The sequence below is a fragment of the Lutjanus erythropterus genome, chromosome 2 (genome assembly GCF_056507025.1).
Source record: "Lutjanus erythropterus isolate fLutEry1 chromosome 2, fLutEry1.hap2, whole genome shotgun sequence".
NCBI lineage: Eukaryota > Metazoa > Chordata > Actinopteri > Lutjaniformes > Lutjanidae > Lutjanus > Lutjanus erythropterus.
The window spans coordinates 24,486,315-24,630,493 of record NC_139318.1 but is presented as its reverse complement, the minus strand read 5'-3'; the positions used below and the strand labels follow the sequence as shown (position 1 = coordinate 24,630,493).

Here is a 144,179-nt window from a genome sequence, read left to right as displayed (position 1 = left end):
TGTGTCTCTAATGATGCCCCAGCACATTTACAGTGTTAATATATATAATATTCCCTGGTACATCTCATGAGTTTACCCCCTTTAGAGCGATGAAAAAAATATTTTTTGTGTACAAATAAAAACATATATTACTTTTTAATAGCTGATCACCTGAAGGGAGCAAAGACATCTGTTTACCTGACTTAGCCTTTGTTGTTGTTCCACTCCATTTGCATCTGGTATGAGTTTTATTTGCATTATTCTGAGTGCTGCCTACACACTTTTACTCTGGGACCATGGAGGCGACCATTCAGACCTCACCTGACCACCAGGCTGAATGACAATACAGCCTTGATTTTTTTTTTTTTCTTTTGGTACCTAATTGAACTCATTAGTATCTTAACTTGCTTTGTTGTGTGGAAAAAAAAACTGGTTGCACGTGTGTGAAAGAAACATTTAAGTTTCAAGTCTGTGGTTTCTGAGCTTCTGAGCTTCACTCACCAGACAGCTAGTTTGGACTGAAGGGGATTAACTCTTAATCTTAATTGCCAGTTAAAGAACCATTTTACTCCGTCTTTTTCTACTTCTCAACTTTTTCTTTTGTTTTATTATAAAGGTTAAGGAAATGAGAATACATGTAAATTGTGAAACTTATTTATCATGGCTTTGTCTTTGTTTTATGTTGACTCAAATACTGTAATAAAAATTATACTGTCATCCATACTGCATTTATTTTTCTTCTTTAAAGATTTTTGGGGGTATTTTTTATAGTGGTAGCAGAGATACAAACAGGAAATAGTGAGGATTTACATTTTGTTAATGGTCCAGTGTGTACGATTTAGAATGTGGCAGAAATGGAATATAATATTCAGAAGTATGTTTTCATCACCTCATAATAAGAGTCATTGTGTTTTCATTATGTTAGAATGAGCAGTATGTATCTACAGAGGGTGAAGATCCTCTTCCAGACCAGCAATGTTTCTACAGTGGCCCAAACAGACATCACCTTTTATTCCCCCATATTTATTGAGAAACTACATTGACCACATCCATCATGACAAAATGTCTTATGTCCAAAACAAAGTTATTCAAGTTCACTGTTATAAGACTCAATAAATCAGACAATATTTACATCTGAGATGGTAAAATCAGAAAATTTGGACACTTCATGATTTAAAAAATGACTCAAAACCATTAATGGATTATCAGAATAGTTGGTGATTAATTTAATAATGGATTAATAATTGATTAATCCTTGCAGCATTATTAGCAGTTACTTGAGCAGAAGACAGTTTCTAGAAGTTGCAGCTAGACTGTATTTCCCAGACTGCTGATGGCATTTTTCTTTTTTTTGTTGTTGTTCAGGAATTCATCACAGGAGGAGAAACACTCACTGTGCTGATCAACAGAGTGATGAACTGATGGGATTTTTGTTTAGTCTGCAGCTCCATGTTTCCAGGTCCTCCTTTTTAACAGAAATCCTCTTTAATTTAATGATTAAAATAATTGTACTGTATATTTATTTACCAAGCTAAAAGAGACAGCATCCTCTATAGTGATACGAAGATTAGCAAGAAATGTGTTTTCTCTGTTTTCTATGTTGGGACCAATACATGTAGGAATTATAATTTTAATAAGTCTGTTGATCTAACTGATGTTTAACGCTGAGCTCATTCTAGTTACTTCAGGCCCCTGTGGCTGGTGTAATCTGCAGCAATGCATCATGGTCTATATAAGACCATTTAATGTCTAGCATCACTGTCCTGTGAGAACCATGTATCTCTAAAAAGTCACAAAACAGCCTTTTTTCAGCTTTGTGGATTAAAAAGTTCAGTATTTGCCTCTGGGAGGTAATGTAGAAACATAATGTTGGATATTTTGGAATTAATGTACAAAATAAGTACAGTACTTGATATAAATGTACTTAGTTTGCATCACTAACAGTTGTGAATTTATGTGGGTTAATATGTATTCTCCAGTACCTTCTGTCCACTTTAAGTTCTTAAGACATTTCAGCAGAGGTGCAAAAACAGTTTGGAGGGTGCTGAAGCCAACCCCCCCCCCAAAGGTCGCAGTCACTGCCCCCTGCCTCTGCCAATGGCAGTACACCCTACTTGCAATTAAAAATCAGATTAATTATTTTAAATTAATTCGTCCAGTGTACATATGGTTGTGTTTTATAGTAGAAGGGAGTTAACCATGTAAGATGAACTATTAAAAATAAATATTAGCCCACTTTTACGCACATTATGGCACGGGGACTCAAATGGCACTCAATGCTAGGATTAACTCAAAACATTTGTCTATGGGAACATTACAGTGCTTGTACCAGTCATATAATTTGCCTACGAATACATTTTATTGAGTGTGTTTGGAGGCGAAAGTTCAGGACCATATATATGTCGTCATTTTTAGCAAATGAGGCTACATTCAACAAACATTTTTACACCTACAAACGCATTGGAATACTCAAACTATTGACTGTATATATCCAATAATGCACTTTTGAAAAATTAACGTTAAACTGCACAAATAATTTTTTGTCACCTTAGCTAATAATATTTATATTTGTCTTATTACGTTAAACGTTCAGTTTCACAGAATCATTTGGACGCACTTGAACGCACCGTAACGTCAACTGGTTGCTATGTAACGGTGTAAACAACAGCGGTACGAAGGTTATAAAGCGTGTTTTTGCATCGGAAGAGGGTATTGGAATTACCGTTGGCTAATCTATTATCGTATTTGAGTAGAGTTTGCAGAGTTTGTCAGGATGTGTACGTCATTTTATCCGACTGAAGAGCTTCAGCTGGAGGAAATAATAAACCAACTTGATGACCAGGGTCAGCGTGTCGCAAAGCAGGAGGGGATCCACTTCAGTGAAGTCCGTGAACTAAGACTGCACTTGAGAAGTAAGAGGAATTAAAAACATTATTAATAATCCGTGTATGAACGACTGCGTATTGGGTTTAGATTACTGTGTGAGGTTGTGTGTTCGCAGAGCTCCAGAACATTACAAATTTATGGGAATTGACGTCCTTGACCAGGCTTGACTTGAGCGCCAACATTATAAAGAAGATTGAGGGCTTGGACCAACTTGTCAATCTGACATGGCTGAGTAAGACCAAGCTTTGTGTAATGGGTGTTTCTGCAACTACAAGTTCCAGCAGTGACTTTTTGGATTTATGTCAAAACTTTTGTCTTATGATGTTTGAGAAATACATACAAAATGATATGATATGAAGTTAAAGAAGCAACATGTAGCACGTGGGCATGCAGAAATTAGTGTTGCGGTTCAAACACCACATTGGAGCCATAGACTGTATATTAAATAGGTTGAAATGTTATCCATGGTTGAAGCCCCTGCCTCCTCCTCTCCGTACTTGGGGAACTTCTTCATGCTTCAGGAGCTCTGCAGGAACACTGCAGGAGTGCAGGACTCGTCAGCATCATAAATTGACAATAACAAGTGAAGACGAGTCCTACACTGTAAGCTGATGAGCTGTCAATGTAAAGGAACTCGATTATTTTTTCTCAGTCTCTCTAAAAAGGCAGCCAAGTTAACCTTCCTCAAGTGTAAGTTAAAAGTTAATACTGGATCACATTTTCAATTTGAGTTTAAAGATTTGGGTGCAACAGAATTACATTTAATCTAGTTTTAGAGTTAAAAACTAAACTGAGGGTTAAAGAGAGGAATAGATTTAATCTTTCTTAACTTTATGCCAATTTAAAAGTTTGGTGAAAAATAATTTAAAGTTAGACATGCAGCTGTCAGCTGAAAAAGTAACATACATTGTTATTTGTGTGTATGAACACAATTGGCATGTAACATTCCTGTCTAAATTTTCCATTGTGCATAGAAAACCATGAAATCCCTATTTTTTATTTCTTAAATATCAGTATTTACAATGATGTAAAAAAAAACCTTTTTTTTCTTTTTTTTTTTTTTTTACATTTTGGAGAGTCAAAAATACCTGTAGTTCCTGAAACACCCTTTTATATTCTTGTCATAATTGGGCAGGTATTGGCAAGGATGCTGATGATGAATCTGAATGTGTCTGTTAGATCTGTCATTCAACGGCATCGGGGAAATTGAGGGTCTGGACTCTCTGCAGAAGCTTGAAGTGCTGAATTTGACTGGAAACAAAATCTCTGTCATTGAAAACCTGGACACACTGGAGAGACTCACTCATTTCTCCATTGCGAAGAACTGCCTTGAACAACAGGACAATGTAACAATTTTTTTTTTGCACAATCTGTTACATAAAATGCTGTGTAACATTTAATACTAACATGACAGAATATTTACATAACCTAATGCAAATCCAATGTATTTCAAAGGTGCTCTATCTGAGGAAGTTTAAGAAGCTGATCTACCTCTCCCTGAATCAAAACCCTGCCTTTAAGGGTGATGATTACAAGTTGTACATCACTGTCTACTTCCCAGAGTTGAGGTACATAGACGACACATTCATCAACAAGGAAATGGTAAGTACAGACAGCAGTGTGCTTTGACTCAAACAAAGTTTTATAGCACTTGTTCCTGTTAATGCTTATCAAAAATACACATTTTTAAACCATAATTCTTATTTAGCTTTGATTTAGAAGGGCTTCAGAGTTGACATATTATTGTTGAGACACATCTGATGGTAAGCTTACTAGTGTCTGAGTAGTGTTCCCATCTTTTTTAAACTAGGAAGTGAGACAGGGGTCCTTTGGGTATAGCCAATCCTTTTTATGCTTCATTAAATCTTACATTTGTAAAGATCTGACAGAGTTGACAGAAATCTGGGACAGAACCTTAAAGAACCAACATTTTCATTAAAAAAAAAAGGCATAATGGCTTAGAAATAAAAGAAATGCTGACCAAAATGGTTAATAAATTACATATACTCCATATGTATATATATCCTTAGTCATTTTTCACTAAAAAAAATATTGGGATTAAAGTGTTTGTATTAATAATTTTTTTTTTTATCATTTTCTTCATCATGTTTAATCATTCTCTTTAAACCATAACTTGTTTGGATGAAGTTGTTTATAATTTGTCATTTCTATACTGTACATCTAAGTCACCTGTGCACATATGTGTAGAAAGAAAAAGCATCTATCAAATATCCCGACGCCTCTGAGATCATGAGATATGAGGAGCAGCAGAAACAAGAAGCTGAGAAGACCACACAAGAAGTCAAATTACACAAGGTAATATAAAGTTCACATTTGGCAATGCAGTTGTTTTCTGCTGCTGTTTGTGTAGATGCTGTGTTTAAGTTCAGTTCTTCTTCCCGACAGGATGCCTTTGTGGAGGAGCTGAATGGGCCTCATCTGTTTAAGAGCATGCTCAAAGATGATCCACAGGCAGAGATGCTACACAAGGTGCCCGGAGTGCCTGCTCTGCTTCAGACATATCCTTTGTTATCTGTCTTTCTTATCTAAACGGGTGCATTAATAATAGCATATAATCTGTGGAAATCCTTACTTGAATTCCTTAACCCTAAACTTACGTTTGAGCAACAAATAGTGGAGGTGTGCACGCAGTTATTTGAAGCAGGCTTGACCGAACATAAGCGAAGAGAGGCAGAGGTCGGCCTCTTCACCAGTGGTGTGACAAAGACTAAGGAAGATTTCAAGCAGCAAACAAGGAAAATATTGTCAAAGTTTGACAGGCAACACCGAGAGGTGAGCTGTGAGGACTGTAACGTTTTGAAAAGTTATGTTCTGGGTTATGCTTATGGGTTTTCCTGCAGCCTGCAGAGCTTCCCGGACTCTGGGGACGACGTGGTAGAAGGAAGCAACTTGCATTAACCATAGACTGTGTTTTAAATTGGATTTCAACCTATTTAATATACAGGCTGTTGCCCCAACTTGCTAGTTGAACTGCAGTACTAATTTGTGGACATGCAATTGTTACATATTACTTCTTTAAATGCCAGTCATGTCAGACGTCTACAGCATAACCCTGACGTATTTTTCTGTCATTAATATATAAAAATGTGAATCTGAAACAACATGTTGCTGCTAAGATAACAATGTATATTAGATCATGACGTGCATGGAATAATGAATCATGTATGACTTTTCTTTGTTTTGAAACTGGCATTATATATCGTCCATCTGCCACTCTGCTGCCTAAAAACACACAGTTAACTAAATCTAAATCTGCTCTGTAAATCTTACATTAGTATAAGAATATCTCTGGTGTTCACACCTTGCTAGAGCACAGAGGAGATGCTGACGTTATCAGACCCCGTCCTACTGAAAGCCAAGATTGACCATTGCCGTGGTGAAATCAATGAACTCAATTCTGTCCTCATGACACTGGAGTTGCACCTGTTCAGCGAGGTGGAGGTAGGTGTGTCCAAATCTGGTTTATTCTGAAAAACGTAGATTGTCATTGAATTTGAGCCACTCATTAGACTCAGTGATATAAGTTATATTGTATATACATTATTATAAACTACTTTAACCCCACGTCAAAAACTGTGTGCCTCTCTACTGCCCCATAATGAAGCCTCCTGTTCTTTTCAGAGAGTCACCGAGATGTTTGACACCAGCATCACAGAGATGGTCAGCAGCTTCACAGACACCTTTCAAGAGACATATCCTTTCTCACCGTGCATCAGTTTAAGAGCTCTGAATAATATCGGTAGTTCATAACTGTTGTCAGGGTCGTGTCCTCACTATCATGATAAGGTGCTCACACTTCCTCATGTGGGGAAGCAACTTTCCCCCAGTCCAGTTTTAATTTGGTCAAATCTGGGTCTCAGGGTAGCAGCCTCCCTCTGTTTGGTCAGTAATCCTGTTTAAATGTCAGGGTTTGAATCCTACACGGTGACAAACACAGAGTTTGGCTGCGACATGAACCGTAAATCTAATTCAGACCTTCCTTGACACAGTCATACATTCGCACAGATTCGAGATCTGGTGGATAAATATCATGAGAAGGTGCAGCAGATCACTTTAGCAATGCTGAAAAATGTGGCCGAGGACAACCTGGACAAGGACGTCCAAGATGATGACAAAATGGTGAGTGACAGTCAGTCTGCCACCAAAAATATGACAGTATATTACATTTACTATAGAAGTAAATTTGAAATGATTATAGTCTTATAAACATGTCATTGACAGCAACTAACAATTTTTTTCATTATCAATTACTCTGTTGATTATTTTTTTAATTAATCAATTAGTTGTTTGGTCCAAAAAATGTCAAAAAATCAGTGTTTCTCAAAGCTCAAGGTCATGTCCTCAAATTTCATGTTTTGTCCACAACCCAAAGATATTCAGTTTACTGTCAAAGAGGAGCAAACAAACAAGAAAATATTCACATTTGAGAAGCTGAAATCAGAAGATTTGGATTTTTTTAATTAAAAAAATATTTGATTACTCGATTCATCATTGCAGCTCTAGTGTCAGTGTAACATTATAGCCAACGCTTCCACAGGCCACTGCAAATACACATATGTATACTATTACAAATGTAGCAGAATAATAGCAGTCTAATGTGAATACTAATGAAAGAGGACATGTTCTGACCTGGTGTTAACATGTGTCATGGACGATCCGATCACAAGTGGACGGCTCTGAGTACACCTGGAACCTGGAATACCAGTGTGTCTTCAGATGTGTGTTGAGTGACCAGATCTCATTTCCCTGCTCTGTATGTAAATAAACGCCAGGGCTGTTTTGTCAGTTGAATGTCCAGTTGGCCTTTTATTTGTTACTTCACTTTTAGTTCAGCGCCACACTTAACTCCTCTGCTTTGTATGCTGAAGAGAGGCATCAATGACCACAGAGCCTCTTTCCTGTCTACACCTCTCAGCAACACAGTGTTTTTTTTACAAGGAGAACTTTTGCTCTCCTAATATTAACAGCAGAACTTACTGTTCTGCTGTTAATGTTTTCTCTCTCTGTATGCAAATAAACTGGGAGCTGGGAGGCTCAACTGGGAGAAACTGACACAATGGTTTTTACACAAAGAAAGAAGTAACTTAATGTAAAACATTTGCTAAATTTAGAAGAAAAAATTAACAATTTGTTGTAGACAGCGTTTCACAAAGTTGTTAAAGTTTTAAAGTCTGAAAGAACTTCAGGAGCTCTGCAGGAACATGAAAGCCCACACTAAATTTTCATTACAGTGACACAAATGATGGACTTGCAGAATGTCAGTAGAGCAGGTGTCCCCCAGTGTTGACCACAACACATTTGTGTACAAACTGCTGAAAGAGTGTGGTCTCATGTAACCTAGACCACCTCTGAATGTGGTCTGAATGATCGGATCTCAAATGCATCCTCGGGGCATTAACACCTGTGCTTAGAGCTGTCTACTTGTCATAAGATCACTCATAATGCATGATATTACAGGTCTGAACAGGGCCAGAGAGGAACCTGCTGGTCAGTTGAGGTGAGGGCGTGGTTTGTTACAGGTCTCGGTGTTCTCAGCCTTTCACAACTGTGTTTATTGTGTGAAGCTGTTTGCAGACAAAGACACAGTGATGGACGCACTGGAAGCCAGCCATGGTAACCACCTGCTGAAGATCAATGACCAAGAGGTTCAGTTGGAGACGGGTCTCAATGCCTGGAAAGTGTCCCTAATTAAAGAGGTAAAGATTTCATTAAAGCGAACACCCTAATTTAGATTTTTTTTTATGGAGAACAAACCTCTCCTCTGTATCTCACAGTCTTGTTATTGATTGCTGTAGTGGAAATTCTGAAGGATGGTTCACTCAGACACTGAAGAAGAGTTCAGGAGTCCCAGATGAAGCTCGATCGAGGAGAATTCAAGATTATCAATACACATGAGGTGTTGTGATTGCCAACCCAATTCTGAAGGTTGCTTCTCGAGTGGAGATATTTAACTATCTCCTGACATGCCCTGGAATCCAACTCATTACCATGTATGGATATAACGTGTCCATCCATATGCGTGCACAAATTCTATTGGACATATTAAAGACAAGGAACTATGCTCACCTTGTTGCTCTAAATCATAATGTCCGTCACCCCTGGTCTCACACTGCGCTCTGTTGTAGAGTGTGGAGACGGTTTGCCAACTAGATAAGCTGTGACCTTGGGGCCTGAGGGAGAGGATCTTGGGGATGCGCTATTCTCTTATTTGTACAGTTGTAGGCTGTGTCCGGGAAGGGAGAAGGGAAAATACAAGTAACTGATTAATTGCTAGAATGCCCGTTCAGGTTAATGACCTATGATCAGGACCAACATATACCTTGTGTTTGTGGGAAAAGGCCTAGGGAATACTGTATCCCTCTAAAAAAAAATCCATAACAATTGCTATTTGTCTTTATGGATTATTACAGATTCAAGACAATGAACTGAAGGAGCACCGCAAGCGTCTCAGAGACATCGTCAGATATCAGGACTATTTGATGGATTGTCTGGGGAAGTAGCTGCCTTATCACAACAAGATTTGAACAACTTTAACAGATTTCACTGTGTGCAAGTAAAATATTTCTAGATTTGTTCCATATGCAATAAAGAATTTTAAAAATGTTCACCAGTTCACCTGTTTCTTGCTGCCTATTTAGAGATTAGACGAGAGATTTTAATGATCATTTTATGTTTTTTTTGCGGTGTCTTCGCTCGTTCCCCAGCCAACCAAATACATATGCATGAGTTCTGTGCGCTGTACACTTCTCTCATCTTTTTTAAAAATAAATATAAAGCAGAAAGAATAACAGTACATGGAGTCTAAAAAAATATATGCAGACACAGGTTTGAATGGTTTAATTGCCACATAACCAAATAATATGTGTAGTGAAATATAACACCTCATCAGCAAAATTAAGAATTAGAAAAAATATATATAAAGGAGAAAAGTAAAATGTGTGGTATAGTGTATCATATTTAGATTTCTATGAGGTATGGTAGGTCTAAATATAATAATAATATATAATAATTGCATGTTTTATTATATTTGAGAGCAGAAACTTAATAAATCTGTGGAAAGTTATGTGCACTGTTAAAAAAAAGTTGAGAAAATCCATAATTTCAAGGCAACAGCCTTCACTAGTTTTTGAGTTTTGAATCAGACTAAAAAAAAAAGTTTTATTTATTTTAGTAAATTAAACAAAAGTTTTTCCTTAACCTGAATTTTTATAATTTGGATGCTTGAAAAAATAAATTGTTGCAATTACTTGTCCAGGGTGAACCCCGCCTCTCGCCCAATGCCAGCTGGGATAGGCTCCAGCAGCCCGCAACCCTTACGGAATAAGCGGTTACAGAAAATGAATGAATGAAAGAAATTGTTGCAATTGAAAATATTAAATAATTAACTCTTATTCACTGTCACTTTAATGAGTTAACAAAAAAATTGTAATCCTTTTTTTGTCTCAACAAAACATTGGCAAAACTTTTTCAAACTTTTTTCAGTCGTTAATTTGAGTTGGGCTCAAAACTCAAAAATCTATTTAAGAAAGTTGCCTTGAAATTTTGAGTTAACATTTTCGATCTTACAGTTTTTCAAGTAGACAAAACAGTTTTATTGACTTATTGATTCTTGTGTTTTTTATAGTCTTGCCTTTAGAAATATGACCCTATGACCCTTGACTCTTTGTCTTGTCAGTGACGTTGTCATATGATCCAAAGGCCACGCAGCATCTATGTCTGTCTGTGTCTCCCGGTGTTCCCTGTCTGTCTGTTACTGTCTGTGTTTGTGTGTGGGGGTGTGGTCTCTCTCCTTCACTGTCTGACTTCTGCTCATGTAGGACACCTGCACTTTATCTGTAATCAGCACACCTGCCTGCTATAAACTCATCACCACCTGCCTAAAAGAACCTGCATCCAGAGCCAGTCCTGGATTGTGGTTACACTCACGGTTTGTTATGTCTCTGAAAGCTCTGAAAGTTAGTTTATGTTGCCTGCCTGTCATGAGATTTTCTCCTGTTTTCCTTGTCTCCACGTTTACCTGCCTGCTGGTCAGCCAGATAACACCATGGGGATTCCTTCTGTCGAGCCTCCACCTGGATTCCTACACATTCACCTCAGACCCAACCTGCAGCCAGCCATCCTCTCACCCTTCCTGCAGGTATCTCCAGTAAAAGACTGTTTGTTCGTGGGTTCAGAAAGAAAGAAAGAAAGGAGGTAGTGGCAGTAGATTCTGCTGCCAAAAGAAAGTAGTTCCTGCATGAAATTGCTCACAAGAAGGTCGGTGCATTATTTTAAGCAGCAGGGTTATGATTTCTGGAAAGGAGCACTGCTGTTGAGTTTCTCAAATTTAATTGTTTGGCACTTTAATCACCACAAACAGAGCGTCATCTAGTTGCATTATATTGAAGAGAAGGCAGACACCTCTACAGCCAAAACTCCAAAACTCAGCAACTCACTCTAAAACAGTATAGACGGATAAATAGCACTACAGGTAAGAGGAAAGAATTAGAATTTTGGGGTGAACTGTCCCTGAATAGATTTTTTTTTTTTTCTCAAAATCATTGAAGTTGAATATGAAAGTGAGTATTGGAGTTTATGTAAAAAGTATATATATGTTGCATAAGACTTTGAAATTTAAATCCATTACTGAGGGTGATGTGGAATAAAAGTCGCAAGGTAAACATTTAAGAACACTAAAAAGTCAACTTTTCTACCCCTAAGAAATCAACACAGAACAAAATGTATGTTTTTAAAAACTGATAAATGAAGAAGTGCCCTGCAGCGGAGAGAAATACCTTTGAGCAACTTAAGTCACACCCGTCTCCACTCTAACACCAGGAAACCACACACACAACACAAGACAGCTCACTCAGCTTAATCAGGAAACGAAACTTAACATTTCACAGCCCGCCTTTTTCCACACAGACATGGCAGAGCCTCGTATCTCCAGGAGGATGAACCGCCTCCGCTGTCTGATCTGCAGCCAGGTCCTCAGGAATCCTGCAACTATTCCCTGTGGACACAACTTCTGCATGAGGTGCATCCAGGACCGCTGGGATCATGACCAGAGGAGCAGCTCTCCCTGCAGCTGTCCTGAATGTGGTCGCAAGTTTCCCTCCAGACCCCAGCTGATCACGAACACCACTCTGGCTGACCTGGTGAGGGACACAGAGAGGGGTGATGCTGCTGGCAGCGACAGGACGCCAGCCCAAAAAAGAGCCTGCATCTGGTCAGACAGAGGAATCCCTCTGTGTGGGGAGCACAACAGCTCTCTGGATATTTACTGCTGCACCGATGAGCAGGTTATATGTGCAGGGTGTGCTTCAGCTGAGCACGTAGGACACACCTTTGGGTCTGTGAGCTGGGAACGGAGGAGGAAACAGGTACATAAAACAAACACAAAGATATGAGTTTTTTCTCTTTTAAGTAAGTAACCAGCAAGGAGGCCACCAGCTGCAAACTTATTAAATATGGGAACATGAGTCAGAGCAGTGTTTTTGTTAGTTGCACTTCTGCTTCTGAGAAGCTTTTGTGATTTGATCCATGAGCAAAATTTCATTACATCAGCTGTCAGGAATCCCTTTGAGCAACTAACCCGTCTGTAAGGTGTGGGAAGTCTGGCCGGATGCAAGTAAGCAGGGTCGCAGATACTGCCTTTGATTTTGATTATTGAAACTGAAAGCTCATCTCAATTGATTTTAGAGTAATACTGATATCGTGACACCACTAATGAAATCTGATGTTTTCCTTTCTGATTTGAACCACTTTCACTCTGAGCCACTAAATGAGATACAGATCTAATTTTTGCAATGCGGCCTCAGTCTGAAATGTCACATCAGAATTCATTTGACTTTTATGTGACTTTAGAGGACTTACAGTAACCCATCTCCCACATGCTTTTGTCGGGAGACTGGTTGCTTGAACTGAAGATCTTGCCTGGAGAGTCACTGACAGATGTAATGAAAACCCTTGACATCCTGAACACTGACAAACACTTCAGTGGCCTCCATGATTACTTCTCTACAACAACATGCATGCAACATGAAGTCTTTGTTGTTGTGCTTTTGCACAAGCAGGACCAATAAGTAATGTGACCAGTTCACACTGGAATCTATTGTCCACTGAGTTATAAATCTGAATTGAGCTCTAAGGTTTGCCGTGTGACTGTGGCCCTCTACACTTGGGCATATGGCAGTATCAGTTACCTCTGAAAGCACCTTCACAGCCTGTTTGCAGACAAAAAAATGTGAATGGATCAAATATTTCATAGAAAATAACACAAAAGAAACAGGTACTTTTTAAAATATGTGCTCAGACAGAGGCCAACAAACTATGACCAGGTCACGTACATTATGCACTTCAATAAACGCAAAAATGATGTTTTACAGCACCTCCAAAAACATGTTTCACAAGTTAAACAAATAACATGTATTTCTATCCAACACACACTGAAGGAGGATCTGAAGAACATTCAGACAAAATCAAAACAGATTCTCCAGAAACAACGAAAGAAATTGAAGATCTTGGGGGAGACTCTTGGACAGATTGAGGTGAGAACACGTGACCAACATGTCTTCATACTGTTTGAAAAATATTTATCAGATAAATACTTGTGTGTATAAAACAGGAAGAGGCAAGAGACACAGAGGACTACTGTGAGAGCGTCCTTGTCAGGGTCATTGACTCCCTGCAGAGACATTACCTGTCAGTAAAGGAGCTGATTGCAGCTCAGGAGGAGGCGGTGGCAGCTCAGGTCCAGACCTCCATACAGACCCTGCAGGTGAGGATGGAGGAGATGAGGAAGAGGAGTGCTGAGCTGGAGCGTCTGGCACAGATCAACAGTGATGTCCAATTCTTAGAGGTACTGTGGACACATCATGACACTGAATGTGTCATGACCTGAATGTGTCTAAAAGATGATGTTTTCATTTCTTTGTTTGCTCTGTCTTTATAGAAGTGGCCCGTCCTGCGACGCCTCTGTGAAAAAGACCACCTCCACCCTCTTGGTGGGGTCCCAAAGAACCCACTCTTCCCCTTTGAGGCCACAAAGAGAGCTGTTGAAAATCTCGGCAGGCAACTGGGGGAGTTCTGTGACAAAGAATTTTCCTCAATCACTCAAACTGGTATGTTTGTGCCACATGGCAACACTCATAGTTTTCTTTAAAAGGTGTACAGCATTTTGGACTTTGTTCACTATTTCTTCAATATAGCTGACATTGGAGAGCAGCAGGAGTCAGGAGGAGAGACGGAGGACGACACGCAGCGAAGATATGAAGCCAGTACCTCACAGTCCCACGGTTTGTACTTAAAATGGCTTGGCTAACATGATTTTTTTTTTTTTTTCATTTTAACTTTAGGAAGCTTCTCAAAGTTTTCTGTGGATGAAAACAATTTTACCACTATATGAAACTCTCTTAAAACTCCCTCTGTAAAATAATTAAGTCTTAAACATAATTAATTATTCTAAGGCCCCTTAGAGTCTTAAATTAGAGTTTGAACTCTTAAATTTTGAAAAAGCTTTACCAATTACTAATCATTTGGTGCAATAATTTATTTTTCTTCTTCAGATAAACTTGAATCTTTGAGCTTAAAAACAAAACTGCATTTTTAAAAATCGAATTAATTGAAGTGAAAGTAAATAATGGTTAATATTTTAATATTTTAATTTTCAGGCACCCGAATACTGAGATATCAGGTTCACACAAAAGTAAATTATATCAACTTAAAATTTTAGGTTGGAAAAACTATCTCAACTTTTTTTTTTTTTTTTTTTTTTACATGGCGTAGAATATACAGAAAGATCTAAAACTTCAAATACCCAAAATAAAGTGCAACAACTTGTGTACAAAAATTCTTTGATTACTCATGTTTAACTTCTTCTTACTTTAGTGTGTGTGAGCACCTTTTGATTGGCTGACTGGATGAGGTTTCTTTGTCAGTGATTTTTGTTTTTTGTTTTTATCAACAGCAAGGTTAACACACAGGTTACACACTAATAGAAAGAAGTTAATGTTATAACACTTGTATTTTTCCTGGTTAACAGTGGTAGTACTGAAGGATACTGTACAATTATCTCTCAGGTCTCTCAGAAGTTAACACTGTGACCGTGGAGCCCAAAACCAGAGCAGAGTTCCTGCAGTGTGAGTTTATCCTCTTATGCACTTATCAGCACACTGATCCATCACACACTAACGTCACATGTAGACAGTGGTGAGAGTAACAAAGTACATTGGCACTAGACGGGTACTACTTTACTTGAGTATTTGTAGGTTATGTTGCACACTACACTACATCTGAGAGAGGAATATTGTACTTTTTACTTCACTACATTTATCTGACAGACTGAGTTATTTTTTTGCTGAAGATTTTACTGAAAAAAAAAAACAGGTAGCAGTAAAATAATCACAAAGCAATGATTCTAGAAATAAAAAAAAAAAGGATACACATTTGTCTATTAGAATTATCATTTTAATTCTTTCATTGGCTATTAATCATCTCACAGCCCCTAACCTATTGCACTAAATAAGCTCTGGTTCTTGAACCAGTTCAGTTCAACATCATTAGAACCTTGGTTCTACCTAATGAGCCAGGCTTCACTTCCACCAGTTGAGAATGGAACCATTGTAATCAAGGATGCTCGTCAACAGAGGGTGTTGCACAAAGCACAACAACCTGTAGTACATGACATGCCCACTGTGGTTCCCAAGGAAAACCTAATTATAATTTTGGGGTTTGAAAATAATTTATTGTTGGTAGAAAGTACAACATGTTGGTGTTGGTGGTGTTGGTGAGATTTATTTTGTGACCCTTTGGAGGGGCTGACCCCCATGTTGGGAGCTACTGGACTAAACAACCAAACTGGATTTAGTATTAACATTTTCACTATACTATTCACATCTCTTCATCATCTTCATCATCTCAGATGCATGTGACCTCAGCCTGGACCCCACCACGGCTCACGAGGACCTCGTTATTTCTGCAGGAGACAAAGAGGTGAGGCTGAAGCCTCACAAGTGTAAGAGCCCCCCAGCCAATCGTTACTCTGAGAGGTTTATCCACCGACGGCAGGTGCTGTGCAGGGAGGGCCTGCAGGCCGAGCGCTGCTACTATGAGCTTGAGGTGGAGGGAAACAAGGCTGAGATTGCTCTTGCCTACAAAGGAATAGACAGAAAGTCCCGCACCACACTGTCTGCTTTTGGGGGTAATGCATGTTCTTGGAGTCTTGATCGGTCCAGTAATTATTCAGTGAGCCACAGAGGTGACAGCATCCAGCTCACAGCAGCCCCCAGTCATCACAGGATTGGTGTTTATTTGGAGTTCAAAAAGGGAGCGCTGTCTTTCTACGAGGTATCAGACAGTTTGACATTTCTGTACAAGGTTGAAGCTGAATTCACAGAGCCGCTGTACCCAGGCTTCTGGCTCGGAGATAAATGTAGCATCAGGATCTGTGATTTGAGAGGTGACAGATTGTAAACTACCTGAGAAGTTTCTGACCATTTGAGTGGAAAGTCAACTTTATCACACAGGTTGATGACTAAATGTCTTCATTTGAATCATTTTTTATTGTTTTCTGAAGCTTGAGTGTGTTCTTCAGTGGGGTTGTATAATAGAAAGTGGCCCCAAAATAGTTTGTATTACACATTAGGTCCATCTGATCCGTCTGGAGCTCCATCCTGACTGATTGTTGGACATGAAATGGGAGAAAATGTAATATTTGTGTGTACTGGACTTTTTCTTAGATGAATGGGCAGAAATATGGTGGAAATTGGAACCACTGAACAACACAACCAACTTATACAAAATCTTATTTGGCTTTTTTTTTATTGTAAAATAACTGTGGACTTAAGCTATATATCTCAGTTTTATGGGGGGCCCTTTGCATTACCTCATGGACATCTGCACTACAGGGGACATTTTGGGTATCTTGGTGTTGTTAAATCAATTTCAACTGATCAGATTAATTCAACACAACATGACATTTTCTTACATTTTGTACACCTTATTAACTTGATATATTTATGTCTACTGAACATTACTAGAAACAGAAATATGGTGTAAAGAGAACTACTGAACAGCCTAACCATCCATTCTTATATTTTGGATGGTTATCCTTATACAAAGTCTCATTGTGCTCTTTTATTGTGAAATGATTTTGAACCAGTGGTCCATGGCACTTTGCCAAGTCTTTACAGAACAAGGACCAAATGAGAAGAGATGATTTAGCTATAAGCTATTTGATTGATTGTGTTGTAAAAAATAAACATATAATATCATATAGAGATTTAAAAGAATTCTGGTTTTAACCTCAGGAGGCCCTTTGGCTGAGAAAAAGCCGAGACCTTCTGACTTAAACTACTGTATATTTCAGCTTTATGGCGTCCTGCTGAATGACCTCTAAGACCTCTGCAGGTGCCTGGACCACATTTTGAGAACCTCTGTTTTATAATTCATTACTTGAAGAACCAACTTGTTGTCAACAGATTAACAACTGTAAGGTTAACATAGCACAACATTTCATACATATTTTTAACTTTTCATTTTCATGTCACAGTCTGCCTGTTGTTTATATGTTACTGTAACATAACATTATATATTCAATCCTCAGTAAAATTGTTACATACAGAAGCTGTGTGCAGGTGTTTTATTCTGAAAATAATCTTGATCATGCAGTCCCTACAAAGGATAACATGAGTAACTAATTACTATCTCTCTTTTGAAGCTTTCAGAGCTTTCTGTCAGAAAGCCTTTCTGTCAAAGCTTTCTGGCAGAAAGGCTGCAAGAAGTGTCATAATGTACAAGAAAGAGTGAAAAGATCATGCTTGCGTTAAAACAGAGCATTTGATAATGTTAACCAATTGTTACAAAACCTTTCTGATAGAAAGCTGTCTGGCAAAAAGCCTTTCTGGCAGAAGCCCCTGACAGCTAACTTCTCTCATGTGCATTTGAGGCTGCACAGCAGTGTTTTCAGCTTAAGGCTAATGTCAGCATCCCAACTCGCTCATAATGGCGATGCTAACAATCTGTGCCTGGTAGTTGAGTTACAAATTTAAGTTTGTCCCCTAAGCAAAATATTTCCCTAAGGTGGTTCACTTAGCGCTGCTATATCTGACTGAGTTGTGTTAACGTGTTGCTATGCTAGGTAGCTACAAAGTTGCAGTTCTACACACTCATGTAGAACACACTCAACATGCTGCACACCACCCAGTGAGTTTTCTCTGTCTTGAAATGTGTTTTTCTGATCTCCCACAGTTATTTGTCTTTTAAGGGATTGTTATGAGTCCCTTAAAATTTTCTGAGGAAAATGTTCACAAAGGACCTCCTAGCGACACTTATACTTAAGTAGTGTTGAGGCAGGGAACTGCTACTGGTTGCCTCACCGAGTCCGTTGATGTGGTGAAGAAAACAGTCAGAGAATCGAGGATTGAAGCAACAGCATTTATTCACGGTCTGCAGAGCGTGGAGATCAGTTCAGCACAGGTCAAGTACGAGTACCGAGAGAGATCTGACTCGTGTCTAGGGATCCTGTATCTTTTGTACTCTTCTCTTTAGAGTTGTGTCATCTTCTGATAGGTTGTTTATTTGTTTTGGAGTGTCTCATTGGCCTATGTGTTGCGTGATCAACGCATGCATCTTATGTGTGTGTGTAGGTGTTTTCCTTGAAAATTATCAGACTATGTGGGTGCATGCATGGGTGGGGGTCTGTCTATGTGGAAGTTATAAGTACTAGTTCCTCTTTTGCGTCAGTGTCTATCTAGATCAGATATTTCAGTTATGATCTTTTTGTGACCTTTTGTATTGCCCCCATATCCTGTTATGTTCTAATTGTTGCAATGTGTCTACTTGACCTGTGCATGAACTTGAATTGGTGCAACATAGTTATAAGACAGTTTGATACAATTAAAAACAGGCTCTTGTAGGTTATTGTTCACAATCATTGTTATTCACAGTAGCTAAGGGCAAACATTTGGAGATTTAAGGGTTTTCCTTTTGGTGATATTATGCAACTAATTTTTTCCTAAGGTATCCTTAGATGAAAATTAAAGGGAAACCTTAGCCTAAATGGTTTTATTCAACCAGGCATTGGTGTTTAGCATGTATATTTATGATCTTCAACATTTATAATATATTATAATATAACTAACTAATTTAGTACTTTAGTGCTATTTAATGCAAAACAAAAAGTACAGCTAATTCTACTTGATAATGGCGCTCAAGGGAAAGTTAAGGGATCACTGAAGAGATTACAATGTATTCTGAGGCAGTGTTGCCAGTTGCAAAATACAGCAATATCATACTGTGACTTTAAAATGATCACATGTTAACCAAAATTATTGTACATACAGAAACAACCTGGGAAGGGGCTAGGATACTACACTGAGTGGCAAAATTATACCATGTGCACCATATTACATGGAGGCTCAATCATCTGAATAACTAAAGCAAATGGCAACTCAGTATCACGTTAGACTGAAACAACGCAGCTCATCACAATGACTGCTGCTGTTCTTACCCATCAGTCTGCAAGTGATTGTTGCTCTCAAACAAAATTTTGTTGTGGATTTATGGAAATGTCAAAATTACTTTATTACTACTGAATTATTGATTGTATATCATATGTTAAAATTATGGTATAAATACAGCAATTATGGTACATCTGGCAACACTGTTCTGAGGTGAGCATGACTGTTCCAAATCTTAAGATATTTAATTAAAAAACACAAAAGTTAACCCCATGTTTGTTATAGAGGAAAGGTCAGAGGATCACCATGAGGATTAATCTTCTGGGCACCATGGACATCTTCATGGTAGTAGCCAACATTTCCATCCACAGAGCTCGTCGCTAGTATGGCTGATAAAAATATCTTTGTCTGTAAAAAAGACACATGTGACCACAACAGATTTTTGACTCAATTTTGAAACAGGAAACAAAATCCAGGAATCTAACAGCAGCTTGTCCACTCTTTATTATTAGTATTTTTGGTGATGTTCACATTTTTTTTTTTACAATAGTTTGACAGTATCATACAATCATAATATGATCGAGGAAAGAGAAGGAGAAGCTGTAAAAGGACATTTCTAATCGTGTCTCCTGTACAGACAGTGCTTGAAACGTGTGCTCAGTAAGGCCCTGCACCAACAGGTAATAAGAGGGAATATTTCACACACACACAGGCACACACACACCTGCACACATTTATTATATACATATACACACACACACTCCAGCACTTGTAAGTAAGGGTGGTAACATCCCTTTGGCTAAAAGGGGCAGTTCCTAATCATTATTAACTGACACTCACGTGTCAAGCTTGTTTCAGCCTAAATTATTCTTCAGTTTAGTAACTTGATATTGCTTTTACACAGACCTTGATTTTACTGCTATGAGGACAACAAAGTAAATGCTAACTGTTTTGCAGTCCTAGTGAAAAAAGTGCATTAATCACATTCATTATTACTTTATGTTACATTTACTGCTAAAACAGTTACTTTTTAAGACATTGATATACTTCACATGGATAAAATCTATCGTCAGAACAGTTTGACTACACAAGATTATTTACAGATTTGGACAACAGAGAGATCTCTGCACTTTCTGCAGGACATGCCTGCCTCATACAGACTAAAACAAGACAAGAGATGAAACGAGACATACAGTTTAGAGCCACACTAGTGGTCCTGCTGGACGGTCCTGCTTGAATGGGTGAAAACTGAGAGGACAAATTCCCTGTGTTCTTAGATTGACTGCTAAAAAGGTTTTAAAGTTTATTCTCTCTACAGTAGCTGTTTGTGGACAGATTCAGACTCAGCTCGTCAGGCTCAGCTCTATAGAATAAGTGGGTCTGGAGTGAAAATATTGTATCATAAAGAAATTTGGTGGCAGGTGTGACTTCTTACAAAGTTGGATGGAAAGACATGGGTGTATTGTATGCTCATGTCTTAGTGTACAAATTTAACTTTGGAGTAACACTCCTTTAAAATAATAAATAAGACAAATACAGTGGAATAACAGAATAGCTGTTCTTTCAAATAAACTTGAACTGCAAAAATACTCTTAACACTTGCATAAGCAATTGCAAAAATTTGCTTCATGTTTAGTCTGAATGTGGTCCTTCTGGCTTAATTACTTCATGCACTTTGTTTAGGCTCAGCTGTGTTTTTGCTGTTTATATCATATCACTTAGACATAACCTGAATGACTGAGTTGTGAAAAACATTCACATTATCCTCTAAAATGTAATTCCAATTTGTGACAGCGATAATGTCTCCAATTTGATATTCCATATAACATTTAAGATGTTGTTACTATGCTAATTACTTTGCTAACATGCTAATGTTTAGCATGTAACGTTCAGCAAGTTAACTTCATACATATAGCATGTTAGCATGCTATCTTATCTTTCATATAAAATATACCTGTGGCTGACTGGTAATAACTGACTCATTTAGGCAGCTTAAAGTTAGCAGTGGGGTTACTGAAACCAAGTTGAAATAACCAGAGGTTATTTTTTGAATAAATAATTTAAGCTTAAAGTTTGTTAGCATCTTACGAGCATGTGGCAACAAGCTAACATTACACGTGTTAGCATGCTGATACTCAAAATAACACTTAAAATGTTGTTAGTATGCTAAGTTTTAGCATGTAATATTCAGTATGTTAGTGTGTTTTCATACATTTTGACATGCATGCTATTCTAGTATTCATATTAAGTAGAGCTGAGTCTGACTAGATTTATTTTTGAGCTAAAATGTTGGACAAGGCAGGGGAATTAATGTTAAATCATCTGTGGTGACTGCAGGTGGTGCTAGTGTGGCTAAAAACAAGTAGACCAGTAAACCCAAAGAGGAGACAGGTGAGTGGACGTCTCCGAACACCAGGTGCAGCCAGACGAACACACAACAGAGAACCAGCTGCTGCCCATATAAGACTACACTTCACATCACACATCACCTCCACCCGCCAGCAGCATTTTCACATCCCACAACAGGAATTAGCTACACAAACTACAAAATAGATAAGTCTTTAAAAATACAATAAAATAAGCATCACACAAGATGAAAATATACAGTATATATATACTGGTCACTTAAAAGATAAATCTTTGTTGTTCACCACACCTACATACACTGCAAATATACAGGAATATAAATATAGTCCATTTAAATCCTCAACATCATGGCTTTGAATACTGTGATAAAAAAATAAATAAAGGTCTCCTCTTCCATGTCACAGGAACTTGAATGTGCTCAGTTTGAACTTGTACACAGTTTTGCACCACTACTCACTATCAGTGTGTACAAAAATGAAACAGGGAAACATATCTGTCTTAACTTTACCCACTCAGACTGTCAGCTCGATTAACATCAGTTCAACCACGAGTGGTGTGACTTAATGTTACTGTTGGCTTCAATAACACTTCCACAAATATACAGTGTGTGTGTGTGCATGTATGTATGAAGGGGGCTTACAGAGGTTCACATTAAGGGAGGTGATGAATTTAATATAAAAATATTAAATTCATTTATTTATTTATTTTTTCCTATATCTTTTGGTCTTTAGCTGACTTCTCTGTTTCTCGTTCATTATGTTTTTGGTCACAACATGAACACAGTCTGTGCATCCTGCTTTGTGCTCCAATATTAATATTATATTGCTTATTGATTGTGTTGGACATATGCTTTATCCTTGACAGCAGCAACTATTTTTCAATTTCACATATGTATAAATGTTCAAAACAATCAATCACCCAGTTAGGGTTAGTGATTCACTTGTGCACAATGATTGTGTAAAATCTCTTTTGTGCTTTTGTAAAGAAACTCAAAACTGCATTTGTATCAAATTTACATGAACAAGCTGTGCTCTCTGCCACTGAAGCTCTTTGTACTTTATTTTCAACACATTTCAGCATATTCATTTTGATATTCCATAATATAATTAAGTGGATTTCAAGTGTTTTGTTTTCTGTTTTTTTTTTTTTACTCTTTGGTGGAGAAACTGAAATGAGTGACATCCACAAGGTGTAACGTGTGTAATGCAGTGGTTCCCAACCTTTTTTCTTAAGGGACCCCTTTTCCATCACTGAGTAAACTGCCAGCCTCTGCATAAGTGGCATATTTTCTGGACATTTCATATTATATTCAATGAATAACAACTGATGAACTGTACAGTTAACCCAAACAGTGAACACAAGAAATTTGTGTAAAACAAGTGTTTCGGATGAATTCTGAGCAGATTATTTCCTGTGATTATTACATCAGAGATGAATTTTCGTGATAGTTTTAGATGTTTTTATACAATACTTTGTATTATGTTTTCTTTACCTTTAACAGTAATACATACTTAATAGGGTTCTTTTTTAAAAACAAATTTAATGTTTTCTTCTCCCTGCCATCGTTCTAATAGCACTTTTGTTGTTTTGCTGTGTACTTTTCTAATGCAGGATGAGGCTGTTAAGCAGAGACTGAATGCTCTGTGAATGCTTTATCCTTATACTTTATTTTTTAATGATTTTTCATATCTTAAATATTAATCAAAACTTTGAGAATAACTATTTCTATTTTTGCTTTGGTGACCCCTAGTGGGAGATGGGGACCCCCAAGGTTGGGAACCAGTGGTGTGATGGATAATGAGACTGTGGCTTTAGAACAAAAATCATATGGTCCTACATCATATTGCTATACTTTACACTGCTGTTTACAGAATGAACAAGAACAATACTGGTTACACACAAAACACTGCAGTGAATGGGAAATGGCAGAAGAATGAAGCATAATAAATGGACGTCTTTAGAGCAGCCTTAAGCATAGTTTATAATACACAGAGCCCTGTGAAAACCCAAGGTAACACCACAATAACAGTACATAAATTAACATGAGTTAATGTAGTAATAAGCATTAACTAGTAGTTAATTAACAGTTACCTTATGTGTCAATTATTTGCTAATGATGTTCATGTTAAGCAAGGTATTAATTTATACATTATTCTATCATTTATAAAGGTGCTATTATCAGTTCCTGTAGTGAAAAGCATGAAAAGTTTTAGCATTAAGAGTTTTGTAACCACTGGCCTGACCTATAAATTATTGTCCATGTTATATAATCATTACTTAATCATAATTAACCGTTTATCAATGCTGTTTGTGACCCTTAATAGTTACTGTTAATACTTATTACTGCATTACCTGATGTTAATTAATGTATGCTTATTGTAAAGTGTTACCCAAATTTACAAAATGAGAAGTGTTTTCTAGTTCAGGGCATCAGAACAGAAGTGCATGTCAGACATCCTGTATGTACTCACTGAAATCACAGCATAAAATAGAAAATAACTAGTTTTGAGTTTGACACACAGTACAACTATGGAGGGCAGCAACACAAACACTGACAGGCTTTAAACTTTGATATAATTAAACTCACATTCATCTTGGCTCTCTGTGCCAGTGTACTGAGTGAAACCCGTTCAATCAGCTGGACCACACCGGCTCCTCTACATTCATTCTTTCAGGTCCCCTGCACTGTGCAGACAGGGATGTGCATTAAACTGTGAGGGGAGTGTGTGTGTCTGCTGAGGATCCTTAGACTAAGGCAAAGAAAAGCAGATCACAGAACTTCATCTTAAACCCTGTGATGTTAGATACAGATACAGATGTACAGCGTGTCACTGTCAATCTCACCCTGATTTCAGTGTTTGACCTACGGTTAAAGAGTGAACTTTTTTCTCCTGCTGCAGGTGGGGTGCATTCAGATAAATTGGGTGGATACATACAGTTTTGTGGTGTTGGTCGGGCAGTGGTGGGATTCTCTGCGCTGCAGTGACCCCCAGTGGAGACTTTATGGCTGAAAGGTAAACTGTGCTACAGGACAGAGGGATGTTTGGACAGCAGTCAAGAGTCAGACTCTGGTGTGACTGGCGTGGTCGGTGTAGTCGGTGTGGTGGGGCTGATGGCAGCGTTCTGGTAGCTTGTACCGTAGCAGCTGTTTGGAGACAGCGAGTTGGGGTCCAGAGATTTGTTCCCTCCTGGGGTCAGGTAGGCTTTGCGTGCGGGCCCTGATGACGGCGCCTCGCCAGGCTTGGCACCGAGGATGAATCTGGCCTCATCCTGCTCCTCCAGGTTGGAGATGTCCTTCATCATGGTTTTACGGTAGGAGACGGACAGCTTGTTGGAGCCATCTGACATCAGATTGAAGCGCCGCGCAATGAAGACAATGGGAAGAGGAAGCATGGCAACTACGATGAGAGCGAAGCACATGGCCAGTGCCCAGGGAGGGTAGCTCTGGAAGCGTTCCTGAGCCTGCAGACACAGAGGGAGGGTTTAGTGATTATGTGAAAATCCAAAGACAAAATATTTCTCTAAATGGATTAGAATCTTTAATCTTTACATACAAACTGGAGAGTTGAGCAGATTGTTTTGTTGTGCAATGACAAAGAATACTAATGTTTTTTTTAGCCAATGCTACCTGCATGGCTCTAGGGAGATCATGAGATGCAATGTCTATCTGAAATAGCTCAACAACTATTGGATGAATCAACCATGACACTTTGTACAAACATTAATGGACCCAGGAGAAGAATCAGCCTCGTCGTTAGGCTACATTATGTACGTTGTGGAGTTAAAGTGGGGTTGTATGAGGGACTAATCCATAACGAGTGTATTTTGTACAACAGAGGATGGTTGGTACTCCCACTTAGTGTTAACATCTTACATACATTCAAAGAGGCACACATACTTCCATAAGTACCAGGGTTCTTTATGGGGCACTTATTTGTCTTGACTTTAAGCTACAGATTTTCTCTGTCAAAACTGAGACTCTGAAAACAGGATAAAAAAGTCGAGGGCAAGTATAGAAAAAAAAACAATACTTGATAATCTGGAAGTCAGTTTGTCTATACGTACATCCCAAGAGATGTTTACCATCTATCAAACCACTCTGACTCTAGACCTGGTAGATTTTGGCCCTAAAAAAGACCTGTCAATAGGAAAATATACTGTAGAATAAGCAAAAAACAAAACCTCAAACAAATATGAAGACAGCACACACACAGAGACTGACCAGCTCTTGGACCCAGGCGTTGTATCCTGGTGGGCTGATGGACATCTCTATGATGGTGGCTGAGATGAGCACAATGAGACATAGAGGCGAGACGTACTTCCACAAGTAGAAATAGATCTTAAATGGTCGGAAACCCAACATGTCCTCCAGATCCTGCATGAACCTGAGCAAGACAAAACAAAAAAAAAAAATACAGTAATGATCTTGTCTCTTTATATAATGTTATACTTATGTTACACTCCAGTTAGTTTTACCTTTTTGTGCCGTAAATCCAAGCGACGGACAGATTTTCCAGGATGACCACCACAGTGAGAGGCAGTCCGGCAGAGTAATCATCAAACATGGTGACAAAGTAGTTCCCGGAGCGTTGAACAAACAGCAGGCCACAGAGGAAGGCCACAATGCAGCAACCAACTAAAACAAACCCACAGAAGAAGAACACTCAGAGGAGAAGATGAGAAATGGTGAAGATTTTGGTCTAATAGATGAGAAAATGGTAAACTGGTGTTACTGCTGGTAAGTTGTTTTGCTTCCTGATAGTGTTTTGCATTCAGTACACTTGGAGCAATAAAACAAAGCCTAATGCAGCTCCTTCCCAAAGTGCTTTAATGTTGTGCTGAGTAAGGGCTTTAAACTACTAATAGCACATAGTGTCTTGTCTGAGGGAGTCAGTGGGATATGTTTACCTGTGAAAAGCTCCTTCTGGACCTTGTAGGCATCGAGGACAGGTGTGGTGATGCCGGTCATGGTGCCGATCATGCTGCCCAGACCGAGGTTGATGAGCATGAAGAAGAACATGACCGACCAGAACGGAGATGCCGGGAAATGAGTCATTGCTTCTGTGAAGGCGATGAAAGCCAAGCCGGTGCCCTGGACAGCCTGCAGAGACATGGACGGAGGACTGAAATCACAGACAAAACATGCTGTGGAGTCAGCTATACTGCTGCATATAAAAATAAAGGCTCACCTTGTTGAGTTCATCCTCCAGGATACAAGGCTCCAGACCGAGCTGGGCGAAGCTGTCCTCTTTCACCGTCTTGATGACGCCGTACATCTCAGCGTAGTCTGATGTTGTGAGATGAGAGAAGTTTACATGTGGAGGGATCAGATCGTGACTCAGGACGTTAGAGTTGAGGTATCCCAAGATCTTCTCTGCATTCCTACAGAAATAAAAGAACAGAATCATGAACTTTATTGGTAAACTATGTTGATATATCCAAGGAATTTATCTCTGGTTCTCAGTAGATCTAAAAACAGTGCCGATACAGACAGCTAATGTATAAAACACCTCTGTCTGCCTGACTCACTGATCCTTTATCTGACTCATGTTTGTGCAAGTTGCTATAGAATCTATGGCCCCGACCACGGCTCTGAAAATTGATAAGTCCATGTAACTGTCCCTGGTGCTGAAGTAGCAGACTGTGTTGTGTTGTGTTTGTGTTGTGAATTTATCTCTCTCCCAGTCCCACTCCTCTGTCTATTTTGTCTTGGATCAATAAAATATTCTCGAAATTGTAACAAAGACAAAATAAATAGCCTACGATATCCGTGTTATTTCACAGGTAAGGAAGGTACTGTCATACAGAGAGCTTTAACTAATAGAGCTCTTTGATTAACTGTCAATCACACGAAAATGAAAAGTTCTAGTTATTTAAAGGGCAACTCCATCTGCAGTCTTTCCTGTGTTTTTCGAATGGAAACTCCCACTCAGCTGCTAGCAAAAACCAGATTGGAATACGTGACTGAGAAGCTACCAAATGATATAAAAACCTCAAGAAAGCAATGAGTGAAAAAGTATGTAAAGATTTATATTTTCGCTCTTCCATTGTTTGCTTGTCTGAAGTTGCTTCTTGCCGCTTCAGTTCATCCAACATCTGCCAGACTAATAACGTTAAATGTTAGCATGCTAACACAGTAAACCAAGATAGTGAACATTATACCTGCTAAACATTAGCATGCTAGCAATGTCACTGTGGCAATGTTAGCATGTTGACATTAGCATTTAGCTCAAAGCATTTCCTTGGGCTACACAGAACCACTTGGGTTTCTGTAGCCTCTAAAACTGTCTTTCTCACGATGTTTTGGTAAAAAATGGTATTTTGTTTCAGTGAAAAAGAAATTAATCAGTTATAACAAACAAGTGTTTTAGCCTTAGGATTTCATGGCCAACATACAGTATGAAAGGTGATTAAGTATAAACAGCTTTTGCCGATGTGAACTTACTCTATGACACACTTCTCATTCATGATGTTTGCCTTGAAGCCGAGCACAGCAAACACCACCAGTGTGGCCAGAATAGAGGTGAGGAAGTTGATGACGGAGACGAGCACGGCATCAAAGTGACAGTTGTTATCGATCTTATTGTAACTGGAGAAGGCGATGACTCCTCCAAAGCCCAGACCCAGGGCGAAGAAGACTTGGGTGGCTGCCTCCCTCCACACCTGGGGCTCCAACATCTTCTCCAACTGTGACAGAGACAGAGACAGAAGGTCATATTGTAACTTGATTATTGAATGTTGTTCAGCACAGGATGAAGCAGCTCTCACTCTCACCTTGGGAGTGAACATGTGGGCGATACCATCCACTGATCCCTTCAGCATCAAACCCCTGACCAGGAAACAGAACAACACCACGTAGGGAAAGAGAGAGCTGAAGTACATCACCTGTGAATGTGAGAGAGAGAAAGTATACGTTCAATAAAGGGTAAACAAGTGGTCTCCTTCATATTTTGCCCTCATCATGTCATCCATCCTCTCCACTACCTTCCCAGAGGAAGCGATTCCTCTGATGACGGCGAGGCACACGATGATCCAGGCCACCAGCAGAGACAGAGTCATTTTGATGTTGAGGCCGCCGCTCTCTGCAATGGTGCTGGTGGTGTTCAGAGTCTGACGGTACCAGAAATACGTCGTGGCCGAGCTTTTGTCGCACTCGGGCTCCACAACTGTGTGTTTTTACAGACAGGAGAAGAAAGAGCGAAGGAAAAGAAACGGGTGTGAAGATGCAGCAGGAAGGATTGGATGTCACAGAAAGGGCAGAAGGAGAAATATAATGAGATTGAGAGAATGTTTACTCAGGGTCAATATCTCAATTTGCGGCTAGGTTACACCTCTCAAATGTAAGGGGATCTAAACAAGGTTGAACGTGTGCTTAGTATGCCGAGCTCGACCTTCCAGTTCACAACACCTGAGTTTTTTTACAGTGCACACTCACACATATATATTTTCTTGTTACCTTGGGGGACTGATGTATCGTGTTTGGATGAGTTTGGAGTCAGACGTGTTATGATTTTCCACACAATATTGCAGGATGTGGATGCACACAAACACACACATCAACACATACAGATGCACAGAAATGCTCTTTATGGATGTATGTGTCAAATCTGATGAATTTGAGATGTAAATTAATTGTTAATTAATTACTACAATCCTAATGTTTTGTGTGTTACACACTTGCAATGACAACATGAGAACATGACCACATGTCACACACCCTTTAGAAGGAAATTTAACCAAAATTATAACAAAAGCAAGAACAAATGGTTATGTATCGAGGTATGCTTGAATTCAATTTATTTCCCAGAGATATCACAGTGGAATTTTTCATGGTTTCCAAATGAATTCATGAATTGAGTGTAAAGATGAGCCACTTTTATATGGTCAAATACTCTGTATTGTAGCTTTACATATTGTAACAGCATTTCTTATGTTAGAATCATGATAATTAAATGTTTCATTACTTGTTTGCTAGGTCTGTCGCAACAACCATACTTTTGATTTTTGGATTACTGTATTGTCAGGAGGTTGTCTTGTCTCTGTGTCTTTGCTTTGTTTACTTTGTTATGTTATGTTATAAATTGTTATGGTGCATTGTCACAACTTAAAGGTTTTATGGGGCACAGGAAGAATACCTGCTGCAATGCTGTAGCTAATGGGGATCCCCATAAACTAAACTAAAGACCAAACACTAGATACAGATGTATGAGAAGCACACACAGTATATCTGTGCCTTAACTCAAATATTTTACACAATTTGCTGCTGTCCTTCAGCATCAGTGTCCTTCAGAATGAGCAGCTGAATCTCTGCTCTCCGTCTGTCTGCCAGCAGCCTTGCTGAGTCATACACATGCTGAGTGTTTCTTGGCTGTCCTGGGGTTACGTTATTATCACTACTAATCAAACTCCAGAGGATTTTAATCTGGATTATGTCTGTGAAGTCGTGACTGAAAGTTGTAAGCAAGTTAACACAGTTGGTCTGATCTGCTTAGTGCAGGTGTGTCGACAGAGATGCTGCAGGGCTTCATGCGAGAAAAATTTAATCCTAAAGCCCACTGTGGAATTACTGTGGGGACCATATACATAAGTATTATAATATAGATATTGTTCCAAACATGACATAATCCTGAAAATGTATGCACTCTTGATATTAGATAAAGCCTTCATCTTCTGTAATGCCATGAGACTCAACAGGTTAATTTGAAACAAAAACACAAACTGCTCATACTGTCGTACTATTATACTGTGCACAGATGGAACCAACGATTGGATTATTTTTACCTGTAAATGCACCGGAACTTGAGCAATTTTCAAATCCTATTTCCTGCAAAACTGATGATGTTACTACGTTATTGTGAGCATGTTAGCATGCTGTTGTGAGCATTTAGCTAAAAGCATTGCTGTGCCTCAGTGTAGCTTCACAGAGCTGCCAGCATTGACTCTATGACTCTATGTCTTATTCTGACCATTGTGTTTTATAATATTTAATTTTATCCTTTAATAGTTTTATTTTTCTCTTCATTGTATTTTAAAAATGTTGTTCAAAAGCATTTATTTGCTCTTCCATTACTGAGATCAAATTGCAGGAATGGGTATATGAGTAACAGCATAGTTTTTTAAAGGAACAAGTACTTTTAATTTTTTTTTGAAAAAACGTACATCTTGTCTTTACTCATATATATTTTTTGACCAAGTTATCTACTTTTTACAACACTATTTGCCATTTATGCTCTACCCTTGTTTGGGATTTAGTTCAGGGGGGAAGGAGCACCTCTAAAACTGCCTAGAAGAAAAATAACCACCATCTGTCTTTTGACCACGATGCGATGATGATGATGGAGCAGAACACAGATTAAGAGGCAGCTTTCAGTGACAATTCCTGGCCATACTAAAATCTAAATAGGATGATGGACATGTTGCAGTGCTCATTGGAGTAAGTTACACACACTGTAGGTGGAAATGTAGTTAACTAGCTAATGTTAGTTATGTTAATATTTCATGTGTAACGTTAATTTTGATTTTACTGACAGTAACTTATCTTGCAGCTAGTGGTCTGCTGGTCTCTAAAATTGGTGCACTTCAGAAAGCAGTTAGCCAAACGTAAAGGCAACTTCAATGATAACGTTATTTTCATAAGTGCAGCACACACCGAAAAGGTAATTACTGAGTAATTTATTAACAAGGTACTTTTTTACTTCTACTTGACTGGGTTTCTCAAGCTTTCACTTTTACTTGAGACATTTTTATGGGAGTAATTATGCTTTCACTTGAGTACAGATTTTCAGTATTAGTATTTCATGTCACTCACTGGCAAGTGTCCCATTCTTTCTGATTGGACAGTCACTCCATGGAAGAGGATACTGGAAGGACTGGAAGAAATAAAAGATGCTCCAGCCGATGATCACATTATAGTAGAGACCGACAAAGCCGCACACCTAGATAGATAGATAGATAGATAGATAGATATATAGATAGATAGATAGATAGATAGATAGATAGATAGATAGATGTTACCAATTTGTCATTTTATATTGATAGAAATTACCAGTATAAGTTGTTAAATTTTATACCCCCACCATATTGTATAATAAGATGTGCACAGAGTGAGAAATGTATTCAAATGAGGCAGCGTGCTTTGTGCATGTCCCACGTTGCTGTCAGTCTTCTGAGCAGTCGTGCCAGCCAGGACATTCACAAGCTAAATAAGGTTGAGGAAAGCATGAATAATTGAAGTGCTCTCTTTTCAACACTGATCTTCCACGAGATATTTATAGCTACTTCTGCGGCAGCCGTGCAACTCTAAAGAAAGGCTACCTTTCACTCCCAAACACGTCAATACCTCCTCCCATACACCCAAGAGAGGCTGAGGCAGTGTGTAGGCTCACTCCAGATGTTCCTGTAACTTTATCCTGCTCATTGACATATCGGTTTCATGACAGTTACATGCTATAAACATGCATAAGATATATATATATATATCAGAAAGCAGAACATATGCAGAAAGAAAGCCCTTTCATTAATCACACAGACAGAGCAGTGACTTTTTTTTTTTTTTGTCTTTATACTGGTGCACATTCAGCAGATGTGCTTGTGTTTAACTGCAGGCTTTGACAGCTGTTCCCCCATTACAACCTCCCTGATTCTTATCAGAGCACCCACACTTTTTCTCTCCACCATTCTGCTGTCAAACTGCTTTTCCATGGCACCCTAAGAGCCTTTAACAGCTATAGAGCCCCATAGAAGTTATTATATTAACAGCAGTTTTAGGCTATAGAGATGATAGATGGTTCTGATTTACACTTAACCGATTAAATAAAGAAATAAAATAAAAATCCTGTGCCTTTTCCCTTACCATCAGACTGGATACCCCTATCCCACCCAGACTGGGACAGACATAATTCCAGACCCCGATGCTCCCACGTCGGATCTTCTGACCCACAGCAAGCTCCAAAAAGAAGAGCGGGATGCCGATGATGAGGAGGAGGATGAAGTAGGGAACCAGATAGGCGCCTGGAAAACAGGGACGCTTGTTTATCCTATACTGTACACTGTATGAAACATTTCAAGGCAAATGTGCCAATTTATACAATTTCAGCAAGAATGGAGACGATTATACCAGACAGAGACCAGGGTAAATAATATGGCTGGCAAACCAACACATAAAAAACTGTGACATTTGTCCTTCATTTGAAAGTCTTTTGTTATTGTTGTATTTGTTGTATTTGTGTCTGTGACAATTGCCAAAGACATGAAAGAAATTTGGTTTAACAATAAATGACACAAACCAACAGATATTGAGCCTGTAGGAAATAAGAATGAAATCTGGCACTTTTCATATGAACGTCCATTAAATAGGGGTTTTATATTTTCTGGTCATGCTATGAGTGATTTGTAGTAAAGAGACATAAAAAAAAACTTGAAAAGATGGTATAGTATATGCGCAAAATGTGATAAGAATAAATAACATTCCTGTTGATTTGTCTTTTCAACCAGCAACATTTGTACAATAATTCACCGATTTTGCATCAGTTTAAAATGTAAAATGTGTTTTGGTGATTCAGTGAGATATATTTAACAATCACCCTTCCTCCTGCTCCCAACTCCTCTCAAATGTAACATCCTCGGCTCCTCCGCTCAAAAATATTCTTTGAATTTCATTTTAATTTTGATGGAAGTCTAAATTTGTCCCTTTGCAGCTTAATCCAGAGAGGCATAATCAGGATGCAAGTGTGTTTTATGTGCAAAGGGTGAGTCATCATCCGGGACTTATAGCAGGCAAACGTACTACTATTAATACATCAAAAGTAGGAATTACATACAGCGGCTCACACACACACACACACACACACACACACACACACACACACACACACACACACACACACACACACACACACACACACACACACACACACACTTGATAGTAGGAGGAGTGATGAGGCAAAGAGGAGGCAAAGGTCTAAATCAAGAGAGGATAGTGAGGTTAAATGTAGTGAGACGTTTTTGGGCCTTTGCCAGGATCCTCAAATCGCCCACTCCATCACAGACTGTTTAAACTGGAGCCCAAGAGAGATGATATACAACAGCGACCTGAACATAAAGACGGGACAATGGAGGGAGAAATGATAGAAGAAGATGAGATGAGGAAGAGAAATAACGGAAATGAGAGAGAATCCCACAGAGCGATAACTCCCAAACAACACAGACCTTTAATGTGTCTGTAATTGGCTGCCTGACAGAAAATTAAGGAGTGAAAAATGTTCACTTGCAGCGCCAGGTCACATAACCTGACTGGTCTGGGAGTCTGGTGTCAGTAAATCCTCTCTATAGACAGTAAATCCTGCCTATATGCAGTAAATTTGACACAGGCAGTAAAGCAGCAAACATTAAAGCCTGAGAGCGACAGCAGCATGTCTATGAATCCATGATGACGAGGTGTTTCTCTCCTATAGTGAACACAGGTTTACACTGTGTACACCTCTGATTACATGCATCCTCCTGACCAAAATAAATCCTCATCAGTACACGGTTACATTCATTTTTTTTTTTTTCTTTTAAATCGAGCTCTGTTCTGTTTACCAGAGTATCAGTTGAGCCCGGCCTGCTCTGTCGGCAGTAGTAATCAATAGAGCAGCTATATTTAGACTTAGGCTTTTTTTCTGCACAGTACAGCTGCTCTCTTGGTTCTTCTGCACTCAATGGAAATGAAATGTAGTTTGTGATGGTCGGGGGTTACTAAGCTGCTAAAAATGAACAGACAACAGACAGACAAGCAGCTAAACATGAAACTGAGCAGATGTCGACTTCATACATGAGCATTTGTTTCTGAAAGCTTTCAACAATAAATCGCTGGTGTCAAACAGAGCAGAGCAATATTGTGAAAATCAAGCTCACGTTGATGTGACATGTTATACAAATATTTCCCCCATATCTATATTGTCACAACCCCTGCCAACCTTTAGTCTATTTTTCATCCATTTCTTTTTCATGTCACATACTTTCACATGTCCCATTTCACAAATTACTATAAACTCAATTCAAATAATTAAAATCTTAATAGCCTGTCCTGCAAAAATAGAGTTAGACTTTTGCAGACGATGCCTAACATCTAAAATAATTTGAATCACATACAAAAAAACTTAAGCAACATTATTAGATACTACTGCAGTAATCTGATTACTCTGAGGTGTGATTTTATTTGAGATACAGTGGGTTATCAGTGTTTTAACTGCTCTCAAGCACTCTAACAAATGATCCCACCAAAGGGCATAAAATATTTCAAGTAGTCAGAGAATTATGAAGGAGAAAAGAAAATGTTACAACTGCCCTCGGTCTCCACTATTTTAAAATGTTGAGTTGGTGGACCTGGGCTTCCATACATACAGCTGTTAGTAGATAAGTGTATAATGCAGATCTATCTGTGTTTCTCACTGTTCACAGCCTGCAGCCTGCAGTGTAGTTCATACATTTTACTGATATAGAAACATGAGGCTTCATGATCAAATAACGTTTTTACATCACGTCGACCTCTAAGCTGTAAGCACACTTATTTTTATCATCTGATGATGAATAACGCTCCCGATCACATTTGTTAATTGCAAACAGATGTGTTTAATTCACTGATCACCAAAAGCACATTCAGTGAATGCTGCTGTTATAATGCATTCATGCACACAGTTTCAGTGTGCTGAATCCATTTGGACCTGGCTTGTTATGAGCATTAATGCTAATAAATAACTTTTCTGACTTATCCAGGTCACTGCGTGAACAGCAACTAACTGTCACGTCCCAAGTTAAACTTTCTCTCAAATAATTTGTTTTCATGTAAGGACTTTTGTTGTTCAGCACAAGTTGAACAAGTTGCTGCCAAATTTTCATAAACAATGGTAAAAGTTATGAAGTGGCTCAGTCACTTATGTCTCACTCTAAATGCTGAGAAAACAGTGTCCATGTTTTTTGAGAATAAACAAAAACAAATGGTTTTGTAAAATATTTACGTAGATGGACAAATGATGAAAAATGTTGATGGGTGTTACTTACATTCAAGGGCCACATTAAAAAAGATGTACCTGCCATTTATTGAAATGTAATATGGCTAACTTTAAACATATCACGAACATATTTGGAAGCTTCGTAGAATTTTTAAATGTTATAATTTTTCTTACTGTCATTACTGTGTATCATATTGGTCTCAGGCAAACAAGACTAAAACTCATCGGGTCACTCCATAAAAAAGCCTCCAATCACCTCATTCCTCTCACCTGGTTCTTCTCCACTCACCTCCTCATCTGCTGCTCATTCCCTCATCAGTCCCTATACACACTATAAAGACATTACACAGACTGGTCCACTTTCATTCATTCCCTGACAGATTGCCTACCATGTTTTGCCCTGCTCTCTAGAGGTTTTTGATTACTGTTTTGCCTGATCTGCCTGTTTGACCCTTTACCTGATTTGTGGAGTCCTGTCCCTTGTCAGATTTGTCTCCCTGATTATAAAGTTGAGTTACTGCTTAGCCCTTGTGTCAAATGCTGCAAATGAGTGTAAATACTGATAAAGTGCCCTGTAATTACAACATCTTTAAAAAAAATAAAATAAGTATAATAAAGTGAAAATTTGAGCACTCTATGTGTTGCTCTCAGCGCTTTATTCTCAGTGTCCCTGTTTTGAAGACACTGTGGGCCTTAAATTAAAACAGCTGAAGGACTTCTGTAGTAAATGACTACATGTGCACAGTGTCAGTAAATGTGATCAGTTATGTTTTGTGCCTTGTGCATCACAGCAGCTCATATCTCACCTCCTCCATTCTTCTGGCACAGGTAAGGGAAGCGCCACACGTTCCCTAGGCCCACAGAGAAGCCCACCTGGGCCAGGATATACTGCAGTTTGCTGTTCCAGGCAGGGCGGCCATCGTTCTCGGGCACTTCTATCTGCGGGGCTTTCTTCCCTGCGGCCCCTCCGACGTTCAGGGAGCTGCTCTTGTAGTCGAGCGGCTCCTCGTGTGCGAGCAGGTCGGCCACCGACTCTGTGACGTGCTCATGGCTCTGCTCGCGCTGCGTCACCTTGCTGTTCTTAGGCATCGGGGTCGGGAAGGGGGTGGGGGCGGAGAGAGAAAGAAAGAGAGAGCGAGACAGAGACAAGTCGGAGCAGAGAGAAGTGATACAGTCAGAGAGTGGAGAAGAGATGGATGGACGTAGCTGTGAGGGAGATGCTTAACAGTGATTTCAGGTCTGGGCCTCAGTCCTGCAGCAGAAAAACAGAAAGGTCAAATAGAAAATATATGTTTCAAGGACATTATCAAAATGAAAGTGTAATAACCCTCTATACTGTAAATCCCAATTCACCCATTCAACTTAAAGATTTACTGTAAACAGCTTGCACATAAAACTTTTAAAATACACTGTAAATCATTTTGTGATTTTCAACTTAAAAAACATAAGTTAACTGGACGGAAGTTGAATAATTAGTTTAAAGTTCTCATTAAGTCAAAACCAATGTTTAAGCATTTTTTTTTATCACATATATATTCCACTGTATTTCACCTATAGGCCAGTTTCTGGTCCAACAATGACAAAAGTCTTTTTGTAGATATTCTCTGGTGTTTTTATTGTTCTTTCACAGTTTGTCTTTTTCAGGAAAAGAATTCAAAACTCTTGATGACTCATCCTGCACTCAGGGACCGTTACTAAATTTGTGTCCAATGAAACATTTTCTCACTTATGACACAGCGGAGCGTAGAAAGATAATACATTCATTCACCGGAGCAGACTGCAGTGTTTCTGGGAACGTCACTGTACAAAACCACAACTTTATCACTCTATACACTGATTTGGGTGAATCTGGCCAATATTTTATGTAGAAAAAATTTCTGGATTTCCCTCCGATGTCTTCAGACTGCTCAGCTTCAACTCTGGGTGATGTAATTACAGTTTCCTGATGGACAAATATAGCTTTAGCTTTGTTGCTAAAGAAACTAACTGAAACTGTTAGCTGTTAGCTGCCACTAGCAGGCAACAGAAATGGGCTCAACAGCCTCTTATTCAACAGTCACAGGGACGGGCACAGCTTCCAAGACTGACAGGGAAAACAGTACTAAGGTCGTTTACGGAGTTTCCTGATGGAAAGATAGCTTTACTTGCTGTATATGTAGTTAGCTAACCACTAACTTCTGTTAACTTGGTTCAGTCCCAGAGAGCTGGGAACCAAATCCAACAAAAAAAAACCTCAGTCTAGCCTGTATACTGTTGTCAACCTGGATAAAAAATACAAAGATAAAAAATCGAAGCTACTTCGTTGCAGCAGGTGACACAAAGACAACATCTCAGTGAATTTATAACATTTCAAGTATAAGAGGTTCGGGACTGAATTCAATACTAACATTTATCATGGTTTACATTGTTTTCATAATTGTGAAAACAAACAACCATGATTTATCTTAAAATGTATTAGAAGCATAAAACAAGTTTCCTTCACAAATGTTTTCTTCAAACTATAAAAAAGAGGGGTCTCAGGGAAGGTTTAACTCTCACACAATGCATGCTGGGAAGTCAGCTGCAGCTGCACTTTAAACATTTTTGCAAGTAAATTTTTTTTTTTTAAATGTGAGTTTAAGAAAATAACAAGTTGATAAAAACATCATCACTTGCTGACTTATTGTAGGGGGACTGCAGCAAAAGGAAGAATAGAACGTTTAAACTTTTGTCACATTTTTTGAAGTTAGAACAACTGATTCATTGATTCACTGTGAAGACTTTGTTATCTTTAAACCTAAACAAAATGCTTAGAATTGATTCCTTAAGACAAAATCCTCTCACACTGGGGCTCCAATGTCTAATGTGCATCTATTGTGAGGGTCCTTGACATGAAAAAGTTTGGGAACCCCTGATTGATTGAACAAAAATCCCATAAATAGTCTGCATTTTAAATAAAAGAATCAGGTTTGTGCCCCCGACAAGGATCATCTAATGTACAGTAATTTTAAGCTTCCTTTCCCTGGCTGTGATCCTTAAATAACATTTCACACAGGCGCTGACACAATTATTCCTCCATTTAGTGCTTGGTTATGCTTGTAATAAGACAATGGATTGTAACACATGGTTATGCCCCTCTAGAGCCATGAAGGATGTCAACATAAAGACAAGAGACCATTTGTCACACTTAACCTGAGTCTTTCAACAAAAACTCAACGGGGACTTGAACAGACATTTTTACACTGTAAAAAAACAAAACAAAACAAAACAAAACCCCCGCCACCATCACAGCTCTTTGTTTCTTGCGCAGTGTTTTTAGTTCCAAAAAATTCCCAATCCTGCAAATTGTTCTATTTAATTTCCCTGTTCTGCAAAGCTTAACTTTAGTGAAGCTTTTTTTTCCCCTGGTAAATCCCCATAATCCTCGGAAGCCTCGCAGCAGCAGCATCCATCCTCACCCCCTCATTCAGGGAGTGGTTGGTTCAACCCAAACGTAATGGAGGAAGTGAACATGATGCTTTGGATGAAGTGCCGTCATGTGTTCTCCTGATCCACATCACGAGCCCCTGTGCAGCCTCATTACTTATTGAGTGAAGCATTTCTCCATTATAACAATCTGACGTCCACTGAAATGCAAAGCTGCAAAGCTTGTGGGTTATTTGATCACTGTTTCGTGTGCAGGAGGAAAAGATAAAGAAGAGAAAAAGAATATCTAACATTTTTTGATTCTCTGTCTTGTAATGACTGATCAAGACACCAAAGTTCTTGTTAAAGCAGAAGGAAAATGTGCGGCTAATGAAAACAGAAGTGCACCTTGAGTGAGACGCAACAGCAGTGATGCACACAAGCCTTCATCGTCATCACACTCACTGCTTACATCAGCCTAAAACAAACTCCTCTACTACAAGACAAGAGCAAAAAACTCCTTGATTCATGCTCAGATTGTGCATTTGCTTTCCTTGCTGATGTATTTTCCATCACCACCACAACAGATTTCCTCCTCTGTGCATGTCAAGATGAGCCTATGATGCAATAATCCACGGCTGGCCATTCACAAGTCTTCATAATCCTGTGTGCATTAACCCGTAAAGCCCCCAGCGCTGCTTTTCTGTCTTGTCATTCAATCCCATCCTACAGTACGCAAGACACGTAATATCAATCAGAGGCCGCATCATCTAGCCAACACCGAGAAATGAAAACACATCAACTCACCCAACCAATAATCCAAAAACACACAGTTCAGATGACCCCAGTTGGCGCTAAGAGTCTGACTGTGTGAAGCGGTTTTATACCACAGTGAGGGCACATTTTCCATGACAGGAAAAAGCCTCTGGGTTGGGCCAGAAATGTTAACTTCCTCATGTTTTTATCATGGATTTGTCCTTGGAAGAAAATCTACATTTTTAGTACGGAGTTAAAAATGGAGGGATAGTAGTACCCATGACGATATAACCTTCTCTTTCTTGCCTATTCAGAGACCCTATGTGCGTCATAACAAGGGAAAGCATGCATATATGCAGGGCATTTCTACACTACAACATAGTGTACACAGCGTACATTAAAACCACGTGAATGACTTGAACTCATACTTGTTCTAAACGAATGTCACATGAGGTCTGCAGATGGTGCAGCATACTGTAATTTTCTCCATTAAAACAACAACGCTGCAGTTTCTTTTAGGGAATATATGAGGTCTTCTGTAAAGCTCAGGAAAGGAGTTTGTCATGTCATATCTTCTGTTGGGATTACATGTTCTTGGACAAAATACTCGAAGAAGTGGTGTACCACATTAACAATTATTTCATCGTCAATTTTTTTTTATGTTATTACGAAATTCTAAAAACTATGATGACATGTTCATTTTGCTTTTTTGTCCACCTAACAGACCAAAACTTAACAAAAGATAACTTTAGGGATGAAACGATTATTGGTTGCAAGATTAACCATGACAAAATTTGTGATAATTAGCATTAATGTTTCAAGTTTTAATTCTCATTAAACCTGTGTTTGATTACCGTACTTTGAAAAGCTCACGGTAAATACTGTGCTGCTGCATCAACCAAAGTTACCAACGCTCCCACAAATATCCTGGCATATATCCACCTTAACCGTGGTCCTATGGCCTGCAGCCACAAAAAGTGACTCTGTGGTCATCAAATATTCCATATAGGTGGAACTCTGTGGTTTTGTCCCCATACAGTGAGTCCTGACTTCTTTGTGCCTTTTATTTCACTATTCTAGCTACCAATATGTTGAGGAAGTACGGGTTTACTAAACCCTCCCAAACTGCTAACACAAACCTTACATGAAAACTATGAGCTACTATGAAAACAAAAGTATAGGCGAGAATGGAAGCAGAAGTTTAAGTGGCTACAGTGTGACACATGTAAGGATGTAATGTACTGCAGTGTGCCACCAGTTTCTTTAATGAGCCAAGAAGTTTAGCTTGATTTTAATTGGAAACAATACATTCAGGACACATTCAGGACACATTCAGGACACAGCACATCAACATTTGTGGGGAAAGTGGACAACAAAAGTGTCACAGTTGAGGAAAACTGTGTTCACTGTGTTAAATTGGCTTTTCTATTTTGTTTTTACACAAGTTTACATTTGGGGCACCAAATGTGTACTTTGGTCAAGTAAGTACTGGTTCTCTGGTGGCACCAAGGCCACGAATAAATTGTGAGATGAGAACTGTTCTTCATAGAGGTTCTTCAGCTTGGAATATGTTCCCTGCCATTATTAGACAGATTAAAACAGATATTCCTTGAAAAAGTTACTAAAACTAAAATTGATGAATCACATGTAAAATTTCGTTATGGCAGGTCCGGAACATTCTTGTTATTTTTATTTTTTCTATTTGGTGCAGTGTGTTTGTGACTTTTGTTTTTCCTCCTAATTTTGGGCTGATATTGATGAATATTGTCTCATTGATACTGTGTAAATTTAAACTGATGTATTGTTTGTTGTGTTATTGTTGTTTTGTGCGTGGACCCCAGGAAGACTAGCAACCACATGATGGACGCTAATGGGGATCCGAATAAAGAATAAAGAACAAAGAATAAACAATAAATTAGTGGCTTAGTGCCCCATGGCACCAATGCATAAAAATATTTGTACCTTTCCCTGGAAAAGTAGAAAATGTTCACAAATGAGAGGCTGGTGTGAGGGAATGTTTGGTATTTTGATTGAAAAATTACTGAAACAATTAACCAATCATAAAAATAGTTGCGGATTAATTTTCTGTCATTCAGCTAGTCGATTAAGTGACTTATCCTCTCCACTGCAACCAAGACAAACTATTCAAAAGTATCACAGTATATTAAAAGCAAAATATATGCACCAACAAAGTCACAAGTTCAGCCCTGATTATGAACACATGCTTCTACACATCAGCAAATCGTCAACATCCAAGTAAAAGTTAAACTCTCTGTGGCCTCAGTGATAAAAATGTATATTTATATATTTCTCTGAGTTATTTTTGGATGGATAGCAGTAAGGTTGCTTTCCAATTCCAGTAACATCATAAAACATGCAACAAACAGGATAAGAAACAGCAGACCCTGCAGGTATCAGCCTCAGTAATCAGTCCTGTTTAAATGCCCACACTTGTTCATTAATCGATTACTGATCCTGTGATTACCACCAGCCTCTTTTACAAGTCTGAATACACTCCACAGTTAGTGGGTCATCAGCTGTTTCACACCGGAAATTACAAAGTATTGAAAGTCTGAACATTTTGATTTGGTGTTCCCACCTTACTGCATCTGGAAACTGTGAATCTAAAGCATCACAACATCAATTTACTAATTTTTTTTTTCATAAAACCCTCTTTGACTGTACAATCCAGCTGCAGAGAACAGCTGCACTTCGTGCGAATCTGGTGAATGCCCTCACTCATCAACACCTCCACACACTGATCAGTTAATGTGAGCACCAGGTGACACATCTGGAGCTGATGCTGATAGCCCAGCTCTGATTTTACTGCTCATCCTGCGTGATGATGCGACGACTTTTAAACACAAGCAAGGTCACATACGATTATTGTCCTGACCTCTGGTGTAAACTAGACCTCATTTCGGTCGGGATACAAATTTTTACACGATTATAGACAACTTCACATTACTCCAAACACGCGTTTAAGACATAAAAAAGGTGACTGGAACTCTTTTCCAGCTGTCCGTGAACTTTCTGCAGAAATAAATCTCTTTTTAAATCCTATAGCGCTGTTTTGCCTCTCAGAAACAGATGCACATTTGATGGATTTTAAGAAAAACAAACATTTTTTTTTTCTCACCGTGAGTCTTTAGCATGCAGCGGTCAACAATATCCAGGGTTTATCAGAGGAGTGAATCCTGAATATACCCGCGGCTCGGTGTGGTGCTGACTGACTGAGCGCTCACAGGACACTGGACTGGAGGACGGAGCATCACATGCTGCTCTGCTCTGCTCTGCCTACAATTGACATGCAGGGTGGAGAGTCCAGGGCGCACCGTGACGCACAAAGTGCTGCTCATTACCGACAGTGACAAATGATTACCTGCCGCTCACTTGTTGTTTGAGTCCTCCGGCCATCACGGCGTCTCTGCGCGGGGAGGTGGGATGCTGAAGGGGGGGAAATGAGGGCAAAACTGTGCGCGTATTTGTCAAGGTTATCCACTCCTACCTGAGGAAGTGAGTGTGTGACGCAGCTGTCGTCACTCCTACTTCAATTGATAAAAAATTGAAGCCATTCAACACGCCGGCATGTCAGAGAGTAACGTGGGATGCGCAGGAAAAAAAAAGCACACAGCTCTTATTCTAAAGGTCAAAGCTTTTGTTAGCATCGCCCCAAAAACACAGCGAGGCTGCTGCTATGAACTGTGCACACTATGAAACAGATGAGCGGACTTTTACTGTGCTCCACAATGGATAAGCATTAATAAATTAATAAAACTCATAATAAATATATGAACAATAAATGAATAATACAGTGAAAGGGAGAAGGACATTTTGTGCTTGGAAAAGAGCGAATGTATTGTTATATTGGTGTAAGACCTATTCAAATAATGTAAAAGTAGAAACTACAGTAAAAGTCCTGCATTCACAAAAAATACATAAGTAAATGTACAGAATGTATTTAAAGTTTCAAAACATGTCCCCTGTCAGTGTCAGCTTAAGCACAACTTTATAAAGTTGTACTAATGTTGTACATGTAGTTGGCCAATAAGGAGCTAATTTAAACTGCTTTCTTTGGATAACTTTTTTGACTAATCTCAGTCTTCAGCAGAGGGTTCGTGACCCCTAGGGGCTCTCCAGAGTTACTGCAGGGGAGGGCACCAAATTATTGTTCGATCTTTTTTTTTTCTTCTAAAATTAAAATATGTATGAAAATAAACATCATATTAACATGAATCCAAACACATCCTTGTTCAGTCGTGAACTAGCTAACCAACTAAAGCATTGTGTGACACCTATCCATACCAGTAAACTATGTAGCCACATATTATGGAAACATATTGGTCAGTTAACTGTATTATTATACCAAGCGTACAGAGACTCTGACATATCCTCCACCTCAGCTAACCTAACATTGGCCATGCTACAAAAGCTGCTGACTTAGCAGTTATGTGTAAACATAAACGAGAGAGGACCCAAAATTATTCAATGCAATATTGTGTAGCAGGAGCTCCCTGTTCCGGCTACCTATCAGTTGAGGGGTCCATTGATCGAAAAACATTATAGACCCATTATAAAGCATTTGAAATATTATGCAATAATCTAAAACTTTAATCTATATGAAGGCATCATATTTCAAAGTTGTACTTAAAGGGAAAACTCACCAATTTTTATGTTGATGTCCAGTCAGTGTTGATGGTAAATGATGCGTCTGATACACCACCCATGTTGCCATGTCTCATCACACAAGCCTATACCTGTTAGTTCATTGGCCATTACATAGAGTTAGGTGACAAAATTTTCATCTAGCATGCCCACAGAGATGTGTGATATCCATAACAAGTTCTCTGTAATGTTGATTCACAATAACCTAAAACTGTTCACCGGCTCCACCTCAGCCCCACTGATGTGTGACGTGTGTGTCTCTGCCTCCTTTCTCTGAAAATCAACAGCTCCCTGGTTTTGCTGATGTTGAGCAGAAGTTTATTTTCTGTGCACCACTCTGCAAGATTGTTGTTTTCCTCCCAATATAAAGTCTCATCATTGTTTGAAATCCAGCCTATGATGGTGATGTCATCTGTGAACTTCTCACCAGAGATTTCTCCATGTCGGGTGCTGCAGTCATAGATGTGCAGCAGGTGAACAGGAGGGGGCCGAGCACACAGCCCTGTGGCACTCCGGTGTTGAGCACCAATGAGGAGGAGGTGAGACCACCAGTCTGACATGTTTGAGATGAAGTCCATTATCCAGTTGCAGAGTGTGGTACTCAACGAACAGCTTCTGATATATGTGTTGTTCTCCTCAAGGTGAATGAAGACTGTATGGAGGACAATGGCATCCTCTGTAGATCTGTCCAGTTTGTCTGCACGTCATCAGAATGGGGGTGAGTGCAACAGGATGACTGTAGTCATCTAGACTAGACACCGCTGACATTTTTTAGGCACAAGGACGATGGTGGCTGTCTTGAAGCAGGTGGGAACACTTGCCTGTGTGATATGTTAAAGATGTCTGATAGCCTGTATTTCTTCCTTAACACCAACAACATCACTGTGACATCACTGTGACATCACTGGATGCAGGAAGAACAACAGATTTTACAGGAGCACATACTGATTTATTGCTTCAGTTGACTACATTTACCATCAACACTGATGGGACATCCACATGAAAAGTGGAGGATTTTCCCTTTAAGCACTTGACTTGAGTAAATGTACTTAGTTACTTTTTATCACTGCCCCTTACTGTTAAGACAAAAATTATGCTGCTATAAAATCTGTACAACCCTTAAAAAAATCACAATCATCTGTTGGGACAGAAATCTGCTGTTTAAGCGATTATACCTGCAATTCTCCTCATAGATGACTCTGTAATGATCTCTGACTAACTGCTTTATCTCCCTGATCAAATTTAAAGTCTTTGGACTTCGGACTGGGTGGTCATTTCTCTATTAACACTGGACGCGTGACATGACTGCAGCAGACACAGTCACCTCGGGGACCATAAATCATGCACCGGCCACCAGGATATTCTTTAATGCCAACCGAGATAGTAGAGGAAGAAATCATTGAGAGGCGATTTTTCATCCTGACCTCATGGATTTATTTTGTCCCGCATGTCTGCCTCCTCAGTCGTCTTAATCAGATGTGTTTCTTCACTCGCTTCATGATGATTCTCTTCATCTGCATCATTATTATAATTACTGAATGATGATACATGACATAGGGGTGTAAATATGTAGAATTAAGTGACTTTAAACTCTCTGTGAGAACAAAATCCTGTCTAATGCATTTTTAACCGACTGCAAAAAACATATGACCTCTACAGAGCATTTGAATCACAGCTCATATCTCTCTGTATTTGCACTTAGGTGCTCAGACTGTTTTTAGGTTAAGCAAGAGTGCAGCATCCAAGATGAGCCCAGGGTCTGATCTATCTTTCCTATTTCTACAGCTGATCCTTGTTCGGTGACGCTCTTGACGCACCTTCTTCAAGCTGACTACTGGGAGCAGTTGCTGTGGCAACCTCAGGATCATATGACACTTTGTCTCATCTCTGCCTTCTCCTTTCTGCATTCCTCCCTTGATAACTTGTTTTATCTTTAGTTGGAGAACAACAAACTGCATTTCATCCACACACACGTGTGACCTGCTGAGTTTCACTCTCCTGTTAGTTCTTAAGTTTCTGTGGGATCCTGGAGGTGAAAGATATTTATTTAATCCAAAAAACTGGAGGTCATTTACTGTGAGTAGCTGTGCTAAACCAATAGCTCATCCTTTTTCCTCTTGTTTTAACAAGTTGAGTTGAGTTGAGTGTACAGTGCATTAAAGACGTGTTTTCTCACCCTACTTTTGCTTCTACAGTCCCTTTTTGTCACCTCGTCTTGTGGGAGAAAAGGTCTGACAAGAAACCTCTCAGATGGAAATGGAAAGCATGTCCCAGACAGCACACTGTAATCGAAACAAGTCAAACAGGAAGATGAAGTCTGGTAAAAACAGTTTTACACTTCCACAAAAACTAGTCCTGACCATAGCAATGCTGTAGGGTATCTGCTAAGTGGACAGTGGTGTGTCACTCAGTAATACACTCACATAATTTTTCAGGGGTTTATTAAGCCTGCATCAGCAGCCTTGCAAGCTCGGGGGACTGTTGGCACAGCGGTGCTGCTGCCCTCTCTGGTTAGCAAATGACCGAACAGTCCCATATGGGCTGGAGGAGCTGCAGCTTTGTTCTGCCTTCACTTACCCCGTGTCCTTTTACTCACACCTGCATATAATGTACTTCTAAACCTTTTTTAAGCTTCAATCCCACTTTGATAAACTGCAGAGTTTGTGGTTTGATAAAACAATAGAAACTTGTTCTTGCTGTTCTCTGAATACAAGATGTCAACAATCAGGCAGCCATAAGGCTGTACATGGGCACAGTGGTGTGTTACCCTAATGCTAAAGCTAACAGTGCTAAGAGACTCAAACCCTCAACCTCAGAGACCACCAGCTAAAATGCAGAGGTCTAAGCTGATGCACGTAACATTAGCCATGCTACTACCTCTATTGACTTAGTAGCTACAAGCAGGTGCAAGTGAGAGAAGACCAAAAAATATTCAATGCAATATATGTAGTCGGGAGTCCCTGCTCCGTCTCTCTATCAGCTAAGGGGTCCATCACCAGAAAAAACATTGAATACTCCTGGTTTAGAGTGTTAGCATGCTAACATTTGCTAATTAACACTAAACACAAAGTGCAGAGGCTGATGGAAATGTCATTAGTGCCGCAGGTTTGTTCATTAACAAACAAGTATTGGACATGCACCCCAGCCTCTTGGGTGAAAGCTCTGTGTTTGTTTGAGCCATCCATCCACCCCACCACCTCCTCAAGGTGACTTTCATGCTCTTTATACTTAGTCAAAAGCCTGGTGCGTCTTACACAGCAGCTAGCACGTACCGTGCATATCTGTCTGAGTCACAAAGGGGCCGTGGCAAAACATCAGTATATATTTGAATTGGGAATGACCACCATAATGATTATAATTAATCATGAGGTGAGCATGGATGTGTGCACCAATTTTCATGGCAATCTATCCAAGAGTTGCTGAAACATTCTCCTCAAAACCACAAATGTCAATCTTGTGGTGACATTAGATAAAAGGTCAAGGGATCAGCAACTATGATTTATCCTCTGGGATCCATGAATATCTGTACAGAATTTAATAGCAATCCATCCAGTGGATGAAGAGATATTTCAGTTTGGATAACAAAGTAGTGAACCAATTGACAGACTCATACAGGAGTATGACTAAAAAACTAAAGTGAGAGCATTTCCTGTCAGGGCTGAATTCACAGCTTTTCTCCTTGGCAAACTTTCCAGACTGGGTGTTACTACACTCATTCTTCCTCTTAGACTTTAGTTCTATGAAATGTATCTTGATCACTAGACATTTTTCTCATCAGCACCCTTTCCTTTTGTTCCCTGTCACTGTCCCTCTGCACAGTGTCCTTCTCTCTGGAGTCCTTACTTCAAACACCCTCTGTGATTTGGGTTGTATCTCATGCTCCTTGCTGTCTGACGTCAGCACCCTTTTCACTGCACATTTCTACTCATCTCTGCTGTTCACCTTCAGTCGCCTCCAACTTCATATCGTCTCCTCCGCTGCTTTGCAGCACCCGTTTTCTTTTGTGATCCCCCCCACGCCCACTTCCACTCACGTGCGCTCATGCATTCTGCATCTGCACCACCACATCCGCCCAGTACTTTTCCTTCACTCCAGTCTCATTTATATTCCTCCCTCCCTCCCCATCTCTATCTTCCCCTTCTCCCTCCCTCCCTCCTGTTTCTCCCCTTGTGTTTTGCGCTGTCTGGGTCACTCTCAGCTCCTAAAAAAGCCTCACTGCCTGCACTGGGCTCTCTGGTATCGCTTATCTAGTCCATTATTCTTAGTACAAGTACTTCAACAAACATAATTACATCTACACTGTAATTCTTGCTGAGAACAAGTGAATGTCAGCACTTTTGACAGATGTAAATGGACATTTGTCAGCCCACATGCTTGAAATTGTGATCAATGCACTGATAATTTAGTGATTCTTTTAGCCAATAGGATTAAAGTTCATTGATGCTGGATGCCCTGTTTTGTCAGAAAGTCTTCTTTTCTCACAATGCTACCTTATCGACATCATACAAAACCTGGATGAGAACTTTCACACATTATTCCATAGTAAATATAAATTATAATGAAGAAATGAGGGCTTTAATTAATGCATAAGCTGTTGTTTTTCCACATGTAAAAAAACACCCAACAGTGTCAGATTTCTACTTCATCTGTCAGTGCATGCTCACAGTATTGTAGTGCCTCCTGCTTTCCCAGGGTGCATCAGTGCATGGAGATGTGCTGGTGTTGTGCAGGTGTTCAGACAGTGGAGAAAGTGGGTCATGTTGGGCTCGAACAGACACAGTGCAGTGCGCTGCCAAACTACAGCGCTCCAAAATGATGGTGTGTTTATTTATGCAGGTTTTAATCAAAAACTGTCGTATCAGGAGAAATCAACATCAGTATAGATGATGGCCCATTTTTCACAAGCATGATGGGAAATTCATGAACCATTGCATTTTGTTTCAGGTGAGACAGGTGAGGTTCTGGTTATCTTTTGGCAGGTTCATGACAGAAATATACAAACAGATCTGTTACTAAGCATCTGTCTCACATGAAAAGCCAGGGTGCAGTGGGTCAGGCTGCCATGCTGTTCACCTTAATGCAACACACAAAAATAGAAACTCATTAAAAGCTGTTTTTCCTCTCACTAATCCTTTGCAGATTTCCCCTTTGACAGCTCATTAACAAAAAACCCCTGCATGCCATTCTGTTTCTGATGGTTATTATCAGATGAAACGCCTATCTGTTGCAGCATATTTTCACATGTCAGTGAACTCCCAGCCACAGCAGCCTCAGTGAGGTGGTCTAAAACAGTGTTAATCTTTCAAAAAATATGTTATTTCAAAGTAACTGAAAACACTACTGTGCACTGTATGTTGTATAGTTCGCTCACTCAACTTAAAATTTTGTTGAACAGCTTGAACACAAAACCTTTAATTTGCATAGTAAATAATTTTGAGCTGGGTCAACTTGAAAATGTATGTTACCTGAACTTAAGTTGAATAGGTTAACTGAACTTGAGAAAACATGTTTAATAAACTTAAGTTATTAAGTTGAACCAACAACGGTTCAGTCAGTATGTCAGCTAAGCACAGAGCGAGTTTCCATTGTTTTCTTCAAACTATTTAAAAGAGCGGTCTCAGGAGAGTTTTAACTCACACAATGCATTCTGGGAGGTCTGCTAATATGCTGCAGCTCAACGCTAAAAATAAACACTGCTCTGAGTCATTTTTACTGTGTGTACAAGAAAATAATAAGCTGGTAAAAACAGGAAATTTATGTTAAGAAAGAACATTTTGGCAGTCCATTTACACACTGCTTCCTGTTGGTAATATGTGACTGCCCACAACATACTATACTATACATACTATAACTATAATTCCCTTTAATAAGTTTTCCACTTTTTAACATGTAAGCACATGTTTTTTTTACATACTTCACTGATGCATGAATGCTTTGGTTGCTCCATTTGAGGAGGACAAACCACTGACCTGGATATTTTAAAGAGATTTAAAGCGGGAACAAATGTCCCCCCTCATACTATCTTTATAGTCACACACTTTTAAACCCATTTTAATACTGGGTGGCAGATTGCCTTGCTGGACCTGCGCGGCCCACGGTCATGTGACGGCCTATAGAAGAACTTCACCAGATGGTCTCTCAAAGAGGGGCCAGTCCAGCTCACAGGGTTGAGGGCAAAGCTCCCGTCCCCATTTTTTTTGGACAACATAATCCTTTTAAAATACCCCTGAGGCAAAGCACACTGCATTTTTTTTTTATTGAGTATTGTTGGTTCAACAAGGTTGGAGCAGCAAATAATAGGGTCAGACTCATTGAGACAAAACAGATACAGATTAAGAATTACTGAGAGCAAAGAATCGAAATAAATATGACCAGAGGGATTGAGTGCTTTTGTTTTTAAAATTTGAAACTATAAAGACGTGATTCTTTGTCTTTTATACATCTTATATATCTGGGATTCCCTGGAAATTAATGTGAATCTCAATATTGCAAAAATGAACTTTAATTTAACTTAAAAATAGTGTCTGGGCTGCCTTAAAAAATTAAGTTGACTGAATTTGAAAGAACAAGTTGAGGTAAGGTGGTAAAAATTCATAACAAATCAACTTTTGGGTTAAATAAACTTGATATTTATTCAGCTGTACTTCAGAAAACACCTTTAGGTAACTTAAGATATTAAGTTATATCTTAAAGTGTACAGAGACACACACCATGTTTTCATTATATATATAAAAGAAGGGTCTCAGGACAGTTTTAACTCTCACACAATGCATGCTGGGAAGTCTGCTAATATGCTGATCATGTTTCTATAGAATTTCTAGTCTAAAGACTTCAAATGATGAGTTTGAATTAACTTAATTAAATAAAACTTAAGTTAACAAGAGAAAAATTGTTGATTCCTCTTAATTCCTATATGCTTGTATGTATGTGTCACAGTGTAACATAAAGAAAGTGAAGCTACTAGAAGTTTCTGTCAGCTTTTCTGTCCATAAAGCAACAGAATTTATTAAATGGATGATCACCTTTACTCCTGCTGTCATACAGGCTGTAATCCTGCATGGGAGCGCCCTACATACATTCCTCAGCATTTTATTCCTGTGTATTATCAGTAACAATAAAAAAGCCCACACAACCACAAATACCCCACTGACTACACAGATTGGTATGGTGTGGATGGTGGCTCAGGCTGCAGCACAGCTTCAGTTGATGGAGAGCAATTGCTATGAGAAAAACAAAAGCAAACAAGTTGATTAAAACGGAAACAAACTCAAGGCTTCAGGACAGAAGTGCCCAAATATTTTCCCTTGGAGGGCCAAATGTGAAATGCACTCATGGACCACTGGCCCAAAAGCAAACATCGATTGTACAGAATGATACTATTGAGTGACAAAAGCTCAGTCCAGTTTGGGAACTGAAGGGTGTCCGGGTCAGGTCTAGCTCAGATCAAAAGTGTGCAGTGTGGACACTGTCAAAGTGACCTCGAACAAGGGACCAAAACCCCAACTGCTTGGGGTGCCTGATTCTGAGCAGCATCCATCACACCTCACCCTCAAATTGCATGTGTAACCTATGCTTGTGTAAAATAATTAACAATGGAGTAAAAAAAAAAAAAAAAAAAAATCAAATTTCCCCCAAGGGGGATTAATAAATGATCCCAAGTTTCCTTGACTGACCTTTCTGTCTGTTGTGTTCAGATTATGAAAAATAATTAATAATTAGGGATACTGAAAGAGTATTTTTACCTTACAAAAAAAGAAAATGACATAAATACTGATTTTATGTTATAATTTATTATATTCTAATACATTATTGTAGTTTTTTTTTTTTTTTTATTGTTAGAAACATCTTCATTACACTAAAGCAGGGCTGCCCAATCACACTTTAGGCAGGATAATATCATATGTTCTTGAAGTGATACTTTGAAGGAATGTAACAGACATTTTGGAGATAATATAGAAGATGAGGAAATGGATTTCAGTAACATATGATATAAGAAGATGAGCTGCTATGATAAAGCATTAAGGACTATACACTATTGCATGAAATAATGTAATGTATATGATGTGCCTGTGTGTGTCTTTGGCTTTTTTTCTGTAGTTTTTAATTTTAATATTTTATTTTCTATTTGGACAAATTTCATTACAAAACGTTTTAGAATTAAACTTAGAACTTTAGTTTAATTTAAATAATGTCATAAGAATATTTTTTCCTCGTTTTGAACGCATAAATATCATATAGTTTTTATTTTATATTTATATTTTTTATGTTGTGCTTTCGTTGTGTTTTATGCTGAGTAGTGATACAAAGCAATATCCATTACAAATCATCTGTGGAGACAGACTGGACATAAAAACACACTGGTTTCTAAAGTGAACAGTTTCACTGAGCCACTGAGCAGACTGTCTCCTAACAGTCAATAATCAGGATACAAATAGTGCTTTACCTTCCTGTTTCAGTGATGACCTGCAGCTGAGAGGAACCTCTCTGACCCCTAGTGGTAAAGATTTGGTTTAAAAAAGGTGTTCATTCAGTATCATTCAGTATCCAGCAGGACAGTAACCCCTCGATGCGGCACGCAGATGTGGGCGGGACTGAACGTCCGACGGGTGGAGCGTAGCCATAACGCCATCTGCTGGACGACTGCAAGAAGCACAAGATAAACTCACTTAACTAATATGATGAAAAACTTATATTTAATACAACTTTCCACTGGAAAAAAAAAAAAGTACAAATAAATAAATAAAAAAATAAAAAATAAGTTACACACCCTCTAGGAATTAGCTGCATTCAAGCTCATTAATCTCCAAATTTGAAGTCTAATGCAGCTTTATTCTGAATTTTTCAGCCTGGACCCTATTCTTTCTTGTTTTGTGTCTAAGTGACTAGTGGGAGACAACAAATTTTGAAGTAAGTCTAGTATTCAGTGTCCAGCAGTAATCCTTGGGAGAAATGTGCCCTTCAAAGTATGTCCACTAAAAGTTATTGGCAGGCTCAGATTGTTATTCTAAGTTTCTGACAACATAATGGAAAGCATCGCTACAGAGATAAACCTTTTTGTTAAAGAGCAAGATTTTGTTTAACCAGAAACAGCCAGACACTTATAGAAAGAATTTTAAAACAGATTTAAGAGATTTAACAGATTCAAAGTTGCTAGAAACAAAATAAAACCCATCAAAACCGCTCTGGTTGGCCTTTCCAGTGTTTAAACAATCATTAACTCTAATTTGGTCAAAACAAACCCTTAACTCACAGATGTGAAAATATCAGGAGAGGAGCTAGAGGGAGGCTACACATCAGATAAGTGGTGGAGGGAGAAACAGCATGTAGTGCCAGATTTTTTCACTTGTAATACATCTTTCAATTACATAAAGTCCTTCTTTTGTAAGTGGAGTCCAGTGATGTTATTTGTGGGAACAATAAATCTGCTGTCTCTGGTATTTTCTTGAACAAAAAGGTCTCTCTCTGTAAGGATTTTTTCCATAATGTTGTCAGACACTAGACTAACAATCTGAGCATGTCAGTGCCAAAAACAAACACTTTTAGTGGACAGACTTGGACAGTTTGCAATAAGGATAACACTGCAGCCTGTGTTGTGACTGTTAGCTGCAACCGTCTCATTCTACACTGGACCAATTTGAAAACTATTAGTAATTTATACAAAAAAACAGAGGAAAATTTTTAATTTGTTGATTTTAATGTTAATCTTTGTGACAATGCAATTCCAGCTAACCCAAGAAGGTTTTTAAATACTTTTTTTTAGCTTAAAAAGTAGAATTTCTCGACATATAAAAGAAAATGTCATCCTTCAGTTTATCAGAAAAATAAACTTATGGTTTTAACTATACAGGACTGTATTGTACTGTACTTTTACTGTATTTGTTTTTCTAAATTTGTACTTTGTACTCCACTAAATGTATTCCTTTTTCAAATTCAAGTTATTCAATAACTTTTATTTACTTTCTGGTGCTGATTAATGATGCAAAATACAATCAGCAATTAAATACATGCATGGGGTGGTGTAATTCACAAGTTAGAAGTATGTAAAAAGTATATACACAGTAATGAGTACTTTTACTTTTGGAATTTTAAATATATTTTGATGATAACACTGTTCTGCTTTTACTAAGATTTTGAATGTAGGACTTGTAACAGAGTATTTATTTACTGCTAATATTAGTTTTTTGTTAGCAACATTTATATTGATTAACTTGGTTAATAAACAACACACACACACAAAAAAAAAACAAAAAAACAAAACAACAACCCACAATTAAAAATCCACCCCTGCTAACATTACTGACCTACTACTCTAACATATGCCCCTCCTCCGCCTTAGATGAAGTACTGTTTTCCTGTTATGTATTACTCAATAACTTACACTATCAGTGTCCTCACTTCAAGGACAACATGTAGCCCTCTTGTACAAATACTTTACTAGACTGATTTGTGTTCCTCAGACTCTGCTTTGTTACATGTAGGCTTGTATTTGGATAAATATTAATTCATTCTAAACGTAAAACTTTAGTTTTTTCGGCTCTTCTGTTGCTACAGTCTGTCACAATCACAATCTTTCTGACATTTTCAACTCAATTTCTGCCTTCGGGACTGTACTTTGACCCCACAGCAGAGCCGCACCCTTGTTTATTATAGGCGAACGGCCTTCCTGTTCACACGACTGACAACCCAGATAACCAATCACCTTCTCCTAAAGACGTAGAGGCGGGTCTTCCTGTACAGTCGAGCAAGTATTCTGTCGTGTTAAGAAGAGAACCCCTATCCTGTTAAAGATCTCGCGAGAGTGGCCATTTTAACCCAAACTATGATCTTTTCCTAAGCCTAACCAAGTGTTTTCTGTCCCTATACTCACCAACATCTCAACTACAGCCCTGTTACATTAAAAAACATAACTAGTTTGTGCAACGTGCACAACGAAGAAACAACGCGTAGAATCTCGCGAGAGTTTCCCACATGAAGGGTTCCCTTCTACACACGACCTGCAAGTAGTCCAACATGGCGGTTATGTCGCTCGCCTGAGTGTGTAGTGGAAACCGTGTATAAGTTGAGATAGTTTAGGTCTGTTTCAGTGGTAGAGAGCGAATATAATTCCGCAGAGTACTGCCTGTAAGCTGCAGATATCGGCTGCTGGAAATGAAGGGGAAAGAGCGATCTCCGGTGAAGAAACGCTCCCGGGCGCCAGATGATAGCAGGGACCGAGGAGGAAGCCACCCGAGCGGCAAGAAGAGCGGAACTCTGTCGACGGTTGGAAGCAACAACGGTAACGGCTCTGCTCAGAGGAGAAGTTTACACAGTGAGAAAAGAGACATGAGGGATTCAGACGGACATAATTCATCCAGTCGAGCTGGTGGCGGGTACGATTATGGAGTTATCTCTGTGAATAAGCAGTATGGAGGCGTTGACATCGCCGCGGAAACATCCAGGTCGGGCTCACGCAGCAGCGACCCTCGGCCTCCGTCAAACCCCGAGAGTGAGTACAAGACTCTGAAAATAAGTGAACTGGGCTCCCAGCTAAACGACGAGGAGATAGAGGACGGACTGTTTCACGAGTTTAAGAGGTTTGGGGATGTGAGTGTTAAAATTAGCAGAGAAAACGACGAGAGGGTGGCTTTTGTGAACTTCAGGAGGCCCGATGACGCCCGAGCGGCCAAGCACGCCCGCGGGAAGCTGGTGCTGTACGACCGGCCTCTAAAGATCGAGACAGTGTACATGAACAGACGGAGAAGCCGCTCCCCTGTTTCTAAAGACAGTTTCCCCTCAGGACAGAGACACCTCCACTCCCAGAGACCGCTCTCTCCTACTGGTTTGGGATACAGAGACTACAGGTTGCAGCAGTTAGCTCTGGGCCGTCTCCCCCCTCCTCCTCCACCTCATCACATAAGAGATCTGGAAAGAGACAGAGATTTTTCAGTGTATGATACCAGGAGTAGACCCCCGTTCATCCCTGAGTGTGCTGTTTACCGTGATGAGGACCTGATGAGCCCTGAGGATGATCAGAGGGCAAACAGGACTTTGTTTCTAGGCAATCTGGACGTCAGTGTGACAGAGAGTGACTTGAGGAGGGCCTTCGACAGGTTTGGGGTCATAACAGAGGTGGACATTAAGCGGGCAGTGAGAGGTCAGAGCAACACTTACGGATTCATCAAGTTTGAGAACCTCGATGTGGCTCATCGTGCCAAAGTGGCGATGTCAGGGAAAGTGGTGGGCCACAACCCGATTAAAATCGGCTATGGTAAACCTACACCCACAACCAGGCTGTGGGTGGGGGGCCTTGGACCGTGGGTTTCTCTTGCTGCTCTCGCCAAGGAGTTTGACCGTTTTGGCACCATCAGGACTATAGACTACAGGAAAGGTGAAGTGTGGGCATACATTCAATATGAAAGTTTGGATGCTGCTCAGGCTGCATGTACTAACATGAGAGGTTTCCCTCTTGGCGGCCCTGACAGAAGACTCAGAGTGGACTTTGCAGACACAGAGCACCGCTACCAGCAGCAGCAGTATATGCAGCTCCCCCTCCCCCTGCCGCACTATGACTTAGTCCCTGAACCCTTTGCCCACCGCCTTACTGACTCAGTGAGAGTGAGAGAGAGGTCCCCCCCACTCCCTGCCCGCTTCAGAGACAGAGACCTGTACTCCAGTGCTGAGTGGTCCGGCCTGGGTGTCCACGACAGGATGCGAGGGGCGGGCTTCGACCACATAGATCGTCTGGAGAGGCGTTCCCATGATGCCTGGTCAGTGGAGCGGGAGTTCCAAAGTCGAGATCTCGGCCGCAAAAGGAGACATTTGGATGATGGCTGCCGGCTGGATCCCTCACCTGACATGAGTGACTATGCTTTGCGGCGTCATGGCAGCTCATTAGAGCGCAGCCCTGGTGGGAGCAGCCGTGATGGGGGGCGCTACAGTGACCCTGAACGCCTGCCTCGCTCTGGCAGAACTTCCCCTGTCAGAGAGCGCCAGGACTCTGGCTATGGAGACAAGAGAAGAAGAACACTTAGTCCAGTTGAGCTGAACTCCACTTCTGAGAAGGACCGCAAACGCAAAGCCAGTGACTCATCTAAGAGCCCAGCGAAAAAGGAGGACCGCTTAGGACACCCTTCCTCCACCTCCTCCTCTTCCTCCAAGTCTGGCCAGCAGTCTAAGCCGTCAGCTGGAGGCCAGAAGCTGAGTCAAGTCTGGCAGGGCGTCCTCCTGCTGAAGAACAGCAGCTTTCCCACATCACTGCACTTGCTGGAAGGGGATGTTGCGGTGGCTTCCAGCCTGCTGGTGGAGGGCTCTACCGGGGGTCAAGTGTCACAGCTGAAGATCAGCCAGCGCCTGCGTCTGGACCAGCCTAAGCTGGATGAGGTCTCTCGTCGCATCAAGGCCGCTGGCTCCAGTGGATACACTATCCTCCTCGCTGTGCCCGGGAATTCAGCAGACGGAGGTGTCCAGGATGGCAGCAGTTCAACGGAGAGACCACTGAAGAACCTAGTGTCCTACCTGAAGCAGAAGGAGGCAGCCGGCATCATCAGCCTCCCTGTGGGGGGCAGCCGTGACAAGGACCACGGCGGAGTCCTTCACGCTTTCCCCCCATGTGAGTTCTCACAGCAGTTCTTGGATGCTTCTGCCAAAGCATTTGCCAAATCAGAGGACGACTACCTGTTGATGGTCATTATCAGAGGAGCATCATGAAAAAAAGTGCAAATTATAAATGGCTCTTTTCACACTCATGAACTGTTAAACTGTGAGTTGTAAAAACAGGGAGAAGTAATGATAACAAAACAGAATGACAGCTAGCTTCTATGGCATCCTCCTGAAGGTTAAAGAAATGAATATCACATTTTGATAAATTGATGGATTTGATTATTAGCACAGGTGACTTCTGCTACTTAGTTATCAGATAAATGTACATTACTTGAAGGGTACTCTGCTTAAAGTAAATCAGAACAAGTTGCAGTTCTGTTAATCAATACTATATGTTGCCTTATCTCATTTCAAATGAAACACAGTTCCTTTATGTCTTTTCTTACAATGCCTGCCTATAACAAAAAAAGAATTTAAGATCCAAAACAGAGTATTTAGCCTTCATTTTATCTGTACTCAGCATAGATTTAACCAGTCAGTGTCAACACATTTGTAGTACTGTAATGTTTGTACAGCCAGCCTATGAAAGAGAAATGGCGCTCATGTACATACAAAATTTTCTCTTGATTAAGGAAATATATCTATTTGCTCTAGAGCTTTACCCATTGGTCATTAATCGGCATATTCCAATCTGTGCTTCTGTTACTTTTTGCTGACCAAGTAAACATTTTGAATTCTTCCTAATTCAAAGTTTCATTCTGACAGCTTTTCTTCTTTTGTCAGTTTTGGCCAGTTCTGCTTCAAGCTAAACAAAATTGTGGTTAAAAACTGTTCTTTCCTAAATTTACATTTTGATAAACTGAAGTGCATACATGCAGCCTTGAAGGGACAGTTCACCCCCAAATCAAAAATGCATGTATTTTTCCTCTTATGTGTAGTACTGTATATCCATGTAAATCGTTTTGGTGAATTTTGGAGACATTGGCAGTAGAGATGTCTGCCTTCTCTCAATATAATAGGACTAATGGCACTGATGGCTTGTGGTGCTCAAAGTGGCAAAAAAAATTACTTTTGAAAAATTCAACACTTGTGTCTCATTTCAGAAATCATGATTCACTTACTCAAGATTATTCATAGACCTTGTCAGCAGTTTCATGTAGGAACTACTTTTTCTAGTAGGAAGAAAGTAGTTCCTACATGAAAATGCTCACAACAATGTCTGGATTATCTTGAGTAACAGGGTCATGACTTCTGGAAAGTGACATTGCTCTTATATTTTTTTGGTACTTTGAGCACCACAAGCTAAGTGCCATCTAGTTCCATTATATTGGAGAAGAGGCAGACATCTCTAGGGCCAATATCTCTAAAACTCCACAACTCACACCAAAACAATCTAGATGGATAAAATGTACTTCAAGCCAGATGAAAAATATGTATGTTTTTGGCTGAACTTTTCCTTTTAAGGGTTACAGTATAATGGATTACATTAATATAAAAGCTCCTTTCTGAGCCACATCTGGAGGTTATGTGATATTACAAGGTGAAATGAATGAAGGTTTTCCTGTTTGTTTTTCAGCACTGGTATGTGTATGTAAGGGTGGACACAGGCAGCAAGCACCTGTACATTATAATGCAGTTTAATACAATAATCTTGTTCAGAATATTGCATATATCAAGCTAATTTTGATTAGTTTTTGTCCAAATGATGTTAGAGTAGATTTTATGTTCTGTGTTTTTGGTGTTGTATTGAACTGCATTACGTTACAAGTAAATATTTAGGGCTGATTGTTTTTGTTGTTGATTAAGCTACTGGTTCTTTTCTTGATTAATCATTTGGTCTATAAAACATCAGACAAAAACATGTAAAAACATAAGTTGCTTATTATTGATCTGTCGATTGACTAATCATTTCAGCTCTAAATATTACTATGGAATACAATTAGTTCCCTTTAATCTAAACAATCAATTAATTATTTGACCTATAAAACTTCAGAAAATAGTAAAACATACAGATTTACCAAAGACATTCAATGTGCTATTATGTAAGTCAAGATTCCCCAAATGTTTGCAGGGTGTTTATTCACTGGCCAGATGGCTTGTGGATGTTCAGATTATATTACAGTGTTTGGGCTGGTGAGTGAAGCAAATTTACCAGCCACTTGTATATTTGACTAACTTTTGGCTGGTGGCTGGTAATAATTTTGTGCCTGAATGTTTGTCAGTTTTTCTTGAAATTTGCCCAATTGACTAATCAGTTATCAAACTTGTTGCTTACCTGTCAATTGACTAATAATTTCAGCTCTAAATTTTATTAGCATGGAGTACAATCAACTGTTGTTAGTGTAAACAAAATTCAAGATTCCATGTTAAAGGCTGTGAAAAGCAAACAGGTCTGTTTTGAATGGGATTACATTATACAGGGTTGCTTTTGTGTCTATCCCTTTTATATTGTGCTTTTATTGCTGTCATATTCAATTTGGTTGAACAGTAATTGGTTGATTAAATTCTTCACTTTTATTATGCTATAAACCACAAAGTGCAGTAACTACCCTAACAGAGCATGTACTGTTAAAAAAGATTATGTAACCTATAAATTAAGAACTCTATGTATGCCATGCACATCTCTAATAACTGATCAGGAGTCTAATTGAAGAAAATATTGCTAAACTATCAATGGACTGTGATAAAACCCTCTGACTGAATCAGAGGAGACAAGGGGCCGTTCTCCAGTGGCCTTACATGCCTTCCTCTGAAAGGACTGTTAATTCTGTTTTTCATGCTTTGATTTGAGTTCTGTGTTTCAAAATGGAGAAAAAAGAGAAAGATTTGTATACTCAGGATATCTGGAGAGAGAAATGGAGAACATCAGTGCTCATGGGCCTAAGAAGTATACCTGTCAGAAAAAAAACGCAAAGTGCAACATGTGCACTTGATTTTGTCTCAATAAATTTACTCTTTCGTGGGAAACACAAGTGCCTTGGAAGACAACTTTTGTGACCTTTTCTGTTCTTGGAATTGTCTATCAAACTCTAAAGGCTTTATCACTTTGACAGCAGGAGTCGTCCCGGCAGAAAGGAGAGGGGAGGTCAGCCTCTCAGTTCTGTGTGTTCATTTTGTTGATCATCATGTGTTGAATGACCTCTTTGTGACCTTCATTCAAATTGAAATTTGGCCATACTAGAATACACTTTTCAGTCCATCTGCAAAGGCAAATCTAGAGTCACTGTGTCTCTTCACATACGTGGCTTATTCCTCAGTCGCCTCTGGCCTGTATGACCAGAGGTGGGGCTGAGAACCAGCAGAGTGCTCATCCATCTGGTTTTGTCACTCACCGCCACAAGTTGTACCAAAAACCACCGGGGTCGTCCACATCCTGGCAGCCTCACGGCGGAAGGCACAGCGGCACTTGAAGGTCTTCTCTCTCATCTGGCTCCAGCAGTGTTGGTTCAGCGTCTGCAGCAGCTCAAGAAGGAGATCAGTGTTCATGTGTGTAGTTGCTTGTTGTTCTTGCATTGGAGTTTTGAAAGAAGATCTCTGTGCTAGGGCCAGACTTCAAACATGTCTCATCCTGTGTCGGAGAAGAGGTTGAGACGGTGAGACAGCATTCACTTTATGGAAACGCAACAGAAGAGAAAAGATTGCCTGTGCAGGGAATCTCAATCTTTAGTTGATATGTTGAGCTGGTTAACACACTTTAAAGCAAAAAAGATTCTGTGCCAAACTGCATCATATGAAAGCAAAGTGAAGAGTTTCCTGCTAATGAGTCAGAGTCTGCTGCAGGATGTTTATCACCGAGACAGTGCTGCTCCTGCTCATTGTTGCTCCTAACAAAGTGGACCTGAGCAGCTTCCTGGCTGTCCACATGGTGCCATGGCTGGGATTCCTGGAGCCGTGAGGTGTAACAGGTTTGAGTGTCACCGTGGCTGCACCTGGTCCTGTTCCACAGGTAAAGTATTAAGATGGCCTAAACTACAGATGTGGGTACGTATAAAAATGTTTAAGATTGCTACAAACATACTAGGATCTATTTAAGAGCTGGTTAGAGGGTGAAAAAGTACAGAAATGTAATGTGCTTGAAGCAATACCAAACTAATGCCCAGTTTATGTTTAGACACTTGAATATGTACATACAAAAATGATGAGGTGTTCTGTTGCAGATATCCTGTCAGTATCTTTGACTTGGTGTTGGTGGGGGTTTACTAACTGTAGTACAAGAGTTGTCATAGTAAAAAAACAACAACAAAACAATACCATGGCAAAAAGGGACAAATCAGTCCTTGGGACACAAAATATATATTTTTCAGTTGCTGCTTCTGCACACAGTGCTGGTACAGCAAAAGTCACTGAATACTATCTGATTTTGCTAATCTGTGACCATATTTCAGACAGAACAATAAAGGCCTGAACTGAGGTCTTGAATGAGAAGATATTTTTTTTCAGTTTTCATGCTTGCAATTTTATTATTATCAGATTAAGGAGCAGTTTAAACACATGGTATTGAATCAGTACTTTTGACAATCTAATGTAGTTTTTACTGCTCCTTTCAACTGGTAATTTGTTATATTTTGTCATGATCTTGACAATTTTCTCTCTTTCAAATTACTGATATTTTGCAGCAATTCATGCACCAAATTACAGTAAATCTCAACAACAAAGGCAGCTACACAAATGAATCGTAGTCATTTGTGGAGGAAGTAACTACACCACAGTGTACACCACAATAGTCAACATTATTGCTTAAGGTATGGAAGTATTATCAGCAAAACATACTTAAAGTTTCAAAATATTATAGAAGAATATAAATAGGTCATTTCAGTGTTTTTATTTTTATTTCTGAGGCCGATACCAACATTAGGCAGTAAAAAAAAAAAAAAAATCTGCTATCAACATATCAGCTGATGTTCTTTATATATGTAGAATATATACATTAACACAATTTTTGCAATGATCCCTCAAAGGTGATTGACACTTGTGACAAAGATATGTAATGAAGGCAGGATATTTTACAGTTTAACAATAAACTATTGTCCAAAATGATGTCAGGGTACTAAAATGTCATCAGTATTTTTAATATTTATAAATAACTATAAGTAAAAGAACACAAATAGAGCAAAATATATGTATATATTAAACCCAAATTAAGAAAAAATATCAAATACACATTGAATACTGTCATAAAGCTAATAACTGATAAAGCTGTGACAGGCAAATTTGGGATCGATATCAGTCAGGCTACAATACAATATATTTTATTGGCTGATCATATGTTTCATGTCAAATTAATCTGCAAAGTAACCAGCAGTTTTTGCTACCAGATAAATGTTGTGGAGTAAAAAGTAGCAGTTGTAGCAGAAGTGAAATATAAATAAGTATAAAATGAGAATCTTAACCTTCAATGACTGGTCATAGATGAATGTCAGTAAGTAGCAACATAAGGAAACATGAGGACACAAGAGGCCAAGTAGACTCTGCTTGTGTTAGTGAAACATTACTTGCAAAAACACATCAGTCATGATGATTATACATATCGCATTATAATCTCATGCCTCAGTTCGCAGCACACTGATTGCAGAACAGGATAGACTGACGTATAAAAATAATTCTTCAGTCTGTTGCATGTATAGAGAGGGACTCGGCACATACTGGAGGACAGAAGTTTGTATTCTCTGTTTAAAACGTGCTGTTAGAAGCGTATAATGATAATTTAAGTTATGTCAATGTATTAAAATGAATGACATTAGTGTAGTGGCCTTATTTGTACACTTCACATGAGGAGAAACAACCTTCACTGTTGAACAGGAAGTGCAACAACCTCCTCTGGGATAGTGAAAGTGGTATAAATTTATCATAGTGTGGTATGTCAGAAATGTAAACTGTATTACAATGTCAAGTTTAATCAGAGATGTTAGGATAGTTATATAAATAGTGAGGCTGTGAGGAGCGGTTGAGAACTTGAATTTCACAATTTCTGTTGCGCAAACATGAAAAGCTGACCGTTCAGACAGTTGTTATACAATAAAATTGTAATACACTCGCTCGAGGATAAATACTATAAAGTGGAGAACTGATACTTGAGGTGAGGTGAGCTAACTGCTAAATTGGGTCAGTAAAGGTCAATAACTGAACCATAAGAGATTGAGTTTAAACTTTAGTTAATATCTATTTTTATCCTCCAGTCATCACAAATTCAAAGACTTGCGTTTTTGAAAATAATACGGTGTATTAATCTGACAGAGTTGCCAATGAACCAGAGTTGATAAGATTTGATTGCAGCCCCTATAAACGCCATGTGCTGTATTCACTGTGCATGTAATATTAGTGCAAGGAGGAGTTGTATTTATTTATTTATTTTTTTAAATGTATTTGAAAAGGAACAATATAAATGAATCAACATTCAAACTAATGTGAATCTGCCTGCATTAGCTAAACACTAGTTTTCAGATGTTGTTAGGCATCCCAGAATAGTATATACAGTAGATAGATAGTAGATACAGTACATACAATGATTACAATAGTTTTGGTAAAAGGCAATGACACAGTTAAACAACTTGAGCAGATAAAATCCAGTAGCAGATGATACAGGTTCTGTAGGAGTTGATCAGTGTTGACATTGTTAAGCCATTCCTTTGTAAAATCAAACAGTGTTAGACTTATGGTTCATTTGCTCTAAATGTAGAGTTAGACTGAAGATGATCATGTAATAGTAAATGTCATATGAATTTGTTTTCTTCATGTTTTGACATTTGGAATATTTTTGTGAATTTCCTGGACTAAACAGTCACTAAATATGTTTTGAACATGAGCTGCTCATAATTGTGTTTAGTGTTTCAGATTGTCAACTCAGTGTGGAGGCAAGAAAGGGAGAAAACGCTTCTGTTTGTCCTCTTTGAAAAGTCTCACGTTAATCTGCTGCAGTGAGACTGAACGAGCTCTACAGAGCTTTAGTGAACTTTACTGAAGGTATGAAAAGGTATTGAGAAGTTGTTTCACATTAAAGGAATTCATCATACAGTAGAAAAGGCCTTGGTGAGTACAATTTAACTTGCACTTCTCATTTTTATACCTTTTTGATATTTTATATTCATAATGTAAGTTGCATTTGATTTGTGTGTGAATAAAGGCAGCTGTTCTTCAAATATATTCTGTCTTGTCTTTTTTTCATGGCATCCATCCTTTTCAGTGACAATGTGTGTATTTAGAGATGTTAAAATGTCTGTTGTACTATTATTTGTCTGTTCTGGTTTTTAGACTCTCGGTCCTGTAGAGGGCAGAGTTGGATAGAGTGACTACCAGAAGACAAATGTAGAGGGAGAAATGATAGGCTATCTGATATGTCGTGTGATAAGCTTATCCAGCTGATATGTGGTTGACAGTTGAGGAATGCATAGTGAGAATTTTAACTAATTTCACATTAATATCAATAACATTTGGTCTACGGGCCGTAGTCATTTACACACCATTAGTACTTTTACTTTAAACAGCCTTCAATATGAAACAGGATTTGGGATGTGGTGAGATATTTTTTTTTTGTTTGACAAATTGTTCAGACCTCCAGAAACAACTAAAATAAAAAAGTGAATTTAGTCTAAAATCAGCAACATATACAGTGCTCCACCTTTTTGGTACCCTTCAAGGTTGCTGTATGCAATAATACTTTGTTTTTTTCTGTACTTACACACAGTAGATGAGAAAAGTCAACAGACTGATTCAGAACAGCCTGGGAAAGGTCAGACCTCCACTGACTTCCATCACGTATAACACGTCTAATCTTGTGACTGTGGGAGAAAGTGCTGAAATAAAAGTACAGATTTGTTTAAGTTGAACATATTAGGTGAAGGTGTCACTTTTTTTAACTTCAAAGTCTTATGTAGGAGAGCCTTTTCTTCTTTAATAAATTATATTGGTGCTTTAAACTAAAAGACAGAACTGGACTTCCACTCACTTTCAAATCATTGATTGCTCTTTTAACACTAGACAATTGAATTAGATACTTTAATGAATCTGTAGAGGGTTAGTTTGTTTATATATATCGGTGTCAAATAGACCTGTGAATATAAAGTAGATATTATCATCTGTAAGTCTAATGTAGTTTGATGCTTTAGATAATCTTGTTATTATTCAGTTTATTTGGGATAAATTAATAATAGAAACAGAAATTTGAAGGTGAAATACATGATTTCATTTAGCATTTTATATTCTCATCTATTCAGCTATCAACATGCTGCTATTTATTCTATTTCAGCTAATTATGTTGACATATTAAGTAAGGATTTTGTTAATAAATAAATTGAGTAAACTAATTATTTTCTTAACACTAACGTGGTTGACATTAGATTAAAGGACATTAGGAAAAATGTACTCTGTTCTCTTTGTTTCCTTTATCTGAATTCACTCATTTGATACTGTGACGGTGTGTGATAGTGTGAAGTGGCTTATTATCAGTTCAGCTATCACTGTTGCAGTAACAAGGTGGAGTTTAGATTAGTTTTGACCTCTATATAAAAACCTGCTTTTGCTCTTTATTAGGACTGTTTGGGAAAAAATGAAGTTTGTCTTTCTATTGCTGGCCTTTTTGGCCGTCTCACAGGGTCTTCTCAGGTAAGATATGCAACAAACATACATTTATTAATGATAAAATGAATGTGTTCTATTTAATGTACAGTGCGTGGTCACTGAAGGTCACTGAAGTGTTTCATAGTGTCTATATAGCTATAAATTTTAAATGACGTAGATCTAGTGCTGAACTTTAGAATTGAATGATGATGAATATTGATGCTCATTAAGTTTATTTTCAAATTATTCTTTAATTATTTAAAAAAATGTTTAAAATAATGAAATCCTAGTTAAGTTTGGCAGGAATTTAAGACCACATACTACACTGTGAAAAAAGATCTCTGTCTCAAGACAGAAAGAAAGAAAAAAGTTATCAGGTTTATGTTGCAGAGTTGCCATGATCTTGATCTCAGTTTTATTCCAACAGTTTTTTTTTCATCTCTTTGAAGGAAAATGTTTAAGGCTCAATTACAGATGACATTTTCAAGATGAAAATAGAAAGATTTTCTTAATGAGGAAGAAAACACCTTGTAAAGATGTGGAAGACTTGAAGCAGTAGAAAATCCAGCCTAACAGTTTTCATATTGTGATATTTTAATGATTTTGGACACACAGTACAAACAGAAAAGATGAAAATAATTGAGTGATTAATCCTCCTTTGGGAAATGACATGTTTTTACTGTGTTATTTACGCACACAGGACTGAAATACACAAACAGGATCTATACACATGCATCAGTGAAGAGACATCAGAAAGCTCTAAGAAAACCAGTGTGTTGTCTATTCAGTTTTATATTGTAGAATATAAAGAATTTCAAAGCTTTAAGGGATAAAGCTGTTATTTTGAACTTTTAAAAGAGAACAAAGCATCAAGTGAGACAAGGCTGAGGAGGTAGAGCAGGACGTCGATCCCCAGCTCCCTCTGTCCATCAGCACTGCTGTGACACAAATTCTACATAATATGCATAAATATAAAATATATAACTTTCATAACCTTGCTGTCTTGTGCAAAGTGGATAGTCAAACTGAATAAAAGCACAAATACATTTAAATACATGATTTCTATATCATTTAATTATTTTTTACTTTATTATTAGCACTACGAATAATAAAGGGAAGATTATGAATCAGCACCATGGAGCAAATTCGTGGCCCCCTTTTAACTTTGAGCACCTGCCCCTCCAAAGGTCTCTGCACGGCCCTGATCAGCAGGTCCACTGACAAGGCGAATTGCAAAGTGCTTTGTATAAAAGCACAATATAAATGCAGCCATTTATGATCAAATACCTCTCTGTAAATAAAAAAAACTCTTGACCTTTTCCAGCTCAGAACACTTCAGTTTATTTTTCCTAAATCATCCTCAGGCTGAAACTCCTTTTTAGGAAAAGTTATGTGCGCAGACATATTCTCATAAATGTTTGTGATTAGGCTTCAAGATCAGCAGAAATAATGGATGTGCTGCAGAGTTTACATGGTGCTAATGGGTCCAATTCATCTGTTCAGGATTCCCCTGAGGAAAGGACAGTCAGCCAGGCAGCAGCTGGAGGAGAGAGGCCTGTTTGAGGAGTACAGGAAGAGGTTTCCATACAACCCTGCAGCAAAGTTTCTCCCCAGGACTGAGCAGAGTGTGGTGCCCATGACCTATGACCCTGATGTAAGTATCATGTAACCACTGTGCAGGCCTACCCTGCCCTGTGCAACCATGAAATACATGAACTAATCTTATTGATTTATCTTATTCTGGACACAGTTAACATACTATGGAGTGATCGGCCTTGGGACTCCACCTCAGTTCTTTAAAGTTCTCTTTGACACCGGCTCCTCTGACCTTTGGGTTCCCTCCATAAAGTGCACCAGCTCTTCTTGTGGTAAGGGGAAGGATGAAGGTTTGTGGTCAGGGTGATTTAATAAAGGGATGATCAGCATATGTAACAGGCCACCAATCACTGAGTTAGTTATTGGTCTCGTAACAATGCCAGATATTTGCCCCTTCCAGCCTCTCAAATATGAGGATTTAATGCTTCCCTGTGTCGTAGTGTTGGTTGGATAAAACAAGCAATTTGAATATGTCACCCTGGGGTCTGTGAAATCATAATGGGCGCTTTTTACTGTTTTTGGGACAATTAGGGACAATATATCTCTGAACTGAGAGAGTGCACTGTACATATTCTTAAGTCTAATAAAGGATGTCTGTGTATGAAGCAAAAGTGAATAAAAAAAAACAATTATTCAGTTTAAATGGCTTTATTGGCATGATGGTTTAGACCAAGCACTTTGCCAAAACAATGTCACATATCCAGAAAATGATATAAATAATAAATGATAAAATGAAATAAAAAGAAAAGTTAAAAGACAAAAAAAAATCTTACATTGAAACGTGTCTTGCTCTGTGACTGTAGAAGTGACTTCGTCTTGTTCTCTCTCCGTCTGTCTGTCACTAGCTGATCACGCAAAGTTCAACAGCTCAGCATCCTCCACTTTTCAGGCCGGCACAGAACCTTTCTACATCTCATACAACAGTGGATTTGCAGCAGGGAGCACCGGATACGACACCATAAACGTGAGGATGAAATATTGCTTTTCACCTTGACCATCACTTATGCATTGATGTATCACAATTAATGCGCAATGTAATAACAATCTAATGATGTGAAATATCATACAGTATTTCTGTGCTTTTAGTTTTAATACTTTAAATGTTTTGCTGACTATACTTCTGTACTTTGACTTAAAGGGACGGTCCACCCTAAAATCAAAAATATTATTTTTTCCTCTGGCTTGTAGTGCTTTTTATCCATCTAGATTATTTCTGTGACTTGCCAAGTTTTGGAGATCTCACCTGTAGAGATATCTGCATGAAACTCTCGACCATGAGTAGATGCACGCTTCCATGTGCACAGTGATATGGCTGACTAGTGTAATAAAAATGAAGGATTTTTACTTGTAATGGAGTATTTTTTACAATAATACAAAATGTATCGATGCACTTCCTAAAGCTATAAAACCTGATGTTAAATTTCCAGATAAGCGACGTCCTCATGGAGCACCAGATCTTTGGCCTCACTGAAACAGAGGCAGTGTACCTGGGCTCTGTGCCCTGGGATGGGATTCTAGGTATGGCCTTCCCTGGCATGTCAACTGAAGGAACCACAACTGTGTTTGACAACATGTGGAACCAGGGCAAAATCCCCCAGAACATGTTCTCCATGTACCTGAGCAGGTGGGAAATAATGCTGAAACTCACGTGCAAATGGGTGTTAAAATACTTTATCATAGATTAGATAGTTTTATTGATCCTGCAGGGTTCATTCTCTAAAAAAATCTCTCTGCTTCCAGTTCAGTAGAGGGCAGTATGTTAATTTTGGGAGGCACAGATCCTTCATATTACAATGGAAGCTTGAAGTGGATCCCTCAGTTTAAACCATCCTCCTACTGGAACATCCTTATACAAAGGTAGGTTCCTTTTTTCCATAAACCCTCATATTTACATGTCCATGTTATATCACCACTTTACACTTGATAATTACTCAGAGGTCTTCTACTGTTTATTACTTACGAAAATTAATACTTTATGTATGTTGCAGCATCACCATCAATGGGAACACAGTTGCGTGCTCTGTAGGATGTGAAGCCGTAGTGGACTCTGGCACTTCTGTAATCATCGGCTCCAGCAGCGATATTAGCAACATCAATGGCTGGTTGGGAGCCATCCCAGATGAGTTGGGTGCTGTGAGTGTTTTCAGTGTTTTACTTTTAGCGAGCCTAATATTAAATGTTAAATGTGAACTGCTTTGGGCTTTGAAAACTTGACATTTTGCTGTCTGGCTATCTAACAGGCTTCTGTGAGCTGCGATAATGCAAAGTTCTTGCCAGACATTGTGTTCAACATAAACGGCCACAGCTTCCCCCTTCCTTCATCAGCCTACGTCATGAAGGTTTGTATTTTAAGCACAGAGTTTATATGGTACCACTTTGTAAGGTGTACATAAAGGATTAATAGTTGTAACTAATGGCTGTGCCAGTGTCAATACATCATTTATTAAACCATGAATCATTTAAACCATTGTTAGGAGAGATGATTGCCTTATAGGCCATTAATAAGTCATTTGTATGGACAACTTTTGGACTGTAAAATTTATTTGGGGTAATGTATATCCTCCGTCAGTATAACTTCCTTTGTTTCTTTAGGACTTTAATTCATCCGGGTGACACCTATATTAAACAATTCAACTGACTACTTTCTGGAAAAGAGTTGTAGGGCATCAAAATAAATATCTATCCAGTAACAAGCTGTTAATATTTACAACTCTAAACTTGATGGGTAATTATAAAGCACTACATCCCCAACCCTTTATTAGAGACATGAATGATAAATGGATCATTGTCTGCATGATCTGCAGCTCTTTTGCATAGGTCCTAAGTACCAGTGATGTCCTTTTGATACCTAATCTAATAACTAATATAATATTTTTTTCACTTACATTCACTGAGCTTTCCTATACTACGCATTCAGTTGCCAGTTTATTAGGTACATCTTGTTAAAACAGTACTGCAGTAAATCTGCCCTTGTGGGGATTATATTGTTCAGTTTTGTATTGCATTATACTGACTAGTGTTTCTATTATTTTGTCCACATTATTTATGTCAATCAGGCTAAATAACACCTCTCTGTATAATTCAGCACGAAAGGCTACATCCTCCAAAATGGTCATAAAGTTGAATCAACCTCTCTCTAAACAAGTTTCAGCAAACAGTGAACTTTATAAGAAAGAGGATTTACTGCAGAACTCTTGTATCAGACAACATTAGTTTTAACTAAGTTTTACCAATTAAATTGATGGCTGAGTGTATGTATGGGGTTGTTGTACAGATGGAGTAAAAAATGTTACTTTATTTGCAGAAGTGGTTGTTTATGAATATATCAATGGTATGTTTTAAATTATTTATTAAGCATTAATAAAGGCCTAATGGGCAACGTACAAACTATTTATGAAAGCTATATTAGAAAGTGGAATTAGATTTCCATCAGTAATAAGTGGCTTACTCAGAAATGCTCTCTGAATTCAGAAAGTAGCCTGGGCAGTTTCATTTATATGTTCCAGTAATCAGAACTGGGTGATTAAGCTGGTCGGCTGCCTTCAGTCATGTTGTCTGTCTTCTCTCCTTAGTCTGACTCCGGGTGCAAGACGGGGTTTGCACCTGGGCCCTGGATCCTGGGTGAGGTCTTCATGCGACAGTTCTACACGGCCTTCGACGTCAGCAACAACATGGTGGGCTTTGCTCAGGCTGTGTGAATACATGTGACGAGCTGGGTCAGTTTAAAGTCATGTCAGCCGGGAGAGCCTGAGATGTTTAGTAAGTGGCTGACTTCATTTTGATGAATAAAGTTATTCCTTTCAGACATTAGAGTCAGCGTGTCTTTGTTGTAAATTCAGATGCTTGTGAAGTCCATAGACAGTGTGGTAAAGTCTTAGCTATTAAATGGTTCTGTGTATCCTGGCAATTACAGCCATTTAACAGGCTGTGGGAGGAAGGTGGTTTTAAGTGGGTGCACTTCATATCATGAAAAACCCTTAGGGGGGGGAATGGATCAAGTACTCATGTGACTTCATGCCAACATTCAAAAATATACTCATCATTTGTATCAAAATCCAAGATGTCAGCCTATGTACACAAAGACACTAACCCTGAGATTAAGTGTAGCTATTATTAGGATTTTTTTTAAATGTTTATTAAATGTGTGGGAGATTTTGTTTTAGGAAAAAGTTTTTAAAGAAGAAGTTTCTTGTTGAAAAGTAATGCATTACATTTTTACAATTTTGATAATCAGTCATTAAATGTCTGTATCCTGGATACATTGTTAGTATAAAAACAGGAATAAGATGTTTTGTTTAGAAATGAGATTTGTTTGTGTTTGTTTGTGTGTTCAAAGGGCTAGAATATTCTGTAAGACAAGAATGAACCTAATCGTTTCACTCCTATGTGGGTCTTTGTTTTGGTGGCCACTAGATGGCAGAGGACTCTCTGAGCTGCACATTCAGTCACTTCACCATTCATGTGATCCTCCTGGGAGGGGCCTGAGGAGAGGATGAGTCATCTTACTTATAATTCAGTCTCTAAAACACAGAAGCAACTGCCAGTCATTCATTGTCAACAGGCGCTGGCTCACATTCATGCCATCTGTGTGTGCGATGTTCAGTGATCTGAGATTTCCTGTAGGCTGTTGCATTTGTTCTAATTATAATCTGTGATTTAATATCCAACAGGGGTGCGTCATTCCATTTAAACACGTGCATCGACACCAGGATGAGCTGTCATTAACCCTCTCATACCTCCTGTGAACACACTTATTTCAGTCATAAATTACTTTTAAACTCTGAATTTAGTAAGTACATTTTCCAAACGGTTAAATCTATCTCCATACACCTGGCTGGTGTTGCCTGTATGTGTGGGTAAACATGGTAACATGAGACGCAGGGAGCACGGACATCCCTGCAGACCTCTTCAATCATTCATCTTGCAGAGGAGTTGCAGGGCAGCAGGTGACGTTTCACACTGCAGCATCTGTCAGAAAGATGGACCGACTCCTTTACAGAAATTAACCCCTTCAAATAATCATTCTGCTCACATTTACTGCACTGTCACTTCAAGAAATATGATGTTGCCTGTTCCACGTGGTACAGGCAACATCAGAACATCAAGATAACACTTTTATCTGAAATCTGAGACCTAATTTGCCTGTGGCCCATATAGCTCTGATCCAGCTGGCTGCTCTGTCCTGGACAGAAACAGGCAGGGGAGAGTAAATACAGAGCTGCTCGCTCCGCTCAGGGAGATCCTGTGAGTGGTCAACAAGCCAAATAAGGATGAAAAGACAGCAACGCCTGAATGTTGCCAGAAGAAAGTAAGTCCGAGGGACAGGTGCAATAAATACAACTCCCTGCTCCAGTGATCTGTGTGGTCTCCCATTTCACCCTCCAGTGAACAAGGCTGTGTCATTAGTGTAATACAAAAGCTGAAGCCAGCGGAGCGCCACGCTAACAGAAGCTGGATCGAAGCATTAACAACAGATGGAGCACTGAGCGGTTAAAGGAAAAGTTTGACTTTTTAGGAAATATGCTTAGTCACTGTCTTGCCAAGAGTTAGATAAAAAGATTGATACCACTTTCATGTCTGTATGTTAAATATGAAGCTACAGCTAGCAGCCAGTTAGTGTAGCTTACTACAAAGACTGGAAATATGAGGAAGCAGTTGGCCTGGCTCTGACAAAATGTAACAAAATCTGCCTATTAGCAACTCCAAAGCTCACTAATTAATCTGTTATGCAAATTGTATCTTGTTTGTGTTGTTCAAACAAAAATGGAACACAAAGAAAAAAAAAGTTTTAAGTTTTACAGGGTGTTATTTCATGGCCGCGAGCAGTAACTTCCTGGAGTCCTGTGGTCACGAAACATGTCATTTCTATATTTTAGTTTTTGTACAGATCTTTGAACATATAGCACGGCCCGTTAATTCTGAATAGCAGAAAGAAACTCTAAAGCTCAGTAATTAACAAGTTATATCTCGTTAGTGAAATTCGAACAAATCCTGAAGTGAAAAAGTGATGCATTGTTGTTTAACAGGAGGTTATTTGACTATTTCTTGGCCGAGTGTAGTCATTTCCTGGAATCCTTTTCACAAACAATTAATTATTAGAAGTGTTGGTAGGCAGATTTTGTTACATTCTGATGGAGCCAAGCCGGCTATATTATTCCCCGTCCCCAGTCTTTATGCTAAGCCAAGCTAACAGAGTGCTAGCTTTAGTTTCATATTTAACATACACAGACATGAGAATGGTTTAAATATTCTCATCTAAATCTCTGCAGGAAAGCAAACAATAATATTTCCCAAAATGCTGAACCTATTCCTTTAACTTGTTTTTTTTTTTAAGTTTAAAAGTTCTGTAGCTGCAGGTCCATTTGGCAGATTCAGTGTATTCACCTTAAAAGAGTATAGTGGACATCACTCAGTCTTTGTTGCTATATTTTTTTGCAGTTTATGAATATAGGAACAATACAATAATAGACAACAAATAATACAGGAAACAATACAATACAATAAGTCCTTACACAGGATTGCATATATTAAAATAAGGGTTTGTGACACAGAAATACACTAACCTCAATATACTAATGACGATACAAGTGTTGTGACTGTAAACACTGAACATGTAGGTTATTACTTCTCAGTCTTTGGTTACATGTAACTGTCAGAGGAAAAAAAAAGACATATATATACATCATTAGCATACAGTAGATATGTGCCCGTTCTGAGAGTTATAATTCAATGAAGTTCAATGAAGCTACATTATAATATTAGTCTACACTCACAATGTCATGTCAAGGCTACAATTCCCATAGACACATTTAATTTAATTTAAAGTAAGGTGACTAACCTAAATTATCTTGATAAAGCACCATGAGAAGTGAAGTTCTTTCAAAATAAAAGTATATTTACTGCACATTGCTACATCTATCTGATCTGAACTCGCTCCACTGTCATTATGTGTCTTTGATCTGTCATGAGCAGAGGTTAGAATCTTAGTCTGCTAGTTGCAAGCTAAAAGAAGACTAATTTCTTAGTATTACTAGTTATAATTCTATTCATGTGAGTAACTATTTTTCTATTACTAGTTGTAGTTTTACTCTTAAACTGTGTTGTGTCACAGACATTCATCAACAATGGATCCAGAGTGAATTTAAGTTTGTGAAAGCATAATTTTTACAGGACTCTTCTGCAATTCTGACACTGTTCTGAGCCTCAATAATCTGAAGGTATTTTAGAAATGTATCCAAAAGTAAAACATGTTTTTGAAAAGTGCTCCTTCTATATTTACATTTCAACTGTGTCAGACAGCCTGGGTGTTGGCTGCACTACGAGCTGCTATTTCTGACTGTGTTTATGAGACTGCTGTTCAGGGTTGGGCACTAATGCCCAGAAGCATTCAGGAGATGGTCCTCGCTCTCAGTTGTTTCCCCTGGGCTGATGCTTCCTGGCTGCTATTAACTGTCAAATATGGCAGGATGTACATTTATGTTCCTGGTCTGAGTCTCACACTGAAAAAACACATCATTTTAAACTGCATTGTAATGATACAGCAGCTGATTTTTGGGACTTGAATTCACTGTCATGTATGTGGCTTAAAGTACTGATCATGTTTAACCCTTTCTAAACAGTTTAGTTGATGGATGGAGGCTGAAATCTGACGTCAGGAGACAAAACCTGCAGCAGCTACACTGACAGAGGACAGCTGGGTGACTCTGTTGACTTGTGGAATGTTTTTTAAGCTTTAAATGAGCTTTAGCCTTTTAAAATGCTTATTTATCTGGACCAGACGCTGTGATATCTCTGCAGACCCCGGTGATAAAGTCTCTTTCAGTGGAGGAGTTCTGAGATTTAGTCCCTGATGACACAATACACAAGAAACTTCCTCCTGGAAAATCTGCATACTAGGGCATAAAATGTTATAATTAGCAGACAGGCTGCAATCAGGAGATCAATATCTTTGCCTAAGAAGAGACCAATTATTCTTCACTACTGCTGATCTCATCAATATTAAAAATGTGCACAACCCTTTATTTGAAGTACAGCACTGTCATAACCATGTCATGACACCTGTCTTATTATCAAACTTAAATAAACTGGTACATTTTGGTCATAACGATGTCATTAAGTTTTTATTACACTGTCAAATGCTTTTGTAACAGTGTCATGAATAATTTCCTTGACCTCTGCTAAAGTCATACCATTTAGACCTGTTAAACATATGTCATTATATTTTATAACAGCAGTTTTGACGACAGTGTACAGTACCAAGGTGATTTAACTGATGGACAAACAACAATTAAAGAGTTTACTTGTTGCTAAGTAGGCTAACCGCTGTCTGCTGTTAACTGTAGCTGGTGTTAGCTAGTTATCTTGGTTAGCCCTACAGCAACAGCTACGTGACTGAATGACTTTTAATGACAACAGTCACAAACATTCATAAAGACTGTCCACGTATATGACACCTGTCATGACATGGTTGTGACAGTGTCCTGACAGTATTACCAGAATGCATTTCTTTGTTTGATATTTTTTACAGTATCATGCAATGAAGTAACTGGGTGACATAACTGGCTAATCTCAAATCAGCATTTCATGTTGTGCCCATAGTCAATAGTTGTATAAATATGGATGTAAACAAGCAGATATCAGTTTCAGTAGTACGTGCAGTGTGCATGTGGTGTCATTGTGACAGGAATAACTGCCACAACACTGGATGTAGTCTGGTGTATCTGAAAACCTTTTGTTGCTAAATGAATTACAGGAAAAGTACAATGTATCACCAGCTGATTGTTAGGATGATGATTCTGTAATTGTGCTGCATCCAAAATGACCAAAAATATTCCTGCATAAAAGGTTTAAAGATATTGCCAAAGCAGTATTTAAAAACACTTCAACAGAAGGTCAGTTACTGCAAACACACACGTTATTAATTGAGCATTAAATCGCACTCAAATCTAAAATAATACAAATAGATAAAATTGCATAAGTGTAATCCTTACAGTGTTGTGTCCTGTGAAGGCCGATAAAACCAAACAGGAATGTAAAACTTAGCATAAATATTAATCAGCTTGCAGTAATAATTAAGTGAGCTCTGCAAGCTCTGCATAAAAATTATAGCTTCTCTTTCAAGCAGCAGCTTCTGTCCAACATCTTGACTCCGTCTCATCTTTGTAGTGCTGCATGTGATCCCCAGTGCATAAACACAAGGCGGATAACTTTCTTTTAAAGTGTAGCCTCAGGATATTCACAAGCTAACTAAGTTGAGAAAAAACACCAAAAAAGAAAAAAGAAAAAGAAAACTCTTATGCTTGCATAGCAAATTCTTTCAGGGCCAGCCAGTAATTTGCAGTAAAATAATCGGAGCATTAATTGAAGACAGTTTAAAGAGATTGCTCACCCCAAAATCAAAATTATGTACATGTGCTCTTACCTGAAATGCTATTTATCCATCTAGATTGTTTTGATGTGAGTTGCTGAGTTTTGGAGATTTTGGCCATAGTGATGTTTCGATGTAGCGATGTCTCCTATATAATGGAAGTAGATGTCACTTGGCTTCTGGTGCTTTTAGCACTTCGTAGAAGTCATGACCCCGTTACTCCACCCACTATTCTTAGATAAGAGGCTTGTGCTAGGGAAAGGATCATATTTGTGGCTAACTGGCAACATATTTATCAGCAATTCTGCTCAGCTAATTAGCTAGGTAGCAAACCAAACTAACAAGCAAGTCAAAAATTTATAGCCTAAAATCACAAATCACTTTTAGCCTGGGGGTTTTACAACACTCTCTGTCCTTAACGTTAGAGCCTCAGCATCAGCATGACAGGGCACACTAGCATGACAAAGAAGAACTTGTTGTTACCTCAAGGTGCTTTTTCAAATTAGACATGGAGTCTTAATGCAGAAAGCAGCTCAGCTGATGACATGCAAAGCTTGCACTGCACCATAATGTTGCAACCTTTAAGACGATGTGTGGAGGTAAAATATTCTTTATATTTCCATGCCAAAAATGTCAAAGTAATTTAAACTGTAACATGATTTCTTGAAAGAGACATTGCTGTTGAGTTCCATTTTTTTCTGTTTTCTTTTGAGCACCACAAGCTGAGTGCCTTCTAGTTCCATTATACTGCAGAGAAGGCAGACGTCTCTGCAGCCGATATCTCCAAAACTTGTCAACTCACACCAAAACAATTTAGATAAATAGCACTGCAGGTTAAAGGAAAAATATGCATTTTTCATTTTGCAGTGAACAGTCTCTTTAAGTGCAGTACTATAAAAAACAATTTCAATCCTGTATGACAACTGAGATTAATTCATTTATCAAAAAATATTTTAGGTTTCATGTGATTTTAATAACATTTTTAGGCATTTCCAGAATGGTATTTTTAGATTGTATTTATCAAGGCATTGCACTGATGAAGTATTTTCTATCAAGAGTACATGCTACTGCAGCCGTGCCAACAGCTGTGAGAGCCGTCTAAAGCTTTAACTTTGTTTGGAAGATGCTGTCTTTTAAATCTTGCACACATTCAAAGCACACACACCTCTGTGGAGCAGCCACCACTCTCTCACCCTGCAGCTTGACTTTTTTACACCACCATGGGGGTATCGGAGCACACAGAGCTGACAGACCCTGCGTCAGACCTCCGTCTCTCCCTGCTGTCCCCCTGCCATTCCTCGTCTTCCTCACCTATCGGGTTCAGCCGCCCGTTCTGCTCCAGCTGGTCCTTGGGTTCCAGGAAGGCCACATGTCTGTAGGGAAAGCCTCCGCCCTCCACTCTCTCCTGCCCCGTCTCATCGTGTGAGATGCTGACAGTTGAAGAGTGGAGGCTGTCTCCGGGGTCTTTTTTCTCCAGGCCCTGTCCGGGACAGCAGGGGCAGTGGCAGGGTGTGAGGTAGAGGTAGATGAGAACCATCACTATACTGACCAGACATGCTACGAGGGTGGTGTAGGCTGTCTTAAGGTTCTCCAGCCCCCCACTCTTGGTCGAGTTAAACACCACAACAGTTACATAAATCGTCTCATTGAAGAAGTCACTGGAGGCGTAGCAGGTGTAGATTCCAGAGTCCTCTGCCTTCAAGGGCCCAATCTGGAGGCTGCCATCATCACACATCACAGCAGTCTTGGATGTTGGAGACAAGGGGACGTCTCCAGGCAGCGCCCACCTCTTCTTCATCTCCCTCTGTCTGGTGTCACAGTCCAGGACCAGGAACTGCTCCAGATAGGCCTCTTTATCCATGATTCTGACCTCACTGCAGTTCAGATACATTTTGTCCAGGTCCAGTGTGGCCATTTTCTCTTTCTGTGGGCCTGGCAACACACAGGTGTGGCTGAGCTTGAAGTCAGTGATGGAGGTGAGGTCTTTGAGTTGCCAGCGTGCCACCATGTCATACAGCTCGCAGCTGCAGGGTAGAGAGTTGTTGTGGAAGTACAGGCCGTTCTTGATCCAGGCAGGCAGAGCCTGAAGTTCATGGTAGGGCAATGTTTTGATTCGGTTGGAGGACACGTCCAGCAGCCTCAGAGTCTCCAGCCGGCTCCGCTCCTTCACCAGCTCCAGGGGGAAGCGTGAGATCTGGTTCTGGCTCAGGTAGAGCCTCTGCAGCATGTTGAGGCCAGAGAAGGCGGTGCGATCTATCTGAGAGATGCAGTTGTTAAAAAGCAGTAGCACCTCCAGGTGCTCCAGCGGCTCAAAGATGGACTCGTCCAGCAGGCGGAGGCTGTTTGAGGACAGATCCAGATAACGGAGCTGTGTCACATGCACAAACGCCTCAGAGGAGAGGAAGTTGAGGCCATTGTGGCTGAGCAGCAGAGTGTGTAGTCTCATGAGTTTGATGGGGGTCCATTCAGCGCGGAGCCTAGTGATGGAGTTGAAGCTGAGGTCCAGGACAGTCGTATATTTTGGCAGAGAGGTGGGAACGTTGGTGAGATTCATCTGAGAGCAGCTGATGATGTTGCTGGCACACACACACGTCTTGTGGCAGTCCAGAGGGCTTCCTACCTGTGCACTGACTCTCACTGTTGGCAACAATAAAGCCAGAGGTAGAACTGTGATGAAGCTCCTTCTGCTGAACACTGCTGCAGCGGCATGATGGGAAATCCAGAGTGACCCCCCCATCATATCAGAAGTATAAGTGCAGGAGTCTGGAGGAGTTCTAGTCTTCACAGTGGAGAGTCATGGAGCTGTAAGGACATATTGCACAGTGGTGGAAGAAATATTCAGATGCTTTACTTAAGTAAAAGTACTAATACCACACCGTGAAAATACTCCACTACAATTAAACGTCCTGCATTCGAAACTAGGGCTGGGTATTGTTTTTAAAAAATGACACCTATACCCTTATACAAGTTATACTGATACAAATACAGTACTTCATTTGATACCTTTATTTACACCACACTCTACTTCACCACACCACAGACTGTATGGGTTGTAGTAGTGGGCCAAACACGTCATATTAAACCAAACAGTGCCTGAAGTAATTGTCTGTGAGGAAAAAACTCACAAATAGTCTTTTTTTCTTGATTTGGGTACAAAAAGGATCAAATGTAGGTATTGTTGGCTGGAGTAGTTTCAATACTAGTTGGTACTGAGTTATTTCAATTGATACCTTAAAGTTATTGAGCACTGATAGCCAGGCCTATTTGAAACCTTACACAAGTAAAAGTATTCAAGTATTAGCAACAAAATGTACATAAAGTATCAGAAGTAAAAGTACTCATTGGGCTATAAAATGGTCTGTTTCAGTGTTTAATACTATATATGATCTTTTTGGATTAATATTACTGCTGTATTAATGTGTATGTTGCATTTTTCTGCTGTAGATGTTTATTTTCTCAACCAATACATCAGGGATGTGCACAGACATGTTTTTTAAATAAAAACCAAATATAGTAGCACATTTACTTATTTGAATATTTACATATATTTATGTCAATACCCTTTCAATACCCCATGCAGATGTTTAACACTTAATATACTGTACTCTACAAAATTAACAATTTGCATGGTGATAGTCTTTAGCATTCACTGTTTAGGCCTAAGTCTGGCTGGCTGTACTGAGATATTTAGGTAGCCAATTAATTTCACAAGAGTGACAAACAATTAGAGCAAACACCATTGTTGCATGACTGTCAGCTGAAAAGCTGCAGGTCGGAGAGAGGGATCATGCTGCTTGATTTGCATGTGTTACATGGTGGCTGTGACAAGGTGCTCTTACAGTCCTGCAGAACAAACTCAGATGCAGTTGTAAGGCATTGCAACAGGTAATTGGCCAACTCAAAAACTACTCTATAAAATTAGGAAAAGAAACAGGAAAAATATGTCCTGCAAAAAGGGCAATGGTGAGAGGCTAAAGGGGCAGGTGCTTTAGCACCATCCATCTATCAGTCTATCTGTGCACACGCCTGCCAAAAACATTTTTGTCTGCAGTTTGACAGAAATATCTTAATTCAAAATCTTCAAATTTGGAGATGTTTGGTTTTCACAGGACAAAAGAGGTTTGAAAAATTGTAATCTGGAAAGTAAAATGTTAACAGATAAATGTTGAGTAAAAAGTAGGATATTTGCTGAGAGGTCATAAAATGGAAATGCAGGTACCTCCAATTTGTACTCAAGCACAGTACTTGAGTAAATGTACTTAGTTACATTTCACCACTGACATACAATGAGATCAATACATCTGCACTGTTTTACTGACGGCTCTGATGTCATTCCTTTACATGAGGTGATAATGAGGACATTAAAGCTCGCAGCACGTCATGCTCTGATGCACACAGAGGTGCACTGCAGCAGCCAGGAGGCTACAGATTGTCAAAAAGTTGTGGTTAGTCTGCCAAAAATGTCATCATAACGCCACCAATTACATTAATCTCTGCATCAAATAATTCATTCTTTCTAAATCCTGAAACATTAATAACATGTTGTTTGCATCTTCGCCTCCTGCGACCATCATCTCCTCCCTGAGTCGGAGATATTGTCCCGGCAGACACAAGTGTCCCGCCCGCTGGAGCTTTACCTTGTGTCGGTTTCTAAAGATCCGAAGAAAAGGAGAAGAATGAGGAGGAGGAGGAGGGATTCTTCAGCAGTCCGGTCCTGGAGATGATCCACTACAGGACAGTCTCATCCTGTCTTCATCTGCGGTCCCTTTAGTCCTGTCTGTCATCAGTCTGTCTGCGGTCCTCTCTGATGAGGAAATGAAACCAGCTGATAGTTGATCTGATCTGAGGGGCGCAAACAGCAGAGAGAGAGAGAGAGAGAGAGAGAGCAGAGCAAAGCAGGGGGTGTGTCCCATTTCCTCTCTCTTTCTCTCTCTCTCTCTCTCTCTCTCTCTCTCTCTCTCTCTCTCTCAGTTCAGTTCAATTCAATTCAGAAAAGCTTTATTTGCATGGGAAACACGTTTTCATTGAAAAAAACAAGTGTGAAAGAGAAACAACAGAAAATATAGACCTGCATTAACATAAAAACTGTGATTTTGCCATTAGAAATACATATGTATATATGAGGGTTGCAATCATTTTCTTGATTAATCCATTAGTTATTTGTTTTATATAATGTACACACACACACACACACACACACACGTATATATAGTCTGTATGCACATAGACCAAGTGTGTCTATGTACAAGGATCAGCTCAGTGCAAATTGTCACTTTAGGTATAGGCAGGTGAGTGAAAGTCTTCATGGTGGTTGTATTTCAGAGGAGGTCATTACACATCATTGCACATTGTTGTATTTTACCCAGTAGATATGGGAGTGTGTTGTTGTTAGCATGTTTTCAAAGTCTTTTTGTCTGCTTGTAAAATGGGAGTAGTATTTGTCTCTGATGTCTTGTCTCATTCTGTCTGTCTCCTTCTCTCTCTTGTATTAACACAGTACTGCCTACTCAAATGAGACACATGCATATTTCACACACAAAAGAAATGGATTTGGAGTGTCCAGCATTATAAATGGGATATTACACTTCCTCCTCAGCTGGTTAAGTACACTGCTATTAAACTGACAGACATAACATCAGATAATGTCTGAAATCAGCTGCAGCATTTAAAATCTTTTATTAAACATGCTGCAGTGTGGTAAACATCTGGGGAGTGAACTGTCTTTGAGATGAGGCAGGAGTAGAATTACTGAAGGCTGACTGTCCCTTTTGTCTTTACTTCCCTCAGTGCTCATTAGATTATTATATTGTCCCTCATCATAATGCATTTTCCTAATACAAAAGGGGGGTGTCCTCAGGGATGCTGTAAATTTTCTTCTGCATTAAGGGCTCATTCAGTGCCATAATGTCTTTAATGATGAAGCCCTTCCTCCTGGTTCATCTTATTACTGTGGTGAAGGACAGGGCAAACGCTCAGTGTGTGTGTGGGAACTGCAGCTGCAGCAGTCTTTAGTGCGGGACGTGATGTGCATGCAGCAGCAGTGTGTGTGGGATCAATATGGAGAGTTCAGAGCAGCATGTACAGTATGTGGTTAACATAAAACAGCTCACAGTCCCGCTCCTCCCTCCATCAGTGAGATTTACACATGGATACTTGTACCATTTATCTTAGTTATTATGGTGGTTATTCTATCTAGAGTTGAGCCTGAGATTCAGCCTGCTTTTAATTTTAGAGATCACGGTCAGAATAATCTGCTACAGGTGACAAAAACAAGATCCTGGGCCCGTGACTGTTACCGACTCATTCCTCATAATTTCTGTGCAATATGTACAGCTCTATATTAAAATTATAACTGCCTCAAGGTTTGCAATGTGGTAATTTCACACAGATTATTTTGTGAAAAACCCAAAATAATAATAATTTTAAAATAATCCAGCAAGCCTGGACCATCGCCACTCTCCACTCACCTTGAGGAGAACAACACCTACATCAGAGCTCAGTCCTCTCTTCTTCACGCTGTATAGCCCCTGACATGGAGAAAACTCTTTTGTGAAGTTTGTAGATGACATCACCATCATCGGCCGGATTTCAAACAATGATGAGGCTTCTTGTTGGCAGGAAATCAACAGTCTTGCAGAGTGGTGCACAGAAAACAACCTGCTGTTCAACATCAGCAAAACCAAGGAGCTGATTGTTGATTTTTGGAGAAAGGAGGTAAAGATGCACACTGCTGTCTACATCAGTGGAGCTCAGGTTGAGCATGTGAATAATTTTAGGTTTTTGGGAATCAACATCACAGTGAACCTGTCAGGGTCATCACACATCTCCATCCAGGTAAGAAGGCTCAGATATGGCTGCATTTCTTCAGAAAATTGAAGGCAAAATTCCTGTGCCATGTTCTTGTCAACTTCAACAGAAGAGCAATTAAAAGCATCCTGACTGGAAAGATCACAAACTGGCATAGGATGTGCACAGCCCGGGATGGAAAAACTCAACAACGAGACATTAAACCTGCCCAGAACATCACTGGTACACATTTACTGAGCGTCAGGGATATCAGGGAGGTGAGGTGCCTGTGCAGAGCCCAGAGGATACAAAAAGAAAAAACCCACACCAGCCACAGCCTGTTCAGCCTGCTGAGTATCCACCTCTGTCCATTCGTTTCAGTGTCCTGTTACTCTGTTTTAGTCTCGACCTCATGTTGATTATAGCTGCTTTACAAATGGATTTTTATACAAGAATAATCTCAAAGACAGGGCCTCAAGTTTAGGTAATAAAACAGGACCAGTGGTGTGTTAATATCCACATCAGTGGCTATTTGTGCAAAGTAAGCCTGAAGCTTTTGGAGCCGGGTTGGTGTTAGTACTGTGTTATTGTGTTGAATAACAACACAATGACACTTTGACTTGTCAAAGCAGGAAAACCACAGGCAAAATATGACAGTAAACCACGACAGAGAGCTTGATAATCAATACCAATAACAATACCAGGACCATCGAACAAGAACACCTTATTGGAATTGTTAATTTGATCAATTGCTGCTATGAAAAGCTAAAATTGCTGCAGAGAAAAAGGGTCTATGGAGGGCAATATGAAATGCTGGAACACACCCCAGAACTATGATTGGAGTCTAAAGCTGAAGGAGGTGAAAAGGGTGACAGTGTAGATGTCAACATGACATATGATCATCTGGCTCACGTATAGTTGTGCATTAAACCCTTTGTTATCAATCTTCTGAGCACAAGGTCACCTCTCATAGAAAGCCTCACACAAGAAGAGATTTGAAGATGAAACAGGCCACAGGTCTGATTGCTAGTGGTGTCAAGGGCAGGAGGTGATGGTGTTCATATGTTATCAGGTCTTTACCTCCTTCCCCATGTCTGCTATGTCCCAGTAAAGTGAATAAAAGCCTAAACATAGTCTTGTAAAAGAATATGCACTGACCATTTGCCATCCTATAACATTAATCAACATGGGCACCAGTAACATTGGGAAAAGAAGAAGAGGGAAAGTTTTGGCCTCAGCTGGAAGCAAAGGGTTGACCTGAAACCCTCAGTGTTGACCCGCAAGTCTTTGATTAAAAGGTTTAAACTGTGACAAGAAATCAGGACATGACCTCAGTGTTGGATCAAGTCACTCAGTGAGGACTCACTTACAGGACAGTGTTACAACGTCCAGATAGATTACATCAAAGAGACTTTAAATAAAACCAGAATAGTCTAGTCCACATCATCCTGTCAACAGAAACATTTAACAGATTGAAATTCCTGTATATTAATAAAGCCCTGGTTTGAAAATTACTATCACACAGTAACTTACATCTATGATGCGTTGGAACCCTGGTCCAGTTTTAACATGCTCCAGTGACTGGCTGGTTCTACAGTTGCATTATGTTAGAACCAATTCTCAAAGAGCTGCTTTAAGTGTTAGAACAATAGACTCCTGGGATCTCTTGTAGTCTGACCTAAAGGTCAGTACTCTTATACCCCTTGGAAACTTTAAGGATGCATTTAGTAACTGTCAGTTACCTGCCTGTAGCTGTTTTAACTAACTGTGTGGTGATGGTTGTATTTCTCATGGTAACTATTTTAACTGATTCTGCTCCTTGATTTTGCATACTTGAATTTTTCATGGTGTAATCTCTGCATCATCGTAATGAGGGTCAGCCTAAATGAGAATCTTAAATAAAGGTTGGACTGAACTGAATGATAAACAACCTACAGAACTGGCAACAAGCTTTTCCCAAAGGAAATAATAGTCATATAAGTGGCAAATGTTGTTGTTTTTGGACATTTATCATAATTCTTATGCCATATGGTCCGGCAATTATAAATGAAATATATTCTTCCCTGTTAAATAAACTAGATCATAGTATCTTCTGAGCATTAAATAAATCTTTCAAGGGAACATTTGTCTGTTAGATAAATGTGACTATGTAAAAAAAAAAAAATCCATTTAGGATCTTTATTCTGACTGAAGAAAAAGCAAGACAAGCAAGCACTGTGGTTGTTTTAAAGTGCTTTAAAAATAAAGTTGGATTGGATTGAATGAATAAAGAATCCACATAAAGTGAATATCCTGCATTTAAAATTCACCTAAGTAAAAATACAGAAGTATTAGAAACAACTCTCAGTGTCAAAAGTACTCAATATTCAGAATGACTCCTGTCAGTGTTGTACTATTACACAGTATTTCTTCTGTCCTCCTTCTACACATGATTTTTATTCCACAGAGGAAAACGATTATTGCTTTCAGGGATGATGAATGTATCAAAACATAGATGATGATGGTGGAAGCTCAATCTGATATTGGCTCAAATAAACACTTACAAATTAGAAATGGACTAAAACCTCTTCTAATGTCCCTGTGGACGATGCTGTATATGGATCAGTTCATCTAGAGAGCTGTAACTCGAGTATTATCTGATATTATCATCATTAATCTTTTTGTCAGAGGTCTGTAGGGATCCATGCTTACATCCTCTCCCAAATTGAATTGACTGACATTGTGGACTTCAGAGTGGAGTTGGAGATGGAGATTATTTTGAGCTTTTCTTGATACCTGTATCCTAAACACTGCTAAGGTGTGTGTTTCCATTTATTTATTCCATGTCTCGTCATAACCACCGCCTTGTTTTTAGGTTCACAATCCAGCTATTCTTATACTGGAGCTGCTGAGCATTGTGAGAAAGCGTGAAGCAGGGTAAACTGTGTTTTAGATTGAAAAGAAAAAACAGGATTCATAAAGAGTTGGCTCTTGAAAGGTGAAATCTCAAGCTCTCAGTCCACTCGGCAGAACCACGTCACCACTTTGCTATAAAAACTATACCTCCAAAATGTAAATTTTTCATGACATGACATGAATTTGCAAAAGCTGCGACCGTGTACGTGCATGCATCCACTCATTCATGTATTCACACACACACAACCTCACAAACACACACAAGATTGAAAAAATGGTGTGTGTGTACAGGATGTATAGATTCATCAGCAGTCTGTGTGTGTTTAGTCATGTTATGTGAATCTGTTTAGAAGTTATTTTGTGTTGTACGTCACAGTCAATCAGCTGTGGTTGGGCAAATCTGTGAATTTTTATATAGTTTAATACATTATAGATGTTTTTTAGACTACAGCATAGAACATTTTTCAGAACCCAAAAGAGATAATTCATTTAAACTTAAAAATGGCCAAATATTGAAATACATGTTTTTCACTAGATGATGACAATACACATCATGATTAATTGTGGTCCAGGGAGAAATGCAGCTGTGTTGCTGAGACTGAGCTGTGCATGCGCGATGCATCTGCAACCACCACTGTATAATAATGTGACATGGATAATGTGACATGGAGTAGCAGTAATTACCCATCATTACCAGAGTGTTTTTAGATAGATACACATGCAGGAAACCCACAGGCGCATGAAAACAAGCACTTAATGCTACTTCTTCTGCTGTATAAATGAACAGTATTGCTACCATGATGCAAGGAATGTGACTTGATGGCTCTTTTCTATAGTTAAAAATCATATTTATATGCTAGATCCAGGCTCAAATCCCCAAAAATAGTCCATATAGAACAATCAAAAAAGTTAATCAAAAAGTTAATTGGTCACACAAATATTGCCAGTGTAGTCAAGGCTTTACATATCTTATTCTCTGTGCCATAGAGGTCGATTGTTGTTCAAAAATTGTTAGAAACACATCAGTGAGCTGCACTCTAGCACTGGGTGGCATGTTCCTTTATTAGGATAAACATGAGCGCTGACGTCTGCGTCAACCCCACATACACCATCCTGCTGCTGTAACTACTCCAAAAAACATAGCACCAACAAATATAGTTCCAGCTCAGTGCATTGCTGTTTTAGGAAATTACTGAGCCCTTTTTAAAAAACCAAAGTGTATATTTGTGAAAAAGTAATGGGCTTGAGGCTGAGAGCCATGGAGAGGCTGGGGAAGTTGGGAAGTACTGAGGAACAAATTAATACACTGTTGGTTTAGGCCGTTTAATGGGATTTGCTGACGATAACAAAACCATGAGCATAATGCCAAAAACTACACTTAATATCTTTTATTATATTTATTTAAAGTTACAGGTAAATATAGTGTTAACTTCTGTATTAAATTCCATCAAAGTCTTCACTACATAGAATATATCTCTACAGACGTGGATATAAATTGTAACTTTACTGGTTGGCAGAGTCGCACAACTGTGAGACAGTAATTTTATTTTTTGACTACTCTGTTTTATACAACCATTGACAGCTGACTTCTCACTCTTCTCACACTTCAGTTTATAATCTTGTTTCAGCTCAGAACAACTTATGTGGAGGGCTTGTTAATGTTGGCAGAACTTTGCAAATTTCCGCTGGTTGCATCATGCAGTTGTGGTGACATTGCAGTAGGTGCTTCACCACGTGTTGTGTGGCGGTGATCTGCACTCTTCTTACTGCATTCTTTGAGTTAGCAAAGAAAGGCATAGGCCTAAAACCACACAGCAAAACTTTAACATTACAAATTTAATGTCAGAACACAGAGCAACAGTAATAATGACAGTTTTACTATCAGTCTCTTCTCCAAATTCATAAAGACACTTTTCACAAAGGACAAAAATGATGCAGCCTTTGCTTTAGAAAAAAACCAAATGATTCATCCTATAGTTACAGACTCTCACTGATGGATTTACTGTAATAGTCTTCCCATATGCATAATCTTCATTGTTGTTTCTTGGCAGAAGTGATTCTCAAGTCATGTAAACTCACCTCTCAGTGTCACAACAGCCTGATTCACCCTGATGTGTGTTCGATTGGAAAGTATCAAATAGCAGGGAGATTTAGGCAGCGGCCTGATGGATGGGCGTATCGCTCTCAGGAGATTTACAGTCCTCTGGTGAATTATAAATGAGATACAGCTCTAGGCCATTGGCAGCAGGTTAGTGTACAGTGCTCCATCACCTAAATGAGATCAGACTCTTTCTCTCAAGAAGAACTGCTTACTGCTCACAGCTGAGAACATGATGGATTTTATTGTTTTATAAGAGCTAATACTGAACATGATTGAATGTTGTTGTTGTTCTTGATGATGATGATGATGATGATGATCAGATATAATGTATTTTGGTCAAGCTATAAGCTGATACATACATACATCACGTACTGTGTGGACATCAAATGATACCAAAGAAGTATTACTTTTATATAATAGTAATAGTAATTGTGAGGCTAGGGATAAACACAACAGGTTTATTTGAATGTCGGTATTAACAGGTTCATTTGCTAATAAATAAGTCTCTAAATAAGGCTTTGTTTGTTGTGTTCTCATTTTAATGTAACTCACAGACTAATTCTGAGTAGCTGCAGAATAAAAAGGCAATATATTAAAACTATAACATGCGTGTTATTGGCCTTAGATTTGTCATGGTTTTAGGTTTTAGTTTACTCGCTTCCTGTTTTATTTTGAAGTTCTTGTCTTTCCCTTTTGTTTCTGCTATTTTACTTGCTATCTTTTTCTTTCCTTTTTTGATTAGTCTTAGTCTTGGTCTTGTGTCTTTTCCTCTGCAGTTGTCAGTTCGTACTCTCATGATGGTGTCAGGTGGGGTAACCGGGAGCAACAAAAAAATGGACCCAAAATCCAGACAAGATAGCCTGGTTGAGTTTATTTAGTGCATACATGTAGATTTATATGGACTTCATGAGGCATACATATTTTTTGTGCTTGTAGTGAGTTTTTTTGTATCATAATTAGTCATTATACTCTTTGTTAATGGCTAATTTTCCTCACTGAAACATCCACTGTAATTCTTTCAACGTGTTTGATGTATCACTCACTCATTCCTTCAAAGCCAGAGAGAGAGAGGAGACAAAGACATAGATCTCTGTGTGAAAAAATAGCAAATAACAAGAACATTTATATGGTCTCTTTGTATTACAGAGGAACAATTAGGTACTCTACAATCCTGCATACACACAAACACAAAACATGGTCATAGTATGAGCTGAGCTAAATCTTTAAAAACAATTCATCCAAATCTGAACAAAGAATAACGTCTTATTTTTGTTGTTGTGAAAGAAATTATTATCTTGTTTGGAATGTGACTGTTTATTTACAGGAGTGTACATGTGAACTGGATGATGTGCAGGCTAATATGTCTTGAAAGGTACCACAACTGTTGTTTACTTGTTTTGTACATCCAGAATGAACAGTTGCATCTCCACATGTTTGTCTGACAAAGGCCAGAAAATCTCTTGTGTTTGTATTTTGCCTCTCTCTGGTCGGCACTGGTGTGTCACAGTTATGTTTAGCAACATGCATATTCAATTAAGCTTTTAAATGCAATACCAAAACAGTTCTTAGATATATTTCTGCTGTCTCTGTCACAGTGGCTGAAGCAGGCAGCTACTGTAACACATGCACAATATAGTGGACACACTGCCACCATCTGGTATAGTCCACTCGTTCAGGGGCCTGTTGAAGAGCAGATATGCTGAGTTATGTGGATGACCTTGCTTTGTAAAACCCCTTTGAATCTTAAACATGGACTACAGAAAAGATCTGTTCAGGGCTTCACTGAGCAGAGTGAGGCCTCATGCCAGTGAAGGAAAATGAGATTTGTAAAAAAAAAAAAAAAAATACTGTTTTTCTTATGGCTATATTTAGGTGTCTCCCTACACTCATGTTCGCTGCTAAAGATGGGACTTTCAAGGAGCACTAATACATTTTTTGGAACTTATTATGAAGCAAATAAACAGAGAGAGACACTACTACCATGAGATATGACATCTGCTTTTATTTCAGAAGTTTAGCTACTGTTAAAAAAGGCTTTACAGTGTACCAGATCATAAAGTGTAATTGTGAAAGCACCAAAACATTTTGCATATTGTCAACCACTTTAGTTCAGTAAAAACAAATTAATCTGTTGCCAAATCTGGCCCCTGATTTTACCAGGAAGGAGGGACAGTTTTGTATGATGGCATAAATGACACCGCTAATAACAGAATCAGAATCAGACAATGAACAGAAAACAACTATTAGCTGAAGAGGAACACAAGTTACATAGAAATGAGGATAAACTTTGACCCCGTTATTTTGTATTTCATACTAAAAGAGCTTAAATGTGCTCTTTAATTTGTCCCTGATAGGTGCAGTTCACATTAATGGTTTATGTTTGTGAACCGCTCCAACATTTTAGTGATTGCATGATGGAAGAGGTTCCAGCTGTTTAATGTTGTGTAAATTCTTTCTAATTATAATAATTATATAATAATTCCAAAGCATTTACAACTAGACTAAAATGCAGTTGCAGTTGTTAAATGAGTAATATATCAGATTTATCTTAAACCAAGTATCACAGCAAGTTTCCCTCCTGTCCCTCTGCCTCAGTATTTTTCCACTCTCCCCTGCCTCTGCTCCACTCTACCTACCAGCCACTCCCACCTCATCAGCCCAACTCCACTCACCTGCAAGCTCAGCTGCAGCTCATTCCCAATCAGCCCAGTATATAAGCCTCTCCAGCACTCTGTCTTCCTGCCTGATTGTTCTTCAGCATTCATGTTAAGACTTTCCAGCACTCTTTACCTACCTGATCTCCCGTTGCTGACCCTGCCTGCCTCGTCTGTCTCCCTGTAAACTCACCAGTCTTCTGTCCCTGATCGTGAGTTCTGCCTGTGGCTGTGTGGTGTTTTCCTGTGACAAAGCTTCAGTGTGAGTGTTTCCATCTGTTTGCCTGATGCCTGCTGCAGCTCAGAGACTGTCCGCTCACCTGGCCCGACTTCTCCGCCTGGTCTGGACTTCCCTGCCGCTCATCCCTCGTCTGCTCTGGTGCTTCGTCTGGTGCTGCTGCCCCTCTGGTTCCGGGCTCCCCGCCTCGTCCAGCTCTCCTCCTGTAAGCTCCTTTCTGTCGCTTCTGCCAGCAAGTGAACAGAACTGTTTTGGTCAGAGGACTTGCGTCCTCATGTCCTTGGTCCTGTTCGGCTCAACCCATTCCCGCAGCCTGAAACCCAAAGACTCTGTGTGGGCTCAGAGCCCGAAGAACGAACTGTCACTGTCACAAACTGGCCCAAGTTCCAGTTTTGCCTGTTTATTAATAAAGGTCATTACCATGATTTCCAGAGTGCTGCCTTTGAGTCCTAAATGCACCAGTCACACCAAGTTTAATTTAGTCAATAAGTCAGTTATCTTGAAAACAAAGAATTTCAAAGAAACATGACTTATGGCCTTTTTCATGTTTATTAATTTTATCTGAAATAATGTCATTATTAATGCTTGTTTATTAACAGGCACTGGCTTCCTGATATTTTGCAAAAGCAGCTCACAAGAGAGCACGCCATGTTTCCATGTCTCTACAGTAGCCAAGAATTAACAAACCAAAAACTGGCTCTAGATATGGCTTTTCATGTTTTTTTTTTTTCTGGCCACTGTAATTTTTCCTGCATGTTCAAAGGGTGAGGGTGAGATGAAGTGTTTGCAATCTGCAAGCTCACCACTAGATGCCACTCTTAGGCCAATCCTACACACTGGTCCTTTATGGACTCAGCTGCACACCTGCAGTCTTTGATGATGAACTCTCTGAACTTTGAGTTTGCCTGAATATCTGGTGGTTACATCATCAATATCAGTGTAATTGATGAACCAGATGCATCACAGCAGCTACGTACCTGCCTGAAAATGATTCAGTGTTTACTGACTCCAGAGAAACCTTCGACTATTTAGCTTTTTCATAGATGTTTCCAGAGACACAGTGGTTCAGAAAAATCAACAACATCCCTTATGAATGACTCATAATGTCTGATATGATCCACCATAATATCATCCAACACTGTGTACAATTCCCAGTGCCAAACAATACACAAATCTGAGGAATGGTAAATCTTCAGACTGGTGAAGTATAACAAGAATAACCCAACAAGATACTGTTTTGCTTTGGATACACACAATCTCACTTTGTGTTAGTTGCTCCTCCATCCTCTGTTTGACTGTCTGCTGCGATATATAAACCTTCCTCCCCAAGTGTCTCCAAGGCAACATTCATCACTTTACCCTTTATCTTCAGCAACATCACTCCATCACATTCACAAGAGCTCCGAAAATATGACATGAAATGAATTTTTGTTAGTATGTTTGATGTTTGTAAAGAATCTCTCCTTCGGTCATGTCAGATATTGTGTCTCTTTGTGCTTCTGCTTCGATGTTATTAAACAACAGAGCTGGTTAATGTTCTCCCATGCCTCGGTCGGTGCACTAAATGCTAAATGTGCGTTTGAATTTGAGTAGATTGTTTGTGTAGGTTTCAGTAATTATGTTTTGGTAAATGTAATGGCATGATTTCATTTCTGAGTGCGGCTGATATTTGTGCGTCCATATCTATGGGTAGTTATTATTGGCAGTCGGGGCTCTCTGGGGTTAGTGCAGCGTCCTTTGCTATTTCTGAGTGCGAATGTGGAGTCTATTTTCAAGGTTGCCATGGAAACCATTGTATTTGTGGTGGCAGCGATTGGTGCTGCCGGCCAAGCAAGACTCTGCTATTTTTGTCATGAGTCAACACCTGATACACACACACACACACACACACACACACACACACACACACACACACACACACACACACACACACACACACACACACACACACTCAGGTGTACATGCCTGAATACAGATGAAAACAGACAGATACATGTGCAAAAAAATCACACACACCACACCACAGCAGCACAAGTAGCACTGCCATTTTCAGTTGTATTCACAGTCACAGTATGTATTGTGTTTGAGGCTTTATGTGTTACACAAGCATGTGTATATTTCCCATCTCTCCGTGGTGTTACCAGACATCTTGATACATCTTCACCATGACAACAGTAGTAATCGCTGTCCATTAAATCTCTTCACCCAACTGTATTGTGTTTTCTTATGTTCTGCTGTCCAGGCACGTTTCATGTTTGATGTACTGACAGGAACAGACACATGGTGTTAGCATGTAATCAGTCAGGTTTGGACAAGTTAAAAACATCACAGGTTACTATAGGTTTACATAGAATTTGAAAGAGAGGAATCTGATGACAAAACATGCCTTCAATCTAAACAAAAGGACTGCTGATGTTAGCTTAAAGGGCGCCTAAATCTGTTATTTTGCAGGTTTTTCAAATAGTGCTGATGCCCTTCCCTCCCCGCCCTCAAAAGGCAATAGTTCCTATCCTCCCGTCAGTTCAGCATTTATGCAACACTACTAATTTCACAAGCTCTTTGGGCTTTCTAATAAATAAAAAAATAAACTCATAAAATGTCAAGAAAGAAGATATTTTACACCTATTGTCTGTAGTAAATCATGTACCTTCTGAATTCAAGTTTTTATATTTTATCAACCTAAGATGTGCTTGTTTGTAAAACACACTTTTAACTCACCAAAAAGTCTTGGTTCATCTTTCCACTATTCAACAATTATCAACTTGGGTTTGGTTGAAAGTAAAGCTTGGATTACACTAAGTTATATGTGAAAATATTCTGGCTCCCCTCTGTCTCTCTGATACCCATCCTCCCTCTCACTCCCCTCCTCCTCCTTTTTTGATTAGTCAGTCTATCCCTTAATAGTAAAATAGTAAAAAATGGCCTTCAAAATTTTCCTCTGGCTGAAGTTTAAAAAATATTATCATTTTTGTCTGACGAATAGTATAAAATGCAAAGATATTCAGTTTTCTACCACATGAGACAAAGAAAAGCATTGTCACATTAATATGCAGTGGTATACATAAAGCTGAATTTTAATCTGTAAAATAAAACTTAATTGCACTTTTGTTCATCATGACTGTGTCCACATTCAAAAGCAAACTTAAAACTTTGTTATTCTGCCAGGTTTATGGTTACACACTGTATGCATGTGTGTCTCAGTGTAAAGCACATCAAGTTTATTTGTAATGAAATGTGCTATAAAATTACCAATAGTTTCTAGTGAGAGTAACCAGTGCCTTTCACCATTGTTTATCAACTGCATCTATCAATCCTGATGCACAACAAACTGAATATTTCAACCACAAGACCTCAGTTCTCACTGTGACTTAACCAGTGGCATATTATAATAAGGCTATTAGTGGACTAGATTAATCAATCAATTCCTGAGAGGTGCTGCAAATTAAAACATGCTTTTTAATGGTGAAAGAGGCACAAGACGTGATTTCCATGAAATGCAAATGCTATGTGTATTATCATGGGGAACCTTGCAAATGCAAATGAGAAACATCTAGGACCAAGCAGCTTCATGCTCGCTCCTTCAGAGGAGTAGCCTCATCCATAATGGCCCAGATTTCATTGTCCTCTGCAGACAGAGCAATGAGATGGACTGTATATGAAAAAGATCACCGTGGCAACAGGAGCCCTAGTTTGAGAAGCTGGGATGGTGGAGGCTGAGGCCTGGCCTAATCAATGGCTCAGTAAATCTTGTACTGGAGGGCACTTTAATCCATGAAATTACTATCTGAATTATTGCTTACTGATAAAAATAAATAAACTGAGAGGGGATGGAGAAATAATGGATTAGATGTCCGGGAGAGTTGTCACGCGTGTGCGCATTCCTATTGTGTGAATAAACACACCGAGGTCACTTGGAGGTTAAGTGTTGATGCATTTGCCCTCAAGTATGTGTAAAATAGGACTAAAAGTTCATAGCCATGCTGGTGGCTCCTCCAGGCTATAATACTCATTATACACAACAGAAAGTAATTTGTTGGATAGATGGAAAATCTATCTTAGCTTCTTTATACTAGTGAGCAAAAATGTAATATTTGGCCTGAATATTATTATCCCAGTAAAAATTTAAAAAATATATGATAATAGCCATAGAGTCTAACTTGCACAAACTCTGACTGGGGTTTGATAAAGGATCAGTAAGTCATATTATATACATGTTATATTAATCATAAAACATATTTAACTAAACAACCCCTCTGCACTTGCACTCTCTCTGTTTACTACAGGGTGGATAGAGGAGGTGGCAGGTTAACAAAGTGGTTGCATTTTGGTCATTTTTCTAACAAGATGGCTGGAATCCCCCCCTCAAACTGCTGGTGTTCATATTACAGAAGTTTTGGACTATCAGTCATATTCTTGTCCCTTGTACCACTCTAATAGGATGGCCACAAAAATCTGTTTACAATACTCAGCAACACCAACACCACAGCATTTCCCTGCTCCCATCATATGCAGTTCCTCATTTTTGAAGGTAAAATCTGACAACACAGTGTGGACATTAGGACCCTGTAGAGGCAGCAGCTCTGGTCCTGTTTCTCTCTGCCTCCTGCTCCATCTCTGCAGTCACTGTGTGTGAGTGGAGGGGGAAAGCAGAGAGTGAGCCAGTGTCTTTGCAAGCATTTACATCAGCACCGTCTCAGAAAAATCTCTGCTCCTGCCACAGCCGGAGTCATCCAGAGAAGAGGATGCTGCACAGGGCAGACCAGGGGATCATGGGAAGACAAACAGGCTTGTATAGTGGGAAGTACCTCAACAGCATCCACAAGGTATGGTGACTGATGTCCACTGTGTACCCCAGCAGTGGGTGCTACACCAGGTTTTCATCTTCAGTGACCACAGCAGCAGACAGCTGCATCAGGAAATACTCTTGATTCAGGTACATAATGGTCTGTTCTGTGTCTCTGTGTCTCTCTGTGTGTCTTCCCCTCACATTTCCTGATTCTCACCACATTTTCTCGCCTCTTCTCACCCTCTTCCTCTAATCTGCTGATTATGTACTGCTGAGTGCAGCGACAAATCTAATTCAGTTGTAATGTGATATATAGAGAATGTGGGCCTTGCTTTATACAGTGGGTGTAATGCATTAATGATTAATATATAAATGAGTAGGCGGTAAGACATGACTAAACCAGGCAGGCAGGAGGGTTAAACTGAATTGGGAGTACCCCTATGTGTGATTTAGAGATGTTGCTCACTGAGGGCAGTCATTCATAGGTGATGAGGGAGGTTAGAGCTCAGTTTTTGCCCTGATTCATCTTATTATCACTGCAGACAGGAGCCAGAACATCTCAGGCTTTTGTTACATCAGTGGCAGAGAGCATTCATAGCAGTGAGCAACTGGATTTCCTTCATCTGACACATACATACAGCAGCAGCCACCCATGTCTGTTTGTTGTGTGTGATAGCAGCCTCTGCACTCTATGAATAAAGTCAGATTTTTCAAATTTAAACACTAAACCCGTTCACACTAAGGGTTCAGGACCTCCTTTGTGGTGCACATGCTAGTGTAATAGATGTACAAAGGCAAAACCATACACCACATCCAATCTTGGACCTACATGCTGAAGAGCACATTGCCAAGGCTTTTTTTATATAGAAAAAGTAGCCGTACACACTCAGTTTAGACCTTGTGTGTGCATATTCAACATGGACTCTCACGGCAGGTGTAGATGTGATGGAAAAGGACTGTTACCTGTTCAGTGATTGGATTGGTTTGAGGGAATTAGCATGCATTCATGCATTGACAGGATGTGTGCTTGAAGTATTTATCACCCGCAGAAAAGAGCTGGCTGGATTTATCTTTGACCTCATTTTAACATTAACATAATATTAATAACATTAACATAATATTAATGAAAGTGTAAAGAAGGTGGAAATCCTTTATTTGTGTTTTTCTAGGGCAGGGGTGTCAAACTCAGTTTCATCCCAGGCCACACCAACATTATGATTATAAATGTAATTGTACATACATTTACTGCTTGTCATCACATTAAATAATTGCCTCTGTATTTGATTATTATTAGTTTTAGTTGCAACTTAATAACGAATAACTAGCTCTGCAAGCAGAAGTCTTGGAAAAAAATTATAAGCAGACATTTAAGTGTGCCAGTGTTGTCCAATTTATTTACAAAATAAAATATTCAAAGTAGGTTGTTTCAGTTTGGGTAGCCAACAAGCAAAGTTTCAAATAATAAATACACACTTGCTTAAAAAGTGTCTGATAACATTTTGCTAGATTGTTGCTATTACTAGCTACAACAACTGACATAAATAAAGATGGACAACATGTTCCATTCTCCCATTGTACAAAATAACCCAGAAACGAGCACCAATATCTTGTACTGGTGATGTCAGATTGCTGGAAACAGCTATGATACTGAGATGCTATCAAGCCGCTATACAGCTTGAGTGTGTGGATAACAAAATTTGGTAGCATTTAGAGACACTTCATGGACACCATACTTCTGTTACACAGCATTGTATTGCACCAATTATATTCTTTGCAAGTTCTTGCACATAAAATAAGGTACGTGGCTGGATTTGGCCTGCAGGCCTCGAGTTTGACATAAGTTCTAGAGGATCAGTATGATCATATACATGCTTTGGGCATCATAATTGAATAAATGTTCAAGTGGCTCATCTCTTTTGCAAGATGATTTGTGATTGTTCAAATCGTTTTACTCCTTTTTTTTTTTAGCATGTTGCTAAAAAGGTGTCACTGCCTTGAATAATGCATCCTTAACTGAGTTCATCGGTTTATGCCATCCATTTATCTTAATGTTAGTTGAGGCAAAAGTGAAACTCACAAGCACAAGCAACTCATTGGAAGGATCACTTCATAGAATTTTAGGGTGTCTAGACATCCTGAAAAATTCAGGACAGTCCCAAATCAGCAGCTGGTGTCTTGAATCCTGAATCCTGTCCTTTTTTTTTTTTTTAACCTAAAATGAATTGTTATAGTACAAATAATATGAACAACATGTCTCTTTGATAACAGATTGTTGATGTAATTCAACCTATTTTAAACCAGTTGACAGAGAGTGCAGCCACCACTGTGGGAGAAATCTATGATAAAAAAAATATCCAAATAAATTTATTTGCAAACTCCAACAGCTTAATGTCAATCTTAGCTGCCCAAAAGACTTAAAATCACTATAACTACCTTGTATGTATGACTGTACCATACATACATATACTGTCACCTGTGCTGGGCCAGCTGTGCTTCATATCATCCTCAGAATCTGTAACTGATCTTTATAATATTAATAATAAATCATGTTGCTCTAAATTATTCTATTTTAATCCATCTGACACCCACTTCCAACTCCCCTCTCCCGATTATCATCTGTTCTTATCTGGGCAACCTATATAGTCTAGAAGTGCAAATAAGGGGTCACGTGCAAACTCAGGCAAACACATGATCACAATATATTTTCATCTGTCTTTCTTTCATGTTTCCAGGGAGGCTTGTGACTGACAGCAGAAATGGAAACCATATAAATGGACAGGAATCGCAAAATCTGAACCTCCTGACGATCACGGCACCATCCTTCTGAACACAAGGCAGCTTTTTGACCTCCTTTTCAAGCCGCTGTTTTCTGGCCGTACTTCCTGGTTTTGAAGGATGGGTGATGGGCCTGTGACTGCTCCTGCCTGCCTGCCTCATCCCACTTCTCAATGGAGCCGATGTGGAACTCCACCCACCCACCTCCACAGCTCATGTCCAACATGTCTGCCTCCTCACTGCCTGAGGGCTGGGCTCTGTCCCAGTCGCTAGCCCTGCTGGCCATGCTGCTCATGGATCTGCTGGCTGTGGTGGGTAACGTGGCTGTCATGGCAGTCATTGCCAAGGCCCCACAGCTCCACAAGTTTGCCTTCGTCTTCCACCTGTGTGTGGTGGACCTGCTGGCGGCCCTGGTGCTGATGCCCCTTGGCATGCTCTCAAGCCGAGCCTTCTTCGGGGAGGCCCTGTGCCGGAGCTACCTCTTTCTCAGCGTGTGCCTGGTTAGCGCTGCCATCCTCTCAATCTCCGTCATCAATGTGGAGCGGTACTACTACATCATACATCCGATGCGCTATGAAGTAAAGATGACTGTGGGCCTGGTGGCATCGGTGCTGGTGGGGATATGGGTCAAAGCTCTAGCCATGTCTGCTTTGCCGCTGCTCGCCTGGTTCCTGCAGGGTGGAAGAACTCCTTTACTGGAGAGCGATGGGGTTGGAGGAGGAGGAAGTGGGCCTGTCCCATCTCCGCCTGCTCAGGGTCACAGGCGCTGCTCATTACATTGGACAGGTGGAGGGTCAAACCGCTTGGCCTTCATGGTCCTGTTTACTCTGGTGTATTTCCTGTGTCCCCTACTGGTCATTCTTGTTGTGTACTGCAATATGTTCAAAGTGGCTCGTGTAGCAGCAATGCACCACGGGCCTCTGCCCACCTGGATGGACACACCTCGCCGCCAGCGGTCGGAATCACTCAGCAGCCGTTCCACGATGGTTACCAGCTCTGGGACAGGGACCGGGACAGGTAGAGCGACACCGCAGCGTCCCTTTGGTGGAGGAAAAGCTGCGGCGGTGTTGGCAGCAGTGGGTGGGCAGTTTCTCTGTTGCTGGCTGCCCTATTTTACGTTCCACCTGTACTCGGCATTGGCTGCCAGCCCTCCAGCTGCACTAGCCTCTCTGGAGGAGGTGGTCACCTGGATCGGCTACTTCTGCTTCACCTCCAATCCCTTCTTCTATGGTTGTCTAAACAGGCAGATCCGGGAGGAGCTGGGCAAGCATCTGCCTTGTCTGTTTCGTCGAGCGGGGCACGAGATGGAGGACAGACTGCCCAGCCGTGAGGGATCCATAGAGGAGAACTTCCTTCAGTTTCTCCAGGGCACTGGGTGCAACTTGGATCCTCAAAACTCTCACAGCACCTCCAGTCCTAAAGGGGAGGCCTGCTGCCCCGTGGCTCAGTCCCAACCACTGGAGCCAGCACAACCCATACCCATTGATTTCCGTATCCCGGGACAAATAGCAGAGGAGACTTCAGAGTTTACTGAGAGCGAACAGCCCAAAAACAACCATATATACACAGACAATTAAGTTTATTTCTTTATTTTTCCTGAAAACGAACTGTTTCAGGAGTTATTTCAATGAAAAAATGTTTATCTATTTCTACTGCAGCTTTCCCACAGTTCATTTAAATGACTTGTATCTTTGAATCATTGCACTTTGCCTCATCAGATTCATCCTCAAACAGTCACGATGATCACATGCAGTCGTTTGAGATGCATTTCAAACTGTTGTTTGTGAACAGGGAAATTACTGCTAGATTTTAAGACATTCCACACAACCGCTCAGCTCTGTACAGTTAATAACTCAGTGAATTAATATTGATGTAACTTGTTAAAGCCTTTTTTAAAAACAAAAAATAGCATTAATTATATGTTTGATTCTATGAGGGTAACTGAAAAGAGTTTAATGTTTTCAGAATATCCCTTTTGATCTCAAATTAGGGAACACTTGCTGAAACACACTGGCTCCCTCTCAACTAATTACTTTATTATTGTGCAGTAAAGCTTTGCTGTTCAAATGAACTGCCTTTGGTACTCAGAAATGAAGATTAAATAGTTTCACACACCAACTGATACTGTATTTGTAACTGCCAAATCAATCATTTTTGAGACTCTGGTAAGCTGGTTATTTTTTGAGGAGTTTTGTAAATCACAGCAAGAAACGTCATGTCAAAGAAGACAGCAATAAAACAAAACAAAACACAAAATTAGTATTTAGAGGATCCATTGAGGGAGAAGCACTACTGTCACTTTTGATTGGTAGTTGGGCTTTCATCATAATAATGATAATGCCACTCTTAACCCTGATGCCAATCTGATTATAATCGATGAGGAGGCGTACATGTTGTGGCCTAACTCTCTTGGAATTGTTATGAGTTGTTTGCAGATAACCATCTGAATTTAGTTATCCTTTCTTTGGTGCTTGTCCACATCTCTTTTTTATTTCCTAAAAAACAAGCCAGATAGGTTGTGACTCAGTTTATGTTGATTTTATAACCCATCTTAAATGTCCAGTGTGTAAGATTTAAAGGTAAAGGCCAACTTAATTTTGATCACATAGAGTACAAATATACAGTCAGATTCATTCTCTGCATTTAACCCATCTTAGTGGGCAGCCACTGCCATGTTGCACCATGTTTCTACAGTAACCCAGAATGGACAAATCAAACACTGGCTCTAGTATGGCCTATTGCATCTGGCATGAGTTTTACAGCCACTGTAAATTCTCCTACCATGGAAGGGGTGGTGAGGCTCAGTTTAGGGTTGGGTTCCAAAACGCAGTACCAATATGCCACCATATGGTTCCTATATGACGGGTACCTACTGGGCCAAATCATAACATGGATTATGGTGACTCATTTTAATGTCCTCTGGTGTGGATGTTACAGACGCATCACCAAACTGCTGGTTAAGCAGGTAGCTTTTCGTTAGGTTGTAGCTACTGTAAACACAGTTAAAATATCAAGTCAAATGGTCTAAAGTGTGGCTGTATTTCACTCGAAAGGATATCAACACTGGACAGGACGTGCAACAAATGTTAAAAACAATTGTAAAGCGGGGAAGCGTACCCATGTTAAGTACATCAGCTGGCAGTGTGGGCCTCCGTGGCCCCAGTGATGGGGCACATATATAAAAAGCACTAGATTCAATATGTCTGATGACAGCAATCATGATGATGATGATGACAGCAGCTTTTCCTCAGGTTAGCAAATATGATCATATTTCTGCAAAAGAATTGCTGAAGTTAGAAGCTGGAGTTTGTAGAATACCAACAATACCAACACAAAATTAATTTCACGGATTAATACTACAGTTATTTAGTGTTAAATTAGTGTAGTTCAGTTTTAGTTATTATATAATTTTTTAAGTGTTTTGTATTTATATTATACATTTAAGTATACTTGAAACTGTTAACAGTTAATATTTTGTTCAATTTCAACTTCAAATTTGCATTAGCAATGCAAAAAAAAAAAAGAAAAAAAAAAAAGGTCTTTAATGTCAGTAACTGTCATTTTGTGCTTCTCGTTTCTAAAGGCCACTGTTTAGGTACCAGTGGCAGAAAATACCCAAATGATACCCAACTCCAGTTCAGGTTTGCGATCTACAAGCTCACCACTAGATGCCACTAAATCTTACACACTAGTCCTTTAAGGGTCACCCAGCTTTCTGCCTGTGATGTATTTATGAGTGTATTTAGATCTTAAAAATCAGTATTCTCTTATTGCACTGCATTGCATTCATGATTCTATTTCTTACATTTGCTAAATGTACTGAATATTATTTCAAGTAAAACTATATAAGTTCTGGGTTGTGTATTTTATTCAACACACCCATTTTTCTTTTTATTCTTGAGTTTAAGTACTTGTTACAAATTTCATTACAATGAGGCTGATGTATATTGACATGTATGCAGTAACTGCCTTCTTCAGTTGGAGTTTCTTTCCTGGAAGCAGAATACATTTAGATTTTTTTTTTTGACTACCCTGCTCATCAGGAGTTTTTACCTCACATGCAGGAAAAAAACTTTATTTTATAATCCTGCACAGTTCCATGTCAAGTATGACTCCTGCACACTCTGTTCTAGTGCTGTCAGGAGATAAAGCAGGTGTGATTTTCTCCAAGAGGTTTTTATTCGAAATGAGGGTGCAGACTTTGCTAGGTTTTTCAGCTTGAGTTTGATGACAAGATGAAGTAATATTTTATAGCAAACTATTAGGTTAGTTAAGTATGATAAATTGTGTGTGGAAATGTTTGATTGAAATAACAGATTCTTTCTTATGTAACGTGGATACAGGGTTTTTAAGATATTTTTTTCAAAGGTTGTTTTTGAGTGACAACGCCAATCCAAAATCAAAAGCTTGTTGAGCTTCTTTTGCATCACGTCTAAATATCCCAAACTGTGAATGATGTTGAACGTTTGTGTTAGGATCTTCTCTTGTTCAGAGATTGTTTTTTAATGCTGTGATTAAAATAAAAGAATGACTTCCACTGTACTGTAATGACATGAATGTGTTTAGAAAAATACATGGCTAAAGGTTGAGTGAGATACAATGTTGTAATAAAGAGTTTCTATGTTTGTAAAACACACTGGATACATTCTCATATTTTCAACTGTAATCAAAGAGTATATGTAACACTAACTGGAAAAAATCTAAGCTCTGACAACCTCCAGCTTTTGAGTTTATGAACTGAAGCAACAGATAGTCTCAATTTTTTTTGATTACTAGTAACTTATCCACACACAGTTACATGATAATCAAATACATGCTTTTTATGTCATTTATAGCTTCCTTTACTCAACATCTTTGTGCTCTGTTTCTGTAAAATTTTACTCACTGATTCAGTGCATGTGGCTTAATCTCTCTGTGTTGCTTTGATATCGCAAAGAGGAAAGGTGGGAGGATAAAGTTCAAACACTTTGACCTTAAGGTAGCATTTCAACTTCAAAGGCAAAATCCAGTGGCATGGCCTTCATCAAAAGATAGATAGATAGATAGATAGATAGATAGATAGATAGATAGATAGATAGATAGATAGATAGATAGATAGATAGATAGATAGACAGACAGATAGATAGACAGACACTCAGTATAAACAAATGGCACCTGCCTCTGTTTAATACTGTGTTTCAGTTGGAAGATGCTGGTGTGCGACGGTCCTTACACCTCAATGATGGACCTCAGTCAAACCGCCCCCAGCTTTGCCAGGCTCTGCGATCCCCATGGCAATTATTACCTAGTGACATTTCTTGGTGCTGTGTAGTGGGCGGTGGGAGGAGCTTACTCTATTGGGAATCCAACAAGACACCCTTATCTGTGACATCTTAAAATAAATTCTCTAGACTAAACCAGAGATGACATTTCTCACAGTCCTGGAACTGCTTGTGTGAGTATCTCATACTGTAGACTGAAATAACTCTGTCTATTCTGATGATTAGAATCACCTTTGATTATTTCTGTGTAATCCTGGATTGCTTTTGTTTTCTATACTTTTTAAATTTAAATGTATTATGATACAAATTGTCTTGTCTTATTATAATCCAGTTAAAAATCAGTCATTTTATATTATGTGAAATGTTTGTATGTGTATATTTTATTTGTAGAAATAATTAAGGCTTTTTTTTTTTTTTTTTTGAAAAACTAACAGTAATTGATACCAATACTTTTTTTTACTTTCTTTTTTCTAGGTTGTGGTTAAATTCTGTAGCTAGCAACAGTTTTTACATCAAAAATCAACCTTATCTTAAAATGTGTCAATATAAAAGCTAACTCCAAATAGAAAACTATAACAAGAACACCATAAATTGCAAACAAAATATAAAAGATTTTCAGGTTAGAGTATGGTATGACCGTATGGCACAGTGGCTACAGAAGACCACCTAAAGAAAGGAGTGTCAAGCAATAGACCGTGTGCACTGCCTGGAAGATGGCAAAGGGCAGTTAATTAGAGCAAAATGATGAACCAAGGGGGCGCCCCTGGTAGGGCGCGCACACCATGTGTTGAAGCTGTTAGTCCTCTGCAGCAACTGCTGGTTCAATTCCCACCTGCAGCACATTTGCTGTGTGTCATCCCCCCTCTCTCTCCCCCTTTCCTGTCATATCATCAGCTGTCTTATTTGAATAAAGACAAAAAGCCCAAAAAATAATCTGAAAAAAAAAAAAGATGAACTAGGGCCTGTAAAGTGTGGAGATGCACAAGAGCCTGAAGAGAAAGTGAAAGAGGGAAGTAATATTTAAGTGTAGATGATACATCAGTTTATTATGGAACAAAGACGTGAAATGTTAAAAATGCCTAAATGTATTTTGTAAAATCTTAAAGCTGCAGTAAGTATTCATTGCCCCTTGGGGGCAGTGGAACTAAAAAACACAATACTCACATATAGTAATTTTACTGTATAAAGTTGTTAGGATGAAAATCTTCTGGAAACTGTTGCCTTTACACATTTACTTATCCAGCATACTTGGACCAACATTAGTTATTAATCTGGTTCATTTGGAGTCATGCCACCTGATCAATTTAAGTTCTTTTCAGTCTCCTTTTAACTCTCCTGCCCTTTAGCTGCTAAATGCATTATATTCACCAGCTGGTTGCTAAATTTGTCTGTCTACAGTTTAGTGCTGGGCAGGGAACGTGGAATGGTTGTGTATCAATGTCAGGAGGAAACAAAACAACAACAGCTGAAGTTGCTGAGAGGCTGAGGTTGGGCCTGGTTGTGCTGCGTTTGATGTGCTATCAAAAAGATTCAATGACATCAACAAAATACATTAAATATGTTTTTTTATTAATTACAAAGGACCAGCTTATTGTAACGTACACAAAATCATGATCAAAATGATCAAAAATAAAGTAGTAGTCAACAAAAAATATGGTGCGCTCTCCCCCCCTAACCACACAGGTAAACAGATGCTCCAGTCATCACCTAAGAATGTCCCTGCTCATATCCATGTCCTCACTATCTCCATAATCACCAAGATTACAGAATAAATTAGAATATTACAAACATTAATAAATAATACCAACTATAAACCACCACACACCTTTATATTACAATCAAAATATATTCCTCTCTGAATTTATTCATGGTTCCAACAGGCTTTTATCAGAGGTTTTCACTGAAAACAAAAACAAAACAGTGACCTGAAAGATGCTAAAACTCTCTGTCAGGCTAAAGAGAACTGCAGTTAATTGTTAATGTTAATCTTCTGTCTGTCACTATGAGTGACACCTTTCACACTGGACATGGTCATGCACCATTTGTAGATTAATATATTTATGGGTGAGGCTTTGTGCCACTATCAAGAGCCATATGAGCAACAGCAGACTTAAGGTAAGATTTGGTTCTCATTGAACATTTTTGGGAGATTCTGAACAGCAGTTCACGATGTATTCTGCTGCCCCTGTAAAGACAGGGGGCCCAGCTGTTCACTCAAAATCTTATTTCAGTTCTAATTGTTATTGTCCTTGTCCTTTATGGGCAGTATTGTTACCGAAAGGTTATTTGACTTGAGATGGAGGTCAGTGCTTTACATCATGTTTCCTGCCACCGGTGATCAAGATGAAGAGAAAGCAGATGTACAAGAGCGTTGTATCCGAATCCTGTGACAGAAACAGACAGAGAAAGGATGAAAACAACAATAAAATTTCCAGCGACTTTCCAGGCACATTTCACAAAAGAGAGATACTGTTTGTAAGAGGGACAGCAAGAGGGCAAGACAAAAGAAGAAGTGAGAGGGAAGTAGAGGAAATAGGATCTGACAAATGGAAGAGTAAAACTGTCATAGACACATGGACAGAAATTTAATAAAAGTGAACACTGCAAACACAAAAAGGCAAAAATTATTATAACATTTTAAGACAAATATGACTATGTAGCTCCTGATACATTAATAGTGTGATTTATAGTGCTCTTGAGTGCATTTAAATAATTGGTCCATACTAACGCTGGTTAGTAAATTAGGGGTATAAATAAACTTTAACGTTATGTCATAAAACCACATATCACTCTAATCATTGTACAGTACCAAAAAATACATATGATCATATCGTAACACGATCTACTAAATTACTGTTATGAATCTTACCTGTTGATTATAATAAAGGACAAAGGTTGTTTTTATTGAATGGTGACACACATTGTGAAGAAAGATGTTGGACTTCAGTCTTGAAAGCCCTGAGTCAGCCAACCCTGCACTGCTACATGTGTTCCCATTTTCACTGGGCTAAATGTGTCTGGCAGCCCTCCAGTTTGCTTTTGCAAAATAACTGTTGGTTATTTCTTCAGTGGAATACACAAACTGTTATATAAGCCAGTTAATAGCTAATTCACTTCTTTAAAGCTATACATTAACAAATGGGATTTGATCAGTGGTACTGTACTTTATTCCACTTTGAGATTTTACTCTCTGCATTTCAGAGGGAAATAGTGGACTTTTAATGCCACTATTTCTATTTGACAGTACATTTATTGCAATTTAAGATTAAGAAGATGAAAAAATCTAGTGTATTAAATAGAACTCATTGATATGCAGTAAATTAAACCATCCATGAGAATATAAATCAATTGGAGTAACCAGCTATAGCGTGCTTACATGTAGATGAATCAGTAACATTAGAATAACACAATGTCTCATTTCAGAAGTATGTATATTATATTATTGGGTTATAATGATTGTTTTCTTGATGTGAACATCACTTTAATATTGCAGCTGGTAGAAGTGAAGCTATTTTATTACATGATATTGTGCTGGGTAACTTTCACCATGGGATCTGCTACATAAAATCTTATCTTTATCCATAACAATACATTATATTTATTGATTGTGTTTTGTGTTGTTTGTCTGCTGTAAGTAAAGCTATTAAATAAATGTAGTGGGGCAAAAAGAACATTTTATTTGCCTCTGTACAGTTGTGGAGTAAAGGTATAAAGTAGCAGAAAATGGAAAAACACAAGACAAGTACCTCTACTTATGTACTTTTACTACTTTTTGTTCTACTTTTCACCACTGGTTTACTGTAGACTCACTTAACTTGAGACAAATGGATTATTTCACATCGTAGCAGAACAACTTAAAAGATATGAGATATGTCGACCTTTGAACCACGACACAAAACCGGGCGGCTCCTTTAAAACTAAAACTTCGGTCTTCTCTTGAGGAAACTGCAATCACGCCAAAAAAAAAACAAAAAAAACAACACCTTGTCGAGCAAAGGTGAAGAATACGTCTGGTGAGTAGTCTAAGTATTTTACTAGTTGTTACTTCGTTGGTTCGGGTTTAACGCTAACAGATATTTGCTGACGAGAGATAACCGACGTTAACGGTTAAACGTTAACGTTAACTCTGTAAACGTTAACTGACAGCTAACGTTAACTTTACCTAACGGTAAATTATAGCTAATATTCGGTATTCTACGTTATACTAACGCAGTGGAGTTCGTGGTGAAGTGTTAACCAGTCAGTGAGATGGTGAACAGCACATTTTAACGTTTTTTATGTGAAGGTTTATTTCATTAAACCTTAAAGGAGCGTTAATCATATCTAACGTTACTAGATAACTAGATATCTGTCCGGGTCTCAGTTAGCTCGTCAGATCATGAACGATCTGTTGTCAGTTTAATATGAACATAACGTGCTAACCTAACTGTGCTGCTGTGTGTTTTCTGCAGGACGTTTCCTGTCTCGACTTGTGCCACAGTCTAACGTGATTTTTTTTTGCTCCCAACTGCTCCTCAACAACAATGACAGATGGTAAGTCAGCCAGCAGTGCAAACATCTGTCATGAACCGTCCAATACAAGTACTTTTCAGTCAGATATTCGACGTTTAGCCTAAAGGGTCTAAAGTTAACTGTTTGTTACCTCTAGCAACTGAAACTCAGCCAGAAGTAGGCAATTTATTGTCTTAAGTGGCTTTGCAACATCTGAAGTAGCTTGACAGAGTCTTTTTAAGTAGTTAGTGGTGAGTACTTAAGTATCAAAATACTTCAGTCAAATTTTCAAGGGCTTTACAATATACCCCTGTCCTTATAGACCCTTGGCTTGTCAATTCTTGGCTTATATATGACTGTGTTTGTCTTAAGAGTACCAATACTTGAAGATCGGTGCTACATGTGTTAAAAACTACATGGGTAACGTGCAGAAGTAGTGCTTTTGGAGATTACTCTGAGTAACAATCACATGTTCATTATTAGGGCTGACCTATAAATTGAAACATTGTTGGAACTGCTATATGGCAGAGAGGCCCCAGCTAACAAATAATTTTCTCCAGATGTAAAGGAATATTCTTGTATGGTACAGAGTCTGTGGACCCCAGCAAAAGTCACACTGTCATCACTTTTTTTTTTAGTGAAAGTGAAATGCAGAAATTACCATTCTGACTAAAATCATGCCTCATATTGCAATTGCAATATCTGTCAAAATAAGTGCAATATGATAAATTGTTTTGCTTATCATTCAGCCCTAGTCACAATGAAATTGCCAAGGTCATGACAAAATCTTCCTAATATAACCAGGTTATGTACTGGCAATTATCTGGCAATGCAATCTGTATCAAAATACAGCGGTTATGATTCAATATGTTGCAACTGATAGTGATACTGTAAGTTGATATTTTGATATTTTTAAAAATCTAATTATAGGTAAACTCTTGTGTATAAAGAATAAACCACCAAATGCATAATATAACAGTAAAAATAGGTAACAGCACTACTATCTAGCGGTTGGAGGTTTAAACACAACACAAAGTTCTTGCACATATAAGCAGTGCTGTTAATAGGAAAATGCCATGGCTCTGTCTAAAACAATCCTGGGTTTAGAAACAAGCCTTTTAATGCAAGGTGTACGTAATCTACTTGGAGAAAATTATCCTCTGTTCAGCTGGGTTTGGTGGCATTTTACATTTCACATTACCTATGAAAGGATATACATGGAAAGAGAGAACACGGTTTTCTTTTTGGTGTATTCCCTCTGCAAACAAAATGCTGAATTCCATGAGCTTTGCTCTGAAGGAGTGAAAAAAATCCCCCAGCAGCCAGTGATATGCACAGTGGTCTCATTTTTAGCAAAAGGGTGTGCAGACAGAAAGCTTGAGCAGCGGAGAGCAAAGAGAGAACCAGACAAGGAATAATAAGAGCCATCAGGCCGTTTCTCCTGTTTCCAGGTAGGATCTTGTGGTTTTAGCAACATGTGTGTTCATGGCTGTTGTTAAGATTTTTGTTTCAGATAAAAGTAGGCCTGTTTTTTAGCGTCTGCCGTTGCTGCTGCACCAGATGGTGAGTGTCAGCTCTCTCAAAAACTGGGTCAGATTTCAGAAAAGGCTGGAGACACCCTGAAACAAGATTTTTTATTTAAACTTGTGAAAGAAACCTTAACATCTTCTGCTTTTGTCAGTCACCCACCAGAATTAATCTTTTAAACATGCTGTTGCCAGACTCATTAAACAGAAGGGTTGAACTTTAGTTATTTGATTGCTGTATGTGCAGGTCTGTTCTAAATCCTCAGGGCATGGCTTGAATAGGTTAGTGACGGGTGATTAGTATTTGTTTTAGCTGAACTGCACAGAGTCTCACGAAATAACATGCATCTCCATTTTAGAGGTCAGTGTTTTGGGGTTTGGTCTCAGACACAGTTGTATTACTAAATATCTGATCCACATTTCACCATTTTCACCATTTTCTCTCTATTACCTGGTGGAAAGATGTGTGGAAGCATTGGCCAAGGAAGAACTCATTAAATTATCATGTAGACCCAAATCATGCGGCAGATACTCAAATTATTTTTCCCTTTCGTTAGCATTGCAAGATAGGGAACTTTGCTTTGGTGGAATAAACGCCTTACATCTTGAAATCCAATAGATGGTAGTTAAATTCATTTGTGATGAAATATAGCCAATTATAGCAATATGATGACTCCATATCAAAATCCACATTCCCAGGTACCAGTAATTATCTGGGGTAGGCCACACATGTTAGCTGCTCAGACTTCATACAGTAGCAGTCATTATGGAGCACTCGTGGACAGTGGTTTCATGGGAAAAACGGTATAATTATAACATTGCTAACAGTTTAAAAATGCTTTTCTTTCTAAAAATAAGGTGTGGCTATCGAAACGTAAATACACACATACCATGCAACTAATTATACTCATTTGAGTGCCCTTCTAGTTTAATTTATTCTAAATAAAAAATTAAGAATTTTGTTCAGAGTTTATCAAATTCAGTCTGTAAATTAATGCCAGGGGCCAGTTTACTTGAAAACAATGTGAGCGTAATTCAGTAGTTGCAACGCCACTTCAGGTGTTACTCTTAAGTGTTTTTATGTGTAATTAGAGGAGGATGGTCGAGGAAATGAATGAATGAATGAATGAATGAATGAATGGTTGAGTAGTGTCAGAGTTAATAAATAGCAGCTACAGTATACTTAAAACTGACTGCATGCTGCATTCAAATTATGATGAGGCCTTTTAATGCTTTGATTTTGTTCACGTATAAGTAAAATTTTCACTGTCTACTGGCAAACTTTGATAAACTGAGGCTGCTTTAACAGCAACTATGTGGTCAGAAGGAACAGATATTTTTTACTAACTGCATGAACCATTTATACCACTAGATGGGGATCTTTCCTCTTTTTTTGTAGCTCTCAAGCTTCAACTACTCTGTACTAAGAGAACACTCTGCTAATCAGCCAGTCACTAGTTGTGTTGTCCGGTTTCTGTCATATCACAGTAGATGTGATGCAGTATTCCATAATCTGAAATTATTTTACTGAGTCATTTTGGTTGTATTCGTGCCCTGAGTCAAGAAAGGCTTATTAGCTTGAAAAGCAAAATTAGAGCTAAAATGATCACATGCAGTAAAAATGTATTTGTATGTTGTCTGTCTGATATGTACAAGTATGATGAACAACAGCCTAACCTCTGCAGTTAATGAGGACTTTCAAAATAAAGTTTTATGTTATAGTTTAGTGATGAGTGTGCCTACAGCATGAAGTGTCAAGAAAAAGTGCCAGTAAATCAAACAAAAAAACCCGGCATCTTTATTTTATTTACTTTCTCAGGCTCTGCTGATGTGTTGGAAACTTGTATGATTATTACATTTCAAAGTGTAGTAGTAGAGTGTAGTAATAATGAATCCTCCTGAACTATGGGAACCACAGAAGAGAAAGGAGTGCACGTACTTGTTACGTATTGCATTACTGGCCTTTGCTGGGCATTGGTTGTCACTATTTATAATACTTCATGTCAGACGGCCCTGTGCTGTGCTGTGTGTGTTGATGCTGTCTCTGTCTCCCCTCAGAGTTTTCCAGCAAAGAAGATTGAGAGTTCATTAGTCAGCTTACACACTAAGCTGTTTTTCTCTGCTTATCCACTCTGACCATTCTGTATTCTTTGACTTTTTTTTCGTCACCTGCCCTTTATATTTTTTTTATGCTCGGTTGAATACGCATTCTCATGATATCTAGCATATCTAATTGCTATTTTTAGACGAGTGGAAAAACTTTTGTCCTTCACTCACCTTGGCGCTCAGCTGGCGGGTTGTAGTCGCTCTCCAGGCTTGCTGGCTGTCATGCTAGTAACACACTTTGATCTGCAATGCCCTCCTCGGTGGCTGTTTTCCCCTTCATCGGCTACAGGAAGCTCCTTTTCTGGTTGCTAGGGCAACCAAGGAGGATGGCCCCCAGCAAGAGTTGGGGAAGCCTTGGGCTGCCTTTCAGCTTGTCGTCGTCGTGCAGCATGCCTGCCGACCTGCTGCGGGCTGGGAGGAGGAGCCAACTCTGCGGAGGAGCTTCTCCTGGCCCAGTATGGGTCCTGCCGCCCTGCTGCCCCACCATGAGACAGAGCTCCAGCAGTAGAGCTAGTGCTCCTCTCTCCCTCTGCTGGCCACTGCACGGCTCTGACTCGCTCTGCTCCAGTAGTCACAGGAGCACAGGCAGCAAGATGTCATCCTCTTCCTCCTCCTCCTCCTCTACCAGCAACGATGGACAAGGGAAGCCTAAACCTAAATCCCCATTTCGCAAGAGGGGGAGCCTGCAGAGCACCACCAGCCCTGGTGAGTGTGGGTGAGAGGGGGTCCCATAGAAAGAAGGAGTGAACTCTCTGCTCTTCCATGAAGGTGGAGGCAGGAAATTACACAGATGCTTGTACAGCAGCACTTAAAAATTCATGCTGCTTACCAGAGGTGGGGATGGCTGCAAGTGTAGTTTGTTGCACAGTTTGGTTTTGTATCCGTTGTTGAGGCATTGGCTGAATTTGTTTGATGCTTTTACTGATGTTGTATGTTAAGCATTCAGCATGCAGGCTGCTTTGTATGGAACTGTGATGCAGTTCACTTTAAATAATATTTAAACTAAACAGGAGCTGCAACTGAATTAATCAATTGATAATATTTTTTTTTAGGAATCAGTTAATCGTAAGGGTTTGAAATGTGACAAAATATGGGAAAAAATTACATTGCATGTTGTCAGTTCCCAAACAACAGTTAAAAATGCAAAGGGCATTCATTTTGTAACTGTGAAAAACAGAAAACCTGGAGTGCTACACCAATTGACAGTCTTGACTGCTCAATTACTGACATTCAGTAAAAAAATATTATTATTTAGTATCAGTGAAGTTGATCATTTAATAAATACATTAATACAATAAATACATTATAATGCAGGAAACGTAAGCACATTCAAATATGGATCTGACTCTGCTTTTACTGATTTTAATATGATGTTGTGTATGTTATCAAAACAACACACGATTGCATACTATAAGAACCGCCTTTTGAGCATGTTCCAAACATAACGGTTATGTGTTAGATAAGCACTCTTATAGAATTGCCCCCTTTGCCCATCCCTTTTTGCAACAACAGCCAGTGGCTCCACTCCTTATCAGGATGGGTTAGACAGACCAGTTGGATTGTTTTATCTTGAAACTTAACCTCTCTCATCATTATCAAGACCCTCCCCAACTGTTTGGTCAAAATCTCATTGCTTTTGCGGAATATATGTTTAGGGGGATATGCAATGACCATATGGCAAAATTAGGCATAATTCTATCATACATATTTTTTGTTACTGCATTTCATCGTCCCTTTACCTTTGAGTTTGATTCCTCCATTAGCCTATCAGTGAACTTTGACTGAGTCTCGCTGAGCATATTTTTAACTTGCGTCAGTGACTATGACCTCTGGACTTTTGAATCAAAACTGGACAGATCGCAAATTCAAGTCCCAAATTTTTGGAACTGCAGTGTCCCCATTCCTTGTTGATTTTTAGCTACTTTGCTTTACTTAAATTTGTAACTGTTGTTTACAAATTTGACAAACCAATTAAATCTCAAGAACTACTCTATAAATACAGTAAGATATTATTTATAGATATTGACATTTTAACTGGACTTTGTTAGCACAGTTGGCATAATAGTGGTGGCGTTTTAATAAGTGTTACAGTGTCGGTTCACAAGGAATGCATAGGGATTTCATTAACTTTTTAGAGTGGTGGCAAACAGGCCAAATAGTTGTAGCTGTATGATTACCTTTGAAGCTGATACTAACCAGTCTCTGTAGGGAGAAACTAGACCAGCAATTTATATGTTAAGAAACTGAGTGCTGACGTTGATTTCATTTGAAGCTATGTCCTCAGTGTGCCATAGCACAGCACAAATGCTGGGTGTTTGGAGGGATGCTGCAGCAGATCTCAAGCAGTAACTCACGTTGACACACACTGTACTGTATTTGCTGAGGAAGCCTGTCTTTGCTGCAGTAATAAATAACTTAGAGGTCTCTCCATCCATGCAGTCATTTAAGTCCTCTCAATTAGCCGCCTGGCTGAGCCCTCTGCACTCCCAGTCTATCATAGGAGCCACATGTAGGCTACCCATTATAGTACTTCCATCTGACCACACCAGTCTGTTAGCTTTCTCGATGCCAAATTAGGCCTACTCCTGCAGAAAAATCTACTGTAGCTGCAGCTTGAGAAACAGCTGGTGTTTTTTATTCGTGTCATGAATTGAAGTCTTCAGTATTTCCTGTTTTAGTCCTTGTAGCAACACCAAAAATAGCTCAGCTTCACGGCTTCACTTTCCTTTCAAGTGTCTTGGAAGTTTATTTATTTATTTATTTTATTTTTTTCAAATAATAAATTCTTATCTTCAGTACTTCTGCACATTTAAAACAGCTCTCTTATGTAAGTATTGGTGTTGATTTGCTGGTGGAAACATTGATTACTTAGTCAGTTTTTTCATCTGCAGGAATCAGTCTCTGCCTGCAGGCCACTCTCTCCCACTGGAGACCTTCATTGCATCATGAAGGAGAATATGTAATGTCCTTGCTTTGCAGCCAAAGCTATATGATGTGATATATAGAGGCTATTAAAGTATCTGCCAGAGAAGTGGAGGGAATTCCTCTTTACAGCACTACTGTGCTTTCTGTTGTGAACTGACAGTGAGGCTCTTACCTTGATCTTCACTAACTAACCTAGAACTCAGAAATTTTAGTCTAAGTAACTACTTTTGCTTGTGACTATATAAAAATGATGACATCATATAAAGTGGTTTGCATTAGGGGTTTATGTCAGCATGTAGCTTAAATTAACATTTGTCCTCAGGATTTATGCTCAATAAGGCCTGGACTTCCTTGTGAATATATCTGTTGTATGCTCTCTTCTGTAACTCTATGTTGATGTGTCAAAGCACAATGAACAAAAAACAAACTGGCTTGTGGCTGCAGATTTTTGAAAATGGTTGCTGAAAGAATGCTGTGAGTACTCGACTAATCAGAAATGTTCAGTTCTTGAAGCCCCACCCTCAACGTTCCTGTACTTTTGGAAGGTACTGTGTCCTAAGCAGGTACTTTTTGGAGGGGAAAATAATGTTGCAGGAGCCTAATTTAGACTCCTCCTGCCTCATTAACTGAGTTTGCCACAGTGGATCTCTGTACCCTGTAGGGTGCTGGATAATGTATAGAGAGTATAGAGGTTCTTTAGCATGTACACTTTTGATACAATTAGAATTTGACTAACACAGACCGTCAGGTCCACATTAATCTGTGTGCATCTCACTCAACATACATCTTACTACACGCTGCAGTTGACTGGTTGGTGATCTGCCTCCACTAATCCATCTTCCCCCTGAACTGGTTCATTTTTAATCAGATATACTGTTCCTGTCATGGCATGTCTCTGTGGACCTCCCTGCCAAGTCTTTTTGGCTATGTTCTGTTAGCCCCTCAGGGCTATGTTACACTCCTTACTGACTTATTAGCACAACTATTTTCCCAATTCCTGTTTGCCACCACTCACAGAGCATTGACCAGAACACATGACCCCAGCTACCCCTTCAACCCATGCTTCACTGTCCTCCCCTCTGGCTGCAGATACAGATAACCAGTCTGCAAAAAGCAGAACTGCTTTTAATAGCATGGGAACACTGTGGTAGACTGTGCTGACTCTGTATCTGAATCTATGTTTTTACCCTATGGACTTAAACCTGCTCAACCTGGCAACCCCTGTGAGTGAACGCCTCACTCCACCCCTACCCCCACCCTCTGGGAAACATGTGACAAGCAAACACTGGGAGTCCCTGCCCAGGGCCCCTTAACCTCAGTTGTAGTTGTGAGAGTTGAAACATATTGTAGGTGTTACCTATTCCTGCTGAAAAGGTGTCAGTGGGTTTTTTTTTTTTTTTATTGAGAGACAAAGCAGATCTCAGTGTCTCTGTGTGATTTAATATATTATTTATAATGGTAATCAGTAAAATTTAAAGTATTGAGTGAACCATTGAAGACACATTTGGGACTAAGGAACTATAAGGTATGGTAATAATGACTTTTGTCCATATTTATTATATATGGCCTACGGTTTGAACTCAGTTAGGCGTGTGTTTATATGGGGACTTTATTTTGGTAAAATGTGAAAAAAGTGAATATTTGATATGAATTCTGCACTTTTCCTTTTCGCCATTAGAGGGAGTCTTGGACACAGAAGTGTTTTGTGAAGTCAGACCATCAGTTTTAAACAAGTGGCTGTTGTCAGTGTTAGGGGTCTTTGGCTGTCCTGCAGACAGACTTGACTGAAGACCCGTTTGCTCTGTGTTTGGGTGGAAAATTCCAGGGCTTTTCTTTTGCTATGAATAGCTCAGTTGCTTCCCATGTATCACAGGAAGTGTGTCAGTCCTGGAAAAGGGATTTTGGAGAACCAGTAACCATGGCCTCAAAAGATATAATCCCAACAGGTGGACCTGTTGTTGCTGGGGGCGAGTAGATAAGTAGCACTGCCACAATAGCTGTCCTTTTAATCATCACCACATACAACATGAACACACACTCACATACACAGAGCCAGACTCAACATCATGCCGCTGGACACATCATATCTCACTGGGGTGATTTGCAGGCTGACAGGTGGTGCTTATACACATGGTTCTGATGGGTTATATTTCATCTCTGAGGTACAGTTAAGCTTTGGTCTGTCTCTGCTCTCAGCATGGCTCCTAAGGAAGATCCATTTGCATTTAATCCACCTCATTTGATCACAGATGAACCAGCGTCAGCTGATGTTTGGTCCCTCACTGGCTTTTTATTGTCCTCTGACCTCAGTGAGTCAGTGGATCGCTTGCCCACCACTCCCCTGTTCACCTAATGATCTCCCAGCTCATATTCTCACTCTGTGTGTGGGAACACAGGCATACTCATGCACCTCCACACTGATGTCATGTAAAAAGATGAAACACAAGAACACCCATATGGTTTCTCCACACACACTCACATAACCTACATCACAGTTTACTGATCACAAGAGCACTGTCTTGGTTGGCGGCTGAGATGTGGGCTCCACAGTTCGTCAACATTGATCCAATCAGGTAGTCGGTCAGTTTTGATAACCCCCCTTCTAGGTGATATAAAGAAGCAAGTTCTTTATTTTTTTGGAGTTTCTATTCTTGTGCTTATCAGACCATGAGGATGTCTCTTTTGTGAGTAAACTGAGTTTCCTCATAAAGCCAAAGTCAAGAGCTGAAATGATTAGTGGATTAGTCAATTGACTGAAAATAGAGCAGCAACTGTTCTGATAATTAATTAATCCTTTCAGTCATTTTTCACTTAAAAATGTTGGTCAGCCTCTGGCACCTATGGAAGCTGAGAATATTAGTTCATGAGTAAATTATATTCTTATCAAGATAACGATATAAGATAACAAAGCATGTTTTCCTGTGATAACAGGTTAATTTATCTAGTTTTCTCAAGAAAACAGTCTTTTATGTTCAAGAAAACAAGCTTTTAACTTGTGCGAGATAACAGCATTAAAAAAAAACTCTCTACATGTATGGATATACTCTGTTTATGTAGGTTTTCAGCTCTTCAAATATGTTTTTTTTCTCTACTTTTCTCTGTTTAGGACTATATCATTGTAAAATTAATATTTGTGTGTTTTAGACTGTTTGACATTGCAAGACGGACTTGTGCTCTAAGAAATTCTGAACAATTTTTCACTATTTTTGACAAGGACGTAATCAGTAAATTGCAGTAATGTCATGTTAGTTGCATAGTGAATATGCAACTGAGTCACATGGTGTGAAAAAAGAGGTTTGATTTAACCTTAAAAGAGGCTTTCTAGCATTTCTAGCATTTTTTCATCACAGTAGTTCTACCAAGCAAGAATGGTGAGTTTCAACAGAGTATTCCAAAGTAAAAAATAAGTAAAGATACCTCTTAGTAATGAGGTGTGTGCATGTACATGTGAGTATGTATCTCAGTTCTTAGAAATGGGGCATGTGTTAACAGAAACCTCCTCACTTAGCCATGTCAGCGAAGCAACACTCTTAATATTGCCTCCAGCTTTGATCCCTGACACACCTTTGGTCTCAGGAATATGGTATTAAATTCTTGAAGTCCCAGCAGTCCAGTGTGCTACATGTTGACAGGATCAAGTGGCACAGTGCTCCTCTTTGCTATATTCAGATATGGTAAGAGCTGCTCTGACAGAGGTGGCAAGAGGCATGATGAGTGGACAGGGCTCTGGTTAATCACCCGGATCAGAGTGTGTGAATGTCAGTGTGTCTATGCACTGGCTGTGTACATGTATGTTTGTGTATGTGGGGTATACAGTTACTGTTTTTGTGTATTTGTGTGTCGTGGACTGCAGGGAGGATTTATTGTTTTGAGAACTTTCCTGATGGACTCAGGGAGAGAGATACACAGCATCAGTCAGAATGCTGGGAAGCCATGAGTATTTTGTTGGAATGTTTGTCCTGTTTTATTCACATGGGAATTTGTGCAGGGTTAGAGATTAAGTTTGCTTGACAACGGCCTTAACAATAATGCCAGCTCTTGTGTTCCTCTGGGAGAAAGGGAGTGAAAAATGGTGCATGGTTACACCCCCTTGTGCTGTTGATTAGTCTCTTGGGAAAAAGATGTAGTAAAACACAACAGCAGTAACAGCAGAAAGGCTCAAGCTGGGGTTGAAATGGTCACCAATCCTCAGACTGCTTTTGACAAATGTGATTTTATGAGAAAAGTGTACATTGTCTCAATTGAAATTGACACCAGCCTGTAGCTGTCTTTTGACAGCAAATTTGTCAGTCTGCTCCGATTTTATTATTGTACGTAATGTCATGGCGGAACACATAATCATCATTTTCCCTGTACAAGGAATTAGACTTTCACCGATTAATCGGCAGTGCTCAGAATCAGGCTGGTTTTCATGTGACTGGCCCTGACCGGTGACCGGCCAGTCAGCATCACATATCCGATTCTGTGCCAGTCATTGTCACACACGTGTTCTGAACGATGGTCACGTCATGCGCGCAGCAGACAAACTGACCATGATAACAGCTACACACTCAGACACATGCTTGCTTGAAGATGGTGTTAGTGACAGATTCCAAGAACAGGATAAAGAGAAGACAGACAGTCTACAACAAGACAGAGCAGCTAACAATGTCGCAAAACTGCCGTAAACTCTCTGGCTCTTCAGGCTAATGTTAGCCAGCAGCAGACTGCTGCCCACAGAGATATAGGTAAAATCTCACCTCCTGTTCTGGCTGAAGAATAAACAACCTGTGTTGATGTGTCACCAAAAACATTTTCTCATCCAGACTCATTTAACTTCTGCATCTGTTTTTCTCATGGTGAAGTTTTACTGCAGCAAACTGTTGCACCACGTCTGTCTCCGGGTTGTTTACAACTGCGAAATCCTGCAGGATTCCATGATCTCGCGAGATCATGTTCACCCGATTCATAATCTTAATATAAAACTATAATAATGCCTGGCTGTAACCTGGAGGACTTTGGAGAAAATTTAAATAGTATTTAATGAATATTTAATAGTCAGTGTCTTATTATCAACATCCAATTTAATTTTTACAAGAAAAGTTGCAAAAATGTTTGTGAGTCAGTTACAGTTCTTAGAAAGACTGAAAATTGAAATCGGCAGGTCAGACCCTTCAAAAAAAATCGTAATCAGAATCGGCCAAAAAAATTGAAATTGATGCATCTCTACAAGGAATGCTATTTCAATCATTAGGCTTAGAACAGAAAGTAAAAAAAGAGATGTGCCTAAGGCTGATAGAAGTTCACAGAAATATAATGCATGAGAAATTCCCACAAGCACCAAATGATAGAGTGAATGAATATAAGATGCAATAATTTCAAGATGTAGTTTAAAACATGTCACCACCAATAAATGTAGTTACAATTCTTACCACTCTTAAAAGTCATTGTCACATGCACATAATCTTAATGTTCAATACAACTGTACCTGTATATATGTTTTATCAGGGCTGCATAATAAATGCAATATTATCGAAATCGCAATATGGCCAAGTGCAATATCCAAATTTCAGAACCAGAACCAAATCGCAGTTTTTTGAAAAAGGAAAAATGTGTGAGAAAACAGTATTAAAATGAGGTGCTGGAATGCTGCATCAGTGCCCTGGCCTACAATTCTTAGAAGTGAAAGAAAACATGTTTGTTTGGTACAGAACCCACTAAATGTCACATTGTCACAATTTTAATAGTTTTGTTTCCAAGTAAATATGAAAATTGTAAATTAAAACATTCTCACTAATCATATCACAAAAATTTAAGTCAAAATATTGCAGTTTGGTGGCGGCTGCGAGGTTAACCAGCACTATGGCTGAGGAAGGAGAGAAGATATGAAGATATCCTCATCAGTATATTGAACTATGTTACCACCCCATAGCACACATTGTTTCCTCATATTGTGGAAGCCTAGTTTGGACACTGGATGCTGGAGCTGTTGACAGAGTTGCTGCCTGAAATACCAAACCGTACCCTATAATCAAAATAAAAATTGACATTTCTCACTTTAAATGTACAAACACAGTTAGTTATTCTTTTCTTCTGCCGGTGTCACACTATGACTTTTAAGCTTTGCACATTCCAAAATGTTCACCACCACCTCCACAAAATTCACATTTTAGATTAATACAAAAGTAGCCAAATATGCTTCAGAAATTCTAATTTAAATTTTGTAAAACCTTTAACTATATGTTGATGCTTTTTTATTAACGATGCTTCTATATTTTCTGAAAGTTTGATCTAAGTTTTTAATTAAGTCTTTCTTGAAGCAAAAAGCTCCAAATAGATTGTTGACTTGCTGTGGTGTAGTTAGTTAGTTCTGCCCTCTAGCACACAGCAGGCAGGATGTGGAAACACCACACCACAACATTTTAGGTCTGTCATGTACCCGGCCGCACGGCTAGAGCAATGACAGTATTGTGTATCTATGTCAACTTTTTTTTTTCAAAAACTGTGGGTGCTGAGTAGGTGTTCATTGTGGTTAGTATCTATGATATTTTTAGTACATGGAGGTAACTTTTCTGCCGCTGTTTAAATTTATAGTAAATTTGGGTCTTTGTTTGCTCTCTATTGTAAACGTCTAGGAATGTGTCATAATAGTAGAAGTTACTCTCTGGCCAGCTTCATCGGTCGTGCAACTTTGGAGAGAGAAATGACATATTTCTCAGTGTTGCCGAGGTACTCAATAGACCAGTAGACTTTGTCTTGTAGCCTAAAGGCTTGCTCCATATAGCTCTCTGCCATGTCAAATTGGGTCAGTAGACAATACTGAGTATGGATAAGGTAGCATGAAAGATGAAAAACAAACTCACTTGAGTCAGACAGGTAGAGCGACATTGTCACTGTAGTTTCCTCTGAGCACATTGTTGCCTGGGTCATTTGTATGTGATAGTATCGCACAAAAATGAGGATCTGTCCAGAATTCAGTACCTGGTATGGTTTGTGTCTGCCTTTTGTGTGTCTTTCATGCTGATGTTTGTGTGTGTCTCTGTGTGCCTATATTTGTTTGACCGTCATCTGGAAAATTCCTTGATGAGTGCTGTTTTGAAAACTCACTAAAAATGGAACTTGAATAGAAGCTTAGCAGATTTCTTGCACACTGAAACACAGCCATCAGTGAAACAGGCGATCCTTGTGCTATATAGCAGTCATGTGACAGGGGAAGGAAATGCCTCCCCTGACATCATGTGATCGGTGGTGAGAGTAACATGGCATGCAGTATGTAAATCAGCTGTCAACACAATCATTACTCACATACCTGCATGTGGCCGGTCATGAGAACATTTACCTCACTAACACAAGTTATCACACTTCAGAGATTTAATTTGAATGTGTCTGATAATCACAAAAAATGATTTAAATGAATGAAAAAAGTTCAGTTAAAGTCGTTGTTTATTTAGCCAGTGGGAAAATTGCTAGCAACATAACAACAGACACATCAACACAAGCTTTTCAACAACAAGGAGATTAAAAAATGTCATTTATAATTAAGTTTAAACCTGATACATTTAATTTAAAAAGATTAAATCCAAACCTTTCTTTAAAGTTTAATTTATACTCTAAACCTAGATTAAATGTAATCTGTTGCACTAGGACTTTCTAATGTGCAAATAAACTGATATGAGTGCAAATTAAGTCATGTTTATTGCACATACAAAGAAGAATTATTTGGATCAATGTGCAATAAAACTTTAATGTCTTTAATGGATGTGTAATAATTGGTTTTGAATACTGGGATTATACGGTTTGCAGCCATGAGATGATTGAGGCAGTGAGTTCATGAATAAGAGGAGGGAGACAGAGAAACAGTGGGAGTGGCCAGAAATGCAGGGCCTCCTCCATTTTACAGCACAATAGAGGCTGAAGTAGTTCACCCTGGTCCCTCCCCTGTTTTGCCACGTGGTATGTTCCAGCCCAGTATTTAAATCCGGGAGCTTGAAGGGCTATGTTGTTCATGGACTGAAAACCGGTGTAATCCAGGAAGCAGCTGAGAGACAGAGGCAGAGAGAGGGAGAATCAGAGGAAAGAGGGAAAAAAAAAACTGCTTCGCCAGCACAGGAGGTGGCGACAGTTACAACAGGAGAAGCAAAGAAAAGAGAAAAAGAGGGATAAATTGTGTGATCCTGCTGTTAGAGTAGCGTGTATTCAGGGGAGAGCATATCTTGTCTCTCCTCTCTCTCTTTCCTGTCATTCTCTCTGTTCCTCTGTGCCAGCGGGGGAGGGTGCATCAGCCGTCCCAGGCCTAGTTACATGTCCCAGCATCCCGCAAGAGCTCAGACAAGGCCACTGCGACCGTAACGGAGACTGTGAAAACAAGACAAGGCAGGGAGATAGAGGTACTGTAACCTATGCTGAGTAATGATGAACAGAAGCATATGTACCATAGAGCCTGTTAATGTGAATACTGTGTTTGTTACTAGAAGTTTCAGCAGTTCAGTGTGATGTGTTGTACTTATCAGTTCAAAAATACTGCACAAGCAAGCTCATAGTGACAGATGAGGTGCTAGTAAACACAGGTGCTGTGTACTGGAATAAGGTGACAGCATGCAGAAGATAGTGGGAGGACATATAGAAATGAGGAGGGGGGGGGGGTTTAGGGGGAAGCATGAGCGGATGAAAGAGAAAGATATGTCATGCATTTGGTGTGTTGCTTTGATGCTGGTATGTGGAAAGCTTGATGTGTTTCACAGTTTGTTGCAGAGTCTGGCTGTTGCAGTGAGTGAACATTTGGAGCGTCTAGTCCCTGCTGATGCTCGCTACAGTCCTGTATGATGCAGTAATATTGCCCAGTGGATTAATTACTGACGAAAACACAACATATAGAGTATGTGGCACGCACTAAGAAAGAAAGGTGGTTGCAGGAGAGTTTCAACTGATGAAATGGCACCACTGAAGCTGAAAGAAAATAAGTATTTCATTCCAAATCGCATCCTCATTAACACTGTACTCCTGTGGTAGAACTGTTGTTTTTAAATGTGCACCTGACATTATTGACCTTCCTAATGTTGATGAGAGCAGTGTTTTTGTGAGAACAGCTGACATCTGTTTGTGTGTCAGTTAGGGCCAGACAGAAACTGGATTTTTGTGGCAGATGCCAATACCAATAGTAGGGAGTAAAAAAATTCCAACATTGATTTATTGGCTGATATTCTTTATATATACATAATAAAGAGAATATAGAATATATACATCAAAACACTTATTTTCCAAGTACCCTATAAAAAAGCAATACTTGATAGCTTGTTTCATACCATTGCAAAAAGAAAAAAAACACATGTCTGCACACAGAGAAGGATAATTTTTTTTCCTGTTTTTTTAAACAACCTGCACACAGTGCTGGTACAGAAAAAGTCAATAACACTGTCTAGTTTTTCTCTGCTGCAAGCCAAATTTCAGGCAGGACAATAAAGACTGAACTGAGGTCTTGAATGAGCACTTAGATAATTTTTTCTAATACAATAATTAACTGATACTGGATTGTTTTAAACATATGGTATTGGAAAAAGTATCATTACTTCTACATTTAACAATCTTACAAATTTGTAATATGTTCTATTTAAGAAAAAAAGTTCTCATATAGGCACATATAGGACAACATATATGCTTATACTCATATAGACCAGTAAACCTGTGACAGACCAATATTGGGCTGATAATATTGGGTGACCTTTAACATTGAATATTGTCAGCGTATGTGATGGCAGTGACTTATGATTTCTTAATGTTGTTGTTGTTTTGCGTGGACAGAGCATATGTTGTTCATGTACAGGTGGGCCAGACAACTAAAAAACCACAGAATAGCAAATGTGCTACCTAAAACACCACTATACAAGGCCCTCGGTGTGAGATAATCAATAGAATTAATATGATAAGTCCAAGGCAATCATTGGTGGTGACACTTTTGTCTTGACTATAGTCACTGCTGGAGGAAAAGCTTGCTGGGTCTCTAATGTTTGTTGGCATCTGTTTCCTCTAAATGGCTGTTTATATGTTACAGAAAGCTGTGGAATACTAGTAAAGGTAAATGTCTGTAACCACAGTACTGAAAATGATCTTGTTGGTTTTTATGCATGCATTGGAATGTAATTTTGTCTCTCCAGCAGGCCCTCATTAAGTTATTTTTAAAAGAAAATTATCCCCTGACTGTTTACAAAGTGGATTTGCAGGCAGTCATTTTTTGCTGGGATATTTCATCACCCATGTTTGTTCCCTTGCACCCAGCCTGCTGAGTACTGATAATATATTTTCAAGACGAAGACCCGAAGTCGAGGTTTATTCTCATCTGTGGTTGCTAAGGAACATCTGAAGCGTGTGTCATCACTCTCCCTCTCAGGGAATAAAGTGAAGTCTGTGAAGAAAAACAAACATTTCTAAACACTGGAGCCACAATTGCAACTAGACCAAAACACATTACTGTGGGGGACACACATACACACACACACACACACACACACACACACACACACACACACACACACACACACACACACACACGCTAGTGTAGTTTTTATGGCATCAACAGTTCCTCTCATTATAATGTGCCCATCATGCATCTGTCAGCTGCTGCATGACATCCCTGGCGATACACAACTTTCAGTTTTATAATAGTCCACAGGTTCCCTTGTGTTTGCGCTAGTCCAATTTAATATCATAATAAATATAAGTTGACAGCCATTATATAATTTTTCATAATAATTATTCTAATGGTTTGATACACACAAGGCGATTGTGTTGGAGTTTGCATATCTGAATAATACATGTACAAACATATGTTCAGCTGTGTAACAAAGAGTAGGACTGGTGAAACTTCCAACATGATCCATTATTGACTTCCAACAAACTCATGTTGTGATGACATGATTTTTACATTGTTGTTCAACATATTTCTTTTGTAAAAGCTAATAATATTGTACAAACTGTAATTGATAAACAATTAAAATTTGTTATTGGTTAGAGTTTTTCTTTTGACACACAGGTAGTCTGGTGTCATGTATTTTGTGAAAGTGGGTCATAATTTTAACATTAGCTTGATTATTTTTAATTTATTCCGATTTGTAATATGATTGCCATATTGTGATATACTGATTACTATCAGTGTATGTATTGGCATTTCTTCTACTGTATAACTATATTGCCATACTTCTCACCATAATTTTGCTTATATGTTAACTTGATCTAAATTTATAAATGTACTACAAAGACATTTTAATTGATTATCAACAGTCTCAATACCTGTAGGCCTGTAATAATCAAATGGAACATCAGCGTGAAGACAGGCTCTTTCTTGATAATTATTCTTGATGCCTGCCACTATTGTCAGATTCTTCTTGAAAGCTGATTAAATGATTTACAGTTATGTTAGCATGTGAAAAATAAGCAGAGGGAGATTTTCCTTTAGATAATTTTATTTTTGACATTATAATTTGTGATTATGGCAGTGAAAACACTACCGTTTTTGTCAACACAATATGAAGTATACATCTAGTAGCTTTATGATGATTCTGTTTTTTAACCATCTTGGCTGTTGATTGGGTTGGACCATTGAAGTCAAAGCTCCCACACCTACATTTCACTGTTGGACAGACAGTCATGTGGGGTCACATGGCAGCCTCTCGCTGCAGGGAAGAAAAAAAAACATATTAACTATCAGTTGCAGTATCAATGAAAAGGGTGTAAACTGCTATGGATGCAGTCTAACATCACTGGCTTGTGCACCATCAAATAAGAACAAACAAGTTAGACATGTTGGTCTATGTTCTGCAATTAAGACAGACACATCTAGACACACCTATTCAGGGTCAGGGTGTATTTAATTTAAATCAGGTAAACATGAAAGGAGTGGAGAAACAAGCAATGTTTGCGATGCACAATAATTATTTTCTCAATGCAGCTATAGTCACCTTCACTTTTGTGGAAAAGCACACCACCTAAACAGTTAATTCAAAATTAAAATGTCACCTGACTATGAGAGTGGGCTCCTTGCCACTTAGGCATGGCGCCAACAGAAACCCAACACCCTAACTGTTACAGTTTTTTAGATCAGATGAAAAGTAGAACCATTAAACGTCTACTGTAAACCAAACTGAAACTCTTGAAAGCATTGTTAGACCATTGCTCGAATTGCGGGCTTGAATTGTGAGGTTTTCCATATATGCTATTGGCTCTATTGTCATGCTGGGGCAAAGAATAGAGCACAGAGCTCTATGACAAGTTGGCATTTCCCTGTATTTTAAGATGCGCTGTACCTGATGACATGAGGCAGTGCGAGGCCAGATGTGGTCTCCAAAATGCCAGTTACCTTGGGTGTTGTTTTTGTGGTGAAAACAGTCCCCTTGACACTGCACGAGAATAGCTGTCTAACAACAACAAATTCCTTTTTCAGCACAATGTCACGCAATATAAATGTAAAGATTAAACTGGGAGATAACTGACTCTACAAGAAGGGGAAGTGCTGCTCATCCCTGCAGTGGCAGCTAAATCTCATTAATTTTGTGGATATCATAATGTTCATCATCGCAGTAAATGGCTCAGCCAGCAGGCCTGCTGGGGAGGTTTTAGTAACAATGTGATGTGTATGGGACTTGGAAGATTTGTTGAAATGACTGAAGAAAAAGAAAATAAATGGATGTAGACTATTCTTGTCGTTGAATATTTTCAGTGACATCCAGTACAATGTCTTGTTTGACCACTTCAGTATATGAGCTAGCATGGCACTGCCAAGACAAGTCTGTTGGTACTTTTTGCCCGAGGGACAGGGGAGGATGAGACCGGCTGGAAGGATTGTATTGATCCTTATAGAGCAGAGGATTCTGGATGACTGTCTCTGTGGTCAGGTTCAGAAGAACAGGTGGGTAGTGAACTGTATGTGGGTGGTGTGCAGACTCAGGTCCCAGGGATGTAAGAGAAAGCTGAGATGGAGCTGGACTAAGAAATTAACTCACAATGGCTACATGAAGATAGAAGGGCAATTCATTCTAAAATAGATGAGACACTCTCGCTTGCACAGTAAATGGTGTGTTTGATGTGAGCCTGGATTTCTTGGCCTGCCTCTGTGCCAAAATGTATTCTCGTGAAATCTGGATCTGCAGTGGTTTGAAACAAAACAAACAAAAGTGTTTATGTCAAAGCTTCACAGAAATACTGCCAAATAAAGAAAATGACTGTTTTGTCCTGTGTTGATCCAAACTCTTTCACAAATCAGTTGCCCAGATTAAATTTGTCTCAAGGACAAGCCCACCGTCTAAAAGCCCAAAGTGATTTCTGTGGTTGGACTGCATCGCAGCTCATACTTTAAATAAATTAGTCTTTATTGTTCAGAAAATTATAGATAACATTGTCAAGGATAATTAACAGTGCTGTTTTCATTCATCTGTCTAGTTGCTATTTGGACTGCTGTTTTTTTTACAGGCCTTTATGACTAATTCATGTATTTCACATTATAATTTGCAAGGGTTTCTGTTGTAGTTTTGATGGAGGGCTCTTGGCTGTGTTTTTGTTGTCTTTGCATGTCAGTCGGATCATTGTTGAAAGAGGTATCACAGTGCAGAACAGAACATGAACCAAAACTCACAGAGAAAATTTGCTGTGCCGAGTTTCATTCTGCTTTCCTTTATTTTTAACTTTGTAGTCTTGTTTTGTTTGTTTGTGCTCCCCACTACCATGATGTCATTGAGATAAATAGATTTGGGGGTGCTGGATTAAGAGTCATCTGTGGTGGAAAGGCCGAGGGATTACATGGATACTATCCTGGGGATGACTGTGTGTGTGTGTGTGTGTGTGTGTGTGTGTGTGTGTGTGTGTGTGTGTGTCTGTACAGTTGAAATCATCTGTTGCAAATGTCCTGTAGCCACACACGTGTACTCTGCATAAGGTTGTATACCTGGATATACTCTGATAAGCTACTCTGAGTTATGTTTGAGGGGACGACCAGATAACAATGAAAGGTTTATTTTTCAATGAGAAAAGGGTCAGTACATATAAGGGGTGGGAGAAAATTGATTTACTTAAGTATCGTGATTCTTGGTTTTACGATTCCTGAACCAATTTTACATAATGATGCATATAAATAACTAGTGCTTAATTTGTTATCTTGATGCTAACACATAATGGGAATTATCATTAACCAAAATTAGCAGTGTGGTTATTTAGATGAACAGATCCATTTTACTTAAAACATGTGTGCTCACACTCGCAGGCATATATTTCTTATGCTTGGTAGAAACAAACCATTTTCTTATAACGCTAGCTTGACGAGCAGAAACAGCTAAATGTAGCAATTCACTTAAAATATGGTATTTGCCACTTTTACATGGAGCATATAGCAGTGATGCTGCTGAAATAAAACCCAGAAAGTCCGACTGACATGATGTTCTTTGTTTCAGGAAATATGACTCATGATATACATATACTAGTCAACATTTTCCCATGGTCTAGTGTTAAAAAAGCAAACAAAAATTGTTAGAAATCTGAATATTGAATCGCCATACTTGGGAATTGCAGTTCATATCAAATCAGCACCAAAGTATTGTGATAGCATCAAATCAGAAAATAAGCATATGGTCCCAACTGTAGGACAGATTGTGATCATAAATCTTTAAACATAAAATTTTGGAATCCTTTTAAAAATCTTATGTACTTTTGTAAGACATTTTTTAACTTTCAGACATAAATGTCTGCCTTGAAAGATCCAAAATCTTTTTGTGTCCTTGAGCGTATGTTTGTCAGCAGATTGTGGCACAGCTGTCCCTCACACTCTAAAAAACTTCCAGTTCTATCTGCAGTGTTGAAATGGTTTACAGTGTCATGCCAGCATTAGTTTACCATGGAGAGTTACCCTCTGTTCATTCCTTACTCCACAGCCTTGGAGGCAGACAGCAGATGGCAGAGACTAATTGTCACAGGACAGACACAGCACCAATAATGGCAACAATTATAGAGAGTGAACACACCACTCCCAAAGCCATAGACTTCTTATGAGTGACTGAATTACTGTGCCGGCACGGAACAAGGTACTCTTTAAATTACGGTTCTCATCAGCTTAAATTCATGGCTGTCTTTAGAAGGTACTGAAACGTCAGTAAAAGGGATGTTTCTCAGTGTACCTCAGTGAACCTTTGGTCTTTTTGTAGTTCTCTTCTATTGTGTTTGGTTTAGCCTGAAGTGGAGCTGCCGTCATCTGTTTCCAACAGGTCTGGAGTGGGGAAGGCCCCTCTGTGTCAGTCTCAGGTGTGTGTACGCATGTGTCAGTGTGTACATGTGAGTTGGGGTAATTCTTGTTCAAGTGTGTGCATGCCCATGTGTGATTGAAGTGACACAGTATCTGCTGGTACAGCTGTCTTTCCTTAAGCCGGCTTCTGTTCTTGGACATATTACTAGGGTTTCCATGCTCTGTCACAGATTGGAGCCACGACCACTGTCACTAGAGCTTCATAGGTAACCCAGCCACTGTTTGTTTGTGTAACTACTCTCTGGCTGACTGTTTGGTATTTGTAACTGATGTCTTTGTGTTTGATGTCCTCACTCTACATACAGGAAAAAGGTGTTAGGCTAATGTTTTCCTTTAGCTGAAGGAAGGGAACAAAGGAAGATTTCTTAATCTTGAGGCCACTGGTTCTGTTGTTAGCCTGTATTTATGTTATGTTGTGTAAAAGTTTTAATTAATTGATTTTCTAGTTTCACAGAAAAAAAGTGGTATGAGCAGTTTGTCCAAAATCTGTAGTTTTGAACTTTTGAAATGTATCTTAATTATTTTTTTTAAGGATCATGTTGTGTGTACACATAATGTGAGCCAAGTTCGTGATGTTTTTATTCATAGTTTTCCTCACTCAAATCACCACGTTGCAATCTTTGGTCAACCAGATGTCAATTGTTTTCTATTTTTGTCCTTGTAGCTTTGCCTGTTTTCACATATTTGTCGGCGTCTGCTTTCAACAGACTGTTAAATAGAGAATAATTGTCGAGAGATTGACATCATTATTATTGAATTAGCTGTGAGCCTGCAAAGCACCCAGGAAGTACATGAGTATCTGAATGAGTTCTGCAGCACATTGCACATGTTGTATGCAGTAAACAGGCCTTTTTATTTTGTCTGTTGGTGTGTTTGGAGAGAGGTCTTATGGATTGTAAGTTGTTTACTGTCAGCTGTTTAAATAGTAAATATTTACACTTTAAACTACAGGCCTTAATCAGTCCAACAATTCTTTGCTTAGTCACACATATAAGGCATAGTGTAGTATTTTGTTAGCCTTACTTGGTAAAATTCATATGACTTTTTTCCACAGACACTATGCTTCATACAGTTGTGGAGTGATTTCTAGAGGTACAGTCACTTTGCTGACATTTTACTCAAGCAAATGCAACTGTGTGTAAGAAATGGAAAATATAGCTCAGTAGAAGATTTTAAGTTTGCAGAAAGTAGACAACAATGTTGAATGTTGTTAATGTTGTTTTCCATGCAGCACTAAAAGAGCAAAGGGGACCAAATTAAAATATATGCTATTCCACTGACTATAGGGCTGCACAGTATAGTAAAAAAGAATAATATTAGGACTATTTTGACAGATATCATGATTTTGATGATTCTTTATTAGTGCAAATGGCCATTTGACATCACAATTTTTAATTTTCATTGGAAAAAAACCCTATTAAAATCATGATGATGAGACATTTCTGTTGGGATTTGTACCATCTGGAAAACAAAACTTAGTGGCCAGTGTATCTCTGCAGCACTGCAGTACTTCATTATAATGCTGTTTTTTTTCACACATTTTTCCTTTATTAAAAAATGCAGCTTCTGTGCTTTGAATATAGCACTTAGCCATATTGAGATTTTGATAATATTTTGATTGATTGTGCACCTATAGTAGACAATGTAAAAGTACTTTTACTTTTCTACTTTTTTTTGACTGTTAGGAAAATCCCTCCCTTTAATACAGTCATTTCAAATGTTTAACTGCTCTGCTTTTTGCCCGTTTTTCAACCTTTTGTCAGTTGGCTGTTTATGTGTAGATATTGGTGTGATTGAGTTCAACATGCTCAGTTTTGCAGTTACTTGTTCATTGTAATCCATCTCCTCAGGCTTTACCTGGCACAGGACCTAAAAGAAAACACTCAGTAGTTAATCATTCATTCATCAGACTTTGAAGTTGTGCTGACACCATGTGTTTCTGTCACATGCTGTAACTCTGTCTGTGTCTGCCTACAGACCTCTGTGGTGCATCTGGGCCCAAGCCCCTCAAGCCACAGAGATCCCTTCCAGGGACGCCTGTTTCTATCTCACACTACCCAATTGACCTGCGGACATCCATGGAAGAAAAGTACAAAGAGATCGCTGAGGTAAAAATCAGACATAATGATGACATAACTATAAACTAACAGAAAATCCTTGACCCACAATTACACTAGGTCTTTTAGGTATGGTTATCTAAATAATCTATGCACCAGTTTTCCAGCCATTTAGATATTTTTTTATCAGCTGTCACTGGGATGTTGGCAAGATTGAAAATCTTTAAATCCTTAATAGTTAACCAGTAAACAACTGCACAGTATATTGTCTCAGTGGCTTCTGTCTGGAGAATAATTCCAATATCTTCAATATCTTATGAGTTTAACATAAGATATTTATTTTGTTGATTGACTGAATTAAAAAATATTAAAATACCCATTTGTAAACATCAAGAATAATACCCTAAAACATGTCAAAACATTAGAAACTAGATCAGTTTCATCAAAATTCATCAATGTTTTCTTATTTTGAATTACAGAACTTGAACATTATTTGAAGGTAAATGTAACAGGTGTTTTGCTGTCTGCTATATCTTCATACGTGGAAGTCAACCTGTTTGCCAGCTTTATGACACCATAAATGGAATAACTTCTGTTTGCACCAGGAGCTGTTCACACGCAGCATGGCAGAGAGCGAGATGCGAAGCGCTCCTTATGAGTTCCCAGAGGATAGCCCCATCGAACAGCTGGAAGAGAGGAGGCACCGTCTAGAGAGGCAAATAAGCCAGGACATTAAGTGAGGAAATGCAAACACAGCACACACACACCCACACACAAACACACACACACACACACACACACAAAGCCAGTTAAACAAACTGTGTACATCACCTGAGGCCGATACAGCTCCCCCCTACCCCCACCTTTTATACACAGTCATGCTTTCACCCATGCACACATGCTTATCAGCTTCCAACATGCCAGTTTGTACCCTAACTAACCCCAGCAATCAGCTAACTGGGCTGGCTGGCAGGTGGCACCTGTCCTGGTGTTCAGTCTTTTTCTACAGACACTTTTACAAGGAGGTGGGTTCTGTCTTGGTGGTAAGGGTTGATACTATCTGCACCACTAAACTGATTGTTTGGGTGGATCTGACACAACCCCTGCAAGCCCCTGTTTACCGATCAGGGTGTACCACTACTAACTGATATCGTTTCTGTTGGTGTAAATCTCCTTGATCACTTAATGCGTAAAATGCTTTGTGTGTTTATGAGTGTGTGTCTGTGTGTGTGTGAGAGAGAGAGATTACTTGTTTGAGTGTGTGTTCATGTATAGTATTGGCTTGTGCATATATTTGGTCTCTTTCCCTTTGTGTGCTTAATTTCTTCTCACAACCTCTGATGCCTCTATGCCCCCTCCCCTCCGCCTTGCCCACACTTATCCTGCCCCACTACATATCACCCCAAGGCTTGAGCCCGAGATCTTGCTCCGTGCCAAACAGGACTTCATGAAAATCGACAGTGCTCCAGACCTAGAGTGAGTGGGATCTGCTCCAGTATGTATGTTTTGTGTGGTGATTTGATTTTCTCTTTGGTTGTTCATTTTCTTTCAGCTCATCTCTATTTTGCTTGCATGTACTCTTCTACTTACCTCAGCATTATAGTATTTATCAATACTACATATTCATCAATATCCAGTCTGCAGTATTTAGGAACTCTGGACTTTAGTGCAAGTACTTTTCTCCAGAACTACTGACAGAGATTATCAGCATATGGAGATGAACCACATCTTCCCCCTGCTGGTGACTTGGTAGATGTACAATGTACAAATGAATAATTTGTTTTTTGCTTCTTACTCTCTCTAAAAATAACAAGTCTCAAAGTATGAAAGCCTCAAGTGTGCGACTGCATTTGGATATTCTGTTGATCTTGATTTGACTTATCTCGTTAACTGAGATGTGAACTGCAGAATTGTCCTGCTAATGAAACATGTACTTCTTGAGAAATTCTTACAGTTCTGGTCATTGGACAGTTCTGTGGGTTTAATATAGTTTATATTATAAATATATTGACATCTGACTAGCTTTTACCCTATGTTTACAATAGGCCTAATTTAAAATTACTCAGTTCTTTTGTTCCATTCTTGAAACCCAATACCCGATGGCAACATTTTCAGAGATGATTGCAAATGTAATAAACACAGAGAAATACTTCATCTATGTTGCCAGACCCTTTGCAATGACATTTCTGATGTATTTTGAATGCATCCTCCCTAAATCATACCTGTGATGTTTCCACAACTTGATTAAAGAACTTTGTAAAATTCAGTCAACAGACCGTTACTTTCAGAGGTTTCAGAAGTTTCTACAGTTCACTTTGTTTTTCAGTGCCAAGAAATTATTTATAGACTTCAGAGATAGAACTGTTTCTGGCATACAACTTGAAAATGGCATAAACTTTATATGAAAGCATGCAAAGTTCAGAGGAATGCAAGTGACTTCATTATTAGAATCTAAGAACTTTGGCTCACCAGTAATTATGTAATGATAATGAACTTTATCATATAGCACTTTTTTTTCTTAATAATGGCACAAGGTTCTTTACAAAAGAAAATGAAACCAGACAATGCAGATAAAATGAAAATAATAATGCCAAGGAACATGAGCAGAAAGGAGATAAAAACAATAAAGCAAGTAAGATCAAATGAATAGGATTAAAAACTGTATAAAATGAAAACACTTAACAAATATTTCCAGACGCACAGAAGCAAAACCCCAAGAAGTGAACCACTGAGATACTGTGGAGAGACTTGAAGATTGAACTAATGTTCCTGAAATATTCTGCAGGACAGAATACAATCTGTCAAACTTAATGTGTGCAAAGTTCTCATATCCAAGAAGACTTTAGGTTTTAATCACAAATGATAATGTTCTTATAATGTTATGAAACTCCTTATTTATGGAGTGTTGTGTGTTGGGGTCTGAGAACTTTCCAAACCAACTGTTTCAAAGACAAACAGCACCAATTGCTGATGCTACTGTCTTTGTAAAATCAGTATCATTGAATTTATTTTCTTTTTCTTCACTTATTTACATATTTGTGTGTCCTCATCTGTCCCGCCTGGGCTTGCAATTCTCCAGTTTTAAACTCTCATTTTCTCTGTCTGTATCCTGTAAGGTTAATGAAGGAGAAGAGTGTGGACACTGTTGATGATGGCTTTAAGGAGAGAGAAATGCCAATGGAGAAGGAGTACCAGCGGGTCTCAATATCTGGCGAGGAGAAGTGCGGGGTGAGGAGCTTTTTGTCTTTTTAATGTTTTTCATCAGCAATTTAAACTTAAACTCCAGTAAGTTAAAATCCTTTTGTACCCATATCTGCCACCATCTATTGATACCTTCCCAGGTGCCCTTCACTGACCTGGTTGATGCTGCCAAGTGTGTGGTGAAGGCTTTATTCATCCGGGAGAAGTACATAAATCGATCTATGCAGAACTTTTGTAAGACCACAGCTCATGCCCTGCAGGAGCTTGGGATGAAGCCTCTGGACTTGAGAGTCTATGAAGATATACCAGAGACGCCTGTAGACGCTGGTATGACATGCACACACCAAACACATATATAGCAACAAGACAGTGTACACCAGAAAGAACAGAAGCACATGATAGAGGCAGCACATTCTTCAGTTTTGTACTGAGTCAAAGGTTTGTTTCTGATTCCACATAGATGGCTGTCATGTCCCACACAGAGGTAGTAATGGCTGAGATATGTACTTTGAAACTATGCAGCAGCAGAAAACCCTTTGTTCAGGGAATACCTGTCAACAGAGAGGCTACAAACGCCTCAATCATACCTGACCCTGCTCTACAGGGGAAATTTGTTTCTTTTCATATTATAGCTCACAACTCATACAAGAGGTATCATGGGGAAAAGAAAAATAATGAACTGTGGATTTTGATAATTGATCAGTTGTTTGAGTCATTGTTCAAATGGATTATTTTCTGCTTGTATTTGTCTTGTGTGATAGGAAATTGAATATCTTTGCTTTTTGAACTATTAGTCACACAAAACAATAAAAATGTCACCTCTCATATTAATCAATTTAAAGAAAAAATATCTGGCAGATTATTCAATTGGATTTTAGTCTTTCTACTCCACGTTTGCTGTCTATGATAACAGTAGTTACTTACTAAATTAGCAAGGTGTTCCTCTGCAAGCTTATCTCATGGTGTAATTTGGACCAATCTAACATTTTTTTCCAAGGGTTGACAGTTTTTAAGATGAACCTTTCAGGCAATTCATAATTTGGTATATGTAAATTAGTATGTTTTATTCAGGGTCAATATAGATCGTTACTAATTAAGAAAACAGATAATTGATATTTGGAACCAAGATGCATTTTCAGTAAAAATTACTCCAACTCCAACACAAAACTCTGTTGAAATGCTTTTCACCATATGTTTATTTAAAATGTTTCAACATTCAACCAATTACCGTACATGTTGGTCAGACATTAAGTGAGACAGAATGGTGACTACAGAAAGAGAAAGGCAGCTGCTTCAGAGCCAAAGTAACTCATTTTTCAGTTAATCCATGTCATTGGCAATTGGATTGCTATTAAGCTTGCCTAACTCAAATCTAGATCAAATGAAAACGCAGTTGTCACCCAGCACCAATATGTGATAAAAGCTCCAGCATTAGTATTTTATCTGAGCAGTTACCATGTAATTGTTTATTATCTTAAGATATTTTTTATAACATGGAAGATTTTTCTAATTAATATAAATTTCCCAGATGCACCCGTCCACCCGCCAGTTTCAGAGACGCACCCCTATGACAATCAGGACCCAAAGAATATGCCGGCAGACACAGGATATGGTTGCAAGATGGTGGATGGAGTAGTCCATGTCTACACCAAGAAAACCAACATGGACAAGTATGTGGTTGTACCTGTAGAATGACAAGTTACTTTTAAAAATGCTGATTCTGTTGTACTTACTGTTCAACTTTAATGCTGTTGTCCTTCTCAGGAGTTCAGAACTGGACCTGCCCTATCCTGACCTGAAGGAGTATATTGCAGACATGAATGTTATGATGGCCCTCATCATTAATGGACCAGTGTGAGTGATTCTGTGACACCGTTGTTCTACAAATGCCATTGTTTTGTAGCTCAGTGTTCATTTCAAATGAAATATGTGTGTGTGTCCTCTGCTGTTTACAGGAAGTCTTTCTGCTACCGCCGCCTACAGTACCTAAGCTCTAAATTCCAGATGCACATCCTCCTGAATGAGATGAAGGAGTTGGCAGCTCAGAAAAAAGTTCCACACAGAGATTTCTACAACATACGAAAGGCAAGAGCCGACATGTGACATGTGATGCAAATGTTTACCCAGGAAGACCCAGGAATGAATTTAACTCTCACATATTCTGCTCTGTCCTGACACCAGGTGGACACACATATACATGCATCATCTTGCATGAATCAGAAGCACCTGCTGCGATTCATCAAGAGGGCCATGAAGAAATACCCTGAGGAAATCGTCCACATTGAGCGCGGCCGTGGTCAGACCCTCAAGGAGGTGTTTGAGTCCATGAACCTGACGGCCTTTGACCTGAGTGTAGACACGCTTGACATGCATGCGGTGAGAAATGGGAGAAAACAGTATAACTAACAGCAGGGTGTGTGCACAGTCTTTGGTTTGGTAACAAAAGGTATAGTAAGTGATTCTGGAGAAAGATAGTTAAATTGTTGACAACAAAGATAGCTGTGGTCTGTGATCTGGTCTTTCATTGACACAATCCTCATGTAAACCAAAAATCTTTTAAATGTTTAAAATGAAACAATCTTGTCCGCATATTTGCAGTGGAGCTGGACTGATTGATGTAAATGCGACATTCCTGCATTTTTCCTTTTTTTTTTCAGTTATAGAGAACAGGTGGATTTTGTAATCACTTTAGCAACATGCCAGGGTGTCTTTTTAATACAACTAGCTGAAAAGAAAAAAAAAGAAATTCTGTAAACATTTTTTGCGATTGCACTTGTAGTAACAATATAGCTGTCATGACAAAGGCTTTGTGAGTCTGTAGATTTTTGGTGTGGGTACCTTGAAAGTGCTTTAAAAATGCTTGAATTTTACTCTCAAAAAGCTGTGTGAACCCTGTGAAAGTGTTTTGAGACATTATGTACAAAAGAATACCATGCAATACATCTGATGTAGATATAAATGAAGTTTGACTGCTTTCCTTTACTTTTCAGGACCGCAACACCTTCCATCGGTTTGACAAGTTCAACGCCAAATACAATCCTATTGGAGAATCCATCCTCAGAGAGATTTTCATCAAGACTGACAACCACATTGAAGGAAAATACTTCGCACACATAGTCAAGGTGTGAAATCATTAAGGTGTTAAAGATATGTGTCTCATTCAAACAGTTTATCAAGGCATACGCAAACTGATACATCAGTATCTCCTGTTACTGTGTCCAGGAGGTGATGTTTGACTTGGAAGAGAGTAAGTACCAGAACTCGGAGCTACGTCTGTCCATCTACGGTCGCTCTCGGGATGAATGGGATAAGCTAGCTCACTGGGCTGTTAAACATCGAGTGTACTCTGATAATGTGCGTTGGCTTGTCCAGGTGCCCCGTCTGTTGTAAGTACTCCCTCAGCTTGCTTTATCTTGAAGCTGCGTTTAGATTTTAAGTAAGCGATTGGTGGTAATAGGCGAATACTGCAAGACAAACTATCTTTATTTCCTTTTTACCCAAGAAAAAGAAATCAAAGAACAACCAACTATAGCTGAACAGCCCTGAAGTGGAACCCAAACAACTCCAAAAACCCTGTTTGTCAAAGAAGTACAAAAGTATTTCTTTGACAAACAGGATTTTTTGGTGAATTGTGGAGTCCCTCGGGGGTCAATATTGGGACAGATTTCATTTTCACTCAAATTTGGCAACAATGTGGAACTCAGGCCTACCACAATAATATTTTCTTTTAAACCACTTTTGAAAACTTATTTTTGTCAAAAGGCTTTCTTTATCATTTTTTACAATTCTTTACTATTGAGTAACCCTGTACTTAATTCTTGAAGGACCTAACACTTGCACTGCTCTCAGTATTTTAAGTTTTATTTCACATTTGTTTTTTTTATTTTATCCTTGGTATTTTATATGTGGTTTTTAATCATTCATTGTTTTTTAGTCTCATTGTTCTTTTATATTTTATGCCTGACAGTTTATTCATACATTACTGGGTCTTTTACTGTTTTGTTTCATGTGTAAAGTACTTTGTGCAAATGTTGGTTTTGATAAGTGCTCTACAGATAAACTCTATTATTATTATATTATTACAACTGACTCCCTAACTAGCATAGACATTGATTATATAGCTTCTGCACTCACTGTTCAATCGCCTCCTCTCCAGCGATGTGTACCACACAAAGAAGCAGCTGGCTAATTTCCAGGAGATGTTGGAGAATATCTTCATGCCACTGTTTGAAGTCACAATCAACCCCCGCAGTCATCCTGAGCTACACCTTTTCCTGGAGCATGTGAGTATCACTTCATAAGAAGCTCTGATGATTCACATTAAACAAGACTGAGTGATCGTTGTTTTGTTGTTGTTTTTGTCGCTAGGTGGTGGGCTTCGACAGTGTGGACGATGAGTCCAAACCTGAGCACCACATTTTCAATCTTGACAGTCCACTGCCAGCCAACTGGACAGAAGAAGACAACCCGCCCTATTCCTACTACCTCTACTACACCTATGCCAACATGACTGTGCTCAACCACCTGAGAAAGTACAGGCTTTAATCTTTGATCCTTTATTAGGCCTCATGTCAGTTTATTTAAACGAATAATCATTCACAAAAACCACAAAATGCCTGAGGTTTTAATGTTGTTTTTGTTGACACATTTGTCTGACTCAGGCGAAGAGGCTTCCACACCTTTGTGCTGCGACCTCACTGTGGCGAAGCAGGGCCGATCCACCACCTGGTGTCAGGTTTCATGTTGTCAGAGAACATCTCTCATGGACTGCTGCTCAGAAAGGTGAGGGCAGATTAGGTGTTAATGGGCGAGTGTTGTATGTCATAAAAAGGGTGAACACATTAACATGAACTCCTGAATTCTAAATATACACACATTATTATCATGACACAAAAATACTCTTTGTCCTGCTTTGTGCCATAATGTTAATATTCACACTAACGTTGTGACGTTTTGGCTGCTCTACCTGCCGCTGGTGACAAGCGGTTGTAACCTGCCACTGCATGCAGGGTAACTAGTGACTTGTCTTTCTGCAGCAGGACAGACTAAAATAAGGCTACCCGTCTGCTGGTGCTGTTAAAACATCTGAGACAAAGATGTACTTGTAGCTATATTTACTGGTTAGTCTGTTTCTGTCTTTGTCTCTCATCAGGCCCCAGTGCTGCAGTATCTTTACTACCTGGCTCAAATCGGCATCGCCATGTCACCACTGAGTAACAACAGCCTGTTCCTCAGTTACCATCGTAACCCACTGCCAGAGTACCTGTCCAGAGGCCTCATGGTTTCTCTGTCTACTGATGATCCTCTTCAGTTCCACTTCACCAAGGTTAGTATGAACAAAGTTTGTGTGAATAACATGACCTACATTTAAGGTACAAACTGTAAAAACATTAGAAGTAAGGAGGCTGACATGACTTTTTTTTTCTCTGGGTGTGATGTGTGTGTGTTTGTCTTGGTCCAGGAGCCTCTGATGGAGGAGTACAGCATCGCTACTCAGGTGTGGAAACTAAGTTCCTGTGACATGTGTGAGCTGGCAAGAAACAGTGTGCTTATGAGTGGGTTCTCACACAAGGTAAACAACTTTAAACTAGCTCTTCTCATTTTGTGTATTTCAAGCTATAATATGTAACATTTCTGCAATAAATGTCTTAAAACACTGATCAGTGTTACATATTTTGTTGAGTTGTGTACTTCCCAGATGTTACCAAAAATGGTCAAACCCAGAGAAATCTGTAATTTATTCAAGTTTGTTTTCTACAAGCTAGTTTCTATAACTTCTGGGGAAACCAGGGATACACCAGAGAATGAGGAAAGAAGTCGACAAATGTGACTAAACATAATGTGACTAAAACTTTTATATATTACCTCATCCATGAACGTGATTTCTGCCTTATGTTATGCCAGATTTTTCATCAGCTGTGTTGGTTGTTTAACAATGATGAAAACAGCTCCCATGGTACCATGCTACTTCAAGACATCATTATTATTGAGAGAGACCCCTGGTGGCAGAATTTAAATATTTTGCATTTTATCAGGTGACATACACTCAGTGGCTGTTTTCTTAGTTATACATACACAATCAAATGCAGCTCAATACAACAGCTCTTCCATAAACTCTACCTTGAAGAAGTTTATAATGTTATGGTTTTGTCAACTACTGATGTCATAGTTGAAGAAACTGGACAATATTATTTTGAAAGATGTTTCCAATTCTTTGTCCTTGCTATCCCTCTGAATACGTTGTAGTCCAGGACAACAACACCGTGAACTATGAGTGTGTACAATTTATGTGAGTGAGTCAGTGTGAGATTTATTGGCAGAAATGGCATATAACATTCATTAGTTTGTTTTTATTTGTGTATAATCACCTTACAATAAGAAAAATTGTGTTTTCGTTATCTTAGAATGGGACGTTTATATCTACAGAGGGCTAGGGGCCTCTTCCACGTAGACATTAGAAGGAAAAAAACACAATAGTCATTGTAGATTCAAAGTGTCCCTTTACTTCTGTCATGTATTTGTGTCTGCGGTTTCCACTCACGTAACCTCTCCTACTTACAGGCCAAAAGCTACTGGCTGGGCCCCAGTTATTCTAAGGAGGGTCCCTTGAGCAATGACATCCGGCGCACCAATGTCCCAGATATCCGTGTGGCATACCGCAGTGAGACGCTCTCTGAGGAGCTTCAACTCATCACTCACGCTGTGCGAACAGAGGAGCTCGACACTATTGATGAGGAGGACTCTCTGTCCATGGGTCCTCTCCCGGGAGGACGCTGAAATAACCTGGACCTGTCCTGTAATTCCTCAACCCCATGGTCCACCCAGCATGACACTGAAGAGACATGGAGTGATATTAATTCTGGCATTCATCTTACATGTACAGTATACACCACTAACACCACCAGCCATCCTCATAGAAGTAAACCGCACACAGATACACAGCTACCAAAAAGCCAAGGATGCACTTCTACCACAGCCCTTCAGTGAGATTTTAACCCCAAATTGTTGCTAAATTTCCAAATTTCTATTCAAGTTTTGCCTCTCTTCCATAACCTCTGCTTCTATTATTCTCTGTTTAGTGTCAGCATAATGAAAGTTAGCAGAGATGAACAGCACCAGGGAAACACTCAGCAGAGACACTTTCTTTGTTTCTTAGTCCATGAGTTTGTCTCTCTCCATCCGGTCCAGCCAAAGCCATCAGATGTGTGATTTATTCTGTTATTCAGCAATGTTTTACTTCATCTGAGACATTACACAACATGTAGTATCGCTGTAGTATCTGTGTACTACAGAAACAACCAGCACATTGAGACTTTCTTCACAGCAAACCTGCTCTGAACGTTGCTTATCTTCCACTACACAGCCATGCTGCTTAACTAAACTTGATGCATCTATCATCTTCATTATACAGACTTATAATGAAGGATTACAGATGCAGTTCTTTTGAGTTATTGGTGAAGGTTTAAGTCACCTCAGGGTGGCTTAAAGCTTGGAGGAATACAGTAACTGTATCAGAGTCCTATAACAAGAGAGGATAGC

At 39.1% G+C, this 144,179-nt stretch overlaps 7 protein-coding genes and 1 pseudogene across 11 annotated transcripts; 6 read left to right on the top strand and 2 right to left on the bottom strand.

Annotated features, from left to right (window-relative positions):
• The first annotated feature begins 2,752 nt into the window (after positions 1-2,752).
• Positions 2,753-9,493, top strand: drc3 (dynein regulatory complex subunit 3). The gene is given in 11 exon segments (XM_084743055.1): positions 2,753-2,891; positions 2,981-3,097; positions 4,045-4,211; positions 4,321-4,467; positions 5,074-5,384; positions 5,484-5,658; positions 6,196-6,351; positions 6,508-6,546; positions 6,871-7,005; positions 8,451-8,582; positions 9,297-9,493. Coding segments are annotated over 11 exon segments (1,608 nt in total). The 3' UTR covers positions 9,387-9,493.
• A 2,127-nt stretch (positions 9,494-11,620) lies between these two features.
• Positions 11,621-17,490, top strand: LOC146331651 (tripartite motif-containing protein 16-like protein). The gene is made up of 7 exons (XM_084733984.1): positions 11,621-12,248; positions 13,320-13,415; positions 13,493-13,726; positions 13,820-13,988; positions 14,076-14,162; positions 14,946-15,005; positions 15,788-17,490. Exons 1-7 carry the CDS (start codon positions 11,793-11,795, stop codon positions 16,336-16,338), a joined length of 1,653 nt encoding a protein of 550 aa, XP_084590110.1. The 5' UTR covers positions 11,621-11,792; the 3' UTR covers positions 16,339-17,490.
• A 6,621-nt stretch (positions 17,491-24,111) lies between these two features.
• LOC146331650 (sodium-dependent neutral amino acid transporter SLC6A17-like) lies at positions 24,112-43,243 on the bottom strand. The gene is made up of 12 exons (XM_084733975.1): positions 42,963-43,243; positions 36,490-36,935; positions 32,545-32,702; positions 31,501-31,627; positions 28,677-28,858; positions 28,467-28,577; positions 28,138-28,379; positions 26,882-27,074; positions 26,601-26,793; positions 26,169-26,328; positions 25,915-26,077; positions 24,112-25,154 (listed from the first exon to the last, which is right to left on the bottom strand). Exons 2-12 carry the CDS (start codon positions 36,770-36,772, stop codon positions 24,747-24,749), a joined length of 2,220 nt encoding a protein of 739 aa, XP_084590101.1. The 5' UTR covers positions 36,773-36,935; positions 42,963-43,243; the 3' UTR covers positions 24,112-24,746.
• Positions 43,244-55,461: 12,218 nt separating this feature from the next.
• On the top strand, positions 55,462-58,810 carry LOC146331649 (RNA-binding protein 15 pseudogene; annotated as a pseudogene).
• Positions 58,811-66,563: 7,753 nt separating this feature from the next.
• Positions 66,564-72,020, top strand: LOC146331648 (pepsin A-like). Its single transcript, XM_084744917.1, has 9 exons — positions 66,564-66,664; positions 68,123-68,273; positions 68,370-68,487; positions 69,061-69,179; positions 69,643-69,839; positions 69,956-70,072; positions 70,204-70,348; positions 70,456-70,554; positions 71,788-72,020. Exons 1-9 carry the CDS (start codon positions 66,609-66,611, stop codon positions 71,911-71,913), a joined length of 1,128 nt encoding a protein of 375 aa, XP_084601043.1. The 5' UTR covers positions 66,564-66,608; the 3' UTR covers positions 71,914-72,020.
• Positions 72,021-78,269: 6,249 nt separating this feature from the next.
• On the bottom strand, positions 78,270-82,398 carry LOC146331647 (amphoterin-induced protein 1-like). Its single transcript, XM_084744906.1, has 2 exons — positions 82,220-82,398; positions 78,270-80,384 (listed from the first exon to the last, which is right to left on the bottom strand). Exon 2 carries the CDS (start codon positions 80,320-80,322, stop codon positions 78,793-78,795), a length of 1,530 nt encoding a protein of 509 aa, XP_084601032.1. The 5' UTR covers positions 80,323-80,384; positions 82,220-82,398; the 3' UTR covers positions 78,270-78,792.
• Positions 82,399-99,777: 17,379 nt separating this feature from the next.
• LOC146331646 (G-protein coupled receptor 61-like) lies at positions 99,778-102,543 on the top strand. The gene has a single exon (XM_084744894.1). The coding sequence runs from the start codon at positions 99,991-99,993 to the stop codon at positions 101,392-101,394; it is 1,404 nt and encodes a 467-aa protein (XP_084601020.1). The 5' UTR covers positions 99,778-99,990; the 3' UTR covers positions 101,395-102,543.
• Positions 102,544-109,057: 6,514 nt separating this feature from the next.
• On the top strand, positions 109,058-143,623 carry ampd2a (adenosine monophosphate deaminase 2a). Of its 5 annotated transcripts, XM_084733918.1 has the most exons (19): positions 109,058-109,091; positions 109,530-109,611; positions 133,360-133,490; positions 134,045-134,175; positions 134,847-134,915; positions 136,556-136,667; positions 136,781-136,967; positions 138,169-138,310; positions 138,405-138,494; positions 138,596-138,725; positions 138,822-139,016; positions 139,631-139,762; positions 139,863-140,026; positions 140,797-140,923; positions 141,009-141,172; positions 141,302-141,422; positions 141,793-141,966; positions 142,102-142,212; positions 143,202-143,623. In XM_084733918.1, the coding sequence occupies exons 2-19, from the start codon at positions 109,602-109,604 to the stop codon at positions 143,415-143,417; spliced, it is 2,406 nt and encodes an 801-aa protein (XP_084590044.1). In that variant the 5' UTR covers positions 109,058-109,091; positions 109,530-109,601; the 3' UTR covers positions 143,418-143,623. The 5 variants fall into 5 exon arrangements, with proteins under 5 accessions (XP_084590044.1, XP_084590060.1, XP_084590036.1 ...); XM_084733934.1 differs by lacking the exons at positions 109,058-109,091; positions 109,530-109,611 and adding an exon at positions 110,998-111,020; XM_084733910.1 differs by lacking the exons at positions 109,058-109,091; positions 109,530-109,611 and adding an exon at positions 113,378-113,906.
• Positions 143,624-144,179: the final 556 nt, after the last annotated feature.

What these genes read in the sequence shown, in the direction of transcription:
- ampd2a (XM_084733910.1), top strand. Translation starts at nt 113,450, where the DNA reads ATGCCCTCCTCGGTGGCTGTTTTCCCCTTCATCGGCTACAGGAAGCTC. An exon ending in ACTTCGCACACATAGTCAAG is followed by an intron (nt 139,763 to 139,862) that starts GTGTGAAATCAT and finishes TACTGTGTCCAG; the next exon opens with GAGGTGATGTTTGACTTGGA. An exon ending in GTGCTCAACCACCTGAGAAA is followed by an intron (nt 141,173 to 141,301) that starts GTACAGGCTTTA and finishes TGTCTGACTCAG; the next exon opens with GCGAAGAGGCTTCCACACCT.
- LOC146331646 (XM_084744894.1), top strand. Translation starts at nt 99,991, where the DNA reads ATGGAGCCGATGTGGAACTCCACCCACCCACCTCCACAGCTCATGTCC.
- LOC146331648 (XM_084744917.1), top strand. Translation starts at nt 66,609, where the DNA reads ATGAAGTTTGTCTTTCTATTGCTGGCCTTTTTGGCCGTCTCACAGGGT. An exon ending in TTCTCCATGTACCTGAGCAG is followed by an intron (nt 69,840 to 69,955) that starts GTGGGAAATAAT and finishes CTCTGCTTCCAG; the next exon opens with TTCAGTAGAGGGCAGTATGT. An exon ending in TGGAACATCCTTATACAAAG is followed by an intron (nt 70,073 to 70,203) that starts GTAGGTTCCTTT and finishes TGTATGTTGCAG; the next exon opens with CATCACCATCAATGGGAACA.
- LOC146331650 (XM_084733975.1), bottom strand. Translation starts at nt 36,772, where the DNA reads ATGCCTAAGAACAGCAAGGTGACGCAGCGCGAGCAGAGCCATGAGCAC. An exon ending in AAAGAATGGGACACTTGCCA is followed by an intron (nt 28,859 to 31,500) that starts GTGAGTGACATG and finishes AAAAACACACAG; the next exon opens with TTGTGGAGCCCGAGTGCGAC. An exon ending in TGGAGGATGAACTCAACAAG is followed by an intron (nt 26,794 to 26,881) that starts GTGAGCCTTTAT and finishes ATGTCTCTGCAG; the next exon opens with GCTGTCCAGGGCACCGGCTT.
- LOC146331651 (XM_084733984.1), top strand. Translation starts at nt 11,793, where the DNA reads ATGGCAGAGCCTCGTATCTCCAGGAGGATGAACCGCCTCCGCTGTCTG. An exon ending in GGGAACGGAGGAGGAAACAG is followed by an intron (nt 12,249 to 13,319) that starts GTACATAAAACA and finishes CACACACTGAAG; the next exon opens with GAGGATCTGAAGAACATTCA. An exon ending in TTCCTCAATCACTCAAACTG is followed by an intron (nt 13,989 to 14,075) that starts GTATGTTTGTGC and finishes TCTTCAATATAG; the next exon opens with CTGACATTGGAGAGCAGCAG.
- LOC146331647 (XM_084744906.1), bottom strand. Translation starts at nt 80,322, where the DNA reads ATGATGGGGGGGTCACTCTGGATTTCCCATCATGCCGCTGCAGCAGTG.